Consider the following 113,660-nt stretch of genomic DNA (forward strand, 5'->3'; position numbering starts at 1 on the left):
CAGGCCTGTTTCCCCCGCTCAGCTTTCTGGATACCACCTTTCCTTTCCCCGAGTTATTCCTCACTGGCATCATGAACACACACCATGGCAAGCAGCCCGATTCTCTCTCTGCCAGCCAGCTGGCTTATCCAGTTCCCACTGTCCTTCAAGAGCACCAGTATGTTTTTTCAAAATATTCCTTTTTGACTTAAGGATTATTTTGAATTAGGACAACTGAGAACCAACAGATGAAGGAAAAGCTCTTTATCTCCCCCAAACTGCCTAAAAACAAAGTATTTAATTTTTGTTTTCTGAAAAGCAAATGTACATTTTTAAAGGAAATTTCCATTTGTAAAGATCTCTCCCTTCCAAGAATAAAGCTACTCTGGGGAGATAAGTCTTATCACTGGATGGACTCTGATCTGGATGATGTAACAGTCCTTATTTACCACACACTTCCTCCCCAGATGGGTGATAACTTGCCTCCCCTGCTCTAAAGCCCAGCCCTTTCCCCCTTGTGGAGCCTTGAGTCTTCCTACAAGCGTCAATCATAGGGCCATCTCCTTGAGGTATTTCTTGGTGAACTCTCATGTACATGTATGTAATTAAAACTGTTTTTTTCTCCCATTAATCTCTTTTTTTTTTGAGACAGAGTCTCACTCTGTCACCCTCAATAGAGTGCCATAGCTCACAGCAACCTCAAACTCTTGGGCTGGAGAGATCCTATTGCCTCAGCCTCCCGAGTAGTTGGGACTACAGGCTCCCACCACAATGCCCAGCTATTTTTAGAGATGGAGTCTCGCTCTTGCTCAGGCTGGTCTCAAATTCCTCAGCTCAGGCAATCCACACACCTCAGCCTCCCAGAGTGCAGGGATTACAGGTGTTAGCCACCATGCCCAGCCCTTATTAATCTGTTTTCTATCAGGTTAATCCCTGGGTCCTAGATATTGAACCCAGGAAGGTGGAGGGAAAAGATGTTTTCTCCTACATCCTCAAAATCTAATTATCTCCTGTCCTTGCAAAGCGTTAAAGATGACTGGCATTAGAAAAGCTCTAATGGTGATGAGGAGGACCACACTGTGACTACCTGCTTTATCAGAGAGGGTCCAGGTTGGAAAACAGGGCTTATCTCAGATAATTCAGTGGAGAGAATGTAATGTGGGGGACTAAATACAAATGTGTAGAGAGAGTTGAAAAGTCAAAGGACGGGGGTGAGCCAGGTATTATCAATAGCAGAAAGCTGCTGTGCCTTGCAGGACTTGAGAGAGCAAGCGAGAAGGTGGCCTTAGGAGTCCGGGGCCTGTGTGAGGGGCTGAGACTGCAGAGGGCCCGTCTCACAGAAGCTGGATCCTTGGAGGAGCAGCAGCCAGAGAAGCTGCCCTGTCTCCAGTGGGCACCTCCCATCGGCCTGCCGAGGAGGAAGAACTTTTTCTTCATCCTCTTAGGTTCAGTAGCTCACATCCTCTTAGGTTCAGTAGCTCAGGGCCTGTGCGTTGAACTGACAAAAGACAGCTTAACGAGAAAAAGCAGAGTTTGTTTGTGTGTACAATGTGCAAACAGTACTAGCAAGAGGCTCAATGATAAATAACCACACGTGATGTAGTGGGTAAATCTGGAGCTGATACAGCAAAATGTGTAGGATAAAGGGAAGGAGGAGAAAAGGTTCCTAATGGAAGAGCAAACATGTTTCTTTAGGAGAGACAGATAGGTTTTTAGGGGGAAAAAACCTAAGAGATAAAGTTTACCATAATGTTTGTCCATGCAGGTCTGAGTCATCTTTCTGTCTTCTTCTTGGGGAGAAAACTCAGGAGACTGGAGATTTCCTCTTGGCTTCACACCTGGGAGTAGACCTGCCCCCAGGCTGACTTTATGGCAGCCTTATTGAGAAGTTCCTGCATTTTGTCAGATGAGGGGAGCTCCCAGAAGGCTTCTTTTAGTAACTATTGAATCTCAAGCGTCTTGAGCTTAAAATAATGTTTATGTTGTCAACTTAAATAACAGACGGAGAGAGGCTCTCTAACGGAGTTTGTTTGGATATAAGGCATTGCAGTGGAATTCTCACAGCCATGGTAATCTACACTCGAGGAGGCAAAGGAAGGCAAATGCTTGTAAAGAATGGGGAGTAGGAGGGGCGGCGCCTGTGGCTCAAGGAGTAGGGCGCCGGTCCCATATGCCGGAGGTGGCAGGTTCAAACCCAGCCCCGGCCAAAAATCACAAAAAAAAAAAAAAAAAAAAATAAAGAATGGGGAGTAGGAATACATCATCATTTTCAAATATTTATAATTATCCTTGGCTACAAAGATCAATAACAAGGGTGAGGCTAGTGTGAGGTGGACAGGCAATTGCTGGGCAGAAGTATTTTTTTGTGCACGAGTGTGATGGCCCTGGTGCAGCCCTTGTGCAGTGCTGTGATTTCTGTAGTCTTTTCGGTTACCAAGCATACGAGCATGAGAACCTTCTCTTCCTGGCCTTCCCCAAGCTCACGTGTCTGAGTTTTCTTAACATTGCTAACTCCACTGTGATTCTGACAATTTTCCCAGCACAAGCTCTGGTATTCAAAGTGGGTCCCTGTGGGCTAAAGTGAACTGAGCACCAGGTGGACAAGGTAGACAGCAAATGGAAGTGTCCAGACTCCAGCCCCTGCAGTTCAGAAAAGAAAGGAGCAGGACATGGTTCAGACACACAACCAGCCCATTTCTTTTTCTGTGCTCACTGGTGATACAGCATGTGGCCCTTATGGAGAACTCTGTGATCTGAGAGACCAAAACTGTTGCCCCCTTTATCAGTTACAGTTAAGACAGGCTGTATAGTTAAGGAAACAAAAATTACCTACGGGTCAAGGGTTCTGGACTTGGCATGGAAAATTTCTAAATTTTTGTGGGTACAAGAAAAACATACTCTTGCTAAACTCCTTATCAGGCAAATTATCCTAACTCTGATTAGGATAACAACACAGACCACTACAACTCTGATTGGACATTGGACTGGCTTTACAAACATTCTTTTCTGAGAAGCAACTGAAGACTTTAACCCAGTTATAGCCAGTGTAACTGGCTCTATAAATGAATTTCAATGACCCCTATATATTTTTTAATAGTCTTTTCCCTTCACAAACTACTCGATCTTTTAAGTTCGAGTTCCAGAAATGGTGGATTTTCTGCAAGAAAAAGGAGTTGGGATTCTGAAGGCCCAACATTTGTCCTCCCCTACAACCTGCCCCCAGTGGCTGTAGCCCCTTGTTAGTTTCACCACAACTGCCCCAAGGCATGTGGCCCCTCCTTTAAAAGCCCAGGATCTCAGTTAGTTGGAGAGACAGACTTCAGTTGGCTTCTCCCAAAAAGGTGTCTGTTGTATTAAAAATTCCTTACTTCCATGGGAACCCTCATCTCAATAATTGTATCTTTGTGCGCAGAGCAGCTGAAGGTAGATGGAAGCCCCCTTGCTATTTAGACAGCACCAGCTTAGAGAGGCTGTGCACTATCTTTGTGCCTATCAATTCACATTTTGATGCAAAGAGCCAAATTGGAATGCTGAAATCCTGCCCAGCAGTGAACATGTGATGCATGTTACATGTGTTCACCCGCTGTTCATGCACGCAGTTCCACTCGTAAATGCGTACAGCTTTTCCCCAAGCCTGTTGAGTAACAGGGATTCTGCAAGGCATAAAAACTCAAACTGGCTCTCCCCTCCTTGAAGAAAGAGCATCTTTGGTCCACAGGGAGACTATCTCTTCCCAGTTTGCAAATCAATACCACTAATACATCTTTCCTTTCTACTGTCACCATCCTGGTGGTCTTTCTGGGTGAAATTTCCATCGTGAAAGAAGGAAACAATGCCCACCGTGGGGTACCAAGCCCCACAGTCCACTTCTGAGTCTACTTCAACCACTGCCTTGATGGTGTTGCCTACCGAGCAGGGAGTTGTTTCTGAGAGACCTCCACCACCTCCAATAATCACACACATGAAACTTCTAACAGGGTGGTTTGTAAGTCACACCAAACTGAGGCGCTCAAATAAAATCACCCTGAAGCTTCTTAATTTATAATACAAATGGGGCAAGTGTTCCCAGAGATATGGAGAAGAGATCATTTAAAGCCACCTGAATTGCCTGTGCAGCGATTTCCCTACAATTCTAGCAGACGTCAGCCAGGGCATCTGTTACCAAGGGTGGAATCAAAACTTCTCATTCAACAGAGATCGCTGACGTTCACTAAAGAAAGCAGAAATCTGGAATGTGTTTCTCTGGTCTTAGCCCACTTAGTGGCCTCTCTCTGACATAGGAACCCAATCAACCATTATTTATGAATGAAATCATAGCCATTACGAATCAGTAACATGCCAATTATGCAATTTGGAATAAATAATGGGAAAGATTCTTTCTCATCGCTGAATTGACAAGAAAGAAGTTTTGACAGCAACTGCTCATTTTGAGACAACAAATTAGGACACGTAGCAAGCTTGTAGGGAAGGGGCGTCCACCTGAAGTAAGCATGGCCCACAGTGAGGGGCAGACACAGCCACTGCCAGGCTGCTTCTACCTGCAATTCTATTTAATGAGTAGCAGGTCATTCGTACTTTTTTCCATATGTGAACTCACATCTTTCTTTTGTGCTTCTCTCAAGGACTTTCAGTGTCTTCTGAAAAAGCATGTGTTCCTCCAGCCCAACATCTTGGCAAAGGTGAGACTTTTTGGCAGCAGGGTCATTAATGATAGTAGGTGCTGGAATGAATGTAGGCAGCCAGGACTGAGGGGAAGGCAGTGACCCAAGTACTGACAGCTGTTAGAGCCTTGTTTCTGTGCATTTTAGTGTCCCCAACAGAGTGGCACTGACACCATCATTAACAGTTAATTTTGATTTGGTATGTCTGCCCAGGCTGGGGCAACTGAAGTGCAGCCTGCCCGCTGCCCATAAAAGCTCAGCCCCCTAGAGGCCAGTCTGAACTGCACCTGCTCAGGCCCAAGCCATGGGTGGAGGAAGCTTTTCAAGGTCATTCTGGTTTCTAAAGTCTTCAGCCTGGTGCAGGAGTTTTGGAAGATGAATTTAAGAGCTACACTAAGAGCTAAATAACTTATGCAAAATTGTCTTCCTCCTTTCTTGTGATCCTATCAAGAAAAAAACCCAAGAACCAAAATCAAATCAAAGACTAAGACCCAAACAACCAAACAGCAAACTCAGAAGGTGTCTTTTTAAAGTGAGCTGAGTGGAGCCTTTTGAACAAATACAGAGGGTGCCCCAAAATGTATACACATTTTAATAAAGGAAAAAACTATTAAAATTGTAATACTCAATATTTACCAATAACGTTTGTTATCTTGTATATTGTACCTTGTATCTCTTATAATCGCAAAAGTCAAAAGTGACTTGAGTATTACAATTTTAATATAGTTTTTTCCTTTCTTAAAATGCTTATACTTTTTTTTGGCAACTTTTGTATAGAAAGGTTAGAGACTCTCTTCCTGATTGAACTTTAGAAAGGCTCCTCTGACCCTCTTTCTGACAAAGCCTTAAATGACTTCATCCATTCTACCCACCCTGCTACTAAAAGCCTTAAACAAACACTAAGGTGGCTTCTTTTCTTCTTCTTCTTCTTATTTTTATTTCCCTTCTTCTGCCAATCCTCCTCATCCTTCCTCCCCCCCCATCCAAGGTAGTTTCTAACAGCTCAAGGCTACATTCTAAGATGACCCCAGTTCCCCTTAAAGTGTCCACCTGAGAATGCTGAAGGCTGCTGGGAGAATTGCTGCTGTTTATTCCAGCCAGAACCTGGTAATAGACAGACAGCCCCTGAACGGCCCCACCCCCACCTTAGAGCACTTCCTGTACAAAGCAGGTGGTTGTAGATGCTTCCTCTCCTAGGTGTTGTTGGTCTTCTGACACCTAGACTGTCTTCTCAAGGACTGCAGCTGTCTCTTTGGAATGCAAATATTCAGGGGAACAGCTCTGCTCCCCCTCCCGGCCTTCCAGGAGGGGAGCTCCTTGCTGGATTTTGGATTTGCCCCACTAAGTCCTGTCATAGAGATAGAGGAGAAGTCTGCTTTCCTCCAAACAAGCACCAATTCACAAACCCAGTCTCTGCCCCGGCCCCCTCTAGTGCCCCTGCCCACTCCCTCATTCTCCCTTTCAAACACCCAGTCACCTCTGCATAAATCCAAGCTGAGCTCAGTTCACCCCCACCTCTGCCCATTGCAGTGGTTACCATGGAATAGTCTACCCACTAGCACTTCAACTGGTGTCTGGCTTTGTCTTTGACAAAGGTCAGATGCATTTTCTCTCTGTCACAGGGAGCAGGGGTTAATATATACAGACAGATCACAGAGCTAACAAGGCCAAGGTTACGAACTTGATCTCCAGATGGCTCTGCCCTATGGCGCTCCCCCCCCCCGCATTCCCCACCCCGTGCACACCTCTGTCAGGCACCTCGCACATGCCTTTCCTTGGTCACAGGGGAGCCCAGATGAGAAAGCAGCGATGGCTCAGCACAGGTCGTGCGCTGCTGCTCTTTCTTTCTCAGGCCTGCTGTAAGCGCTCAGACACAGATGATGAGGCCCTACCTCTTCCTTACACCCGGGCAGGGACAGCACCTGTGCCCCCAGGTGCCCTTCTCTCTTCACTCTGGCATCCCCATTTCTCCCGTCCTTTCAGTGTCTAGCTCATGTCCCCCGTCCACAGTTCTTCGACTCTGCCTCCCATGTTGTTCACTCTTGCGCCTTGAGCATTGTCTTTCATACTCTGTGTCTCATTTTGTCACCATCAGCTGCTCACGGTTTGTGCGTTTGTGCTTTGCTACTCCTAAAAGAACCAAGGACCAAATATAACCCGCCCCTTGTTCTTCACCAGTGTCTGGCATCAGGCTGAGCATACCGAAACCACTCAGTAAAATGCATTTAAATTTTTCATTGAGCTTTCAATCGGCTTTGACAAATTTCAGCCAAATAATGCCGAATTTCCTCATGGTTTCTAGGATGGACAATAGAGTTTCATTATAACTCTTCAAAGTGCTTAAAAATGTTTGCAGAATCAAAGTAATATATTCTATTGCCTGTGGATTTCCCCCCAATTTTATGTGTGATCATACAGTAACATTACATTTACCATAAAGTAAAATCATTTAGCACATAGCATTATTAGTGTAATGGCTAGTTATTTACACTTAGTTAGCCTACATTATCATAACTATGCATATCTCTTTATTATAATATACTTTTGCCCATTATAAACAGAGAAAGAATGCTTTGGCTTATAAACTCAAACAATAGGTTTGGCTCCCATAGCACAGTGGTTATGGTGCCAGCCACATACACCAAGGTTGGCAGGTCTGAACCCGGCCCCGGCCAGCTAGACAACAATGACAATTGCAACAAAAAAATAGCTGGGTGTTGTGATGGGCGCCTGTAGTCCCAGCTACTTGGGAGGCTGAGGCAAGAGAGTAACTTAAGCCCAAGAGTTTGAGGTTGCTGTGAGCTGTGACACCATGGCACTCTACCAAGGGTGACATAGTGAGACTCTGTCTCAACAACAAAAACAACAAAAAACAAACTAAAAACTCAAAAAATAAAAAAAATTAAAGAAAATTAAAACTTAACATTTCAAACTTTGAATTCTCTGTGGATTGGATCTCTGCTCTTCCCATCCCCCACACTCCCTTCCTTCCCTCTTTCTGCTCTTCCCTTCTCCCTATAGTTTGCTTTCTTTTTTTTTTTCTCTAGGTTTATCTGGAGTGTTATGATTTTTTTTTTTACAGTGTGTCTAGGTATTGGTCAGGACTTGGTGAGCCCTTTCAATGTGTTTTTCGTCAGCTCCAGAGAAGTTTTATCTCGTTTTCATTTGTTTTATCCCAGTTGGACTCAGTTCTCTTCTTCTGATAATGCTTACTAAGGATACATTCAAATGTCTGAATCTCTCCTCTGTGCCTTTTATTGTTTTTCTTTCATCATTAGCAATTTTTTTGTTCTTGGGAGATGCAGCTCAGAAGGATTCTTTAGCTCAAACTTGGAAATCACTAATCAGCTCTCCAGCTCTGACAACTCATGCCATTGGACCCATTTATTGAATTTTCTGTTTTGATCAAAACATTAACTTGTTATGTTAATTTGATTACTTATATCTTCTATCAAGTGTCCACTTTAAAATGTGAATGGTGTTTCTAAAACCTTGATCCATTGCTCTAGTACTTGTTTCCTTGGACATGAATTCTTCTGTTCATTGAATTGTTCTCTTTTTATCCTGTTGACTTTATTCATAAATCTTTGGTATTCGTGCTTGTCTGTGCAACTTAGTGCCAGGGAATCCTGTTCTCTGCATTTTTTGTCATCAGATTTTGGTTAACATGGTGAGGGCTGTGCCAATCGCTTTTCTCATAGGTATGGAGAGGTTATCTTGTTCCTTTTGTTCCTTTCTGGACCCAGCAAGATGACTCCCACGACTCCCACGACTCCCCAGGGACACTGTTTTGGCCTTTGCAGGAAATGCTACTTGCGTGTTGTTCTGCATCAGGGGGGGAGTGAACACAGCCTACTGGTCTAGGATGCCCCACCTGGCTCTGCAGTCATCATAACCTTGTGTGTTAGTGCCAGTCCTCCTGGTTTTCTGTATTATTATATATCTATTATATATGGGGCTTTAGGCAGGAGGAAAGGCTCCGCCTGCCCTCTTAATCCACTCCTTTCCAAACACACGCAGGATAGCTGCAAATGAACACAACCGAGAGCAGAATTATCAGTGTGATCAAGTGTGCATCCAGGCTCTGTCACTTGGTAAAAGATGATCCTGGACAAACCACACTGTCTGCCTTTGAAGTGTGGGGTAAAGAGTAACATAGCAGATGGCTATAAGGAGACAGAAAATGCATGCAGTGTTTAGCACACTGCTGGCTCAAGCCCTCAATAATAGTAACTTATTATCATCCTTATTATTTATCATTGAGAATAATAAAAGAAATATACACCTGTCAGTATGATTACAAATTACTGGATTGTAATTTGTAATTATAATTACAAAAAAATTAACAAATTGTAATTTGTAATTACAATTACAAAAAAATTAACAAATTACAAATTGTTAAAGAAAACCAAGCATAAGAATGGATATGTATTTTTGATGTTACTTCTTGTCATAATGGCATAGGAATTCAAAAGCTGCAGTGGCTGGGTGTGGTGGCCTGTTTCTGTAGTTCCAGCTACTCAGGAGGCTGAGGCAGGAGGATCCCTTGAGTCTAGAAGTTGGAGGCTATAGTAAGCTGGGATCACACCATCCAGCCTAGGTGACAGAGTGAGACTCAGTCACTAAAAAAAAAAATGTAAAAGCTGCAGTAATGTTTGTGTGGAAAGGCCCAACAGGTAGAACCATAAAGCATAAAGGAGGGTCTTACACTAGTCTTAACAGTTCCTGAAAATATACCAGTGTGGAGATTTGTTGAAAGGGTAAGTAGGTTTGAAAAGGCTTAGGTGTATTTCAAAAGAAAAGTCTTCTTGGGGGCACAGGTGGCTGTTAGCTTGTAGTCTAAAGTAAAGGAAGCTTGGAATTAGAAAGATCTTGATAAAGTTAAGCATCCTAGAAATGGGCAAGCTGGCTCATAGCTTGAAATGAATAAACAAAAAAAAGGAAGAAAGAAAGAAAATGTGAAACCCACATCAGAACTGTTGACATTTTAGTGTTTTTGGTTTTTTTTTTGAGACAGTCTCACTTTGTGTCCATGGTAGAGAGTACCATGGCTTCACAGCTCATAGCAACCTCACTCTTGGACTTAAGCAATTCTTTTGCCTCAGCTTCCCAAGTAGCTGGGATATAGGAGCCCTTCACAACATCTGGCTATTTTTTAGAGATAGGGGTCTCGCTCTGGCTCAGGCTGGTTTCAAACTCGTGAGCTCAGGCAATCCACCCTCCTCAGCCTCCCAGAGTGCTGGGATTCCAGGTGTGAGCCACGGCGCCCAACCGCATTTTAGTGTTCTGAAACCTGATTTAAAGCAACTGCAAGTATATTCTTCGAAGCTTCAGCACAATCAGAGAATACCTTAAAAAATTTCACATTTAAAGCTAGGTGCAGTGGCTCACATCTGGAATCCCAGCACTCTAGGAGGCCGGTGGATCAGCTGAGCTTAGGAGTTTGAGACCAGCCTGAGCAAAGCAGAGCAAAGCAGTCTCTACAAAATAGAAAAATAGCCGGGCGTTGTGGCAGGCACCTGTAGTCCCAGCTACTTGGGAGGCTGAGACAGGAGGATTGCTTTCGCCTAGGAGTTTGAGGTTGCTGTGAGCTATGATGCTACGGCACTCTACCTAGGGTGACAGAGTGAGACTCCTTCTCAAAAAAAAAAAAAAAAAAGAAAAATTTACATTCAAATCTTTAGTTTACCTAACATTTAATTTGTTTTAAGGAGACAGGTTTCTCCATGGTGAGACAGTCATTCGTTCCACCCCATTCACTCAGTGGCCCTCTTTCCCACTAGCCATGGTTTTCTCTGCCTACCATGCCATCTGTCTTCTAAAAAAGTGTAATGCTGGACTCTGGCCACAGGGGTGGGGAATGGACTTAAGCTGGACTAATTGGATATTTCTCAAGGATTTTTCTAACTGGAGTTGGTAGCAATTATGAGAGAGAGGTATATTCAAACATTATCCACAGTTCTTAATGTATAATTAAAATATATATTTTTCAATTTATAAAGTATAAGGAATCTTGAATAAGACATATGTGCAATAAATAATTCATATTTGAAAATGCTCATCAGATAGCTTCATGCCTTTTCAACGGGAGAAGCCACAGCACCAGGAAGGTCGGAGGGCAATTTCAATAACTCTTCGACTTCTTCCTGCAAAGCCTCTGCTTTTTCATGCAACAGCATCTACAATAAAATGTCGAGACATAAGGACAAAATACGCATTGCTAGAGAATCGCCAGTTTTACTACTACCTATTGGACACCTGAAACCTTATACATCAGTAATCTGTACATTAATAACGAGATTGAAAAATGGCCACTTAAGAACAAGTGATTACAGTAAATGGCGCTGAAGCATTTAGTTAAAACCATTTTAGCTGATCACTGCATTAGTATACCAAAAATAAAAGGAGCTTTAATAGTCTCAAAGATTTGTTTTATTGAAGACTCAGCCACTTAAAAATTAACTTTTAATCTATAAAATCTAGACAATTTTGCAAAAATTTAATTAGCTCTTGAAAATGTTCTTTATATGTATGCCTTTTATTATTCCTCAAAATTTAGTATGCTTTAAAAAACCCACCCGTATTTCAAGGAAAAGTTTTATTCAAGCTTCTAAAGTTAAAATGGTTAATTTCAAAAGCAACATGAGCAAAAATAGTATTTGTAAACTTGGTATGTAGAAGATGTCAATGAGTGTTTGCTGAGTAATGATTTTTTCCTCTTTCTTCTAAAAATCAGAAAAAAAATATTGGCAATTGTTGAATCTGGGTTTTTTATATGTAGAGGTGAAGTATTTGCACTATACTTTTGTTTTAGAATATTTATAATAAAACATTTAGCGAAATCAGAAAGGGGAAACAACCTTGAAACTGACTAAAAGTAAAAAAAAAAACACTCTTTACCAATTTGATAAAGCATAGCATTACAGAGTATTATATAAAAATGATTAAATTGTATTTAGGTAGGCTTAATGGGTAGAGTGCCCTGGCGTCACAGCTCACAGCAACCTCAAACTCGGGCTCAAGCGATTCTCTTGCCTCAGCCTCCTAAGTAGCTGGGACTACAGGTGTCTGCCACAATGCCCAGCTATTTTTAGAGACGGTTTCGCTCTAGCTCAGGCTGGTCTCAAATCCGTGAGCTCAAGCAATCCACCTGCCTTGGCCTCCCAAAATGCTAGGATTACAGGTGTGAGCTACTGTGCCAGGCCTGAAAGCTATTTTCAAATATCTGAGAATCTACCATATAAACTAAAGAATAGACTAGTTCCAGAGATGGTACTCTAATTGCAATGGTAGAAATTTTAAGAAGGCAAAATTTAGCTTCAGCACATTGGGATGATTTTTGTAACACTAAGAGCATCTGAGAATAGAACAACTTAATTTCTGATGTTGCAAGCTCCTTTTCAGATGGTGCTCAAAGGTGAGCAGACCAGATGTTGAGGATACTGAGGAAAGAATTTCTGTGAAGGACGTGTGAGGAGGCAGAGCTTGATGACTTCCATGGTTTCCTGTATTTCAAAGAACACTTAAAGTTGTTTTTGATTTTTAGGAGGTCCTTCTCTTTTAAACAAGATTTGTGTCATATGTCATAATTGATGCGTTATTTTACTCACAGATTGTGAAGACATACTTTTTTGTCCATAGAAATAAACTATTATGCAATGCTGTATGTGTTTGTTCTTATGTCTAAAGTATAAGGAGATGACACTACAAAATACCATAAAGGTTAAATAGTGGTTTTCTTACCTTTGCTGACGAAATAATTTGCTTGGCCTGGCGCCTTGATAAGTGATCAACTGTCCTTATCAGCACTTCAGGATCTGCATTAGCTAAGTGCGTTAGGCTTTTGTAACCTGCATTGTATAACTGCTTTGCTCGACCCTGAAAAGTGAAAAACAAGTAAGATCAGGGTTTGGGATTAAGAAAAAATGAAGCATCTTATTGAAGGGAAAAATCTTACATTAAAAGATAGGGATACACTAAGATAATAAAATAAATATGAAGAGATAACACATCAGAATCTTGAAGAATTTCTAAAGACACACTTGGGTGGCTCCAAGCCTACTGCAAGCTGCTTTCTATGGAACTTCAGCCAATTAATGGGCACTGTGATCAGGAATGAGGAGTCCATCAAGGCACTTGGGTTGGTGGCAGTATTTCAGGTCTTTAGGCAAAATGTTCTAGTCCAATATCCTTAAAATTATTTTCACCTTCTGCTCACTGGGCCTTTAGTGTGTGCATATGTTCTCTAAGTAAAACTCTTCAGATTCAGGAACTGAATAATAAGGAATAAACTGAAGCCAAGGGTTGAGTTGAAAGTAGGAAAAGATGAGGGTGGCGCCTGTGGCTCAAGGAGTAGGGTGGCGGCCCCATATACTGGGGGTGGCAGGTTCAAGCTCGGCCCCGGCCAAAAATGAAAAAAAAAAGAAAATAGGAAAAGTTAAAAAACCAGTTGAGGACACATTTGAGAATGACCCTTGATTCCACTGAATCACACTGCCTTACACAAGCACTGTGTCTGAACTGACAGAAGGCCATTCTTCACTGGTGTGGAGACAGAAAGAGAAGTTAAGGACAGGTGGGAGCAACACAGACTTGGGGAGAATCGCCCCTATACTCCTGTTATTTCTTTTCACAACTGAGATTTCTCATCAGTTCTGCTTTCCAATTAATAGTGGTCTTCTTGGAGGCCATGGCAGCAATTTATTTTAAATAAAAGACTCCCATGACAAATGAGTAACAAGGCTCTTGTCATTACTTACCCTGTAGTAAGACTTCACACTATAGTAGAAACCTGATTTTGTGTAATTGAAATAACCTGTGCAAACTGGGAAGCTACTGACCTCTAAAACTCCAGTCACTTCCATAAGAGGGATTAGTTCTGCCTTTACACAGTAAGTTAGCTTCTTGGTAAGTTCTACCAACAGGGCTCTATAAACCCAAAACTCCTCAAGTTCCTGCAGAACACAAAGACATAGGCGCAATTTAAATTTTGTTAAGTTATTTTGAAGTTTAGTTCATGTGGTAGGGGACTCAGGATGTTCCCTTATGTCAGTTCTGTAACTCAAGCCAGAGACCAAAATTATTATGAGAAAACATGGTGGAGACCCAGAGGAATTTGATGAATTGGTTTTAGGATGAAGAAAAACATTGAAAATTGAAAAATAAATCAATAAGAAAAGTTTCATTCATTTTTAATAATAACACCAGGAAGTGAATGCATAGTTTTTCTTTCCCAAGTGACTAAAAACAATTTCAACCTCTGGGAGTTTATCTTGAAGACAAAATACTAAATATGTAAAGATTCAAATGTAAGATGATACTCAATGCAGCATGAAAACAATAAAAATACTGGAAGCCATTGGTCAATTAAAGCTGGGTAGGCAAATGGGAATTCAATGTTATTCTGTCTTCCTTTATATGTGTTTACATTTTTCATTATAACAGCTTCTTTTATTTTAAAGGTCCCTTCCTAGCCTTTGGGTATCACTTGAGAGTTCACACTACACGAGACAGCATTAGCTAGCCATCCTGGGGCCTCACAGGAAGTAGCCAGTGCAGTAAAGACGGCAGTAAAAAGAAGAAAAGAAAACCTGTAACAGAACTACTGAACTAATCAACCCTGGAGCTGCCTTAGCTCTGGTGTGCTTGTTATATAAGATAATCTTTTTCTTACTGTTTAAAGTTTTATGAGTTTTTTGCTACTTGTTAAAAGTATCTTAATATGGGCGGCGCCTGTGGCTCAAAGGAGTAGGGCACGGGCCCCATACACTGGAGGTGGTGGGTTCAAATCCGGCCCTGGCCAAAAAAAACCCCCACACAAACAAACAAACAAACAAACAAAAACTTAATATGATTGGTGTACTATTTTGTACTACTTATATAATTTTGTAAAAGAAAAAATACTTAGAAATATTAAAAGTATATTTGTTAGAGAGCTTAAGTTGTCAGCTAGATTTTTCTTAGGTTCAGTCATCAAATTATAGTTGTTTTTCAAGTTCTACATATAGATTCTTTTACTCGAACAATTCTATAAGGCTTCAAATCCTCATAATCCTAAATAAAACAAAGGAAAGGAGTATTATGGAAAGCATGACAAACACAGAAAAGATAGGAAAAGGTATTTTAAAGGCTAGCTTTTCCTTATCACTCATTTTTGTCTACTGTTTAACTAGCACAAACTCAGGGAATGTGAGCTAACATTTAGAAATCAGCGTAAACAAAAGATACTTATAAGGTAATTTGCTAAAATAATTGATTTAATCCAGTGCCAAAGATATTTGTATCATTTATTCCCTCTATCAGCACATATAATATAATTAATTTCCATATACATACACAAAATATGAAGGTTTAGGAACAAATGAATCAAAGCTTAAATTTAGAAAACAGAATTTATGGGAACAAGTTTTTAAAAAATTGAGTTGAAAACAATATGAAAAGGATTACTATGCCACTCAATAAGAAGACATTTAAATGCAGCAAAAATGACTTACATTATACATTCATAAAACATTATCTGGATAGAAAAGTCTGCTAAGCTTTCCTGTATTATTCAAGGAAATTCTGAAAGTTTCTTTTAGTAAAGCCTTAAACAAATCTATCTCACATGCACATACATGAAATACAGTTTTCTTTTTAAACCTTAAAATAAAATTTGATATAAAAACCTAGAGTAGCTGCCTGACACTGGCAGCAAACTTGTAAGCTTCAGTGGCAATCAAGAGAATATGGTATTAAGTAATCATGTGGTAGCTTTTGGAAATTGGTAACTTATTAATCAAACACTTGACACTTTTATCACTCATAAGAAAGACAGTCACACACACAAAATCTACACAAATGAAGAAAGATTAAGAATTTAATTCCAAATACCTGGAAGTATTAATGATGGTTCTAAGAGTTGGGTTAACTTGGTACTTTTTATTGATATTTATTCATTATGTCTTTTAGTTGATTAATTTTTGTATCTTTACTATGAGTATATATTTAGCACTTTTATAAGCAGATGAAAACAAAGATCTATTTTAAATAAATTTTGAATGGTTTGTAATAATAGAGTAAGTCGACAATGAAAAAACAGTGATATCCTAACTGGTTTATGAGTTTAGTAACAATTAAAACACATAAAGTCCATATCATGTATTTAATGAAATTACCTCGCAGAAATGTAACACACAAGATGAGAATGAGGCAGCTCCAGTGAGAAGATTTTGTATATATCCTCGGGGCATATTAAATTTTTCAGACACAGTCCAAATGTTGGTCTCTTTAAGCAAGGTATAAAGAACAAAAGACAGGTAAAGTCTGTTGACAATGTCCTTGTCCACCTTCTAGAAAGACAATCAAATAAATTTATGTAATGGACCTGCTTAAAAGTATATGTTATATTAAATTTAGACAAGCGGTACACTAAATAAAGTTGTGCTGTAGGATAGCAAGGACAGAATAATTCCATAGAAACAAAACTAATTTCTAACATAGATACTTTTGGTTAAGTCAAATTGATTTGCATTTTTCCAAAACAGAACACGTCAAATTGTTTCCAGTTTAAATTAAACTTCATTCTATATGGAGTGTAATGGGTTGAACTGGGTCCCCTGCCCTCCCCAAAGAAATAAATGCTAATCTCCAGTACCTGTGAATGTGATCTTATTTGGAAATAGGAGATTTGCAGATGTAACTATTAATTGTTAAATATCTGTAGGTGAGACTATCCTGGATTTACAGCTATTTTACAGATGTCTAAATTCAGTGATGAGAACCTTACAAGAAGTGATGAGGATACAGAGACACGCAGAGAAGGAGGCAAAGTAGGATGGAGGCTGAGATTGGAAGGATTTGTGTAGAAGCCAATGAACGCCAAGGATCGCTGGCAACCACAAGAAGCTAGGAGCGAGGCACAGGATGGTTTTTCTCAGAGCCTCTGGGAGGAACCCTCAAAGCCAACACCTTATTTTGCACTTCTGGCCTTTTGAACTCTGGGAGACACTGTCTGTTGTTCTAAGTGACCCAACTTGTGGTAATCTGGTGCAGCAGCCACAGGAAATGAATAGAGGAAGAGAGCGTTGGGAAGATGTTTATATCATTTACTGTGACATTTGTAAATTGTACCTGTCTGTGATTGCTCTTATAAATTAGACTAATGCATTTTAGATAAATATTAAGAAGCCTGTCTATGTTGTAAACTAAGAGTAATTATCAAATTCTATGATTTCCACATGATCATGATAAATGATTGTTTCCAAAGTTAAAATACTGAGAGTTGTCAGTTTCTGTCCTGTGCACCTGCTTTTGCCCCTGGTGCCTAAAGACTATATTTTTGCATAAAGTATTTCATAGTTAGTATCAAGCTAACTTAGAAAGTAACTGATGCTTAAAATCAAACTGAAAAAAGGATGAACTTGAGAGACAAAAAAGGAGGTAGAAACTAGTACAAAATTATATCCTCTACGACAGGAAAAGAATGAGGTGAGACTTCGGGTGAGACTTTGGATGACATATTGAAGGATGTATGAGCTGCAGATTCTTCATCTTGATACTAGGACACTCTTTTTAAAAGCATTGAGCTGAAAAAGCATGATAGTTGAATAGTGAGGAGAAGGTGGCTATTTAATTTCCCAATTTTAGTGGTCCTTCATTATTAACTATAAATTGGGTTAACATTGGATTTTGCTTATAATATAAGATAATGCTTTATGTCAATTTCAAAATCTTTTGAAAGTTGGAGGTCACAGCAACCTCCAACTCTTGGGTTCAAGGGATCCTCTTGCTAAGAAAAGGGGGGAAGGCTTTTTTTCAACGTGAAACAATTAATTAGATTTTAACTAAACATCATGTTCTCTAGAGTTGCAAAAAAGGATACCTACAAAACATTAAAGTAGTGACTAATCCATCTGTAATTAAGATAAACTCATATCCATACTATTTAAATACTTGATTGTCAATTTAACAAATATTTATTGACAATATCACATAAAATGTAACAAAAAATTTGGAATTTAACTTAAAAAGATACATTATTCTAATAAAATTTTGCATGTTTTTTATTTAATAAAGAGTTCCAAATTAATTTTGTCTTTATTTCACATTTCAGAGTTTGATATAAAGGTTTTAAGAAATATTTCTATTTAACATTTTACCCTAATCTAAAAAGTGTGATTAATGTGAAAGCATGGATACTATATAAATATTTTTATTTTTAATTTTTTTTTAGAGACACTAAAAACACTATGTTTCTCAGGCTGGTTGGCCTTGGACTCTTAGCCTCAGGTCCTCCTGCCTCAGCCTCCTAAGTAGCTGGGACTACAGGTGCACGCCACTGTGAAGATTCTTAGATATTTTAAATTTTATGAATGGTGCATGAGACAGCTACACCATTCAACGTAAGTGTAAGTAAACACCATTTTACATTAAAAAAAAATGAAATCAGTATTGTCTACATAAATTTAAAAGATATGGGGCTTAATGGTAGGTGAGATAATTAGGTTTTAATGTACATTGGACTATTAAAGAAAAGTAAAAATGAAAAAAAAGTGTATATAAGGAGAAAAAAGACATTAACTTAAGGAATTTGAAGGCTTGGTTAACAAAGGATTATTTCCACTTCTCTCTCTCTGATTTGATATTTGCTTCTTGCCTGTTGACTGAATACCAAAACATAAGACATCACACAAAAGTCTATTAGCTTATTAACTTTAACATTGTAAACTGTTTTATGCCTCCTACTACTGCACTTGAGTAATCTTTAAAAAAAGAAAAAGAGAACAAATAAAATGCATTATGTACTGCAAGTACTAGACTGGGAATTCTTTGAGGATAACAAAAAACCTAGATAGATGGTTTAGATGGGTTCTATCTTAGAACTCCTGATTTCGAGTAGAAAGCCAAATATAGTTTCTGCAAAATATATTTCCTATCTTGAACTGAACTTATTTCAGGATTACATAATATCATGAAAAGATTTTATAAATATTTTATAATTTTTATAATATAAGCTATAAGTAGCTTAAGAAAAATAGAATAGTAAGATTTACTTTTTTTTTTTGAGACAGAGTCACACTATGTTGCCCTGGGTAGAGTGCTATGGCATCATAGTTCAGCAAACCTCAAACTCTTGGGCTTGAGCGATTCTCTTGCCTCAGCCTCCCAAGTAGCTGGGACTACAGGTGCCCGCCACAATGCTCGGCTATTTTTTTGTTGCAGTTGTCATTGTTTTTTAGCAGGCACAGTCTGGGTTCGAATCTGCAAGCCTCAGTGTATGTGGCTGGTGCCCTAACCACTAAGCAACGGGCGCCGCCCAAGGTTTACTTTTCTTATGATAAAAGCTTCACATGCTCATGATAGTACCTTTCTTTCTTTCTCTCTCTCTCTCTCTCTCCCCCTTCCTCCCTCCCTCCTCCCTTCCTTTCTTCCTTTCTTTTTTTTTTTCTTGAGTCAGAGTCTCACTATGTCGCCCTTGGTAGCGTGCTATGGCTTACATCAACCTCAAACTCTTCGGCTTAAGCGATTAACTTACCTCAGCCTCCCAAGTAGCTGGGACTATAGGTGCCTGTCACAACACCTGGCTATTTTTTGTTGCAGTTGTCATTTTTGTTTAGTAGGCTGAGGCTGGGTTCAACCCCCCCAGCTCCAATGTATGTTTGTGGCCGGCACCCTAACCACTGAGCTATGGTGCCGAGCTATGATGACAGTACATTTCATTTGTTTGTTTGTTTGTTTTGTTTTGAGACAGAGTCTCAAGTTGTTGCCCTGGGTAGAGTGCCATGGCATCACCATAGCTCACAGCAACCTCCAACTCTTGGGTTCAAGGGATCCTCTTGCCTCAGTTTTTGTATTTTTAGTAGAAACAGGATCTCGCTCTTGCTCAGGCTGGTCTGGAACTCCTAAACTCAAGCAATCCACCCACCTTAGCCTCCCAGAATGCTGGGATTATAGGCGTGAGCTACCATGCCTGGCCTCATGACAGTACATTTCAGAGATACAACACTGCCAAAAAAGGCCATCACACCACACAGAAAAGAATGTTGTTTCAAATTGTATATAAAAGGAGCACATTGTACCCCATGATTGCATTGATGTACACAGCTATGATTTAATAATAAAAAAAAAACAGAACTCATACATTTCTGGTGTTCAGGTATGTTTTAAATAGCAGAATGAGAATTATATTAATTTAAATATAAAATGTGAAACCAAAAGATCAATAAAGGAGATGGTACAATGATATTAATTTTGTTGAGCAAATTTAGTTCATAGTTTAGGAAGAAAAAAAGATATGGTACCTTCCTGATGGCTTGACCTGATGCTTTCTTCCCAATAAAGCTTTCAGAGACTCCAAGAAGAGCAGCTACATTTTGTTCTGCTGGACTGAGTTGGCTAAACTACACAGAAAAAGAGTAAATACATGGAAAAATCAAATTTCTAAAAATTTGTCATTTGAACCAAATCTATTATTTTTTGACATCACATTTTCATAATTTTAAAGGATATGAAACAACAAACAAATTTATTTCAAATATTGCACATTCAAAAAATACATTATTAGAATATAACATGCTGTAATAAAATTACTTCAAGGCATGGGCACACGTACTGGTCTCCATGGACTGTGTGGTTACGTTTAACACTGGAGATGGCTGAGGGGAGGGTGAAGAAGGGAAGGTTTTGACCGTAACTTCATTAACTTAAAACACCTTAGAGTAATGGTTTAAAAACATAACATTAAAAGGAAGTAAATCTCCTGTGATTGAAAGCTATGAATTGTTTCTACCTAATATGTTTCCATGTAGTTAGCCTGTTCACAGTAAAATCATAATAGACAAGCAGGGCTATTTCCACTTAGCTAATGGTTATAAAATAAATAATTCCTTTTCAAGTATTAACATTACTGGGTTTAGTGTATTATTATGCTTGACTCTTAATAGAGCTTTCACAGAATTAAACTCTTGATTATGAGCAGCAGACTTGACTGTCTCCTTTACATTCTAGGCTTTACAAAATGCAAGGATCAAATCCTAACAGTAACTGTCTTTGGTGGAATGGGATCAGGAATAATATTTTTTTCTTTTTGGTACCTTTCCTTATTTATTTATTTATTTTTTATGGTGAAAAGTTACATATTTAGAACTAGCCAGCTGGACTTGGTTTAGATGATCCCAGTTTTGTTGGCAACATCCAAAGCATTGTAATCGGGAGCCAAACACATGCCTTCTTCTCTCTGTGGGGCTTGATGGGGGTTGACCTTGGCCACATCAATGTCAGAAAGCTTCTTCATAGCCTGTTTCATCTAGTGCTTGTTGGCTTTGACATCCACAACAAACATGAGTGTGTGGTTGTCTTCTGTCTTCTTCATGGCAGACTCAGTGGTCAGGGAGAACTTGATGGCACCGTGGTCTTGCTTGTTTCTCCTGGGAGCTCATCCGAGGATATGTGGGCTGCTGCTGGGGCTGCAGTGTCTTCGCCAACGAAAGGTGCTGATGTATGGATCTTCTGTTATGTATGGATCCTCTGTTTTCGTGGCTGTGGATGCCTCTTGGCACTGCCTTCCTGGCCTTCAAAGCCTTTGCTTTGGCTTTGGCTTTGGCTTTGGGAGGGGCAGGAGCTTCCTTCTTCGCCTTCCACACCATCTTGTGAAAAGTCCTTATTTTTTGATAATGAATTTATTTATATTTAACAGAGAGTACTTAAGCAATGCTGTTGCTCTATTAATATTGCTAAAAAGTGAAAGATTAAAGACTCAGTTCAAAACGTATTTTAATACAGGAAAAATGTGAATAATCACTTGACAAAAATCATATCATCTTTAATAAATTAGGTAGCCTAAATTGAAAAATCTTCTATTCTCACCTGCCTGAAGTAGATCATCCAATTAGGTTCACACTGAGCAACCAGATCATAGGGGGTTGTCAGGTAGATTAGATGAAGTAGGCTTTCAAGCACAAGTCCTTCGAGACCCTTCTTTAAGTCTCTATAGAGAATGTTACAATAAGCTAAATCTATAGATCCTAAAAGAAAGACATAAATATTTCAACTTTCAAAATTACCAGAAAGGGAAAGAGGTGACTTTAAGTAATTTTATTAATAAATTATCTAAATACAGCAAAAAGTCTTCAAAAGTCTCTTTTATGTAACTCTTTGAAGGTTATTTTGATAGTATTCATCAATATTTAGTAAGTACATATTTTCAGACCCAATTGTTCTATTTTGGGGAATCTAGCTCAGGGAAATATTTCCGTATGTATCCCAAAAGTAGAGATGTTCACAAGGTCTTGTTTGTAATCGAGAAAAATAAAAAAACAAGGTAAATGTCCATCCATGAGGTAATGGTTAAATAAATTATGGTAGAACCATACAAAGAATGACTACAGCATTAAAAGAAAAATGAGATAGATTTAAAGGGACTGATTAGTTAAGATGTTCATGATATTTTATAAATGAGAAAAGCAAATTGCAAAGCAACATTTATACCAGGATTTCATAAAAAAAAAAAATGTGGATATGCATATATATGTATATATACACTTATAGGAAGGCTGTCTGGAAAGTATCCAGCCACATAATATGAAAAATATTATTAACCATGGCTGAGTACTTTCCAGACAGCCCTCATGCACAAATACAGATTTGGAAGAATACATGTCAAATTGTTATCAGCAGTAGCCCTCAATAGAGTAGAAATGGAATAGGAATATAAGACTTTCCTTAACATAATTATAAGTGCTCAGGTTTTTCTGAATAGATATGTATTAATTTTCACTAAGTAAGTGATGACATTGCCATTAAGAAAGAAAACTATTCACTGTCATGGAACGATCTCTAAGATATAATATTAAGAAAAAAAGCTAGTTCAAGAATAATATACATCATTATTTGTTTAAAAACAAAAACTTAAAACTATATATGTTCATGTATTATGCACTGAAATGAAATGTAGAGAAAAGATCTGGATAGATTATATACCAAAGTGTTATTCTTGGTAGGACGTTAAGATTTGCATGGTCGCTGCAGGAGAGCTGTGAAGGGGTGATGTCTGTCTTTTTCTCTATACACTTCTGCAGTATTTTAATTACTTAACATTCAGAACATTTTTCAACTTTCAAAAGTTGAAGTAGTTTATCAGCTCATAAGAGAACATTAATGTTATTAACATAAAATTACAAATCCAACTTAAAGAAAGAATGATTTAACTTCTGTTTTTTCAGTGTATTTCCTCAGATTAGTAATGAGATTTAGGGAAACTCTTACCCTTAAAAGAAGCTCGTCCCAACTTTGTAATATGAAAATTACATTGGGCCTCTTCTTCAGATTTACAAATTGTGTCTTTTTGTAGGAGCCCTTTTTCTGTCAGGTAGCTCAGTGATTCAACTGTTATTTCCCAGAGACTTTTTTCTTTCAATAAAGTCTTTTGCTGAACACCAAAAAATGTACCATTCATAAACTTATAGATGTGACCAAGATTTGTTGCAATCTGAAACAATTCAGAACACTATTAGAGCATATTCCTTAATTCAAGGCATCATTCTGAATGCACATTGATCAAGATGATGACTCATTTTCTTTCTTTCTTTTTTTTTTTTGAGACAGAGCCTCAAGCTTTTGCCCTGGGTAGAGTGCTGTGACATCACAGCTCACAGCAACCTCCAACTCTTAGGCTCAAGCAATTCTCCTGCCTCCGCCTCCCAAGTAGCTGGGACTACAGGCGCCGGCCACAACGCCCGGCTATTTTTTGGTGGCAGCCGACATTGTTGTTTGGTAGGCCCGGGGCGGATTCGAACCTGCCAGCTCAAGCGTATGTGGCTGGTGACTTAGCCACTTAAGCCACAGGCGCAGAGCTAATGACTCATTTTCATACTTCAAAGCTATTTAAATAAAAGATTAATATAAAATTTACACAGTTGCGTACATTTTATAATGACAATTTAAAATTAACAAGAAGACATTTAAAGGAGAAGACCGTTATTAATTATATTCATGCTTTTTATGAAAATGTGCATATTTTTCATTCAAAAAGTCCTTTGAATAGGTCTTTGGCTAATTTCTCACAATATCTCCCAAGCTGTGCTCTGCTTATTCCACAACCAATTTTCACTAACTTCCACTCAGCCACATTCATAGATCTTCCCTTCACTCTTTTTCATGCACCTGTGAAAGCATCCTTTCACTCTAAAAATAGCATCGAAAGAAAAAAGAAAACAGAAAACAGAAGGACAGACTCCACTAAAACAGAACCAGGCAATGGCTTGCTTGAAATGTTACCTAAAGATAAAAATAAACAGTCTATTTCTGCCTGTTTTTGTCTCTTTTTCATCCCATCTGTTTCCTGTTCTTTCACAGCCTTTTTCTCTCCCCCTATTCACTATTTACAAGTTACAACAGCAGTCTTGAATAATACTTACCCCTTGCTTGGTATTCAGATGTAGAGTTGACTCTGAATTAGAATAATCTCTTATTAGCCAATTTCAATGAAATCAGCAGATTAGACTAAAATACAGATAATCAATAAGTACATTTCTCTCTCTTACAATTCTGATGCTATTTCAACTGGAAATTTTAAGTACTTAATTCATAAAACCAATATAAGGGCTAACAAAAATATATGGGGCACAGACATTTTCTATTGCTTCTGCTTCCTTTTGGTAAAAAGCATTCTAAATATAGTATTCAATTAAGCTAAGATTACACTTTTCAGTTTTGAGAACTGATGCTCAGTTTGTGTATTATCAGTGTATTTCATTTTTGTATTTTTTTCCTGCCTGAGTACAGCTAACACTGGGGCACATGTGGGTGGCGGACCCTTCACCTGATCCCCGTACCTACCATCAGGTTATCATCTACCCTTTCCTAAAGAACTTTCTGATGTAGTAATTTAAACCCGCCAGGCCAACCTCTGTCTTTGGCCTTTCTGTTTAATGAGACTTGTTTTATGACCTAGAGTACTGTCTATCACGGTGTTATGTTTCATGTGAACTTGTTGAGTGTCCCACGTACACAATGGCACACTGGAAAAAGTATAGGCTGCCTCGTTGGAAGGCTGAGTTATAGTCCCATCATAGCCTTAATTCACTGAATGACCTTGGATCACCATTTCTCTAGATTTGCCATCTTATCTGATGTACAAATGGATTAAGACTTGGCCATCTTTGTGATCTCCCTACATTCTTTATTAATCCCTTGGCTTGCCCTACTCGAGGTCTTTATCACATTATACGTGGATCACTACCAATGTGTCCAGACTAGTCCTGCAATACTGCGTACTATTACTACCCCCGTTTTATAGATAAGGAGACTATCAAGTTTAGTAACCTGCCCAGGGTAGTAAGAGATAGATCAGAACAAGGACTCAGGTATGTGTGATATCAGAGCCCTTGATCTATATAACCACAGAACTAACTCTCCCCTAATGAGTGACCACATCACAGCAATTTAGACTGGTCTTTCAGCATGCTCGCATATCTTCCCCAAGCTATAACACATGCTCTGGCCCCAACTTTTTCCACCAAACTTCTATTCTTCAACATCCTCAGCCCTCCTCTCTAGAGCTACAGAGTTAGTTCATTTTTACCTCATATCATCTTAAGCTTTCTTATCTTTCACTCTGTTTTAAGTACCTGAAATGATTTGCCCCTTCCCTCTCCTTATTTATAACCTGTATTTCGTTCAAAATGCAGAACTAATTCCTTTTCTTCTTCTAGCCTTTCACTCTTCTAAGTAGTGAGGGAGTATTATGAGTATACCATTTACCTGCAAGATAATCAAAGCTAATCTTGTGCTATCTTTTCTATTTACTGGTCACCTTTTGTGCTTTTACTCAAACTGTTCATATAAATGAAGCCAGACTATGTGATGAATTAAGAACTGGGGTTTGTAGCTAGACAAAGTTCAATCAAACCCTGGCTTTAACACTTTGTGACTGAGTGACCTTGGGCACAAAGTTATAATGTAATTAACCCAAGGATAACCCTGAGGGAGAGATTTACCTGATGAGTACTCCTGGAAAAGAAAGCTAACATAATTTTCTATGTATAACGTACACTTTTTAGCCCAAAATTTTGAGGGAAAAATAAGAATGTGCATTATATGTTGGTAGTACGGCTAGGGAGAGGGGGAACTCTGCTCCTCTGGGGTCACCAGGCCCTCCCACCTGGGCCCACCAGGTACATAGCGCTCTAGTCTGGAGGATCTGGGATCCAGTGGGAGTAGGCCAGAGTGGCCTCTGCCAAGAGCTGCAATAAGGGCAGAGGGCAGTGGTGGGGCTGGTGATGTGAGCCATGGCTGTGTGGAGGGGACTGGGAGAGTTGCCACAGGTCCCAGGGTCCCACCTGGCTGCTCATGGCCCAGCAGCTTCAGAAGCTTGCGCTCTGCTGGCCACATAGGGGGCAGAGAGGGAAGGGTTCCTGGGAGAGAGGGAAGGGGAGCCTTCATGGAGGAGGTGGCTGTGGAGGGTGGTGTGATCTCCATGTTTACCAGAGAGCATTAGGGCTCCCCAGATGTGTCTCTCCTGGCTGAGGGCCAGCCACTTTCTTAAAGGGGCAAAAATGTGGGTGCACATTATACATGATAGTGCATTTTACACGGCAAACACGGTTAATTTAGAGTATTAGGAAAGAGAATATTTCCCTATTGTACCTCATTTCCCCCTACCTGATAAGGGCAATACTGATCTCCCAAATGTTGATAAGATCTTAGAATGGTCACGGAATTACAGGTGTACCTCACTACTACTAAGAGGAGAGCTGCTGGATTTTCCACATCAGGACCCATAGCTTTATAATTTCTTGTATCTTCCATAACAGCCACTAAAGTCTTTTAATTGTGATAGATCCCAATTATAATTTGATTTCTCACATTTCCTGTAACTCAAAGGATTAAAAATATACATATAAATCCAGAACAAGATTTATCATACATCAGATTAGAAGTTACCTTTTTTTAAACGCTTTATAGTTTGAATAACTTTTTTTTTTTTTTGTAGAGACAGAGTCTCACTGTACCGCCCTCGGGTAGAGTGTCGTGGCGTCACACGGCTCACAGCAACCTCTAACTCTTGGGCTTATGCGATTCTCCTGCCTCAGCCTCCCAAGCAGCTGGGACCACAGGTGCCCACCACAATGCCTGGCTATTTTTTTTTTTGTTGTTGCAGTTTGGCCGGGGCTGGGTTTGAACCCGCCACCCTCGCATATGGGGCTGGCGCCCTACTCACTGAGCCACAGGCGCCGCCCCTAGTTTGAATAACTTTTTAACCTCTATTACCTCAGGTGACAGTAATAAGATTCAAAAATAATAAAAATACCTTCAAGCCAACCAAAGAGAGAAACAAAGTTTGAATTCCCTTGGTGAATTCCTGAACAAGATGGCTGTAACAGTTTTCCAAAGGTCCAGTTATTAACTCCAATACCTATGAAAGGTAAAGCAATGCTTTGTGTTATTAAAAGTAAATGATGTTCCATATAAATATTTTACATTTTATGTAAATCTTATGGAGCTAGGAGGAGGCAAAAAATATAAAGGCAAAAAATAAGAATTTAAAATTTGTCCTCACAAAAATGGGAGAAAGATAAATGAGGAAAATACTTTTTTACTATCTAAAATATAAAAATTTTCAAACTACTCTTTCTAATTATTTTTTTTACTCTTTCTAATTCTTAATCATATAGGAAAGGAAGCATCATTTAAAGGGAAATTAATAAATAACTTTAGAAAGATCATCTCATAAAAGGGCTAATGACCAAGAAAAAGAAGAGAAAACCAGCCAACTAGATTAAGTATTACCTGTTGTTTGTCTTTCTCTTGCAAAATAAGGATACTTTCCCCAATAGTATCTATGCCAGCACGACCAGCTCTGCCAATCATCTGTTTATATCGATTCCTCTTTAAAAATTCCTTAGCAACATAGGGAGCTCTTAAAATAACTCTGTGGAATTGATAAAATTAATTAAAAGACACATCATCTATTGCAAGCAGATAGCACCTTTTAAAAAATTTATTTATTTATTTATTTATTGTTGGGGATTCATTGAGGGTACACAGAACCAGGTTACACAGTGATCGCCTTTGTTAGATAAAGACCCTCTTATAATTATGTCCTGACCCCCAAAGGTGTAACACACCCCTTATACCACCCCCAAGCCCCTTCCGTTTCTCAGCTCTCCCCATTTTTTGTTTATTTTTTGAGACAGATCCTTGCTCTATCTGCCTGGCTAGAGTGCAGTTGGCATCATACTAGCTCATTGCAACCTCAAACTGAGGCTAAGGTGGGAAGTTTAAGCGATCCTCCTGCCTCAGACTCTTGAGTAGCTGGGACTATAGGCACATACCACCAGGCTTGGCTAATTTTTCTTTTTTTTGTGGAGATGGGGGTTTGCTGTTGCTCAGGATGGTCTTGAACTCCTGAGCTCAAGTGATCCTCCTGCCTTGGCCTCCCATAGTACTAGGATTACAGGTGTTAGCCACTGTGACTGGCCTGTTTTCAAAACTCTTAATTTCATTTAGTCATATTAAATTTAATGACATAGTAACTAAAAATAAAAGGTAACTATTATTTACCAAGAATATATGATGTTCTTTACATATATCATCTGTAATTCGTATAAAACTCTTAGTAATAATATTCTATTTTATTTTTTTGAAACAGATTCTTATACTCTTGCCGTGGGTAGAGTGCTGTGGCATCATAGCTCACAACAACCTCAAAGGCTTAGGCTCAAGCACTCTTCCTGCCTCAGCCTCCCAAGTAGCTGTGACTATAGGTGCCTGATGCAATGCCTGGCTCTTTTTTCTATTTTTAGTACAGATGGGGTCTCACTCATGCTCAGGCTGGTCTGGAATTCTTGAGTTCTACCTGCCTCGGCCTCCTACAGTGCTAGGATTACAGGCATGAGCCACCATGCCTGGCTATACTTTTCAAAATTTTATTTAATTTTATATTTTTTACAAAGGCGTTAACTAAAGCTCTGTTAAGTGGCTTGCCCTAAACTACCAAATCAATAATTATGGGAATAGTCATTTGAACTCAAGTCTGCTATCTACAAGACCTATGATCAATCTATAGCAGTATTTGCCAAAGTTTTTTGATTTTACACTTCATAAATAAAAAATTTGACCATACGCCACTAGTACAGAATTTATGCATAGAATTATTTTGAGGTATGTTAAATTTAGATTTCAACTGTTGTTGACCCACAATGATGGCGATTTAAGTTGTGCTCGTGTATACAGATGTCTGTAGTCGGCTTGTCTGTCCCAAAGGGAGAGGAAATCTATGTCACTTATCTATACAAATCAACCTACTCTTTTATTTATAATTATCAATAGGCAGCCAAGATTATCAAACACTTGAAGAAAATTAACAACACAAAAGAAAAACAAGAATATATAGAATAAATGACTTTTTTAAAATAAAAGACAGATAAAACAGGGTACAGAACAGAACTTAAAAAAATACTGATTAGTACCCACAGAAAAATTCCACAGAATAGTATTGTCACAATTTGAAAGCAGACTATTATAAAGAAAGAATAGCAGAAGAGAGTTCTTGGGAATTAAAAAATCAAAAATTCATCAAAAAAATTCAATTGACATCTGGGTGCTGTGGCTTATGCCTGTAATCCTAACACTGTGGGAGGCCAGGGCGGGTGGATTGCCTGAGCTCAGGGTTTCAAGACCAGCCTGAAAAAGAGTGAGGCCCTATCTCTAAAAATAACCAAGCATTGTGGCAGGCACCTGTCGTCCCAGCTATTTGGGAGGCTGAGGCAAGAGGATCACTGGAGCTCAAGAGTTTGAGGTTGTTGTGAGCTATGACACCATAGCACTCTACCCAGGGTGACAAAGTAAGACTCTGTCTCAAAAAAAAAAAAAATTCAATGGAGGAATTGAATGATAAATGGAAATAGTTAATGGATATAGTTAAAAACTGATTTTTTATGTGGAAAGTAAAGTTGAAGAAATCACATAGCTCAAATGGATTGAAAAATGTATAAGAAAGAGACACGCAAGCTCAATCTAAGAGGACTCAACCCTGTCTAACTGAAGTTACAAAGCTGAGAACAGAGATAATGAGAAGAAATAACAGAAAAAAATTACTTAAAAAAGAATAAAGCTCACAGTAAGAGCATCTATTCAAGTGCTGGGCCCTATGAGTGAAAAGTGGGTATGTCAGGATGGCAGAATCAGACTTCCTGGGTTCAAACATTGGCTTTACAACTCATTAATTACGTAAGTTATTAAACTGTTCAGTGCCTCAGTTTTCCCTCGCATATGATGTGGACAATAAAATATAACTTCTCACAGAATTGTGAGGTCTAGTAAGTCAATGTATGTAAAGCTATTATTACGTGAAGGGGGAATGCAATAACTACATTTATGATTATACACCATGATGAAAATTTAAGATTAAAAGAAAAGCCTAAAAGCTATTGGAGAGGAAAAAAACCAGAAAATCCATGCAAAAACAAAAATAAGCAACACTGGTCTCTAGAAGACATGGATTAATATTTACAATATTTCCCTAGAGGAAAAACATTTAAGACTAGAATTCCTTTCCTAGCAAAGTGTCAAAAGTGTGAAGGAAAAAAAAAAAAAAAGACATGTTCAGCTGTGCAAAGATGCAAATTTTTTTTTTTTTTTTTTTTTTCTGATACAACTTCTCACTGTTGGGCCAGAGTGCAGTATCATAGCTCACTGCAACCTCAAACTCCTCAGCTCAGGTGATCCTCCTGCCTCATGCAGAGTTTGGTTTGTGTGATTACCTTTAAAATTTTGTTTTAGAGCAATTTTTGGGAAACTATGGATAAGTCAAAAATTCGTATCATTTTCAAATCTGAGTTCCATTGTGGAACCAGTGCAGTGCAGACAGCTCAAAATGTCAACAAAGTGTTTGAGAAGGATGTGAACACACATGAACACTGATGGTTTGAGAAGTTCCCTTCTGGTGATTTTAATCTTAAAAATGAGTGGGTGACCTGAGACCAATGTGGATAACGATGAGCTGAAAGCTGTAGTGGAAGTGAATCCATCTCAAACTATGTATGAATTAGTCAGGTTTGACATTACTATTTCAACAGTATTGGACCCCTTGAAACAAATCAGTAAGGTAAAGCAACTGGATAGATGGGTTCTGCATCAATTAAATGAACATCAGAAGAGAAATCAGCTCAAAGCTTGCCTTTCATTGCTGTCACAACATAAAGGCAAACCGTTTCTACACCTTATGGTTACCTTGGCAATCACAAGCATTCAGCACAAAGGATAAATACGAAGTGCCGAAACACAGCCAAACCCAAGTATTCATCACAGAAAACTAATGGTGCCTGTTTGGTGGTCCATTGCTGGTATTATCCACTTAGAGCTTCATGAAACCTGGTCAATCACTTACAGCAGATGTCTACTGCAAACAACTGGATGAAATGATGAAGTTGCTTGTGATTAAGTAGCTGGGATTGGATAATAGAAACAGGCTAATCCTTTTGCAAGATAACACTTGACCCCACGTTGCACACACTATGTTGCTCAAAGTACCAGAGGCTGGAGTTGGAAGCAATCTGTCATTCACTGTCTTGCATGAATGTCTTGCACAGACCTTGCATGAACTAACTACCACTTCTCCCAGGATTTGCACCACTCCTTGCAAGGAAAAATACTTAATTGTCAACAAGCTGTGGAAAACACCTTTCATGATTTCATAGACACTTGCTCTCTAGGCTTCTTCACTGCTGGCATAAACAAGCACCATTAAGATAGCAAAACTGTGAATAGTTTATTGCATATTTTGATTATTTGTACTGCCTCCTGTTTGACATATAATAAACTAAACTCTTGATTTGAAATCAGACATTTATATCTAGTTATCCGATATATTGATACAAGGTATAACTCAGTAACAAGATATTTGAAGTAAACCTTTGTATACATAGTTTTGAAATATAAAAAGCAAAAATTTCTAGAAATTTGACAACTACATAAATGACAACTACATAATTAAAGTGGGAGACTATGACAGTTCTCTGAAACTGACAGATCAAAGAACCAAAAATAGTAAGAAAATAGAGGAGCTGACTACACAATTAACAACCTGAACTCCAAGAGATGTGTAAGTCTGCATATGCAACAGAAAATACATGTATCTTTTAATCCTCGTGGAAAATTTATAAAAATTGATCACTTACTAGAAAAATACCCCATTGTTACAAGTGATAAAGACCAGAGATCAATTATATAGTCCCATTGCTTTGGACCTGCTCTAAAAATGATAGATACAAGACTCAAATGTCTTTATGGATCAATTCTCCAGGGTTTCAAGGAGATCCCTATGTTAAACTCTTTCAGACTGAGGGAGGCAGACTACTGCGAGGTGGCACCTAGTGGGACCCTCTTCGCAGCACTGGGGTTTGAATCAGTAAGGGGAGGACCACATCTTCTGGGCCCTGCCAGGCCCCAGAAGAAAAAAAACCCCATACAGAGCTTTCCCGCCTTAACTGGATAAACCCCGCCCCAAAGAACATTCTTGCCTTATTAATGTTATTTTTCATTTCAGAAGATATTTATTTAATATTCATTAAAATATCAAAGGAAGTAAACCAAACAATTAATTCAGCAAATACTGAAAAACATTTGATAAATTCTTAGCCACAACTAGGAGTGAACAGCAAAACTCCTTGCAAGCTGGGAATGGAAAATAGTTCCAAGCCTGGTCTGTACCAGGCCAGCAGTTAGTTTACCCCTCACCTTCGAGCTGGCAGGTTGACGCCTGCCGCGAGGGTGGAAGTGCAGGTAAAAAGGCAGAGAACCCCCGTGGAGTACGCCTCCTCCAAGAGCTTCCTTTCATCACTTGTTAAACCACTATGATGATAAGCCACTCCAAAGGGGATGGTGTGTTTTAGAACAGGACACAAATTGCCACTGCTCATATTCTTCAGGTTCTTAATCACCTCATTTTTCTCTTTCTCCCTGTGTTTCAGATAGGCCCTAGGAGAAAGATCTGTTAGAATATGAACCCTTGATCTCATAGTGACAAAATGCCTATGACTTTCATTCTAGTAGATGTCACATAAACATTTTTAAAAAATGTACTACTTTTATGGATGTAAGTATACAAAACATTCTTAGAATTTTGATTCTGACTTCATTAACTATTAGGCAGCCTCCTAGTCTACTTGTAGGTCACAGAACCCTGTTGAGAATCTGATTAAAGCTAAGGAAAAATACAACTATTCACACAAACACAATATTTTACATAGAATTTTAGAGGGTTCAGAGATTTCCTGAAGTTAATTTCTGTACTTCCAAGAATCCATGGACGCTAGGTTTAGACCCTTGCTCTAGATGTTATAATGATTTTTTTCCTGTACAACATACATCATTATTAAAGGTGGTTAATTTTATTTTAAGGTATACATTTTTATCTCTCAAGATGGAAAATTTATATTATTAAATCATAGTATATAGTGAATACTGTCTACACCCCCAGCACTTTAGAAACCTCAAATAATATCTCACAAAAAAAGGGCCGAAAAGAAATCTGAAAAGGTGATAAAACTAGACATGGGACAAATAGGGGCAGGAAAACTGAACTATATATTATTTAAAGTCACATCACACTTTTATCTATGGGTATGACAAAGCTGACATCAAAATATCATAAAACTATAAACCAGTACATTTTTTACTTAGGAAACTAAATTCAAATGTCCACATGACTTAAGTGTGAAGTTTACTAAGAAAACAGAAGTACCAGTATTTGATTAAAGTGATGCTTAAGCTGAAGATAGGCTCTGTCCCAACAGTGATTAGTCTTAGCCTTTTGACTACCTAAGCCAGTGGTTCTTAACCTTGGCTGATGTTGGACTTGCCTGGGGAGCTTTACAAAATGATGCGTGGGTGCTACTCCCACAGAGTCTAATTTTAACATGTAGCCTGAACAATGAGATTTTTAAAAGGCTCAAGGATCATTCACAGTGCAAAGTATTAAATCACTGATCTAAGCCATTATGTTGGGTATGACAAAGCTTTGTCATACCCAATATAATCTCATACCCAATATAAGGATTAAATATAACCTTAGAATTTTTCTTTGGCTACTTACGTAAATTTCACAGTTAAGTTTTCTTTCTTCAAAGTTAAGGCCTTGAGAATGTAGTGTAACAATTTAATATAATGTTCTGCAGGAAGTAGTATTAGCTCAATAAATGTAATATACAACCTGGAATTCATAATAAAAATAAAACAATGTTTTTCAAAGATTAACCTACTTGCTTAAAAATTTGCATATCATTTCTGCTATGTTTTCACAGTTCTTCTTAGTGGGACAAAAAACCAAACAGGAATAATTGGGAATAACTTCTGTCACCAATGCGACTAAGTGATCAGGATCCATCTTTTTCAGGGTATCAGAATACTGCAAAACCATAAGATGTAGAGACAAAGGAGTCAGTAACCATGAAACAGTATCAATATTTCACTAGTGTGACTTGAAAGGTGTGACTTAAAATAAACATAATTTTGAACTTCTCATTTATTTATCTATTTTTATTTGTTTTATTTTTTTTGAGAGACCGAGTGTCACTATGTCACCCTCAGTAGAGTGCTGTGCTGTCATAGCTCACAGCAACCTCCAACTCTTGGGCTTAAGCGATTCTCTTGCCTCAGCCTCTCAACTATCTGGGACTATAGGCACCCGCCACAATGTCCAGCTATTTTTTTGTTACAGTTGTCACTGTTGTTTAGCTGGCCCAGTCCGGCCAGCCTCGGTGCATGTGGCCAGTGCTGTAACCACTGTGTTACGGTGCTGAGCCTGAACTTCTCATTTAATAAAAGAAAGATAAAATCTGTATTAAATATCAAATTGTTAAATTCTACATTTTTCTTAGGTTATTTGGGTTTTATTAGGTATGCTTAGTCTGAAAAACTGGAATTAAGCTAAAGAAAATTAAAGGAGTGAAAATAGCTAATGTTACTAATAACCCCACTACATACCCATTTCACCAAAGCAGAACAAAAAATTCCACAGAAAGACAGACAGAACCTAATAATTGTCAAAGGACTGCATAAATAAGATATACCTTTTACTGAATTCTGGCAATTTTTGCAATACTAAGCAGGCACAAAAAACTCAAAGAACACAGAGAAAACATCTGAAGTTATTTAAAAATCTCAGTTCCTTCAAATTTAGTGAAAACTAATTAAAATATAGATTTAGAATAATATACCTTCATGGAATTCTAAAACTGCTGTAAAAATCTTTCTTTCCTTTTAAATATCCTTCATATGGCTTGGCACCCATAGCTTAGTGGTTATGGCCCAGTCATATACACCAGAGCTGGCAGGTTCTAGCCCGGCCTGGCCTGCTAAAGAACAATGACAACTGCAAGAAAAAAACAGCCGGGTGTTGTGGCGGGCGCCTGTAGTCCCAGCTACTTGGGAGGTTGAGGCAAGAGAATTGCTTAAGCCCAAGAGTTTGAGGTTGCTGTGAGCTGTGACTCCATAGCACTCTACTGAGGGTGACATAGTGAGACTCTGTCTCAAAAAAAAAAAGCCATTCATATGGTCATAACACATTAATATTAATATAGTAGACATTACATTATTATATACCAATATCTGAACTACCTGATCCTTAAACTATTCTTTTATTGTTGTTACTGAGTGAATGAACACTTACAAAAGAGATTTCCAAATTTTCTTGGTCACAGGGCCTCAATGCCAAAAGAACAACTTAACAGTTTTTGTTAGTTAATTAGTTAGGTCCAAACAAGTTAAGATTGGACTTCTGATAATCCAGACTGACTTCACATGGTATTTGCTTACAGCAACTACAAAAACCCCAACTTCACAAAGATATGATGTCTGAGAAAGGAATATAATTTATCTATTGCTGAAATCAGAAACTAGCTTTTTTCAACCAGTAGTTTGGTGTCCAACAGATGTCAAGCATCAGTTATTTCTCTCAAAAATTTAAATTATCTCATAGTACCCACTGGAAACTTCTGTGGTGCTCCAGACATCTGGGCACAAAGTCTGGGTGCCTGGGACTTAAGGGTTATTAGCCTTACCGTATAATCAAGGAGGCGTGAAAAAGTCATGCCATTCTCAGCTTTGCTGTCAACTTCATATATTGTATCATTTATTTTCAGATATTCTTTTAATTCAACCTTTAATTAAAAGGACATTTGCAATTAATACCACATATGAATTCCTCTTTCCAGAGCTTTACATCTTGTAAAGTATGTCGTAAAGAAAAAAAGCAGAGCTATACAAAGATTTTAGCTTTTCTAAGATATGTGAAGCATGCTTCAACTTAGAAGCTTTTGCTTTGCCATTTCTCTTTTTTTGGCCTCTTTTTCTCTTTATATAAAAATAGGAAAAAAATGATAAAAAAATAGGGATTAATATTCTCAGAAGAAATACTTTTAAACTGAGTAGTCATATATCCAAAAGAAAACCAGACACTTTTATTTGTCACAAAAATTATGAGTAATACTTTTTTTGGCGAAAGTGTTGTCTTCTCGGCCAGGCAAGGTGGCTCACGCCTGTAATCCCAGCACTCTGGGAGGCCGAGACAGGCGGATCCCCAGACCTTAGGAGTCCAAGACCAGCCTGAACAAGAGGGAGATTCCCATCTCTAAATATAGCCAGACATTGTGACAGGCGCCTGCAGTTCCAGTTACTGGGGAGGCTGAGGCAAGTGGATCACTTCAGCCCAAGAGTTGGAGGTTGCTGTGAGCTATGATGCCACAGCTCTATACTTAGGGTGACAAAGTGAGACTCTGTCTCAAAAAAAAAAAAAAAAAAAGTATTGTCCTTTCAAGAATCTAAAATGTCTTAGCAGAGTGGGCACATGGCTCAAGCCTGTAATCCTAGCACTCTGGAGGCCGAGGCAAGTGGATTGCCTGAGCTCAGGTTCAACACCAGCCCCTGCCAGAGGGAGATCCCATCTTTAAAAATAGCCGGGCATTGTGGTGGGTGCCAGAGATACTTGGGAGGCTGAGGGAAGAGAATCTCTTGAGCCCAAGAGTCTGAGGTTGCTGTGGGCTATGATGCCATAGCACTCTACCAAGGGCAACAAAGTGAGACACTGTCTCAAAAAAAAAAAAATCTTATTAGTCATAAGTTTTTTTTTTGGTTTTTGGCCGGGGCTGGGTTTGAACCCGCCATCTCTGGCATATGGGACCGGTGCCCTACTCCTTGAGTCACAGGCGCCGCCCAGTCATAAGTTTTAATTCTGATACTACCATGTCATTTTTAATTTAAGTATTTGTAGACAAAAATAGTTTATAAACATAGCTTACTGAGTTTTTAAGAGAACAGTATGTAATGTCACAAGTCAGAAAATATCTCTTGAAAATTTTCATTTTAAGTGCAAATGTAAAAATATCAAATTTCAGATTAAGATTTGGAGATTTTCAAAAATTATTTCCTGAAAACCTGTTCAGACACAGAACATGCATACTGGTACTGCAGAGAGATAGTATATTACAAGCTACTTCCAAATAACTACAAATTAAGTTTGTTTACTTTCGTCAAGCTGTTGCAGAGAAGTTTAAATCCATGTGAATCTTAACTTATGAAAAAAGTACTATAACTTCCAAAGCAGAGGTATTTGAATGCTTTTTAACTTCAAATTTTTAATATGGCAATAACTCAAAACATGTCCCACTAAATTTTGGCAAATGAAAAAATTTACTTTAGAGAATTAGAAGTGAAAAAACAGAATGGCTCTAGAAAACTTCAGCCAATAAATGTTCACTGAGGGCCCATGGGCAGGTACTGCTCCTGCTGCTACAGATGCACTACTGACCCAAGCCAAGATCTCTGACCTGTGCACAAACACTCAGCACGTTGCCACGGTGAGTAAAATTATGCCCCTTCACTACTCCATAGAATTTTTTATATGTTTAGTACTTTTATTTCTAGGTAAGATGAATATAAAGCAAATCAATACAGTGCAAACCTGAGGTACATACTGGTCTGAATTGACTGGTGTAATATTCTGCATGAAGGAAATCCTGTAGATCTTCAACATTGTTTAATGTTGCACTCATACCAATGACCTGAGTTGTTGCTAAGGAGAGAAAAAACCCCAAAGTATTAAGAAAAATGTGTTATTTAGTATATCATAAGTAATTCGTCATGTGTCAAGTATTAGTATATCATGAATAATTTTGGCAAGCTCTGAATTCTTCCTGAGTGATTTGGGAAAGGAAAGAGGAGGTAAGGAAGAGAAGTAAGAAAAATACCAGAGTAGGTCGGGTAAGGTGGCTCATGCTTATAATCCTAGCACTCTGGGAGGCTGAGGCAGGTGGATTGTCTGAGCTCACAGGTTCAAGACTAGCCTGATTAAGAGTGAGACTTAGTCTCTAAAAACAAACAAGCAAAAATAAATAAATAAATAAAAAGTAGCTGGGCATTGTGGTGGGTGCCTGTAGTTCCAGCTACTTGGGAGGCTGAGGCAAGAGAATCGCTTAAGCCCAAGAGTTTGAGGCTGCTGTGAGCTGTGACGCACAGCATTGTACCCAGGGTGACAAAATGAGACTGTCTCAAAAAAAAAAAAAAAAAAAAAGAAAAGAAAAAGAAAAATACTAGAATATAAATCTGGCAATCAAAGAATGAAATGTTTCTGGTATCTTGAAAATTACTACTTAGAAGTTTATACATGGAAGTCTATTAAATTTCAAACAAATTTTCAAGTTTATAAAATTGGCAAAGGTAGGATATTTATTAAAACTTTTAAACAAAAATAAGGAGCGTAAGTATGCTTATGGCTGTCTGTCTCGATCATCTTTATGCTGGGTTGTGGATACGTTCCACAATGAGTCCCAAACTCTTGCCCCATGAAAAATCCTTTAAGTCCTTTAAGGGATCTTGCTGTCAGGCTAGTCCACCCCCTTTTAAAGAAAAGTGAACTGAAGCTCAGGAAGCCACATGAATCCCTGAGCATTTAGTTCAGTATCTCATCCTAAAAGTTTTTAAATGACAGACTTAGTTATCAAATCAAAACCAAAAAGGACTTCGTAGGATATGTTTCTTCACGGCTGCTATCTTATGTCCTGCAATGTTCAAAACATCACCTAAAAGAGGAATAAGTGCTGGCCCCTCCCAGTCCCCCAAGGGTAGACCAGGAAGCTGAAGAGGTAGACGGGGAGAGAAATCAAGAAAGGCTGTGCTAAGAACTTTGGATTTGTACAGAAAGCAAAGTGGAGCTATTAAAGACAGGTGAATGGGAAAGTAAAGTAACTGCATTTCCACCTGGGAAAGATCATTCTACCTGCAGTAGAGAAGACGGATTTAGTTGACAAAGGGCAGTGGTGGGGACCAAAGTAAGATGGAAGAGCTTGGTGATGTCTGCGGCAATCCACGTAAAGAAAGGATGAGATACTAAACTAAAGATTCAGTAGTAAACAGGGACAGGAGGGAAATAATTATATTAATAATTATCTTTATGAGGTAAACCAGATAGGAATTGGTTGTTGATAGAAAGCTTAAGAGTAAAGAGTTAAAGATTCTGGCTTGGCTGGCTGGCTGGTGATTGGTGGCTAGGAATTCAGACTGAAGGAGATAAATTAGGCTCAGATGAAGCCTCGGGTAGGTTTAGCTGTCCTAGAATATTCAAGCAGTGCTGTTTGGCTGGAAGATGGCATTACTCAGCAGAGAGGTATGAGTGGGAGCCATCAGCGTACAGCAAGTACATCAGGTCATGAGGACGGATGAGAATAAGCAGAAATAAGATGAATCTTGTTCAGTGTCCACATGAATAAGCTTGGGAAGAGGTGTCACAGAAGAAAAATAAGAAAAAACTAAAGGCATGCATTTTATTCAAATACCTATTAAGTGTAAGGCACTGGTGATAGAGACATTAACTACAGACCAGCAGTAAACATATGTCCATTATGTGGAAGGTGCGATGCCAGATGTTTCACAAAGATTCATGCCATCTTTGCAGCAATTCAGTGAGGAAAGTTCTGTTACTATCACCTGTATTGACACCTAAGCAAACAGGGGCACAGTTAATGCAGTTTGCCCAAGGTTGCATATCTATAAAAGAGAGCCAAGGTCAGACTCTAGTTCCAGAGTCTGTTCTCAGGCATTATGTATGCTGTCTCAAGGCTAAGACATGATTCCTCTACAGAGAATGATGCTCCCTCGCACAAAGGAGAAAAGCACAATCAGCAGTCAAATGTTGAAGGAAAATAAAGACAAGGATAGTCAGTATACACTGGATTTGACAAGTAGGTGATTCTTCTTCTCTCTTGCTTTAAGTTCATAGAAGTTGTCACCATTTGACACATTATTGTTTTCTTGTTTATTTGCTTACCACTTATTCACTTTCACTAAAATATATACTTGATGAAGGCAGGAACTTTGTTTCATGCACTGATGTATCCCTTCACTCAGCATTGTGGCTGGCACACACAATAGATGCTCAATAAGTACTTTTGTTTAAACGAATGATAATACAGTGCTACAACTTGCCTAAATACCATTGCTACTGAAATTTTAAAAAATATTTTTAGTAAGATTTGACCTTAATAATGAATAATTTTTCCACATATAATGTATTATAATACCATATCAACAAATAGTAAAGACAACATTTAGAATAAATATTTCGTGTACACTTAAAGTCTGATATTGCAAAACAGCACCTTAAAGTGACTACTTAACTATATGGCTTTATTGGCGTGATAATGACGACAGGGGCAGCGAGCCCTCTACTGAGTGCTGTGTGCCATCACTGCTGACCGCTTCACAACCCTTCAGGTCAGCATTTTCATTTTTTTTTTTTTTTCCTATTGAGACAGAATCTCACTTTGTCACCCTTGGTAGAGTGCTGTGGCATCATAGCTCACAATAACCTTTAACTCCTGGGCTCGTTGTTTAGCTGGCCCCAGCCGGGTTCAAACCTGCCACCCTCGGTTTATGTGGCTGGCGCCATAACCACTGTGCTACAGGCATCGAGCCATCAGCACCTTCATTATCCTGAGTAAAGAAATAGAGGCTTAGTGATGGGCCTAAGGACACACAGCTAGTATGTAGGGGATAATGATAGAAGACTTCCTCAAATACTAATCTTCATTTACCTTTATAATCCTACTCATTAGGGATTTTAAAACAAAGGTAAAAAGCTTAACTATTTTGCTCTATGTTACACAATATAGCTAATGATAAAGTCTTCTACAAGTCTCTTGATTATAAATCAATTAGTGACCCCATTAAACAAAATACTTACTGCTAGTGTAGAGGATTTTTGCTAGCGTCATTTCCAGTATCGCTCCACGGCTTCCTTCACCAATCATATGCAACTTGGAGATTAAAAAAAAAGAGAAGCAAATCTTCATGTAATGCCCATGCAAAACATGCATATATTTGTATGAAACCGATGTGTCCCTGGCATCATAGCTCACGACAACCTCAAACTCTTGGGCTCAAGAGATCCTCTTGCCTCAGCTTCCCAAGTAGCTGGGACTATAGACACCCACCGCTATGCCTGGCTAGTTTTTGTATTTTTAGTGGAGATGGATCTCAATCTTGCTCAGACTGGTCTTGAACTCCTGAGCTCAAGTGATCCACTTGCCTCAGCCTCTCAGAGTGCTAGGATTATAGGTGTGAGCCACCATGCTCAACCTTTGCCTTCTACTTCTTAAATGTTTTATATATAATAACGTTAGTACATATACATTATTTATCTGGTGTTTTAAGTTTGAGCTTTCAGGCAATACCCTGATAAATCTAAGATTCATAAATATTACCACATACATTGTAAAATTATATACCACACACACACATATTTACACTTCAAGAAATACTTGATACCAAACCAAATTTAAGATTACCAACCATCAAATGTCTTACATGTACTGACTTTAATATAAAGTACTTACAGAGGTACCAAGCAGATCCAACTAGTAAGCAGAATAAATAAGTTAATATAATAAAAATATTAATAAATTACAACAGTAGTAACCTACCTCATCTACAACAACCAGACCCAGACTGCTGATCCTGTCAGTTTCAATCAAGGAGTTCACCAAGCTATGTCCTTTTTCAATAGTGGCAATATATAGTGATTTCTTTTCCCTTCTTTTAGTTGGAGGAAATCTTCCTTTGCTTCCAGCATATTCTTCAACAAAGAAACCAAGTTCTATACCAAAACTTGATAAACCTGAAATCTAGATTAGTTAAAATAAATATAAACACAAAAAAAGATAAATAAAAATTCTAATTATTAAGTGCTTACAGGGATTAAAAAAAAACCAAAAAACGCCTAAAAGCAGCATTGGATACCAATCAATGGGAAAATAGGAACTAGGTTATACATAAGTCACACTAATCTAAGAAATGCCATAATGTGTTAATCTTTGTAAAATAAATACAACCTTTAAAATATATGATATGAAAGTAAATTTCAATTATTTTCTTTGGTATCAAAAAGTATTCAGAACTCACTTATTTTTATAAAATAATTGGTTAGTTTCTGTTTGAAAAAGCAGGCTAAATATTAATAGAATACACACTAAGATGGAATTTAATCCACCAGTTTAGAAAAATAATAAAACTTTCTACAACAGATAATTAGCATCTGAAGAGATTTTAGATAAGTACTCTATACTACTTTTACACAGCCTAAAAATATTAATTCTTTATCATTAAGAGGCACTTCTTCTCGGTCAATAAAATGTTATAGTCAGTCTAGCTTGTCATTTTATCTCAGTCAATAAAATGTTTGTATGCTAGTATTTTATTTATTTATTTTTTTTGTAGAGACAGAGTTTCACTTTATTGCCTTGGGTAGAGTGCCGTGGCGTCACACAGCTCACAGCAACCTCCAGCTCTTGGGCTTAGGTGATTCTCCTGCCTCAGCCTCCCGAGTAGCTGGGACTACAGGCGCCCGCCGCAACGCCTGGCTATTTTTTTTTTTTTGTTGTTGTTGCAGTTTGGCCGGGGCTGGGTTTGAACCCGCCACCCTCGGTATATGGGGCTGGCGCCCTGCTCACTGAGCCACAGGCAACGCCCAGTATGCTAGTATTTTAATCTTAAGGTCAAAATACTATTTGTTTAAAGAAACTCATATCTTGCAATCATTGTAACCTAATTCTTTGTACCCTCAATGAATCCCAAACAATAAAAAACAAGACAAAACAAAACAAAAAAAACTTGTACCTTTTCTTGGACAATTGCCACATATGGAAGGATCATTAAAACATCTTTCCGCCGGCAGAGCAGCTCTTGCAGCATTAAAATCTCAGCCACAAGGGTTTTTCCACCACTTGTTGGCAAAGAATATATTAAATTTTTTCTTTCTTGCACAGAATTCAACGTTAAACAAGTATGCTGCCATTCTGTGGAATTAAAACAATAGGTATTATTTTTCCCTTCTGTACTTTAAACCTTAAAAAAGTTGTTTTTTTTTTTTTGAGACAGAGTCTTACTCTGTAGCCCAGGCTAAAATGCTATGGTGTCAGTCTAGCTCACAGCAACCTCAAATTCCTGGGCTAAAGTGATCCTCCTGCCTCAGCCTCCCCAGTAGTTAGGACTACTGATGCCTGCCACAATGCAAGGCTTTTTCTAGTTTTAATAGAAATTAATTCTATTAATTTCTGGCTCTTGCTGGGGTTGGTCTCCAACTCCTGAACTCAAGTGATCCTCCTCTTGTCTTCCCAGAGTGCTAGGATTACAGGTGCGAACCACTTTGCCCAAAATCTCAAAAAAGTTTTCTGAGAAAAAAATCACATCCATCCCTGTGTGGCAATCGTCTCATAACAGTCAATGTAATTATAATCAATGTTAAACGCCAAAAAATCCCAAATATGCGTGAACATAGCCAGTAAGAGTCCATTTCGAGCTTAGTGAGGTAGGCAATTGCCTATCTATTCACCAGCTGCAGACTTGGGCCTAAGTCCCCACCAGGGCAGGCAGCAGCCTGGTCAACAAGGAGTATCACTTGAGACATAGGAGGAGCAAAAGGACAGTACAAGGACTTGTGTTAATTCTAAAGTCTTCCTCCTGTGTTTTGCAAAATTATGTAAATTTCCCTCTCTTATTCACCCAAAAGCCTTCTTAGAGAGAATTAGGGAAAGGAGAGAAAAAAAATCTATGAGGTTTTTATATAAACCAATAAAAACTTCAACTAGCTCTCATGGGGGTCTGAACTTTGAATGAATTGAAAACCATTTTAATCTGATAAGACTGTTTGTAGGATACTTTCACAATGTGGATAATCAAGTCTTAAAAACGTGAGTGCATCAGTGTTTTAGGGTAAAATATAAGACATTTCTGAGCAGGAAGAAATGCAGATAGCCAATAAATACTTGAAAAGATGCTCAACTGTTCTCTACTGGGTTAGTAAAATAAATAAAATAAAAAGCAAATAACTACCAAAAAATAAGCCCCACACACATAAAATCCAGAGCTGATGAGATGGGAACAGCCATTCTTATGGATGGTTTTTAAGAACATAAATTGTTACAATCCTTTTGGAAAGTAATCTAGTAGTATAAAAAATAAAACTGCACATTGTCTTTCATATGGCATTATAACTTCTAGGACTTTACATTTACAGAAATAAAAGCTAGCCAGGTGGCTCAGCACTTGTAGCTCAATGGTTAGGGCACCGGCCACATACACGGGGCTTATTAAACAATGACAACTACAACCAAAAAATAGCTGGATGTTGTGGTGGGCACCTGTTGTCCCAGCTACTTGGGAGGTTGAGGCAAGAGAATTGCTTAAACCCGAGTTGGAGGTTGCGGTGAGCTGTGATGCCACAGCACTCTACCGAGGGCGACATAATGAGACTCTGTCTCAAAGAAAACAAAACAAAAAAAAAGCTAGCCAGGTGCTGGTGGCTTGCACTTGTAATCCCAGCACTTCGGGACACCGAGGTGGGAGGATTACTTGAGGCCAGGAGTTGGAAATGAGCTTGGGGAACATGGTCAGACCCCTTTCCTTACAAAAAAAATTTTTTTTAAATTAGCTGGCTGTGGTGGTGAGCAAACAGCTACTTGGGAGACTAAGGCAGGAGGATCACTTGAGCCTGGTATTTTGAGGTTGCAGTGAGCTATGATCACACCACTGTACTTCAGCCTGACAGAGTGAGACCCTGTTACAGAAAAAAAATAAACAAAAGAAGTATCAGCCAAAGCACATGCATATAGAGCTTATATGCAGGAATGTTCACTGTTTGCAGATAAGAAAATGCCATGAGGGGGAGTAAAAGTTGAATGAATTATTATAAAATCATATGATGCAATTCTTCACAGATTAAAATGTCTGGGTAGATGGATTTATATGTGTTTATAGTTAAATAATAAAGCAGATAAAAAATGTTTGTTGGATAGCATATACCTAATTTGTACAAATATTAGAAAGACTACACATGGATGCCCAGAAGAGTTAAGCTTGAATATGTTTAAAACTTTGTTAAATGACTAAGAAGATATGTTAAAAAGGCACTAAAAATAGTGATGTCTGCATGAGTTACTAATAACTTTAATTTTTATTCTACTTTTCTGGTACTTCCCAGATACATATTTTTCTTTAAAAATATTTCAAAACTACTTAAAATTAATATTTAATACTTAAATTAGTAACACTTTAGTTATGAAATTGTAGATGTTTATGCCAAAATACAACTTAACCATATCCATGATTTATTCAATCCAGATGTTTTCAAGTATAAAAATATACATATATACTTAAGTATAAAATGATCAAAATAACTTATAGGAATATCATTTATCTTCACTCATTAAAAAATAAAAATTAAGCATATAAAACACATAAAGCATGCAATTCTACAATGAAAAGATAAAGATAACAGTATAAGGTTGAGCTTCTTTAGCTAAGTGATTCACAAACTTTTGGGGACATCAGAATCCTCTGTAGCCTTGTTAAAACAGATTGCCTGGTCTCACCCTAAGAGGTTCTGATGCAGTAGGCTTGGTACTGGACCTGACTACATGCATTTCTACAAATTTCCAGCTGATGTCAGTGCAGTCCAGGAACTATATTTTGAGAACCACTGCTTTAGCTTAATAAAAATGGGCATATAGGGCTGGGGGACGGATCAGGCCTGTCTATTATCCTAGTACCTGGGAGGCTGAGGTGAGAGGACTGCTTGAGCTCAGGAGTTCGAGACTAGCCTGAGCAAGAGAGACCCCATTTCTACTAGAAATAATAAAATTATCCATGTGTGGTGGGCACCTGTGGTCCCAGCCACTTGGGAGAATGAGACAGGAGGATCACTTGAGCCCAGTTTCAAAAGTAAAAAGAGGGAAAGTTATTTACTGAAATTCTTACGTAGAAGCTAGCAATGTAATTGACAATCATCACCCACATCTAATTTGGCATGTCTTTGATACAGAATCTAACTTGCAAAAAAATTATTTCAGATAAGGAACTAAGGTTCAAAGTGCTAAAGCTGTCTTTCAGTGACAGGCCCAGAATTTATAAAGCTAATAACCCCCAGCAGTTGAGAACCTACTGCAGTGTACTAGCCACAGTGCTAGTTATGTAATGAAATGCTGAGTTAGAGCCCTGTTCTCAGGGTATTTGTTCTGGCAGGAGATAAAGAACAAGGTGGAAGGAGAAAAGCAGAAGGAAGTCACCATCTACTTCAAGGGTAATACACACTGTAAGTTCTTAAACCATGAACTTCACAAGTTAGAAGTGAACTCTTGTAGTCTTGTATTAGACTTTGATTGTTACCTGTAATTCTACTTCTCCGGCTTGATTGTCTTCTCCCTAAGAACTCATGCTTTCATACTGTTCATAAAATTCTAACAGAAGTTCCAGAAATACTTATGAAATGATAGGTTTACGGGCTGATCATATAGTGTGACAACTGTTGAGTGTATAAATGACACATATTTGAAATACCAACAAGGATAGGATTTTTAAAAAAACATTATAAATTACATTATTATTACTATTTCTTTGCATGTAAATCTTAACTGCAGATATCTTTATTTAGTCTTAACCTGTGGTTTTACTAACATTGACTTCTTTCACTCAAGACATTGTAGCATTGAAAAGAATTTCAATAACTTAAGTTTTGGCAGAGAAGACAGAACCAGCCAAGGAAACATCAGCTAAGAAAACTGAGGAATAGCGGCTAGTCAATCAGCATAAAAACCAGGGGAGTGTGTCAACAGGTCCTGAAACAGGAGTTTTAAGAAGGGTGTGGTCAATGGCCTCAAGTTAGTAACTGAGAAGTCATGTAAGCATTAAAAATTCCACAGATTTAGCCTCCCTAGACATCACATGCTAAGCAAAAGCATAGAACCCAGAATTACAGTGGGCAGAGGAATTTTTTGAGGCGAGGAAAGAGAAAGGATAACTGGTTTGATAAGTGTAACTGGGAAGGGAAGGGAAGAAGTTCAGTTGTAGCAGGATAGGCCAGAAGAATGAGAGACAACTAATATACTGATTTATTTTCAAGAGACATGTGACCACAGAAGCATATGCTTCTATTGATTTGCACTAATATTAATGACAGAAAATTTTTTTTTATTCCAGCAAAAAAGTATTACCATATAATTTTTCAATTCCTTTGAGTTGAATATAAAGGTCTCTCACTTTGCTAGGTAATGAATAAAATGGACCAAGGTCATTTGATGATGACTCAATTGTTTTCTTAGCAACATTAATTTCTTCGGATAGGAGAGACTCTTTGAGCTGCTTACTCCTAGAAAATATTGGTGTTTGGGCTGTGGCATTTCCAGTCATGGCACTTTTTAGATGATCTTTAATGCTGCTTCTTCTATTTATATCTGAACTAGTTCTGACTTTAGTTGATGAATCATCATTTTGCTGGGGTTGCTCTACGAGATTACGGGGCAATTCCTCATTCACAGTCTTGTGAGAGGATGAATTCCAATTTCTCTCTTTAGTAGAGTGATCGCCCAAATCATTTGAAGAGTTCTGCAAATTTTCCCAGTATAAAATTTGTGAAGAAGGCACATCATATAAAAGATCAGCTTCAGGTTCAGTAGTGATATCTTCATGCCCACTCTGGTTATCTGTGTGGTTATCAGTTTTTAGTTCTGTAAAGGGTCCTACAGGAGCAATGCTGAGTTTGTTTGTGATGTTTTCTGAACAAAGATCTTCAGTAGCAAATTTTGTAGCATGTTCCCTATGTTCAGGAAGTTGCATATATTTTTGTTCCAGATCATCAACTTGCGCTAAAAAGGAGTTTTCAGTAAAGCTATCATAGTCACCAAACATGTCCTCTTCACTGTCATTATGCTGGAAAGAAAACAAAAATATTTATGGAAATTCTAGTTTCTTTGAGAACAAAAGCTCCAGCCTAGGGCTATATCGAGCATACAATTATATGGTCACATGTGGATCATACACCTATATGTGTAAATGAAACAGATTATTATTGTTACCAATTTACAGATGAAGAAATGGAGGCCGAGAAAGTTTAAGTGACTTGCCTAAAGAGCATTGGGTGGAGTATTGTAGTAATACCGGGATTCTTATTCATAACTCTGTGCTAAATGCTGAAAATGGTAGTAAGACCAACAGACATCTATTGAGATGACAGCTCACAAGATTGTGTTAACGGCAGTGCTCCCCACCCAGACTCCAATCTAGAAACCGGCCTGTAACAAAATCGTGGTTGTACCGCACTCTAAGCAATTCCTAGGAATTTGGAATTGAGACTGAGAATCTGCACACTGACCTTGGGTGGTCTAGTACACAGAATAGGAGTCAATACAGTGAAGTGATTAAGAAAACAGAAATTGGAGTCAGAATTGTAGTATCTCAGCTTCTCAGGGCCCGATTACTGTTCTAAAATTCTAGATCATTAATAGTTTAACGAAGTACCCAGCACATGTGGGTCTTCAATACATATCAGTGTTTCTACACTACCTGCAGCAGTAATTTTGAAATCTATATTTGCATTTCGATCATGCCCCTACGTTTATTTGCTGCGTTTACTACCTTTTACATCTCAGGGTCTATATTTCATAATACAGGGTGGCCATTTGCACACGAACTTTATGGCCACCCTGTATATAGAAATGGGGATAACAAGCGCCGATTAACAGTGGTAACAAAGAGGAGAGAAGCAAATGAAGGCTACCATACAACTGATCATTTGTTTACCCCTGGAAGGAAACTGACAAAAAAGCTTGCAGTTTCAAGTTCTAAGCCCCAAAAGCCAGGTCTCGCGACATCTCTTTAGGGTGCGCGTGGGAGGCAAGGGAGGTCTGGGACTGCGGGGGGCGTGGGGGGCGTGGGAGGCAAGGGAGGTCTGGGACTGCGGGGGGCGTGGGGGGCGTGGGAGGCAAGGGAGGTCTGGGACTGTGTCACCGCCTCCAAGGTGGGTTAGTGGGACGAGACGCTCGGGGCTGTACCTCGACCTGCAGCTCGCCCACGGTTTTCCGCCGCCGGCTCTCAGCAACCATTTCCTCCTCATCTCTCTCCTCCTCTCCGGCCTGGGGCTCGGCCTCGGCCCCGGTGGGGGTGATAAAGACGCACCCTAGGCTTGAACGGTTCCTTTTGCGGACAGACACCCGCCGGCGGATGCGGGAACCTCCTTCATCCATGGCAGGGGCTGTGCCAGCCCCGAAGTCGTCCGTAGTGACGAGCCGCTAAACTGAAGTGGAGAGGACAGCGGGAGCCAGCGCGGAGGTAGCAATGAGGGAGTGCGGGAAAAGTCCCCACATTAATTCCCAGAGCGCGGGGACAGTCAGCAGACGCACGTGCGTAGTCGCCCCTTTCCCCTTCGCCAACGCGAAGCTGTGCGAGCGCGAACGGAAAGGTATTGCGCAGGCGCGGAAAAGCCCGCTTGCTGTTTAGCTCGTCTGGCGCGTTCGTCGGCGGAACCTTTGAACGTAGTGCTGGCTTTGACAGGGGACGAGCGCCGGAAGGGACGTGTCGGAGCAATTTGGAACGAACGGAAGAGGAGGAAAGGGGACTCATGGCAGCTATGGTTTGCAGTGTTCTAGGGAGGAAAAAGTTGACAAGCTTGGTAGCGGCTTCTGTCTGTTTCACGCATCCTGGCACTCACTCAGGTAAAGTTTCCGTGTCCTACGCTCCTCTGTACCAGTGCAGCTATTGCCTTAGTTCTAGTGGTCGGTCGAGTGATCCCTGTTAGCAAAACATTCCCATTCTTCAAGATGGGTGGGATGTCTAGGTACCTCATCAGAGCGAACTTGTGACACAGGCCCTCAGATCCCTGATTTCTGCAATTTTATGTTCTCTGTGCGTCTGTTTCAATAACAACTCTCTGGAGAGGGTTTGTTACTCATTTTCTTTTTGGTATGATAGTGCCATTCTATTGCTTCTCTTGTAAGTACTTGCATTAAAATCTTTTAACCATATAGTGAAGGGAAAATTAATGTCAGGAAGAGAGCAGGTGAGAGGTTATAGAGCGGGAAAATGCTTTCCAGAGCCCTAGAAAGCATACCCATTTTAAGTATTATTCTGTAGAAAAACTAGCTGGGCGTGGTGGCTCATGCCTTTATTCCCAGCTACTTGGAAGGCTGGGGCAAGAGGATCGCTTGAGCTCAAGAGTTTGTAGTTGCTGTGAACTAAGATGACGCCACGCACTCTACCCAGGTAACAGAGTGAGACTCTGTCTCAAAAAAAAAAAAGAAAAAAGTATTACTGTGCCCTAAATCTAAATGAAAGATTTTTAAGTTATTGTGAGCATAGTAAATATAAAATTTCTATTTTATATTGTGAAATTTGATACATCTTGCCTCCATGAAAACAAAGCTTTTGTTTACTCAGCTAATAAAAGTGATTTATTGCTGTTTCTGTTTAATTGTAGTGCCGTGGAGCAGAGGTTGTTCACAGTATAAACAGGTAACCAGCAATGAGGACATGGTAAGAATTTTTTTTCTATTAGTAAGTCATTTCCTAATATGACCAAATACAGAAATGTCAAAACAATTAAGATAATCATTACTGTATGAGTTTGGAAATTATAACTCATTATAGTTCCCTAAGTGAGTTTTGGAGTAAGAGAATTCAATTTCTTGATTACTAACAAGAAGCATGGCTTCTGTAATAGCATTTTTTCTTCCTTGATCTTAAAGATACGCGATTTGAGAATTTTAAAAGGCAGTTTTAGGGGGTAGAATAATTGTAGGTAATCGAAGGGATTGTACAAAGCTTAGCTATAGGTTGGCTCTCTTGTCCATTTTGTGTTCACATTTTTCATAACCTTTGTCTTGTCACTTTGGTATGGTGTTGGTATGGGTTTAAAGTACTAGCATGGACCGACTTGGGTAGCACAGATTTTCTTATTACATGCAAAGATAATTTGTTTGACACTATAATGAAATAATACAAAGAGCACTCAGCCCAGTGTCAAGAAGGAATGCAGGGGTGTCCAACCCATGGCCCTCAGGTGGCCTAGGATGGCCATGAATGTGGCCCAACACAAAATTGTAAACTTAATACATTATGAGATTTTTGTGTGTGATTTTTTATTTTGTGAAACTATTGTGCACTTCTTGAACCTGATGTTATGTTGCAGTGTCATGTGAAATAAACATATGCAGTGTCATGTAAACATACATAGGCTGTTGCTATTTATATGCATGCACCTTCTAGTGTGTTATCTTCCAAGTGCAGACAATCGAACTGACACTATCAAATGGTACATGTGCACTTGGTGAGACAGCAGTTATCAATAACCTACCATTGCATTAGGTGTTTAATGTTACTTATAAGTTAGGTAAGCATTCTTCCATTATTAAGGGTACTTCCACACCTTTGTGGCACCTCACACGTGGCCTGCCTTGCTTTACCATCAGCCTGCCTCTTCACCCTGCATTGCATCAGCAGCCAAGATGTGAAAGGGCCCAAATCTTGCTTTCTAGTTTCCTGTCCATTAATTTCCATACTAAAAGTAAATATAGTCCCTTACCTATTATTATTTTTTAATCCCAGCGTGGCTTCTACAACATCTCAAAAGAACACAGAACTCAAGAAAAACTATGAAGGAAGATTGTTCAGTGAAAAGTGGGCAAGCTTGGTGTCTGTAGCTCAGTGGCTAGGGTGCCAGCCACATATACCGGAGTTTGGGGGTTCGAACCTGACCTGGGCCTGCCAAACAACAGTGACAGCTACAACAACAACAAAAATAGCCCGGTGTTGTGGCAGGCACCTGTAGTCCTAGCTACTTGGGGGGAGGCTGAGGCAAGAGAATTGCTTGAGCCCAAGAGTTGGAGGTTGCTGTGAGCTGTGATGCCAGAGCACTCCACTGAAGGCAACAAAATAAGACTCAGTTTCAAAAAAAAAAAAAAGAGAAGGCAGATGACTACTTTTTTGTTCAGGCAAATAGTAAGACACTGCTTAATTTGTAGGGAATTTGTGCAAGTTTTCAAGGACTATAATTTGAAAAGACATTATATGTAAAAACATGCTGCCAAATTTGATGTGTGTGAAGGATTGTGTCGTAAGGACAAAATAGTGGAACTAAAAAAAGTCTGAACAAAAATTATTTTTAAAGATCATAATTCAGTTATGTGGTAGCACATTTAATAGCAAAAAATCAAAAGCACATACCAAGGGTGAGTTTATTAAGTAATGTACAGAAAGCATGGCAGATATAATTTGCCCTGGAAAAAAATACAGATATTTCTAAAATCAGTTTGTCTCACCAGACTATAGCTAGGTAAAATGGGAAAATCTACTGAAAGAAGTTTGGATAGTACAGTTGTTAATTTTAAATTTTATGCTTTGGTGATGGATGACAGCATTGGTACTATAAATCCTGCTCCACTTACCATTTTTGCTAGAGAAATTGATGACAAATACAACGTCACTGAAGAAATAGCTTCTTTAGTGCCATTAAAAGACACAATTAAATCAAGCGATTTATATGAAACAGTAGAAATACCTATGTTAAAAGTGATTTTCTTTGTCCATGTCAACATATCTGGTACAGTTACTGATGGTTCTCTAGTGATGGTAGGCAAAAGAGAGGGACTTGTAAAATTAATAGAAGACAAAGCAATTGTCACCCAAAACTCATGTTTGATGAAGTATGATTGCATAGTACTTCAAAAAAAATGTATGTGCAAAAACTTTAAAAATGGATAACATCATGCAAATTGTCGTGGATAACATCTTTAAAAATGGATGACATCATGCAAAATGTCACTGTTTGAAATTCATCAAGACTGTTTGAAATTCATCAAGACTGTTTGAAATTCATCAAGACTGAATTTCAAAAGAGCCAAGGGATTGCATCATCACCAATTCCAGGAAATTGTTAAAAGTATTGATGCTGACTCAAGTGACATCATTTACCTTTCAAAAGTAAGATGGCCAAGTGGAGGCCAGATGTTGAAGAGATTTTATAATTTGCGACATTATAATTTGCAAACAACAAGTTGTTTATGGTATCAAAAACCAAATTTGTGCCAGAACTTTAAATGAGTTAAACATAGGGTGGTACCTGTGGCTCAGTGAGCAGGGCGCCGGCCCCATAGGCCGAGGGTGGCGGGTTCAAACCTGGCCTCTGCCAAACTGCAACAACAACAACAAAAAAAATAGCCGGGCGTTGTGGCGGGCGCCTGTAGTCCCAGTTACTCAGGAGGCTGAGGCAGGAGAATCGCCTAGGCCCAGGAGTTGGAGGTTGCTGTGAGCTGTGTGACGCCACGGCACTCTACCAAGGGTGATAAAGTGAAACTCTGTCTAAATAAATAAATAAATAAAGTTACAAAGCTCTAAATGAGTTAAACATGCATCTTCAAGGTGAAAACCAACTTATTGGCACCGCGTGTCAGATCTGGAAGCTAGCGGCCCTAGCTTCTCCCCCACCCCCCCAAGGCTGCGGGAGCTAGTGAATTGGAAGAGCCTCGGCCTGGGCCTTGTGTCCCCTCCGACCCCTTTCCAGGATCTGCTGAATGTGAGTTCCCAGTTCCAAAGGGCTCCAGAAGGTGTCAACTGCTCTCACCTCATGAGCTGCCTGAAGTCTGCGGTGCAGGTGGGCAGAGCTGAGCCTGCAGGAGGCAATTCAGGATGATGACTTTGAAATTGAGTGCCCTCTGGGCAAGGGGAAATTTGGAAATGTGTACCTGGCTCGGCTCAAGGAAAGCCATTTTAGTGTGGCCCTGAATGTTCTTTTCAAGTCACAGAGAAAGAAGGACTGGAGCACCAGCTGCACAGGGAAATTGAAATCCAGGTGCATCTGTAACACCCCAATATCCTAAGGCTGTACAATTACTTCCATGTTGTTCCGGTGTGTATCTGATTTTGGAATGTGCTCCAACGGGTGAGCTGTAGAAGGACCTACAGAAAAACCACACACTTGGTGAGCAGCAAACAGCCATGGGCAATTGGGCAGGTTTTACTTTCAGATTGCCTTTTCTTTGCTCATTCAGATAATGGAGGAGTTGGCAGATGCCCTGATAAGAAAGTGATTCACAAGGATATTAAGCCAGAAAACCTGCTTCTGGGTTTCAGGGGTGAGTTGAAGATTGCAGATTTTGGCTGGTCTGTGTACACCCCCTCTCTGAGGAGAAAGACAATGTGTGGAACACTTGACTACTTGCCCCCAGAAATGCTTGAGGGGAGGACATATGACGAAGAGGTGGATCTGTGGTGCATTGGGGTGCAGTGAGCTCCAGTGGTTCTGGGAAGATAAGAGCCTGGATGCAGGCTCTCTTCTTGTCTTATAAGGAGCATCCAGTGTGCAAAGAGCCATCATAACATGATGGAAGATCCAAGAAGATTCACCCACTTGGCCTGTCGTGGGTATGCCCTGCTTCTCCACTGGCTGACATTACTGGGAGGTGGAAGTGGGAGAGATGAAGGAGTGGTCTCCGGGTGTCTGTAAGGAGTCGGTTGACAGAAAGCAGAGGGATTTATCCTCTGAGCATGGCTTCTGTATCATTAGCATGAAGGGAGGAGCAATCTGTGCCAACATCATCCCAGAAGGTAGAATTCCTTCAATCCCTGGACTTCAGCATGTGGGAATTTTCCTGGATGTTCAGATGGAAGAAGTCAGGTTTTTCAATGTTGGAAATGATGCCCTCATTTATATATATAGTCCCCTCTCTTTGGAGCCTTTTTGTCCATTTTTCCTTCTTGAGCTGCCAGGAGGTGATGGTGGTGTGTGCCTGTGAGATAATCATCTGCCTGTGGGAAATTGAGCTCTTCCCAGAAGCTTTTTAAAGAAGTCAAAAAGATCTTTGGCCTGAAAAAGGTCAGAATGATCAAGGACGAGACAGATGCTGTAGTGCAAAGATTTGTTAAATATTGAGTGCATTTTGTAGACTCGGCAGCAACAATTTTATAGATATGTTTGGGGCAAATTTTTTAGGTTTATAGCTAAATATGAGGTATTTGGGAATGTCATTAAGCACTTTAAGCCTCAGTTTTCTAGTGGCTAAACCGGGATGAGTGTCTCAGCCAAATAGCTGTGGTGATGAGAGACAATACTGTATTAACATTTGTAGTAAATAATGAATGGAGGTTTTAAGTTAACTGGATACTAGATTTTGTGTATAGAAACTCTTTGATTTCATGGCTTTTTTGGTACAATTTCTGATGAGAATCCTGTGTGGACAATGAATCAAATAGAACCAATGTGAAATGCTTTGATAAGGCATAAAATTTCAGAGAGCTAAATAGATAGGTTCTGGGGAAAACTAAGTTTCTCATTTTTATTTTCTTTGAAACACAGTTTCTTGAGAGATAAAGAAGTTTGAATAAGATGTATTGATAGTGGTGTTTCATATTCTAATGGGAATTATCCTTTGCCCATTTCAGTAATTGACCTGTTGTGTAGTTGTCAGACTAGTAGTGCATACATGATAGGCATAAAGATGTCAATAGGTTTGATAATGTCAAAAAAAATTAGATAATGTCAAGTTTATAAAATAGCAAAAGATTCAGAAACTTCTGGAATCAATTATATAAAGGAGGAAATGACTATTCTGAAGACTGGATCTCTGAACTTCTGTCCAGCACTGTAAAACTCCCTGGGTTTTCTGAGATGAAAGGACATGTCCCGGCAAGCCCAAACTTCAGACCACTGTTCCTAACTTTTTTGATTTGTAAGAATTATCAACCATCTTAACTCATTAATGTGTATTCATCATAAATTTGTTTTTTAAGTTATTTTTGGATTTATTATTTGTAGAATGTACGTTTTCTTGAAATTAAATGTATAAAATGTCTAAAAAAAATCTAATCTAGGCAACCCATTTGGGCAATTTTCTTATTAGACTTGAATTTTTTTCTTCCATAAACCTTTTTGTTCTACAAAGATTGTACCTTATTCCAGAATCCTCGAGTTCCCCATAGCCAAAGTGAAACAAAATAAAGGGCTTACACAAAATATGAACCCAGTAAGAAAGGTATAACTAATCCTTTGGATAGATTTAAATGTAGTATAGTAACTTTAAGATTTAATTATTTTAAAATTAACATACCAGATTTTTTTTCCTTTATCTTAGCCTGTTGCGATGGAAAATCCTTATAAGGAGCCTCTTAAGAAATGTATCTTGTGTGGAAAACGTGTAGATTATAAGAATGTACAGGTGAGATGTGGTTTTATTTCCCTGATTTTAGGATTTTGTTCTTGCTAGTCTTGCTTAAAAGAGAATGAAATCCATTTTATAGGTTTTTGTAGGCAACTGTTATAAACTTCCTAGTTTCAAATCTGGTTATAATTCTGTGTATAAGGTTGTATCTGTACTTTATGCAAATAAGACCCCCAGTGGCTCTCCCTTATTTACTATTATTTCCACTTAGTGTTTCTTTTTTCTCTGTCCCAAATGTCCTAATAGTAAGTCACTATGGTGGTGATTTTCAGTTGGTGAGGATGAGTACTTTGGACAAAGCTCCTCCCATATCACTGTTTCACATATAATCTAACTGTCAGCATATTAGAAGTGGCGAAATTGGGGGAGTGAATGGTGCTGGAGTTACATATACAGACAATAATATAAAGTGACAATTGCTTTTGAGGGAGAAAAACTAAGAAATTATAAAAACACAAATAGTAGGAAGATTATGTAAAAGGCCTACAACAGTGCCTTTCTGCCTTGAAAGCCCTAATGAAGTAAAGTCATAAAGCATAAATTATAGCAAATGGCTCGATGCCCCCATACCTCTTGCAGACCTCAGTGTACTCTGATAATTTATCTTCATGATTATGTGATAGCCTGTCAGGATAGATGGGATGTTTTAATACCTTGTTTTAAGCAGCAGTATTTTAGAAAAATGTCTGTGAAAGTCAAGAAAACAGATTTAGTACTGAGAGAATATGGTAATTACTGTTATTTAGCTGTATGTAGATTTTTGACATACTAGATGATATTAACTTTGTTATTACTTTAATAAGGCTGGGAGTGGTGGCTCACAACTGTAATCCTAGCACTCTGGGAAGCTGGGGTGGGTGGTTTGCCTGAGCTCAAAAATTTAAGACCAGCCTGAGCCAGAGTGGGACCTCATCTCTAAAAATAGGTGGGTGTTGTGGTGGGCGCCTGTAGTCCCAGCTACTTCGGAAGCTCAGGCAAGAGAATTGCTTAAGCCCAAGAATTTGAGGTTGCTGTGACCTGTGACGCCATGGCATTCTACTGAGGCAGACAAAATGACACTCTGTCTCAAAAAAAAAAAAAACAAAAATGAAAAAAGACTTAATAGGCTCAAAAAAAAAAAAAATGACTTAATAGGATAAACTAGTTAATTTTCTCATCTTATAAAATGTCAGAAATTTAGTGAATTTTTATATTACAAAGGTGGTTTGTTTTTTTTTTTTTGAAATTTATACTTTCAGGGGTTGAATAACAAATATATTAATTTATTTTCCTCCCCAAAAGCTTTTGTCCCAGTTTATTTCTCCATTTACTGGATGCATTTATGGAAGGCACATAACAGGTATTTTGTTTTTTATTCCAGCAATTTATATGTAATAAGAATTGTGTGAATTGACTCTGTCATTGAAGAAAACTGGCAAATTGTCAGATTGTGCCATAAATCATTATTAATCCAGATAATACAAGGATTAGATTTAAGTTTGAGAAAACCTCTTCTTAGGCCAGAAGGATTATAATTTCGCACATCTTCTAACGTTCAATGTTAACTATATGCTGACAACATATAAAAAACTTAAGGCTTAAAAAAATTGTGTTCTGGTGGCACCTGTGGCTCAAAGGGGTAGAGCGCCAGCCCCATATGCCAGAGGTGGTGGGTTCAAACCCAGCCCTAGCCAAAAATTGCAAAAAAAAAAACCAAAAACAATTGTGTTCTTGGGCGGTGCTTGTGGCTCAGTGAGGGCGCTGGCCCCATATACTGAGGTGTGGCTGGTTCAAACCCAGCCCCATACGAACTGCAACAAAAAAATCGCCAGGCATTGGTGATGGGTGCCTGTAGTCCCAGCTACGTGGGAGGCTGAGGCAAGAGAATCGCCTAAGCCCAGGAGTTGGAGGTTGCTATGAGACGTGTGACCCCAGGGCACTCTACCGAGGGCGATAAAGTGAGACTCTGTCTCTCTAAAAAAAAAAATTGTGTTCTTAATCTGAAATTAAAAAAAATTATGTTCTTGATGTTTTGGAGCATACTATAATCATTCCTAGACTGATACTTAAAAGCTTGATGTCTGCACACTATGGCTAATATACCAAATTTGACCGGCCACGGTTTTGTTTTAGTTTTGTTTACATAGTACCATTGCTTTTGAATTGCAGCAGAGTAGTTTTGATGGACACTATGTGGTCCACAAAGCCTAAAATATTTACTATTCTGCCCCTTGACAAAAATATTTACCAACCTTTGACTTATAAAATTGTTACAAATGGAATATTGGCATTTTTTGTGAAGAAATTTCTTTTATAGGTCTTTGTGGGAAGAAACAGAAAGAAATCACAAAAGCGATTAAAAGAGCTCAAATAATGGGTAAGAGAACCTAGCAACTGAATTGAGCTAGTGACAATTTTGCTCATCTTTTGTTAAGAACTTTAATTATCTCTTTACAGGGTTTATGCCAGTTACATATAAGGATCCTGCATATCTCAAAGACCCTAAAGTTTGCAACATCAAGTATCGGGAATAAGTGATACGTTACTACCAATAAACTTATTTTACAGTAAGTGGTTGTATGTTGCCAATATTGACTCAAACAAACCTTTGGGTAGAAAAGTGATTCAGGAGTGAAGCTTCACCTCCATACCAATGAATATCCATTAAACAGATTACTTATTTAAAATGGTAGTATGCATGACATTTTAGATTCTTTGAATAAAAGTGGTACTATGTGATTACCACTTAAATGTGGTCCCCAAATAGTTCATACAATGTATCTTCTGACATTGGCATAGTAAATCGTGAGGGTTAGCTTGTATTAGAATTCTAATTTAGGTCCAGATTCTGTCTTACAGATGGGATTTCGAGGAAATGGATCCACCAAAGTAGAATGCTTATATAATGTTCAGATCTTATGTGACTGTGGAGTTCAAGTTTCTCAGAATGATTTTCTGACTACCAAAAATAAGTGTGCCTGGTTGAGAGTGAGTCTTCCCTTTGTAGAGGTGATAAATTGGGATGGATAGCAGTTTTGTTACAAGAGGATCAAATATATATTCCTGTATGAGTCTAAAACCAGTAGGTGTCCTTTACATAAAGGGATGACAATTTATACATTATCTGTTATCAGTCATCTTTTCGCCCTGAAGTGATAACAAGTAAGGGTTCAGACTGACAACTCTATAGTTTTCCTCCTCCTGTCACATATACTACCATCAAGCACAACCCCAGTAAGTATAAACTTATAATTTGTACCAGTTTCAGGTCTTATGTGGCTTCATAAACACCCTATAGTAATTAATGCATGTAAACAGAAGAGATTTTGTTACCTAGCTATGATTTTCTATATCAAGTAATTTCAGGAAGAGATGGAAAATCAGAGGTCAAAGTATGCACTGAGAATTTCATCCAGTGAGTAAAAAACATACTGAAGGCTTCATGAGATGTATATAGTTTGTAGAAAGTGTGTGAAAAAGACCTAAATATGTCTGCACATACCACAGAAGCTCTCTTATGCAACCTCCACTTAAACTCACTGGATTAAACTGGGGCTTTATGCCCTCCCTAAAAACATGGGCCATGACTCTCCTGTTGAATTTTGCACTGCCAAGTTTCCAGACCTGTGGCAGATTGTTATTGTACTGATGAAGTAGAAGGTGAGAAGAAAGTTAATGTTGCTATGAAAACTAAGTAAATGCTTTGGACCTGCTATGAAAACTAAGTTAAATGTTTTTGAAGGACCTGGTAAAGTTAAGATTTTTAAAATGTTGTCAAGAAGCTGGGTGTGATGGCTCATGCCCATAACCCTAGCACTCTGGGGGGCTGAAGTGGAAGGATCATTTGGGCTCAGGAATTTGAGACACACCTGAGCAAGAGTGATACCTTGTCTCCACTAAAAATTGAAAAATTAGCCAGGCATTGTGGTCTTATCTGTAGGCAGAGGCAGGAGGATTGTGTGAGCCTAGGAATTTGAGGTTGCTGTAATTTGAGGTTGCTGTGAGTTAGGCTACACCAAGGCACTCTATCCTGGGCAACAGAGAGAGAGAGAGAGAGACTCTTCTCTTAAAAAAAAAAAAAAAAAAAAAGTCAAGTTAGGTGTGGTTAGGAGAACTGAAGAAGGGGTAGGTGGGAGGATGCTAGGAAATGGAAAAACCTAGTAGCATTTTGTACTTTCTTTGTTGCTTTTAAGTTTCTATAAATTCTTCACTTTAAAGAAACCAAAACTGGGACTTTAATTAATAGTGATTTATGTAGATGCTCCAATCACTGGACTCAAGACACAGAAAAGTTCCTGGCCCTATGCCAAATGGTTGACAAATGAACACTTCTGCTTTATGTTAAAATGAAAGTTTTGTGATAGACATTCCAATGTATGTAGCATTTCTGAGTCCTACTTTAACTGGCCTTTTTAGTTGCTTGACTCAAAAGTTAACCTCAAAATGCACTGGATTAACAGACTTGCACTGTACTCAAAGTTTTAGATTTGCTCAATTTTGTGCAGAGCACTGCAGACTAAGGGAAAGATTACTGTTTGTGTTGCATTATAGTGTGTCACAGTTAGGGCTGCCAGACTTGGCAAAGGAAAATTACAAGACACCCAGCTAAATTTAAACTTAAGACAAATAATTGTAATATAAATATATCCCAAGTTTTATCTGGCAATCCTAACCATAATGTACTTTTTATTATTACTTAATGAATGAGAATTTTAATGACTTTAGATAAGAATAAATTTTCATATAAACTTTATAGATTTCACATTGAGAAAATAAGTTAGTCTGTCCTTTCCAATTCTAAAGAATGCTGTACAAGTTTAAAAGAATGTATCCATTTTAAGCTTTCCCCTCAACAATTTAGTAAGAAGTGAAAAAAAAGGTTTCAATAAAAACATCTCATTGTTTTTAAAAGTACTTTACAAATGCATTAGAACTTAGGTTTTATTGCAAATATGTGAATGTAGTTAAAACAAATTACCTTATCTATGTATTACTAAGAATAGCTGACTATAGTAAAAACAAAGGAATATATCTGAATGTATTTATGTATTACTGCAAGTAGCTGAACATAGCGACCATAATTTTTTGGGTTAAAAGGATCAAAATGTAGGAGACTGTGGATATTCTTCTGAATCCTTCATTTTCTCAATCTCTTCATCTGTTTCTGAGCTACTTATTGTGGTTGCTTTTTCTTGGTTACTACTATCAGTATCTGTTTTAGATGGGTTTTCTATCTCTAAGAGCCGTGATTTCTTGAATTGACATCCATCATCTGTGTCTAAACATTTACGCTTAACTATTTGTGGTGTACTAGGTGGACTATCTTCAGGAATGTCAGTGTATTCTACCATTAAGGTCAGGTTGTCTACCACATTAAGGTGGTGGTTGGTGTTACAGCTACTTTTAGAAATATGCCTACTTTTCAAAGAGATAACACATGAATGAAGAAGTTCACAATCCGGAAAAAAGGTACGCAAAGCTTGACAAAGAAAAATGTTCTCCTGAGGGTCTTTTTGGACATTCTTCTCTCCTAAACAAAACAAAACAACACTTCAACATGTAGCTATTGTTTTACAGAGCTTTTTATAATTAGCTATTTGTTACTAATATTAAGTCAAAAAGATTTTAACAATTACATCAAATTATCTAGTGAGAACAGTGACATGTATAACTCCAAATTCTAAATTGTATGCCACAATATTCTAAGAGAAAATTAAAGTTATATTCCTTAATATCCACAATACAGTATGTGAAGAGCTACTATAGTACCATGCTGTTTGGTGGGATTTAGGAGTATTAATAAATCTCAAGGTAGATAAGTTTATCATAAGGCAGTTGGCTCATCCATAATTCAAATTAGTGAGAATTTTTTTAAAAGCACATAAAGAAGTGACACGTTAGGTACTTTACTTACGTATTGCTTGAGCCTGTTCTCGTTTTCTTTTTTTAATTTCTTGTTTTAATCTGTTTATATCATTTAGTAGTTTCTCTACTGCTTGCTCACTGTGTTCCACTTTTTTACATACACTCTGCAAAATAATTTAAGGGCATATACAACATTTCAAGTTCTATATTAACAGTCTTATAAAATCCTCAGTGACACAGAATCAAGTACTATTTGTCTTTTACATAAATTTAATTTTGCAAGTCTTAGAGGACCTCAGAAACAAGCACTTGTATGCTTCTTCATAAGTTATAAAATGCTTTTTAGATACATATCTTCTTAACACACAGTTGTGTTATATCAGTTATTTTGTTAATAGTAACTGATACTAACTCACAGAAACAAACTGAAATTTAATTCACTTTGAAACAAATACTGAAAGATGCAGTTATTGCACAAATTTAATATTAAGCAACTGACAGTACATGAAAACAAAGTGACTATACAGTGTGTCTATAAAGTTCACGTGCAATTTAAAATAGTTTTAAATTTTAAATTGAACTTTATGGACACGCTGTATTTTACTGTTTTGAAAAGCCACTGTTCAGGAGCATACCACACCTGTGTGTCAACAGTTTCAAAAGTATGAATACCAATTAACTTTGACCTAGTAATTCCATTTTAGGAATGTATCTTAACTAAATAAAAAATTTTAAGAGATTATGTTCCTTAGGATAGTATCAAATAATTGTTAACTAATTTTGAATAACAGAGTAAATAGTTATTATAGCCAGTTTTGGTGGATACTCTAACTTTTTTGCCCAGACACAGAGTTTTGCCAGTAACTCCTACAGCTACTTTCACTCTAGCTGACCCATGTTCTCCCCTGGGAATCTGGAGACATCACATAGCCAATGGGCAAATCCTAATCTCTTGAATAGTTAGCCATTCTCTGCTCTGCCAGTAGATAAGGAAACAGCAAGATCTATAAATATGAAGAAGGAAAGCAATGTGCAGATACAGACGGAGAGAAAGTTCTGATGACATTCCAGCTTCTGGTTCAAATCCTTCCTAAAGTTCAGCTGCTTTTTGCTAACAGTTCCTGTGTTGTACTTCTACATTCCCCATTTTAGCCTAAGTTGGTATCATTTAACTTCAGAATTCTAATATACTGCTTTGTGAAATATACTGCCATTAAAGTAACTAAAGAATATGTAGCAATATGAAAAATGTTTAATAATATTATCAAAGGAAAAAAACTCAGGAGTGGGGTATGCCTGTAGTCTTAGTCACTTGAGAAGCTGATGCAGGAAGTTTTGAGTCCTGGAGTTGAAGGCCAGTGCCAGGGCAACATCGTGAAACTTGCCTCTTAAACAAACAAAAAAAAATTATGACACAAATTTATATGTTGCCTTAACTGTCAATTATGTCAAAGTATAAATATATATACATTAGGGAAAAAAGAACATGACAGAGTGGAAATAGTTTTATTAAAATGGTGAAACTTTGGATGTTTCTATTTTCTATAATTCCTATTATTCATATTTAAAAGTAGTGTAATATTAGTAATGTAAAAAGGTACTGACCACTTTTCCCTTTAATGTGGTCTATTAATGAGCATGGGAGCCATATCATATACTCCTCATATCTCCCAAGGGGGGAGCATAGCTGACAGCTCTAGCTCTGGATCTACCACTGTTTGCTCCTAAGCCATGCTTCCCCGGGGCTGTTCCTAGCCAATGACTGAGCACCCTGTGGGTATCAGGCCTATGGAACTATTTTGGGGCAACTTTGTTCAAGGACTCCCCATTAGCATAGCTGAACTTTCTTAGAAGGGCACTGCATTCTGGAGCTCTTTGAAACCAATCATCGTCTTACTCCCCTCTCCTTTATCAGGGGTCAAACTTACATTGCAGTCTGAAGGATCTTCTTACATATTCTTGATCCCTTGTCTTTTTTAAATCTTTCTCAGGACTACCCATGTGATGTGCTCTGGCCCATTAAATGTGAGTAGAAGTGACATGGCACTTCTCAGCAAAGTTTAAAGAGCTACTATGAATTTCCACTAGCTTTTTTTACTCTTTGCCTTATACCATGAGAACAAATAAAGGCGGCTCCATTAGCCTAGATCCTGGAATGAAGGTGACTTTGGAACAAGAGTAGAGCTGTAGCCAAGATATAATGTGTGCAAAACTAAACCTTTATTTTTGTAAGCCACTGAGACTGGGAATAGTCATATGCTGCATAATGATGTCTCAACAAAGGACAGCATATACGACAGTGGTCACATTAAAATTATAATGGAGTACATTGTAGGAAAAGCTGATTTTTGATACTTGATACTGGTATTGCAGATCTAGTAGGGCAGATCACTGACAGTAATTATATAAGGACATTTGGATACACACACACATATATACATATACACAATAAAAATACAGGTTGGGCATGGTGGCTCATACCTGTAATCTCAAAACTCTGAGAGGCCCAAGCAGGAGAACTGCTTGGGGTCAGGAATTTGAGACCGGCGTGAACAAAAGTAAGACCCCATCTCTCCCCAAAATAGAAAAAATTAGCCAGGCTTTGTGGTGGGTTCCCAAAGTCCCAGTTACTCACTACTCATGAGGCTGAGACAAGGGTATCACTTAAGCCCAGGAGTTTGAGGTTGCAGTGAGCTATGACGTCATAGCTCCCAGCAACCTCACACTCTTGGGCTTAAGCGATTCTCTTGCCTCAGCCTCCCGAGTAGCTGGAACTACAGGCATCTGCAACAACACCCAGCTATTTTTAGAGACAGGGTCTCACTCTTGCTCAGGCTGGTCTCAAACTCCTTAGCTCAGGCAATCTACCTATCTCTGACTCCTAGCGTGCAGGGATTACAGACTTAAGTCACTGTGCCCGGCCCCAAAGTCTTTTAAGCACTTCCAAATAGTAAACTTGTTTGTTCAGTTAATACAATTTTGTATGAACAAGACTTCTGATATCAAAAAAAGTTAAGTGACATTGATTTGGACTGATGGAACTCTGGAGAATTGACTAGCTTCCATCATGCACTATGATTCATTGTTTGAGAGTTGCATTTAGTACACCCATGTGTCATCACAAGTCATAAAATTGTCCCAAACATTGTCTTGCTTCTCCAAAAGGTCTTGGCAATCTTCAACTCTCCTTTGCTATTGTTCATCCGTGAGCTCCTTCAAGACTGTTTTTGCACACACCTTTCTCATGCCAAGATTTTCAATTAAGATTTTCTTGTTTCTCTATCTATGTTAACTTGGTTTGCTATGCTTCTCACAGCTGACAATTCTGACATAGAGTTCGATGAATATTTGCAATGTTTTCCTCAATTCTGCTGTTTACTGGCTGCCCTCACTTCTCTTCATCAATGCTTTTTCTCCCCCAGAAAAACATTTAATCCATTTGTACACCACTGTTTCCTTTATGGTGTTACCCTTATAAACTTTGACTAACATATCCCTGATTTCACTTCTACTCTTCCAAGTTTAATAAAGAAATTTAGCTGGGTGTAGTAGCTCACACCTGTAATCCCAGCACTCTGGTAGGCCAAGGTGAGTGTACTGCCTGAGATCAGGAGTTCGAGACCAATGGGAGTAAAAATAGCCAGGCATTGTGACAGTGGCTTGTAGTCCCAGCTACCTACTTGAGAGGCTGAGGCAAGAGAAGTACCTGAGCCCAAGAGTTTGAGGTTGCTGTGAGCTAAGATGCAACTCCATGCCATTCTACTGAGGGCAACAAAAATGAGACTGTCTCCAAAAAAAAAAGAAATTTAATGTTTGTTCATTGCTCTAATTCAAACTCTGACATTCTTGTGACAGCACACAAAAACATGGAACAATAATGAATGCCACTCAGCAGAACACCATTACATGTCACAACTGTGAGACACTGGTAGACCATGGTTATGTAACTTTACTGAGTTGTCTGTATAGTATTAACATAACTGTACAGTGGCAAGTTCACAAACTTGTCAGAACTTCATGTGTATATATATCCACACACACACAATTATGCAGGTTTGTGCATATATACTACATGTTCACAAAAAATTGCCTAATGACATTACATGACTATAAATCTAATCAAAATGTTTTCCCTAAAAAATTACTGAGATCAATTTGATAGGCACTCTAGAAATAATCTTTAAGGGCTAGGTATATTAACTTACCTTTAATTCCTCTTGTAATGAAGCATACATTTTGTTTATCTTGTGTACCTCCTTTAAAGATCCATCATCTTCAAAAAATTCAGAGCTGTAAAAAATTACCATTTCATCAGGGAAACATACAGAACTAACTTTGATGATGTGGTGAAAAACTTATTTGTTGTCAAGGAACAATGGAAAATGCTTTTTACTGGCTTTTAGGGACCATAATTTTGTCAACCTACATGTATACACCAAAACTAACCAGAAAGCCTACCTCATCTATCTTCACATTAGCCAACTTTTTAGCTTCATAAGTGCCATTGCCAGGTTGCCAATTAAAAAAAAAAAAAAAAAGGTTTAGTAAAAATAGATGACAACTGCAAGAGGCAGGGGAAAAAGTCTCTTTTTTTAACCATGGGGACAGGAATCAGTTTCTAAAATTATTTTTTTTGTTGTTGTTACAGTTCTTGGCTGGGGCCGGGTTTGAACACGCCACCTCCCGTATATGGGGCCGGTGCCCTACTCCTTGAGCCACAGGTGCTGCCCAATTTCTAAAATTTTTAACTAAATTTAAGTCACCATTAATTGAAAGAGGCACCATTATTTTATGATACACGAAAGAAAAAATATTAAGGTGGCATGATTTGTAAACACAATTCAGAGATAAATGTGCAAAATGTCTCAAAATTAATGAAATATGGTATTTAGTTCTTACATTGCTAAGTACTGTGGGTACACAAAAATAAACCTCAACCCCTTATGCTCATAAGTCATACCAATGTTGCTTGCTATTTGTAACTTTATTCTCTTACTTAATGATGACAAAAAAATTATGCCTAAGGTATTAGTAAGTATTGGGTAAAACCTGGTTTATTTTTCCCTTTAATATCCATTCTAATTTCATGCCTGTAATCTGAACTACTGCTTTAAAAAAATTGTAACTTTAAGGCTAGCTACTTATTCTAATCTAGAATAAATATGCTCAAATTTGCAGGACATACAACAACTTCCCCCTACCACCATTTTGTTATCTTGTAAGCAGAAAAGTGCTATCAGGAAGAATAGACAAAGTAAAAACAATCTAGTTTACTTGTAAGGTGTTCATTATTCAGTTTTCCTTTCATTTTTATTCTGCTGCTGTTTATATAATCAGAAAATTAAAACACATTGACACTACACTAGAAAAAGAAATTTTTTTTCCTTAGAGCCCTGGTGTTTCATTAGGTCAAGACAGGTCAAGAGACGTGTGAATTATATGTGGTTCAAGAGACTCCAAACTAGTGTACATTAAATATAACCTAGATGGTAGTTAATATGTTAATTAAAAAAAAAGGAATAGGAGTAAATTGAGGGGAAAGCAGTTGAAGAATCCTACCTGTGTCTTTTTACTGCTCGGCTAAAACCAGAGGACATACAGGAAGCTGATACTGTTTTATAACCCAGTTGTTCAGACATGCCCAGATTGGTAACCACTAATGGTACCCTATGAAAAAGTCTGTCAAAATTAAAATACAAATTTAGAATGAAGAGATGGATTAGCATCTATTAGAATAGACTACTTTCCCCCTATAAGATTACTTAACCTGAGATAGAATTTACTGACTTAAGACAATTGGCTTTTAAAAGTAAAATGTGCCTAGTATCACTGTATGAAAAAATATTGTAATGGCTACTTTAACTGATTAGTACATGAAAAGAAGACAGTATTAATGTTGAGATTTATCTTTTCATGAATGATAAAACTGATCTTACTTGGTCCCCTTATAACTTAATTGAGACCGAGTCTCCCTCTGTTGCCTAGAGTGCCATAGAGTCAGCCTACCTCACAGCAAGCTCAAACTCCTGGTTTCAAGTGATCCTCCTGCTTCAGCCTCCCTAGTAGCTGGGACTATAGGGGCCTCCACAACACCTGGCTAATTTTTTCTAGTTTTAGTAGATATTCTCAGGATGGTCTTGAACTCCTGAACTGAAGTGATCATTCCCACCTTGGTCTCCCAGAGTACTAAGATTATAGGTGCGAGCCACCTCACCCAGCCTTAATTCTTATATTCCAAGAAAATGTAGTTTTTATACAACCTATGGGAGTCTCTGTTAGACTCATTTGGGTGGACTATTTTGCTTCTTTGCAGTGGTTATAGAAAAGCTGCATAAGTGGGTAGGCTTAACCAATTTCTAAAATATTTTTCCACCTTAACTAGTAAATAGCAAAATCTTCAATGCTAGAGAAGTCATCATTCCACCCTGGGTTTCCAATTTCTTTATCTGACTTAATTGCTATGATACTTAAAATTGACAGGTGATAAGGCCTACTTCAGAGGGTTATTGTGACAATTTAATCCTACAATATACAAAAACACTTGGTAAGCTACAATAAGTACTAAGTATTAGTACTTTTTTTCTTAGTTTAAGAAAGCCAGTGACTGGCCAACATTTACCCTTTTTGAGGTTTATATAAGGCATGTTCCAGCCGATGAGTAGAGCAGCTTTCTGTTATTATACTTGGTGTTAATAGCAGAAAAACAAGATCTTGGCTTGAAAAGTGCTTCTGTAAGTTTTTGTGAAGGAGCCTCTCTCTAAATGTCACAATCTGATCTGAATGACGACGGAATTTGTACCAACCTACCACAGTCTGAAATACAGAAAAAAAATATGTATCTTAATAGTTACAATTATGTATATATTACAGTTAAGCAATAGAATTGACAACCTTAAAATTGGCTTTCTTAATATTTAGATATCTGGGTAGATAGTAAATAATGCATTTAGTCATACACTTTACTTTTCTAAAGTATGCAAATAGACTTATAGTTAAATTACTTTCCGTTCATTTAAATTTTGATCAATATGGCTGGGTGCCCATAGCTCAAGTGGTTAGGGCACCAGCCACATGCTCCAGGGCTAGTGGGTTCAAACCCAGCCCAGGCCTGCTAAACAACAATAACAACAAAATAGCTGGGTGTTGTGGCAGGCACCTGTAGTCTCAGGTACTTGGGAGGCTGAGGCTAGAGGATCACCAGAGCCCAAGAGTTTGAGGTTGTTATGAGCTATGATATCACAGCATTCTACTGAGGGTGACAAAGTGAGATTCTATCTTGATAAAAAATAAATAAATAAATTTTGATCAATACAGTTTAAGGAGAAAAAAATTCTTAACTTCCTCTAGTTTCTTTTATGGCATTTGCTATTTTGCAGTCTTAATCCTTAATCCCTTTGTTAAAATTGAAATTAAAAAAAAAAATTGATTAACTCACTAAGCAATCACTCCCTCAAAACAAGTTAAATTCCTATGGGGATATTTAGTTAAATAAGTGAACCCTATAGCTTTAACGTAAAATGGGAATGACATCACCTACCCCACAAAGCTGCTTTCAAGATTAAGTATGATCATGTATAAGGGTTTTGTAAACTGTAATATGCTCCACAAATGTCATGTTAGTATTACTAAACCTTTTTTTGAAACAGAAAAAATAAAACCTTTTTTGAAAACTCAGGAATTGAAATAGAGGGAAAAAAGCACTTTAAGATCTGTGAGGTTTAGCAAATCTTAAATGTTTAATTTATACATTTTAATTGAGGAAATTAAAATTATAACTATCTTTCTAAAAATAATTTTTTTTTTCTTTTTTTTGGAGACAGGGTTTTGTTCTGTCACTCAGGCTGGAGTGCAGTGGCATTATTATAGCTCATTGTAACCTCATATTCCTAGGCTCAAATGATCATCCTGCCTCAGTCTTCCTGAGTAGTTGGGAATACAGAGGCATGCCCCCAAGCCCAGCTAATTTTTCTGTGTTTTAAATAGAGATAGAGTCTCACTCTTACCCAGGATGGTTTTTAACTCTTGAACTTAAGCAATTCTCCTGCTTCAGCCTTCCAAAGTGCTAGGATTATAGGTGTGACACCCCCCCCCAAATAAACATATTTATAGGTACATTTTAAAATACCTAAATATAACTGGAGAAAATAAACCAAGCATTTTCAACTAAGAATGTTTTTTGAACAAATCTTTTTTACTGAATCTACTTTTATTCTCAAATCAGCAAAAAGCAAAAAAAAAGCAAAAAATTTTGTCTGGGAGAAAAACCAATTTTGATCATTAAGCAACTTTTAACTAAACACCAAGTATGGTATGGAGGATTCAAATTAACTGCTGTATAGAAAATCATCCCTACAGTATGAAAAATATTTTACTGCTGCTAAGTAAAATAATAATAATGGATTAAATCCTACAATAAATGGTATTGGGAAGTGGTGTGGTGGAAACACAGGAGAAAAAGAGATCAATGTTAATTATAGTCAAGGGAATGATGAGAATGCTCTTAGTTACTAGTTGTGTTTTCACAGCAACCCTTTTGAATTTCTGGGAAGAACAAGCCTTTTATACTTGTTTTATAGGATATCAGGTAGACAAACACTACTTAAAAATTCTCTCAAAGTTATACCTGTTTCTAGGAATTGAAAATAATGCATATTAAATACCAAAAAAAAAAAAAGTAAATCAGTACCTTTTTGACACTTGATAATATTTTCATTAGAGCTTCCTTATTTACGTCACCCGAAGAATTATAAAAGCTGTAAAAGTCAAAATTAAAGAAATTTCAATTAAGCTAAAAATATTAATTTTATTAGTATTTTTAACTTTAGTTACTTCTAACCCAAACTACTTAACCAAAATCCATATACCTACTGGCCTGTCATATGAAGCTCTAAAATGAGTGGTGCAGAAAAGTTCTCAAATTAACACTTAGAGTAGTAGAAACATAAGGTCCATAACCAATAGAAAGGAAAAGGATAGAAGCACCAAGAGGTAAACTTTTTTTTAACCAATACAATAAATTATCCATTAAATAGGTATTAGAAAGCAAATTCACAATTCAATTTACTTATTATCAATTTTTATAATATTGATGCATAATGTTTAACATGAGAAATGAAGCACAATAACAAAAGGACAATTCTCTGCTAATTCCAAAATCTATGCATTTTAGGAGGAGGTTGGGGTTTTGTTTGGGGGGGATGTTGGAACAGCTTTGGTTTAGTTTAGTTCTGCAATTGGAATGTCCAAGACAGAAAAAGAATCAGAAGATAATTCTAAAAGATTCTGAAGTGTTTACTTCTGGCTTTTTCTTCCAATAAGAGACTGCAAATAGGAGGTAAGTATGGTGGATCCCAACATTTTGGGAGGCTGAGGCGGGAGAATGATGAGGCCAGAAGTTCAAGACCAGTCTGGGCAACACAGCCAGACCCCCATTTCTATTAAAAAAAAAAAAAAAAAATTAGCTGGGCATGGTTGTGTATACCTATAGGCCTAGCTACTTGGAGTGCTGAGATGGGAAGATCCCGAGACCAGGAGTTCAAGGTTGCAGTGAATTATAATTGCACCACTGTACTCCAGCCCCAACAACACAGTAAGACCCTGTCTCAAAAAAAAAAAAAAAAAAAAATAAATAAATAATTACCAATATTTTCCTTTTAGCATTAATTAAGATGACAGTATTCTGTGATGGGGAAATATACAAAATCCTTTATAATTTTCACTGTCATAAGATTTTACTGGTAATTCTAAACTATACGTTGAAAAAATTTAGTCACACAAAACTAAAAAAATACAACCTAATAAGCAGATTTTTTTTTTCTTTGAGACAGAGTCTCACTTTGTCACCCTTGGTAGAGTGCCATGGTGTTGTAGTTCACAACCTCAGACTCTTGGGCTCAAGTGATTCTCTTGCCTCAGCCTCCTGAGTAGCTGGGACTACAGGCTCCGGCCACAATACCTGGCTATTAGAGACAGGGCCTAGCTCTTACTCAGGCTGGTCTCCAACCTGTCAGCTCAGGCCATCCACCTGCCTCGGCCTCCCAGAGCCTTGGCGCCCAGCCTAATAGGCAGATTTTAATGGAAAAACAAACAAAAGTGTTCCGTTGACCAAAGGAGGATGTTAAACTGATCAAACAGATAAAGCCATTTTCCTATTTATAACTCCAACATGAAAACTCTAAAAAGAATTTATTCCTGTATTTCTCCAGCACAGCCCATTTCTAAGCTTCTCAAACTAAGGCAAGAAAAAAGGTGTATAAACCACAGAACTGACAATTTAGGTTGGATGATTAAAAAAAATAAGAAAATTAGGTTGGATGATTAAAATAAATAAGAAAAAAAATAAGTAAATAAGTAAGAAGAAATCACCAGAGGGTAACAGTTACATCTTCTGTGAAAGCACTGATTTTATGTGAAGTTTCTGGAGGATGGGTGGTAGCAGTTTTTTTTTTTTGTTTTTTTTTTTGAATTGTTGGAGATTCATTGAGGGTACAGAGAACCAGGTTACACTGATTATACTTTACAGGTAAAGTCCCTCTTATAACTATGTCCCACCTCCAAGAGATGTGACACACACCATGACCCTCCATCCTCTCCCTCCTTCCTTCTCTCTGCCCACGCATCTCCCCTCCCCTCACTGCATACTAGGTCATCACTTGTCCTCATATCAGAATTGAGTACATGGGATTCTTGCGATGCTTTACTAAGAAGAATGTGTTTCAACTCAATCCAGGTTAATACAAAAGATGTAAAGTCTCCATCTTTTTTAGTGGCTGAATAGTATTACCTGGTATACATATATCACAGTTTGTTAAATCCATTTCTGGGTTGGGCATTCAAGCTGTTTCCACATTTTGGCGATTGTAAACTGAACTGCAATAAACAGTCTAGTGCAAATATCCTTCTGATAAAATAAATTTTTTTTTTTTTTCTGGGTAGATGCCCAGTAACGGGATTGCAGGATCAAATGGGATGTCTAGTTTGAGTTCTTTGAGGATTCTCCATACTTCCTTCCAAAAAGGTTGTATTAGTTTGTTGTATTACACTAGCATCTGCAGCTTTGAGATTTTGTGATGTGGGCCATTCTCACTGGGGTTAGGTGATACCATTAGGGTGGTTTTGATTTGCATTGCTCTCATAATTAGGGATGATGAGCATTTTTACCTATGTTAGTCATTCGTCTATCTTCTTTACAGAAGGACAGAAGGTTCTATTCATCTCTTTTGACATATCATTGATATAAGGGATTATTTATTGGCTTTTTTTGCATTAATTTCTCTGTAGATAGTAGTTATCAAGCTTTTGTCCAATTCATAGTATGCAAATATCTTTTCCCATTCTGATGGTTGTCTATTTGCTTTGGTTGTTGTCTCCTTAGCTGTACAGAAGCTATTCAATTTAATTAAGTCCCATTTGTTTATTTTTGTTGTTGTTGCAATTGCCAACTAAGTTTTCTTCATAAAGTCTTTCCCCAGTCTGGTAACTTCAAGTGTTTTCCCCACAGTTTCTTTGAGGATTTTTATTGTTTCATGCCTTAGAGTTAGATCTTTTATCCATCTTGGATCAATTTGAGTAGAGAAAGATGCATATCCAGTTTTAATCTTTTACATGTGGTATGCAGTTCTCCCAGGACCATTTATTGACTAGGGATTCTTTTCCCCAGTGTATGTTCTTGTTTGGTTTTATGAAAGATTTGGTGGCTGTACAACGTTCATTTCATTTCTTTTGTTTCGTTCATTTTATGAATGATTTTTTTGTTTTCAATTTCATTAATCTCTGTTTTAATTTTGGCTATTTCTCTGCTTCTGCTGGGTTTAGCGTTAGAATGTTTTTCTTTTTCCAATTCTATAAGATGATTTGTGTGTGTGCTGATGTGCTCACTTTCTGTTTTTTGAAGGCAGGCATCTAGCACAATAAATTTTCCTCTTAGGACTGCTTATGTTTGAGGATATTAACAAATTCCTCTTTTATCTCTTCCTGAACTCAACTATCATTCAGCATGAGGTTGTTTAAGTTTCTAAGACTTTGTGTGGGGATGAACTTGGTTGGAGTTGAGCTTCACCTTTATAGTCTTGTGATTTGAGAAGAGACATGGTGTAATCGCTATTCTTTTAATTTTGCTGAGGTTTGATTTGTATCCTAGGATGTGATCTATTTTGGAGTATGTGCCATGAGCTTATGAGAAAAAAGTATATTCTTTTGCTTTGGGATGTTGTGTTCTGTATGTCTATAAATCCCATTTGTTCTAGGGTCACATTAAAATCCTTTGTACCCTTGTTTAGTTTAGAGGATCTGTTCAGTTCTTGTCAGAGGGGTATTGAAGTCCTCAGTTATTAAGGTGTTACAGGATATCATATTGCTCAGACTCCTCAAGGTCTATTTCATAAATCTGGAAGCATTTAAGTTAGGTGCATAAATGTTTAAAATTGAGATGTCCTCTTGTTGTATTATTCCTTTGACCAGTATGAAGTGTGCATCTTTGTCTTTCCTAACTGAAGTTGCTTTGAATCCACCTGTATCTGAGAATAAGATAAAGTAAGCCCTCCTTTCTTCTGACTTCCATTTGCTTGAAACACTGTTTTCCATCGCTTGACCCTGAGTCTTGATTTGTCCTTCAGGGCTAGGTGTGTCTCCTGGAGACAGCATATGGATGGCTTATTTTTTTATCCAATCAGCCAGCCTGTGTGACTTCAGTGGGAAAGTCAACCCATTGACATTTATTTAGAGTATTGACAAGGGTGGTGGAATTCTAACATTATGAGATAGTTTATTGTGTAGTTTTATCCTTTGTGTCACTGTAGAAGCTAAGCTGTGGCCTTTGGCTTCTTGGTGTTTATTTTGGTGGTGGTCCTCTGTGGTGTTCAGTATTAACAGTAGGTCTAAGTATTTTCTGTAGAGTTGGTCTTGTGACAAATTTCCTTAGTGCTTGTACACCTGTAAAAGATCTGATTTTTCCATCAATTCTAAAGCTAAGTTTAGCAAGATACAGGATTCTGGGTTGAAAATTATTTTAAGAGTGTTGAAAGTGGATGACCATGCTCTTCTGGCTTGGAAGGTTTTAGTTGAAAAGTCTGCTGTCATCCTAATGGCTCTGCCTGTAGGTCAGTTGGTGCTTATCCTGGATGCTTGTTGAATTTTTTCTTTCATCTTGACTTTGGATAGGTTCGTTATGTGTCTTGGAGAGACTCTGTTTGAGTTGAGATGACCTGGGGTTCAATATCCATCTAAAAGGAGGGTGTTGGGGTCTTTAGTAAAACTTGTGAAGTTTTCATTTATGATGGTCTCCAGTAGGGCTTCCATTCCTCTGGGACAATCTTCTTCCCCTTCAAGAATCCCTATTATTCGTATATTTGAATGCTTCATGGAGTCTCATACTTCTCTAAGGGCATGTTCTGCTTTCTCTCTCTCCTTTTCTGCCTCTTTAACTACCTGGGTTAATGCAAAAACTTAATCCTCTAGCTCTGGCTCTTTCTTCTCCGTGGTCTAACCTATGGTTGATATTTTCTATTACATCTTTACATTCCCTGATTCTCTTCTTCATTTCCTTAAGCTCTTCCATATCCTTTCTACATTCTACATATCTCTTGTCTGACTTTTGGTTCTATCTTCCCATTTTCTCATCCATTCCTTTTATTGTCTTTATCATCCATATTTTAAATTCCCTGTCAAGTCCATTAATTTTTTTTTTTATTTTTAATTTCAGCTTGCTTGTTCATTTTTCATTTGAAGTACTTTTTTTTTTCTTCATTTTCTTTCTTCTTTTTTTTTAGATGTTCTTTCTCTAGCGATGCTCTGTCCTCTTGACTCCCCAGTAGGGGGGATTACAGACGCCCACCACAACGTCTGGCTAGTTTTGATGTTAGTAGAGACGGGGTCTTACTCTGGCTCACATGCTGTTACATAGAGGTCGCGAACCTCTGAGCTCAGGCAATCCACCCGCCTCGGCCTCCCACAGCGCTGGGACTACAGGCGTGAGCCACCACGCCCGGCCAAGTCCATTAATTCTTTATAGGTAAAGTCTTCCGCAGTATCTGCGTCATGGTCCCTTGGGGGAGTTCCTCTGTTCTTTCACTTTGCCTGAATTTTTCTGTTGGTTCCACTTCTTGTTCACCTCCTTTTCACTGCCTTCTTTGTTTTAAACAAAAGTCCTTGCTGTTTATGACATGTGTTGCCAGGTCACTAGGTGGCTCTGTGTTTTAGGAGACAGAGAGCATAGTCAGCAACCTTTGTGGTCCTACTTCCAAAATTAGTTGCCATTGTTGATCACCTCATTGTTTCCTCAGCATTCAGACCCTGCTGGGTTGGGATCTTAAAGATCAGAAGAATCCTTAAGGGGCAGGTTTCACAAGTGCCTCCTGACTCCAGTTACCGTGAGGTATAGGAGCACCTCGCCCTGTTTCAGAAGTGGAGTTCTGATGTCCTTTAGGAGCCTTCCCAAAATGGCACCCACCCCCACTACCCCCCAACCCCTGGCCACTGAGACCTCAGTATGGCTACTAGTCACCAAACCTATGGAAAGTCCACTCCAACCAGCATTCAAATCTGGTTGCTGTATACTGTTTGAGTCTGCCCACTCTTCCAAGCTTACCATTCAACACACAGCTTCCCCAACAACTGAACACTCCGGAAAAGCTTCCTCCCATCCAATGCCTCTGTGGGCAGCCAGCTGATCCCAGCCAGTTGCAATCACTTGCCTAATTCATCAGATTTCCACCCCTCTGGACCATATGCTGTGTTCAGTTCACCACCTCCTTGCTGTGCTCCCTCTCTGGGTAAGACCCCATGCCAGGTTTGGCTGGGTTCTCTATTTTTCCCCAGTCATTTAGGGGAGCTCAGCTGAACGATCCCTCTGATCTGATACCTTTCTCCTCCGTCTGGTGGTTAGCATTTTAATATAATAATAGATACACTTCATGTTAAATAGGGAAATTTTTTTTTTAAGTGACTTTTGAGTTTTAGGTTTCCTGGATGCTTCCCCTAGAATCCTGAGGTAAGCAAATCAGTGTTTTTCAGTAGAACAGTCTGAGAAGGAATATATTTAGTGCAGAATTGGCAAACTTTTTCTATCAAGAAACAGATAATAAATATTTTAAGCTTTGCCAGCCACATTCACCTTCTGTTGTATAGTGTTCTTCTTTTTTTTTTTAAACTACATTGGGTGGCGCCTGTGGCTCAAGGAGTAGGGCGCCGGTCCCATATGCTGGAGGTGGTGGGTTCAAATCTAGCCCTGGCCAAAAACCACAAAAAAAAAAAAAAAAAGTAAACATTCTTACTTAGGCCCACACATGGTTTTGCCATACCATTAACTAGTTCTGTGCCCTTGGTCAATCATGAACTTTTCAGGCCTATTTTGTTGTTAAATAAAAATAAAGTAACCTTTTCATTGAGAGGCATTTCATATGACTCTCCCCGATGGGTGTACAACGGGCCACAAGTGGGTTATGTAAGGACTTTTTTGCTTACCTATGATGGTGAATAGTCAGGAAAATTAAGCATTGGACTTTTTTTTCTTTGGCTCATTAGCTTTCATTAGTTTGTATATTTAATGTGTGGCCCAAGGGAACTCTTCTTATTCCAATGTGGTACAAAGAATCCAAAAGGTTGGAAAGTCCTATTATTTTCCACTCTCTCCTCTCTTACTCTAACAACTAAGATTCAAGCACAGGTTTCTCATCACTAGAGTAGATGGTTGCTTCAGCTCTATGCCGCTTCAGGCTCTGCCAGACCAGCTAATTTTTAAAATTTTTTATAGCGATGGGGTCTTGCCATGTTGCCCAAGCCAGTCTCGAACTTCTGACCTCCAATAATCCTTCCATTTTAGCTTTCCAAAGTGAAGAGTTTAGGAAGTTGAGTTTATAATATACAATGAAGTGACTGGATGTGAAAATGTAAAGTGATTCTCAAAGTAATCTGGTACCTGGCAGTGGCAGTGAAGACCAGCTAAAATAAGTAATATAGAGAAAGAATTATTAGGGCTGACAAAGCACACATGACTTTTCAGGTACTTAAAAAAAAATCTGTTCCATTTTCATTGGTACCACCATATGTAAGTGGTAACTAAGATACTTTTAGTATAACTTCAATCATTTCACTTGAAAAGAATAGTTTTCACAATGGATCATTTACTTACTAATGTTATTACTCACCTAAAAAGCCGATAGCATGGAATAGATTTCTGAATCTCTGTGAAAAAAAGGATTTTTATTACATTAATTAATAATAATTTGAATAATATATACTAAGCATTTACCTCATTCTAGGAAGTACTTTACTATTGACCATCTCATTTAATCCTTTAACTTTTATTATTGAATCCTTCAACAAACCTATGAAACAGATGCTATCATTCTTCCCTTTTCAAAGATGGTATTAATAGACAATGTAAGATTAAGTGGCTTGCCCAAGCCAATGGTATAGCTAAAATTCAAACATAGAGCCTCGCTTGGAGCTAAAATGCTACATTCTCTTTACAAATGGTTCAAATATAGGGCAGTGCCTGTGGCTCAGTGGGTAGGGCGCAGGCCCCATATACCAAGGGTGGCGGGTTTGAACCCAACCCCAGCCAAACTACAACAAAAAAAAATTGCCGGACATTGTGGCAGGTAGTCCCAGCTACTCAGGAGGCAGGTAGGCAAGAGGATAGCCTAAGCCCTAGAGTTGGAGGTTGCTGTGAGCTGTGACACCATGGCACTCTACAGAGGGCAACAAAGAGAGACTCTGTCTCAAAAAAAAAGAAGAAAGGTTCACATACTACAACAAAAAATAAATTCAAAGTTGCCATATTCTCACTGGCTTCTAAAAAGGTTACGCTCTATACATTTACTTAATTGATGAAAACAGCTGTTAAAGGGATTTTATTTTTCCAGTATAGTATAACCGTTTTTGGTCAATGACAGACCAAATATAAGACAGGGATTCCACAAGATTATGATGGAGCTGGCCAAATGTACCATTTTTTTGTCTTTTATGCCATTATTTCTACTGTACCTTTTCTATGTTTAGATATGTTTACATATACAGATACCATTGTGTTACAAATGGCTATAGTATTCAATTTAGTAATAACACTATATAGATTTGTAGCCTAGGAAAAAAAGCCTACCATATACCCTAGGTGTGCAACAGATAGCATCTAGATTGGTGTAAGTACACTGAGATGTTTGCACAAAGATAAAATTGCCTAACCTCATATTACAAATACCTGCTGTTTCATAAAGGTTTCAAAAATAGCTGTTTCATAAAGGTTTTGTTGGTGTTAACTATTTAAAAAAAATGCCAGCATCTTTAAAGAGGTGAATTTTATTCTTCTATGAATAGTAATATCCTAGTTAAACAGGAAAAGTGGTTATTCTCTTTAGATATTTTCTTTTCCTAGCAAATGTATTTTACCCTCTTTAGATTAATCCCAGTCTGAAACTAACACTAAACAGAAATTGTATACAACTAATAATCAGTAAAATGTACTCTGGTGTGCAGACAAGAGGAAGCCTTAAAATGATGAAAATCTCATTAACCAAAGTAATGTTTTTTGTCAGTCTTGGATCTTACCTGTTAATTACCTGTGTTAAAGTAAGGACACATTTTAAAATAATTTGGGCAAATATTTTAAGGCTTAGCACCTTGCCTAGCATAATGTAGTTGCTCAATAAACGTTTGCTTAATTAAATCAAACTTTCAAAATATTTTAGATGGGGGAGAGGGAAGGGATGGGTAAATTCATACCTATTGGTTACAATACACAATATCTGGGTGAAGGGCACACTTACATGTATAACTTTGACTTAATCTGTACAAAAATAAAATATGTAAACAAAACATGTGTACCTCCTAATATTCTGAAATTAAAAAAAAAAGTAGATGTTATGCATGACTTGCTGATTTTGATCAGGGAAAAAAATGCTCTAAAAGTTTGCTTTTAAAGCCCAAGTGTATGAACAGAAAAAAAATATTAAAAAGTAAAATTATAAGCTATATAAAAACACGTATGACATAGGACAAAATGCCAATTTCCTTATATTATTACAAATCAACAAAGGAAAAACAATTTAGTAAAAATTCAGTTAAAGAATGGAACAGTTCTATCCTTTTTCAAAGAAAGAAGCCAAGAAAAAAGTAAAAATCATGAAAAAATACTTAACCTCTTGTGTACATGAGCAATGCAAATGAGAATGCTATCTTCTGTCTTACCAAATTGGCAAAGATTAAAAGATTTGGTAATACATAGTGTTGGCAACATGTGGGGAATCAGGCACTTTTATATACTGTGGAACAGCATAAAATAGCATAACTTTTCCAAAAGGTGGTAGTCTACCTCTGGGATTTGACTTTCATATATATATACTCAGACAAAGGCACAAAGATATAGGTGTAATACCAAATAAGATGTTCACTGTAATACTGTTTATGCTAACAAACTGAAAGTCAATCTTAGCAAGTTAAGTATGGTACGTTCATACAATGGGCTACATATAGCCATTTGAAAAGAATGACCCAACAATACATGCTGATACTATTCCACACTACTGATAACTTGGGAAATAATTATGGATTAATAGTATGATCCCACTTGTTCATATTTTAAAAAAACTTATATTTGTATCTTATGAATACCGTAAATGAATTAAAAAAAAACCATGAAACTAAGAGTAGTTGCTACTGAGAAGACTAAGGAGAATTTAAGTTTTTATTTCTTACCTTAGATAATTCTATTTTTAACCTTTTAAAGTGGCAAACAAAAATGTCATACAATATGAGTATAAACTGATAAAATCTTTGTGGAAAGCAATTTGCTAATGCAGATCAAAAACTTAAAAATGTTCATACCCTGTGACATAACAATACCATGTCTAGGGCAGCACCTGTGGCTCAAGGAGTAGGGCTCTGGCCCCATATACCAGAGGTGGTGGGTTCAAACCTGGCCCCGGCCAAAAACTGCAAGAAAAAAAAACAAAAAACAATACCATGTCTAGTAATCTATAATAGATAAAGCTAAATACTAACATAGAAGAATGTTTACTGGAGTATAATTTATGATAATGAAAACTAGAACAGCTGATTATAATTTATTTAAAGGCCTGCTTAAAGCAGAGTAAGGCCATAAAGTAGAATACAATGCAATTATGAAAAAAGATATTATTACTTAAAATTGAAAAATCATCATGATACATCATGATGCTATACTTTTAATAAAGTATACCAACAATTTTGTTTAAAAAAATGCTTAGAAAAACTATCCATGTGTGTATAATTACAATCAGAAAACTCCCTATACATTTTAAAGCCCCGCCTCATGCCCTCCACCCCAACAAGACAGAACAGCTGCTATCAACTATAAATGCTTCTCCACTCCTCAAATCCTTTGCAGACTGTTCTCTTCCCTATTATACTACAGAAACCATGGAAGCTGTTCAGTACTCTAATTATCAAATTATTGAGTTTTGTCAATTCTCATCTTCCATCTATTCTGCAGCATGTAACATTTTATCTTTCCCTTTGTTCTCCTATTACTGGGCATCTTCCTGTCACCTAAATAGAAGATGTTTGTTGTTTCATCCTTGTCTCTCTGTAGTAATCTTCTCTGCTTCCCATGTCTTACACTGCTTATTTTAGACCAGTTGATGGCTGTAATTTTAATTAAGAAATGAGTGCAATATATTCTTTTAAATTCTGCTTTTAGAATCAGTATATACTTTTTTTTAACAATTTAAAACCAGTAATTTATGTTGATCTCTTTCAGCATAAACTATATATATAGGAGACATAGAAATAAGTGACTCACCAATTGTATAAACAACTTCAACGTCGTCCATTTGGGAATCTGTAATGCTATTCTTGGCTTCACCTTTCACTTCTCCAAGAAGAAAACCTTCCTATAAGGATAAAAATAAGAGGCACTATATGGAATACACTGTTAGAATTACTGTTCACTTAACTAACCAATATTTTCTGAGTATTTTACAATGTATGCAAATGTATGCTATCAATTGGGGGGCACTCAAAAGACCTGGGGTGCTTCCAGTTTACTTGGGAAACATGACAAAAATGAGAATAGAGGCTTGGCGCCCATAGCTCAGTGTTAGGGCACCAGCCACATGCACAGGGGCTGGTGGGTTTGAACCCAGCCAGGGCCTGCTAAACAATAATGATAACAACAACAACAACAACAATAACAAAAACAGCCGGGCATTGTGGAGTGCGCCTGTAGTCTCAGCTACTGGGAGGCTGAGGCAAGAGAATCACTTAAGCCCAAGAGTTTGAAGTTGCTGTGAGCTGTGATGCCATAGCAAGCCCAAGAGTTTGAAGTTGCTGTGAGCTGTGATGCCATAGCACTCTACCAAGGGTGACATAGTAAGACTCTGTCTCAAAAAAAAAAAAAAAGAAAAAATGAGAATAGAAAGTAAACTGTTATTTTAGGAAAGAGAAAGAAATTAACATGGCCTGAAGTAATTGTAGAAGGTAAGAATACAGTTGACTTTAAAAGGCTAGGCAGTGTTTGTGTAGGCAGAACGTTTAACACTTAGAGCAGTTGAGAGCATAAAAGGCTAAAAGCCAGAAATGACCATAGAATGTTTGAGGAACAGTAGAGCAGTTTGCCTTGAAGCAAACTTTTTGTAAGAAATCAAAGATCCTTGATGGGGCCAACAATGGAGCAGCATCCCAAAGACTAGCCAAGGAGTCTGTATATAACCCCACATGCTTCTGAGAATTAGTGGAGGCTTCCAAGTTGTGCATAACACAGTCACTGGTGTTTTCTGATTAAAACTTGTGCAAAATTTAAAAAAATCAAAGATTTGAAATTCAATTTCAGAGTGTGCTTTCTAAAAGGAATGCTGCAAGTCAGTTTCTTTTTCTGCCCAGGGGTGATTTCTTTGAATTTTGGAGAATTCAATTATATCTCTAGGCACATTTAAAGACCCAAGTGCTCAACAATTAAGATTTTATATATTTTTATAATTAATAATGCTTGTTTCTTTTTATTTCGTTAAAGGAAAAAGCACAAATGGAAAATGTTTCCACAAGATGAGTCTTTACTGGAATCAAAGGGAAAAAGAAATCCAGAACTGCACATTCTAGTGTTTGTGATTTTGATACTCCCAAGGACAAACCCAAGGAAAGAAAGCACGGGCAGTGCAATCACAACCACCCAGAAACTATCCTTTAAAGACTTTAAGAAAAGGATGTGACACTAACACAGGTCTAATAGACAATACTTGAGGCCAGTGTGGTGGTTCACACCTATAATCCTAGCACTCTGGGAGACCCTGGCTGGAGGACTGCTTGAGCCCAGGAGTTCAGGAGCTCAGGAGACCAGCCAGAGCAGGAGCAAGACCCCATCTATATTAGCAAGGAGTTGTGGGTGCCTGTAGTCCCGGCTACTCTGGAGGCCTAGGCAAGACTGCAGCAAGCTATGACACCATGAGACTGTCTCAAAAAAAAAAAAGATAATCCTTTGGACCACATACGATTTAAGGACCCACTCTGTTTATATCTGCAGTAAAGACATTCAAAAATAATTTCCACAGCCACACATTTTACACTGTCATATATCTATCTGCTCTTTTCCAGGTAAGGTTATTTTAAATATACATATACATATATATACACACACACACATAAAATATACTCTTCCCAACCTTTATTGTGCTTGTGCTAAAAGACAATTTTAAATGAGACTTTATATTTTAAAATGAAGAGCACACAATTCAGCAGAAGTTACCACAATGTTCAGCATGGCATCTCCCAACTGTAGTAGGGCAGCAGTAAGGTGTGTTTTAGACGATTTCTCTCAGCAAGTTACTGAGCCCAAGGACACTACTTCCAGACCTCAAGGTTTTACAGTACTTTTTTTTTTTTAATTTCATGAAAATACAACTTTTAGAAAATAGGCACTGTAGCTTAAAAAATTACTTCTTAGCTTCACCCAAAGGCTTTTTTTGTTTTTGGAGACAAAGTGAGACTTTGTCGCCCTGGGTACAGGGCCCTGGCCTCCTCCTAGCTCACAAGCTCAGCCTCTTGGGCTCCAGTGATCCTCTCGCCTCAGCCTCCGCAGTCACGGGGACTACAGGCGCCCGCTGCCGCGCCCGTTTGTTTTGGAGATGAGGTCTGGCTCTGGCTCAGAGCTGATCTTGACTTCGTGAGCTCAGGTGACGCACCTGCTCGGGCCGCCCAGAGCGCTGGGGCTACAGGCTCGAGCCACCGCGCCCGGCCCAGGCCCATCAGGTGAAAATATAGAATAAGCATGTTAATACCGAACGTTTGGGGGTAACTGTAATGTTTATAAATTATCACTTATCAGTAAAGTAACTAGCTGAAGCCTTACAACTTTAACCAATCTAACAGCAATGCCACCAAAAGTCAGATACTTGAAATACCAAATTAAGATTTGACAAAAAATACTCAGTGGGTGCGACATCCGTTCTCATTTCCTTACCATCCTACATTATGGCCCTCGGTAGAGTGCCTGGCGTCACACAGCTCACAGCAACCTCCAGCTCCTGGGCTTAAGCGATTCTCTTGCCTCAGCCTCCCGAGTAGCTGGGACTACAGGCGCCCGCCACAACGCCCGGCTATTTTTTGGCTGAAGTTTTGGCCGGGGCCGGGTTTGAACCCGCCACCCTCGGTATATGGGGCCGGCGTCTTACCGACTGAGCCACAGGCGCCGCCCACCATCCTACATTTCAACGAACACAGTTGTCTCTGCAAAAAACTGCCCAGACTGAGGAGAAACCGAAAGTTAACCGGGACCCGCGGCCGCAGCCAACTTTCCCTCACGCCCGAGTCTGACCAGAAACGGCCGCGCCGAGGAAAAGGACGGCGCGCGAGGGCCGGGGCGGGAAGCGGGCCGGGGAGAAGGGGGCTGGCTGAGAAGAGAAGGCAGAGCCGCGCCGGCGGGAGGTCGCGGACCGGGACTCACGGCCTGGGCCCAAGCCGGGCCCGCCCCTGGGCTCACCGTGTCCGAGTCCGTGTTGAGGTGCTGGAAGCTGAGCGCGCCAAGCACAAAGCCCGAAAGCACCGCCGACGTACTCTCGCCCTCCATGCCGCCAACCCAGCTGGGCGAAGGAGAGAATGGGGGCGGGACGCGTCGGGCCGGGCGCCTGACTACGAGGCTGAGAGGCGACGTCGAGCGAAGGAGCGGGGCTTGCGCAGGCGCACGGACGCCGCGGAGCCTCAGAGGGGCGCGGGGCGGGGCCGAACAAAGGTGGGGCGATTGAGGGGCGGGGCGAACGAAGGGCGGGGCCTGCAGAGAACCCGCCGGTGCGGAGGGAGCAGGACTCCGGGAAGTTTCCGTAAATCCGCTGTGGGGGAGCGTGGCGGCTCGCCTGTGTGTCCTCTGGGGCGCGCCCTGAGTCCGTCTCTGCTTTCTGCTGACCGTTCGGTGTAGGCCCCGCTGCAGAGGTCCTCGGACCCAGTTTTGGTGGTCTCTTGCTGCTGAGCGACCTGTGGCATTTATGCAAAATTATCAAAATAAACACTGTTGACCTGGTCTGTTTTTTTTCCGACAGAGTTCTGCTTGGTCACCCTTGGTAGAGTACCATGGCGTCATAGCTCACAGCAACCTCAAACTCCTGGGCTTAAACGATTCTATTGGCTCAGCCTCCCAAGTAGTTGGGACCACAGGCGCCCGCCAGGCCTGGCTATTTTAAGAGATGGGGTCTTGCTCTGGCTTGGGCTGGTCTGGAATCTGAGAGCTCAGGCGATCCACCCGCCTGGGCCTCCCAAGTGCTGGGATTTACAGGCGTGAGCCACGCTCCCAGCCTGACCTGATCCTTTTAAGGCAAGCAAATGGTTATCAGAATAGAATAATTGCTTAGCAACCCAATGCCACAATGGATATGCCACGTTTGTGGGTTTAAACTCCATTTTAGTGGCTGGGCACGATGGCTCACTCCTGTAATCCTAACACTCTGGGAGAGCCAGCGTGGCGGATGGCTTGAGCTCAGGAGTTGGACCCTAGCCTCAGCAAGAGACCCCCTCTCTACTAAAAATGAAAAACTTAAGCCCAAGAGTTTGAGGTTGCTGTGAGCTACGATGCCATAGCACTCTACTGAGAGCCAAAAAATGAGATTCTAACTAAAAAACAAAACAAAAATGTTAGTGCCCTTCACCCATAGGAACTTCTAGAATATTAATCATCACATCTAAGATTATTTCTTCTAGAACTCCGCAGCCATGTGTTGTGTTTGTGTTTGGTATGTTTCTTTTGTGGGTTTTTGCTTGTTTGCTGTTAGGGCACAAGGACTCAGTCTAAACAATACATAGATTTTTAACATTCTTACAGTTTAAGGATAGGCATAATCATACTGTGCTGTGTCATTTTGATACTGGAATTTTATCTTCAGTAGGTTCTTGGTCTCTGTGATTCAAAGAATGAATTCGGGGACCACAGATCAGTGATAAGGCAGGATTTATTTACAGAAAAGAATACAAAAACATCAAAGCTCCCAGCAGGGAGAGAAAGCTCCACTTGGGAGAGAAAAGCTCTCTCCCTCCATCTCTGTCTGTCTCCAGGCTCTTTGTTCAGAGGTATATATAGTCGCATGGGGCCCTCTGTCATTAAGTTTAGCGTTTCTGAGTTGCAAATAAATGGCTACAATCCCTTTCATTCCCAGGCCTAGGAAACTTAATGAAATTGAGCAGGCCTAGGAAATGGGGGTGGGGTGGGGGAGTCCCCTCTTAAGCAGCAAGTGCAAGGTAAGGGAAACCTAAGGTGCTAGTGTCTCCCCAGTTGTCTGGCCCCTCTGGTTATTGGAGCCTGGGGGTGGGGCGAGGGGCCTGCCTACCCTCCAGCCCGCTGGTTCCTCTGCTGCTGCTACCTCACCGACACCACCAAGGAGGAAGCAGATGGTCCCCCACCCCACCCCCAGCTCCCTCCACCCAGCTGTCTGGGAGGCCACTTGTCCTGTATCAATTTTTTTTTTTTTTACCAGTTGAACTTTTATTTCAAGTATTTTATTTTTTTGTTTCTGTAAATATTATTTGATTATTTTATGTATCTTCTATTTCTCTTAGCATTTCGTTCATATTTTGCTTTCTATCCTTGAGCACATTTGTAACGGGTGTTGATAGGTTCTGTGTCCTATTTCCATCATCTCTATCATTTTATCTTGTATCAATTTGATATTAATGGTAAGGTGGATAGACCAGGGGTTAACAAATATATTGTATACACACATGCAGGCACACATGTAAGGCTGTGGTTTTTAACTGACTGAAAACCAAATATCAAACTACTGAATAGAATTTGTGTTGTACATTTTGAAGTTTTGAGCAGCTGAATAATACATTGAAGACATTTAAATAATTAACAATTACATATTTTTTCCCTAAAATTAAGGTTTTTCCCTTCATTTTGTAGGGGTGACCCACCCTCTTGAATTTCACTCAAACTAGCAAAAGATGAACAGGAGAAAAAGGTATACAGATTAATTGACAGGCATGGGGGAAAATCACAGGCAGGTGATCATGCAGTAACCCAAGGAGGTTCAGATGCTTATACATACCTCTTCATAGGGATGTAAATGAAAATAAAAATCTCAGAACATGGCCCTTCACCGCCAACTCCTTATGCAAAAGGCAAGGCCAAGCCTGGAGGCTGAGTCATGCAACACCCTCTCCAAATGAATAGCTGTTACTAACATTATGCATTAGCCAGATCCCATTAATGCATAATATGAAGAAATAAAAGGCCTCAGGTATCTACATGGATGACCCCAACAAATTGTGCATAAGGAAATTCCTTGTGGGCCTCCTGTAAACAGGGACAGCAAATTGTAACTTTAGATCTGCAGGGTAAGTCTAGCTCCTAAAACTAAAGCATGTCTGATTCCACACCAGTAATGTTGGTTACAAGCTTATCTTCCCAGTTGCAAAACAGAGGACATTAATCATTCTACCTACCCAGGAACATTACATAACTGATGGCTTTCTTTACTTCTCTTTTCTTCATACATTCACCTTGTCTTATGTAAAATGTAGATTTCCTGGACATTACCTAAAGTCTCACAAGAATGCAAGCATTTGCCTCACTGCTCACCTTTCTCCTCCTCCCTCCTGGATGCTTTCTCTCCTTAAATACAAGTTTCCAAATCTCTCTTTGGAGAGCACAGGCCACATATATTTCTGTGGCTTATGCTTTTCTTGGGTGCATCCTCAAACTTTGGCTTAATAAACTTCCATTGATTGAGATCGTTGCTTCAGTCATGTATATTGAGTTTTGGGGAAAGACTCAAAGAGCAAGGAATGTAGGTAATCTAATTTTGAGGGGGTAACAAGTGGCTCTTTGGATGATCCTGAGAGATTTACAATGGCTTGTAAACAATTCTTTGGAAGCTGGAAGAGTCTGAGAAAGAAAACAGCTAGTGAATGATTCTCTTTGGAAGTTGGGTGAGCCCATGAGGAAGTCAACAGTGTGGGACAAAGTTCTTTTGGGATCTAGAGGTGATGTTTGACTTTCCTTATTCCTCCTGCAATAGATAATGAAATTTTAGGGAGAGAATGGAAGGCAATTATGCTCCCTTTGGCAGATTTGGTTTTAAGGCAGATAAGGGAATTTCAAAGAAAAATTTCACCCTGAATTAGATGGGCATGGTGGCACATGACTGTAGTCCCAGCTATTTAGGAGGTTAAAGCAGGAGGATTCCTTGAGCCTAGGAGTTTGAGGTTTCAGTGAGCTGTGGTTATGACATTGCATTCTAGCCTGGGCAACAGTGAGAGATCCTGTTTCAAAAGTACATTTTTAAAAATTCACCCTGCACTGGAAGTAGGGGTGTAGAGACAGGAGAGATCAGAAAGTCCTTGATTCTGAGGCAGCTTCTAAGGATTTCACGTTTTAATTCAAAAGTGCTCAGCATGCCAAGGTGCCATACTTTTGGGTTATTATTTTCTGAGTACCAGCAGTTTTAGCAAAATCAGCAAAGATATAAAAAAGCTTTATGTAATTTGCATTTTATGGGTACTAATGATCTAAAATATTAAGAAATAAAATGTAATTCTCATCCAATGGGATAAGATAAACCCTGGCATACATGGTCAAATAATTTCCAACAAGAGTACCAAGATCATTCAGTGGAGAAAGGATAATCTTTTCAACAAATGCAGAAGAATGCAGTTGGACCCTTACCTTATACGGTATACAATTAGCTCAAAATAGATCAAATACCTGAATGTAAGAGCTAAAACTATAAATCTCTTAAAAGAAAACATAGGGGAGAATTTTCAACTCATTGGATTTGCTGATGACTTCTTGGATATGATACCAAAGACACACACACACAAAAGAAAATATAGACAAATTGCACTTCACCAAAATTTAAAACATTTGTACATCAAAGTTAGTTGTTAAGAGAGCAAAAAAGCCCACAGAATGAGAGTAAATATTTGCAAGTCCTATATTTGATAAAGGATTAATATCTAGAATATACATACAGGGGGTTCTACAACTAAGCAACAAAATATAAACAACCCAATTAAAAAATGGACAAAGAGGGCCAGGTACAGTGGCTCATACCTGTAATCCTAGTGCTTTGGGAGGCAGATGCTGGTGGATTGCTTGAACTCAGGAGTCTGAGACCAGCCTGAGCAAGAGTGAAACCCCATCTCTTCTAAAAACAGAAAAACTACCTGGGCCCAGTGGTACATGCCTGCTACTCAGGAGGCTGAGGCAAGAGGATTGCTCATGCCCAAGAGTTTGAGGTTGCTGTGAGCTATGATGACACCAGGGCATTCTACCCAGGGCCACAGAGTAAGACTCTGTCTTTAAATAAATAAATAAACATACAAATAAATAAAAATTGGATAAGTACTAGAAAAGGCATTTCTCCAAAGAAGATACATGGATGGTCCTTAAACACATGAACACATCACTCATCATTAGGGAAATGTGAAGAAAAACCACAATGATACTACTTCATATGCTGTGGTATAATACAGAACCACAAACAAAAGCAACCACAACAAAAACAAAGAAGGAATTTGGTCCTTATCTCAGTTCATGGCATGGAGCTCCTAAAACCCTAGAAATACCCTAAGTCAGTGGTTCTCAACCTTCCTAATGCCGCGGCCCTTTAATACAATTCCTGTGGGTCGTGACCCACAGGTTGAGAACCACTGTCCTAAGTGAAGAAAGTATCTTTTGTATGCTAGTGGATGATTTTTGGAATGGAGTGAGGGGAATAGAAAGCCTTGGGATAGGGTCTAGCCTCTCAAAAGACCAGGCCTTGATTAGAGAATTAGAACTTTCACCCCCTATTCCTTTCCCCTGGGGAGGAGGGAGAGGCTGAAGATTGAGTTCCATCACCAAATGGCCTATGATTTAACCATTCATGCCTATCTGATATAACATTAAAACTCCTAAGCAAAATCAACCAGTTAGCAAAATTGAAAAATAGTCTGAGACACCTTATCAAATTTCTGTCTCAGCTTCTCCTTGTATGTCTTATACAGGCTAGGAGAACATTTAACTAACAAGAGAATGGGAGGGAAAAAACCCAGATAATAGAGAAGGGCAGAGAGGAGAATCAAAAGGTTCATCCTAGCAGGATGGACATCTTTAGATGGTTATTATGAAATGCGGAATAGAAAACAGACATTGATGAGGTTGAAACAAAGGTCTTAATACAGCACTATCAAAACTTAGGTGGGCCAAAGAGGCCCTCTGTTGTTCCCCCAACACACAAGCAAATCTACTCTATTAATTGCAGTCTGGAGGAATTTAAAAGGCCAGAAGCCAAGATTACAGTGAGATACCTGACCTGGAATCACCTGGGGCAATACACAGATTAATCAAGAAAAAGACTGGCACAAGGGCCAGGGTGCTTGGCTCATTTTTCTTGCTGAAGACCCAAGGAATGGTCGAATGCAGAGGAGGCTAAAAGGATCAGGGGGTGAATTTGTTTCTGGGACTCTGAGACACAGAGCCTCATACACTGTAGTACCTAAATCCATTGGTGAAGCCCAAATGTGGGTTACAATTAAATTGAGAACATTGAAATGTAAGGACTGATAGAATAAACATTTGATAGGTAAAACTGATAGGTAAAATGTTTGATAAAAATTGTAATGTTTGCACAGACTTTTTGTGGAGAGATTATGTCTCCTTTACTTGAATGTTTTACAGAAGTGGATGTTATGTCTGCTTGGGTAACACTTAACCCTTCTGTTAAATAAAATTCATGGAGGCTATTGTTTTGGATTGAGTTCCTGGACTAGGCTCCAACAAACCAGACCAAATCAGAATGGAGTCATTCATGTGAGATGCCATGTCATCAAACTGAACTTAAAAACAGGACAGTTAAAAAAAAAAAAATCAGGAGATTCACAGCAAACAATCATAGGAGGCCCAAGCAACCCTAGGTGGCGTGACAAGGAAGTCCCTCTGCTTTAACCCTAAAAGCAAAGTAACTTTAAAATGATCAAATGACTTTGGGACCCTTGTTTCTACTTTCGCCTGCCTTTTCTGCCCATAAAACCTACCTCTGCTCAGCTCATGGGAGTGCCTTTCTACTTTGTAGTTGGGATGCTGCCTGATTCATGAATAACAATAAAAGCCAACTAAAAGTAAAATCCAAAGCACCTGCTCCCACCACTGAACAGACCCTGTCTCAGCCAAGGGGACTCCAGAAAAAACTTAAAACTGAGTTCCCACCAGCTATAACAGGATGGAAGGTAAAAAGCACAACTTCACATGCAAATGTTTTCATAAATATTCATGACTCCCTCTATAGCTGGTTAAATATATCTTGCCACCCACTCAGTATAAAATCCTATTTCTTTTATCATTCTCTTGAAATGTGTTTCTGGCCACAAGCAACATGCCTCCAGCCATGTTTTCCCAGCCTGTCAGAATGGCCACTGCAGGTTGAAAAGCCTTCATGAGAAATAAAGCTTTCCCTTTTCCAATGTATAACCTTGATTTTTTTGTTATGGTTGTTGTCATTTGTTAATAAATTCAATTTGTTGAAATCTTGTTCTTTGATATCTCATTAACCTGTCTTTTGTTACAGGGGTCCATCCTAACTGAGAACTTGTGAGGGCTGAGGGAAAATTATATTTCTTCCCCAACACTCTGTAGACTAGCCCTGTGTGGACCCTGGACCGAAGCTTGTGACAACAGCCTGTGAGTACCGGGCAGCAATGACTACTCGGATTTTGGACTAGACGGTTTCATTTGAAGACCAGTCAATTAGCTTGCTATTGGACATTCATTAAAATTACCCTATGACCGGGCGGCGCCTGTGGCTCAGTGAGTAGGGTGCCGGCCCCATATGCCGAGGGTGGCGGGTTCAAACCCAGCCCCGGCCAAACTGCAACAACCAAAAAAATAGCCGGGCATTGTGGCAGGCGCCTGTAGTGCCAGCTGCTCGGGAGGCTGAGGCAAGAGAATCGCGTAAGCCCAAGAGTTAGAGGTTGCTGTGAGCCGTGTGACGCCACGGCACTCTACCCGAGGACGGTACAGTGAGACTCTGTCTCTACAAAAAAAAAAAAAAAAATTACCCTATGACCAAAGGACACAAAATGATCCTGAGACCTGTGACACCCATGATATCTTGGGTGATGTAAGCGAACCGCTCTAATGAAGAGGGTGGTACCCCATAAGAGTTCCATAGCAAAATAGAAATGGCTTATTAGAATCATGCTGCTGGAGCAATGCTCGTGAACAGGGAGCCTCTTCCCTAAAGCTGACTCTGGGACTATGTGAGGAGCTGCGGAGTCTATAGTCATTTGGACAGAGCCCCACAAACAGCTCTTCATTTGCCAGCAAAGAGCTGCCTGGTTTATGGGTAGCAGCTCCAAGGTGAACAGATAACGTTCTGTTTGAAGGATCCCCACTTTGATGGAAAGAGATAAAAATAAAACAATTTGATGGGCTGAATTATATGCTGTTTTTTTTTCTGGAGGTACTGGAAAAACTGAACAGTAATGAAAGCCCCTATATTTGAGTTTTTACTGACTTGCAGCTGGTGGTCAATAGCCTGGCCAGATAGTCAGGGAGAAAGGACAATAGAGAACTGCCCGACATAATACCCGTGGGCAGATCACGATGGGAATTTGGGGGCACATTAAAGCAGGACATATGTGTGCCTGTCAGAAGAGCCCCCGGTCATCAGGGGTGATTGGAACGCACGAGTGACTCCCTAGTGTGCTTGCTGGAGGAGCCCATCTGGGTCCATGAAATGAGTGGCTGTGGGGCACTGCAGCAGTGCAGAAATGTGCAGAGTGCAGACATGTTTTCCTAGCATTTTGAAACACTGTGGGGAAGGACTCCTTGTGACCTTGATGAGAGTACAGCCATTTGGGGGACAGTTTGTGAGAGAAAGCAGGCCAGAAACCAAACGGCACCATCACAGCAAATCTCCTCCCCACATAGCTGGGATCTTCAAGACCAGTGTGTCTTGGAAACAGCAGAACAGACCATTTCCTACCCTCATCCTGGCTGACACTAGAGATAAAGCCCTGGTGAGAAGATTAACACTTCTGCAGAAGGGGTAAATTCTAAGATTGGTCCCTGACACAGCATCATTCACTCTGCAGAAAAAAGATGACTTCCCTCACCTCTCACAACCCCCTCCAGCATTTCAACTATGCTAATAAAAGCCTCTCAAAACTGTGAGAGTAGGCTGACTCCTGATCAGACTCCACTCTGCTCTTTTCTAATAAAGCCTTTCCCTAATTCTTATAAACCTCACCCTAAGTCTATCCCTAAACCTTTTAGGCATGAAATGCCAATAAGAACTGTTCTGTTTGCTGAAAAAAAAATAGAGACCACAGATGGCTATGAGGCAGATTCCTAGGTGAAAGGCCCTGAACGTAGCAGGCAAGTGAGATTGATGCTTCTGGCCTCAGTGTGCTACCAATAGGTCTGGGCAGGAATAGACACTGTATTTGGACTAGGCTTTGCTTACCCTGGAGTGGAGGCTCAGAGTGCTATTAAAAAAAATAAAGCAGGATAGAAGATATTGCACCAATATGGACTGTAGAGTCATATTTCTTCAAGCCAAAGAATACCCTCCAGAGCCATAATGTCCGACAATGGGCAAAGAGATATGTTCTCTTTGATAGATAGCATAATTCTTTGATAGAGAATTGGAATAGGCAATGAAAATATTGGAGATATGACTCTTCTATCAGTGAGGTTTTCAATGGCACAAGCTGCCAACAGAAACCTCTCCTAGGTGATCTTAAGATTTATGACATAGATGCTATCATGGTTCCATCTGGAAGTTAAGGTTGGTGCCACCTAAGTGGGGTCCTGCTGCAAGGAATTTGAGATGTCCTCTGTTTTCATTTGCAGAATGTCAAGGGACATAAGTTGCGATGGGAATCTAGAATAACACCACATGAACCCCTCTCTGGGTAGTGCAGAATCAGGTTTTTTTTTTTTAATTTTTTTATTAAACTGGTATAATGTGGTTTACTTTCCAACTTGGTTCTAGCAGACCCCTTATCTTAACAGAAGCATTTCTTTGTACTGACTCCAGGTCTTTAGACAAAGCTTCACTCTTTCAACCAATTGCCAACTGAACAATCCCTCCACCTATGACTTGTAAGTCCCCACTTTGATACGTCCCACCTTAATGTATGCTTTCCATGTATTGATTTATGACTTTATCTGTATTTCCTATGTCCATGAATGTACGAAGCCAAACTGTCACCTGGTAACCTCAGGTGCATTTTCTCAGAAGCTCCTAGGACTGTGTTCTCTAGGCCATGGTAGTACATACCTGGCTCATAACATTTTAAAATTATTTTACAGAGTTTTACTTTTTTCCATCAAAATATGAATGAGAGTGGACTCAAGGGGAAGTAGTTGCTAGAGTAGGAAAAAAATTTCTTTCCTTATGCATTGCTAGGTTCATGACTGAGGCACCATATTAAAAAACAGATTAACAAGATAAAAGCATATAAATTTATTTAATCTAAGTTTTACATGATGTTATCACTCAAGACGGTCGCTTGCCTGCTGCCCAGGAGGAGGCCTGAGACATCAGGCATCGCAGCAGAGAAGGGATTTAATACCACAAGGCAACGAGTGAGAGATGAGAGAAATTTCTCAAATCCATCTCTCTAAGAACTTTGGGGCTAAGGTTTTTCAAGGTAGTTTAGAAAGTAAATGAAGGTAATTGGATATGCTGATTGGCTGGGGATGAATTCTCAGAGTTGGGAAGTAGAAATTGTCTTCTTGGCTGAGACAGTTACTTGGTAGAAGGTCATAGGACCTGTTGGGTCACTTCCTATGCATGGCCACTGGTCCAGTTCATGTCAGTTGGTTCCCTCAAATGCAGAATCTGGAAGATGTCTCAAAGACTAGTCCTTGATTTTACAATAGCAATGTTACCTACAGAAGCCACTGGGGAAGTCGCAAATCTTGCACTTGTTGAGGGTACGTGACACTTAAGCAGTAAGACGTTACAGTTAATGGCTGGTTAGCTTTTAGTTATATCTATACTTCTGCAGAAGTCAGAATTTTTACCATAGTTCTTGTCTTATGGCCTTACATTATTTTAATATAGATGGTTTTAGTGATGTGGGAGCCTTCAGAAATGAACACCCAAAGAAACAGGGAAACCTGTGTGTTTTTATGGTTAGGGTTGATCAAGGGTAAGTTATCATGCAGAAGTATGATTGGACAATAGGAATATGATCTGATTAACATACTGGGGGAACTCAGCAAGGCCTATTTGTTTAGAATCTTCTTTGTGTTCCTGTATCTTTAGTGAGTGATAAGGATGTTCCTGGGTGCAGTGGCTCACGCCTATAATCCCAGCACTTGGGAGGCCGAGGTGTTGTGGTGGGTGCTTGTAGTCCCGGCTACTTGAGAGGCCGAGGCAAGAGGATCACTTGAACTGAACAGTTTGAGGTTGCTTAAAAAAAGAAAAAAGCCATGAAGACTATGTTAACCAGTTTGATGAAAATATTTCAAATTGTGTATAAAACCAGCACATTGTACCCCATGACTGCATAAATGTACACAGCTATGATTTAATAAAAAAAAAAAAGAAAAAAGTTCCTTCTAAATGTGAAATAAATGGAGAGAAGGAGAAAAAGTAGCTGAAAGTAATTGAATGAATAAATAGGTCATATAATTAGGGGAATCCAATATTGTATTAACACTTCCAAAAAACTCAGAGCAGGAGATGATATTATCTCTTAGCTCAGTTATACCAGATACCTGAAAGAGTGAAGCCATGTATTGCTAAGACCTCTTCTGCTTTTGGAGCCTGACAAGATCAAAAAGAATTGTAAGCGGTCAAATCTTGGGAGACATTTTCATATGATAGGATAATGGACTGGACTGATTATTAATGAGTAAGTGGGATTTTTAGTGCCACCATCCTTTTTTTGAGACAGAATCTCACTTTGTCATCCTTGGTAGAGTGCCACGGCTCACAGCAACCTCAAATTCCTGGGCTCAAGCCATCCTCTTGCCTCAGCCTCCCAAGTAGCTGGGACTATGGATGCCGGCCACAATACCTGACTATTTTTGGAGATGGGAGTCTCACTTTTGCTCAGGCTGGTCTTGAACTCCTGAGCTCAGGCAATCGACCCTCCTTGGCCTCCCAGAGTGCTATGATTACAGGCGTGAGCCACTACGCCAGCCTAGTGCCACCATCTTTTAACTTTCGTGATCTTTTTACTTTAGGGATCAGTAGTCAAAGATTGGGGCTTTGCCCGTGGTATAATAAAAAAAATAAATATTTTGACTTTGTCTTGAGTTTTTGGTACAGTGCTCCTAAAAGCCTGAGAATTTATTGGTCTTTGGGAGCTAAAGAATGACTTAGGGGAGGAGAAATGTCCCTAAATAGCTTTAGAGTTGAGGAACCCACTATGTGATTTGAGGGTTACAACTTTTACTCACTCTCTTACCCAACTATGGTGTGGGTAGAGGGGCTAGAGATTGTGTTCAATCACCATAAGAGCCAATGATTTAATTACTCTTGTCTATGTAAGGAAACAGACAGGTTTAGAAAAGCTCAGTTGGTTCCATGAAGGGCTGGATGAGAAAACAGTTTCTCTAGGCCAAGATTAGGATAGGAAGAAGTTTATCTGCTTTTTCTAGACTTAAAGGGCCAACACAACAGATGAAGGGAAGGGTGTGTTGGCCTAGAAGGCTAGTTATTCAGATTTTGTATTTGGTAAATGGAAAAAAGGGAATGAAAGATGATTGAAGGCCCATTATTATGAGATGGGATTCCTTTAATTGGGGACTTTGGTTCAAGGATCCCCACCAGCCTGGCTAAGCTGCTCTCAGCTTGCAGTGCGGTCTGAGACTCCATCTACTTAATTCTCCTCCTTTCCCCTTCTCTTTTCCAGCATGGCATCAAACCAATACCATCAAACCAATGGCTTTCTGAACCCTCTCTCTACTTAAATCCTGCTCTCTTCCCTTTATCCTTCACAGGCATTTCCCTAGTCGGCCTCTTGCACAGGGAGAGAAATGTGCTTTGGGTGTGCTTCTCAGGGGATCCAAACTGACACAGAGTGCTTGATTTTTCTATCACCTATGACAGACTTTCAGAGCTGTGAAGATTGCACTCTCAAATTTTAAAAAATCTCTAAAATACAAACCTATTCAATATACAATGTCATGAATTTTATCTTTTTTAATAGAAAGTATTTCTACTGGTGTACAATTATTTTTAAGGCCATGTTATCTGGGAAGTACTATTATCAGCAACTTAGTTTTCTTTGTTTTATTTTTCTATATTAAAAAAGAATAGTCATAAAGTTATAAAAATCTCTGACATAACTTGCTGTAGTTATTTCTAAGATTATAGACACAGAGACAAATTTATCTGGGAAATTTTAAAATGTTATCAATGTGATGACATTTCATTTTGCTATTATTTCATTCCATCTGTTAAACAGATATAAGGAAAATTACCCATTGCCCTATAAATAAGAGAGATCTGCTGAAGATGCACCTCTGTTTGGTGACCTGCAGAGGGCACTGTGATAGTAGCTGTGAAAGAAAAGGTCATGATGGAGACTGCCGTGAATATTTACATATAAAAAGTTAAGGCCTAATTTATTAAATGGATTAAAAATAGCCTGTTTTGAAAAATCCATTCTGATCGAATAGAAATGACTATAAATAATGCCATCTCGAATAGAAAGCCGGGAAATGAAACTAACATCTTACAGCCACCTAATCTTTGATGCTAATCTTTGATAAACCAAACAAGAACATACATAGGGGTAAAGAATCCCTATCCAATAAATGGTGCTGGAAGAACTGGATATCCACATGTAAAAGACCGAAACTAGACCCACACCTTTCTCCATTCACAAAAATTGATTCGAGATGGATAAAAACCCTAAATTTAAGGCACAAAATGATAGAAATCCTCAAAGAAAGCATAGAAAAAACACTGGAAGATATCAGTGTGGGGAAAGACTTCATGAAGAGGACTTCTGTGGCAATTGCAACAACAACAAAAATAAACAAATGGGACTTAATGAAACTGAAAAGCTTCTGTACAGCTAAGGAGACAATAACCAAAGCAAATAAATAAGACACACAATGGGAAAGGATATTTGCATATTTTCAATCAGACAAAAGCTTGATAACTAGGATCTATAGAGAACTCAAATTAATGCACATGAAAAAAGCCAACAATCCCATATATTAATGGGCAAGAGACATGAATAGAACCTTCTCTAAAGAAGACAGACAAATGGCTAGCAAACATGAAAAAAATGCTCATCGTCCCTAATTATGAGAGAAATGCAGATCAAAACCACCCTGAGATATCATCTAACCCCAGCGAGAATGGCCCACATCATAAAATCTCAAAACTGCAGATGCTGGCGTGGATGTGGAGAGAAGGGAACACTTTTACACTGCTGGTGGGACTGCAAACTAGTACAACCTTTCTGGAAGGAAGTATGGAGAAATCTCAAAGCACTCAAGCTAGACCTCCCATTTGATCCTGCAATCCCATTACTGGGCATCTACCCAGAAGGAAAAAATCCTTTTATCATAAGGGCACTTGCACTAGACTGTTTATTGCAGCTCAATTTACAATCGCCAAAATGTGGAAACAGCCTAAATGCCCACCAACCCAGGAATGGATTAACAAGCTGTGGTATATGTATACCAAGGAATACTATTCAGATATTAAAAAAATGGAGACTTTACATCCTTTGTATTAACCTGGATGGAAGTTAATATTATTTGAACTTTATTCTTAGTAAAGCATTACAAGAATGGAGAAGCATGAACCCTATGTACTCAATTCTCATATGAGGACAATTTATGACCTAGTACAAGGTGGGGAGTGGGGGAAGGGGAGAGCAGAGAGAGAGAGGGAAAGAGGGAGAGGGGTGGGGGTCTCAGTGTGTGACACACCTTTTGGGGGCAAGACACAATTATAAGAGGGACTTTACCTAACAAATGCAAATGCAATCAGTATAACCTGGTTTCCTGTACCCTCAATGAAGCCCCAACAACAACAACAAAAGAATCTTTGGTTTTTAAAAAATAGCACTGTACATCCACAAATTTAAAAAGATTTCTGGCAAAGGAGATTAAATAACTATAGAAACAGTGGTGCTCACTAGTGCTTTAAGAATCACTGAAAACCGGGTTAATAAAATAATTTGAATTCCAACAGAGTTCTCTAGAAAAAATTCCTAGAGAAAAGGAAGTTTCAGTGGTGTTAGTTCAGCTAACCCCAAGGAGGCATTCTAACTGAGAACTTCAAGAGGCATCAGTTTGATCTGAGCTTCTGTGAACAACTTTAAATGTAACATTTCTGGTAGAAAATTAATTTCTGTGGCTTCAGTAAATAAGATATGTTAAAAAGCGAAAAAGTACTTGGCCTAGGTTACACAAAAAAGCACCTAACTATTCCAATCTGATCTATTAAATAACATTGGACAATTCATTTATTCTCTTTTCGGGGCCATTAACCTGCAATTATATAATATCATGCACTCAGAAGGGCCCCAAGCTTTAATGCTCTGCTGTCATCATCTTGAAATTCTTAATCATTTCGAACAGGGGTTCTGTATTTTCAATTTGCCCCAGGGGCTGCAAGTTATATAGCTGGTACTACCTCTTCAAGTGTGTTTTCTTATCTGATACAAATTGACAAGATTAGGAAGTGCCAGAAAGATTTTGCTGCCACAACAATCTCAATCTTATTTAGAGCTGCCTGGTACACTGTTAGGAAAGATTCTGAGATGATGACTGGGGCTTATTGAGACGGCGTCTTAACTAATTAGCTTGTTAGCTGTGGAGTGGGAAGGGGATGCTGATAGGGCTTATGTGTCATCTCTGGACCACAGCATCTCTAAAGCCCTTTCTGGTCTGAAATTCCAAGTTGTTGGTTGTCAAAGAATATGAGAATTTTGAAAGCATGGGAATTTTTTATCCCAATTCCTTGAAGAAGTGATGTAGAGAATTTCTAACTGCATATTTGTGGTGGGTGTTATACAGGTTATAACAAAGTCGTTCTTTTTTTTTTTTTTCTTTTTGACAAAGGATCTCACTCTATTTCTTAGGCTGGAGTGCAGTGGCCCAGTCCCACCTCAGTGCAACCTTCCAACTCTCGGGCTTAAGCAATCCTCCTGGTTCAGCCTTCTAAGTAATTAAGACTACAGGCACAAGCCACCATGTCTGGCTAATTTTTTATTTTTATTTTTTTGGTAGAAATGGGGTCTTGCTATGTTGCCCAGCCTGTTCTCAAACTCCTAGGCTCACATGATCCTCCCACCTCAGGCTCCCACAGTGTTGGGGTTACATACACGAGCCTCCTGCACCTGGCCCAAAGTCATTCTTAAAACAATTACAAGGAATATAGAGATAGAATTATGACATATCTAAAAGATAACATCAAAAAAATTATTTCATTTATAACTATGTAGTGTTATTAGCTGTAATACATTTAGTTTTATTCATAGACTCAAAGAATTCTGCTATAATTTATGCTATTTTGTATGTTCATTGAATTTTCAAAATGGTCAGTGCTTACTAGGGCTACCATAACAAAGGATGGCAGAATAGGTGGCTTAAACAGCAGAAATTTAGTTTCTCACAATTCTGGACACTAGAAGTCCAAGACCAAGATGTTGGCACAGTTTTTTGTTTTTTTTTTGAGGCTTTGCTACTGGGCTTGTAGACAGACATCTTTTTCCTGTAACTTCACGTGGTCCTTCCTCTGTGTGTTATGTCCTAATTTTCTCTTCTTACAAAGCATGACAATAAATAATTCAAAATCTAAGCTATTGGAACTCTAAATTATTTTGAGCCTTAAAGGAATGTGATTATGGGGCCTGAATCATGTGACAGGCAACTGTAACAGTAACCTTTGTTTCTTGGATTATATAACGGCCTTCTTCCTTACCTGCATTGTTTTGGAAAATGTTGTAAATAACTGATGGATCTCAGAGAAGCCCTCTTCCCTCTTCACCGTTATATATATAAATGTATATATATTTTTTCTTTTCTTTTTTTTTTATTGTTGGGGATTCATTGAGGGTACAATAAGCCAGGTTACACTGATTGCATTTGTTAGGTAAAATCCATATATATATATATATTTTTTTTTTTTTTTTGACAGAGTCCAGCTAGAGTGCAGTGGTATCATAGCTCACCGCAACTTCAAACTCCAGGGCTCAAGGGATTCTCCTGCCTCAGCCTTCCAAGTGGCTGGAACTATAGGATCCCACCACCACATGTGACTAATTTTTCTATTTTGAGTAGAGATGGGGTCTCACTCGTGTTCAGGCTGGTCGCCAACTTCTGACCTTAGACAATCTGTCTGCCTTGTCCTCCTAGAGTGCTATGATTACAGGTGTGAGCCACCACACCCATCCATAGTTTGATTCTTAATTATTGATTGCTGGACATAGCTAGGTGTTTCCTGGAATTTTTTTTTCCTTTCCTTAGGAAAAGTACAAGTTCTTGAAGGATAAGAACCCCACTTTATATTTGCCTTGGGTTTATGAATTCACAGCTTTTGACTATCTGCTTTAAGTCAGGCACAGTGCTAACCTCTGGAGGATGACTGAATAAAAGATAGTGTCTGCCCTGATAGAATGTATAAGCTAGTAGGAGAAAGGAACATTAAAAGACATTATCTGTCACATGATGACATATCTACAAATTTAAGAAATACTTTATAGGAAAAACATAGAAAGCCAGGAACAAAGGTAATGAAGGACCTCCCCCCGCCCCCCCGCCATCCTTACCCCTGTGCTGGAACAGGGTATCTCTTCTGTAGGACCTGAATACTTGGGAAAAGGAAAAGAGGAAGGGAAACAGGAGAGTGTCCCTAGTTAAAGCAACACCACGTGTGAATGCCCTAAGGCCATTAGAAGGTCTGCAAAACTAGGGTGTGTGAGGGAATGAGGCTAGTTTTTTCCATTTTTATAGAGATGAGGGGGAGGGGGGTTCTTTCTCTTGTTTAGGTTGGTCTCTAACTTCTGAGCTTAAGCAGTTCTCCTGCCTCAGCCTCCCACAGTGCTGCGATTATGGGTGTGAGCCACTGCTCCTGGCTGTAAATGTATTTTTAAAAAAACCCTTTGGGGCTGGTGTGTTTGAACCTGGCCCAAGTCTGTTAAACAAACAAACAAACAAACAAAAATAGCCGGGCCTTATGGTTGGCGCCAGTAGTCCCAGCTACTAGGGAGGCTGAGACAAGAGAATCACTTGAGCCTAAGAGTTGGAGGTTGCTATGAGCTCTGACTCCACAGCACTCTACCAAGGGTGACAAAGTGAGACTCTGTCTCAATTAAAAAAAAAATAATAATAAATAAATAAAATAATAAATAAACAAAATAAATAAATAAATAAATAAAATAAGTACAAATAAATAAATAAATAAAAGAAATAAACAGCATGGTGGGTCACATCTATAATCCTTGCACTCTGGGAGGTGGAGGCAGGAAGATTGCTGGAGATCGGGAGTTCAAAGACAGTCTGAGCAAAGCATGACTCCCATCTCTACTAAAAATAGAAAAATTAGCTGGGCATGGTGATGGGCACTTATAGTCCCATCTACTCAAGAGGCTGAGGTAGGAGGATCACTTGAACCCAAGAGTTTGAGGTTGCTGTGAGCTAGGCTGACACCGCAGCATTCTACACTGGGCAATACAGTAAGACTTTGTCTCAAACAACAACAACAGCAAAAGAAACAAGCAAACAAAAAACTTCAAAAGCAAAAATCTTCGAACTATACCATGAAACTTAATTGTATCACAATATGTGGCTTTTGTTCTGCTACTATATAAAAGAAAAATGGACAAAAAATAGACTTTGTGATTTTTTTTAAAACCTGAACTTCATATTTTTATGAAGACTTTACACCTTTATGTAAATATGACAATGCTGAACTAAAATGATGGATTTTTCTTTAGATCTCAAAACTATTTATTTTTTGATTCTTTCCTTTTGTTTGGTAATTTTCCGAATTATGAATTGATACTCTACCAATCTTCATAGAGCTATTTAAACAGATAGGGAGGGCTCTAGAGAACATGAATGTTTACATGGCTAAAACTGGAGGACCCTAAGTTAAGTGACTTGCCCATTTAGTGGCAGTGACACAAGTAGCACACTGGTATCTTTATTCTCAATCCAAGTGCCCTTTCCGTAGTATTGCACCTTCTCCTACAACAGTAGAAAATGCAATTAAAGAATGGTTACTTATGTGTTTGAGCTTATTTATGCATAGTCATCCTAAGAAAGCTTTCAGAGGACAGGGATTTTTATATATCTCTAGACTCCTTGGTTACATATAGAACAAAGAAAGCAGACTTGAAGATGATTAATGATTACACAAATACCTTAAGACAGTAGTTAAAAAATATATCGTATGCCACACCTGTTCTTAGTCCCCGGGACTGTGTTGATATTTGGGGTCATACGGTCTCCAAAGGGAGAAAGAGACAGGGTGGAGAGTGGCTCGTGGCCTGACCACTGATACAGCTTTACTGAGGGTTTACAGATGTGGAAAGCAAAGAGTAATAGGAAATTGCAAGGGCCAGGCCCTTACCGGGGTCTCTGACTAGCCCCAAACCAATACAATTATAGCCCAAGTCCTAGCCCCACTACTACTCTGCCTACTTCAACATTCTCTACCTTCAGCATCTAAGCCTAATGGCTGAAGATAAGACAGAGGAAAGTTTTCCTTTTTTCTTCTAATGAAAAGCGCACTTACTTGCTTCTTGTCTTAGAACCCACCTCCTCTCTGCGTGATTGGCAGTGGGAATACACACACCTCTAAGGGGACGTCGGCACCGTCACCCAGCAGGGGTGGGTGGTCTTCCCCTCCACAGCTCCCTGAGATCAAACACATGAGAACTCACTGAACGCTTTTCTTCAATCTTTGACATCCTTGAACAAGGTAACGGCATTTAACATCATTTTAACTAAATGAATTATTAACACTTTTATACCTCAACTAAAAAATATGTACTAAGATGCATGAATGATTGTTTTGTACAAGAAGCTGAATAATGAAACTGGGAAGTAGTGTAAATAGCAGACACTGGAAAATTAGATTTTAGGGGACCAGTAATTCATCTGCCAATAGAACCATATTGTAAGACTTTGTTTAAGTCTTAGTCATTAGAGTCTGCCCTAGTGGGGACTGCACCTGTAGGGCAGACCTGAGACTACGATTTTAAACAAGATTTAATACAAAAGATAATTTGTCTTTTCTTATGAAGTATAAACTATGGTTCAAGTGGTTTGATTTCCAAAAGTCTGATCCTTTCCCCAAACTTAGCGATTGTCTTTATTCATGAGAGAACGAGATCAGTGACATACTTCTGGGCGTATTTGAGGACGGGACATATGATGTCACTCGGTTGGACTTTTTAGGTTCTTTTCTCAAGAAGGCACATTTTTTTCTCATCTCATATATTTATGTTCTTCCTATTTTCACATTATTTATTAATGCTTTAAATTAGTCTTTGTTCATTGTCTTTATTGTGAGTTACTCTTCAGAGAAATGTGTCAGGACACTGAAATTAAGTTTTTATAATGTCAAAGTTGTACTTGGGGACCAGCAAGTGGGGAAGTGCTGGGTGTCTGTTGTATTTGTACACTATTTCATTTCAAAACAAATGAAATATTCACTATTCTAGTTTATCGCAGTCATAGAGAAAAACATTGAGACGTATGGAAGTTAAGGAACTTGCCTTACTCTGGACCAGGTAGCGTTTGTTCACTGTATTACCCAATTTAATCTCACTAAAATCCTACAAGGCACTGTACTCACTCTACCTGGAAGGAAACTGAGGCTTAATGCTTTCTCGTAATTCAAGCTCACTGTTATCTGACTCCGAGTTCCATACCTTCACCTTAGCTCACAGCAAGTGAGCTTCTGGCCTTAGAACAAAGATTCTTAAACACATTCTCTGGTGGCAATTTAGGGCAGCTCTATTTGAAGCTCTCCACCTTATGATCTCTTACTGCAAATAAAATTTCTTTAGTGATGACCAAAACTTGAGGGAAGGGTTACCTAAGCTGAGTGAGAAAACTAAAATACATTTTGGAATCTCAATTTGAGTGAACTGCAAACTATTTCTTTGTCCTGGAAAACCTTAACTGCACAAATGTAAAGCAAGCAATTTCCCATTGTTTTTAGAAGAAAACTGAAAGAAAAAGAATGTAGATGCTTTAGACATGTGCCTTGATTGGTTCTATGTTTGCACTTTAAGTAGTTAGGTATAAACCATTACTATACACCAAGACTCATTTACTTCTGTGGTAAAAAATGTTCTTGATTTTATTTATACCCAGAGAGTGTGATACAGCAAAGGAGACTTAGTCTTGGAATGGTGGGTGTGGGTTTACTTGAGAATTGCTTTCCAGCAGATGAGAGGATTTTTTTCTAGAATCTTTACCCTGGACTAAGAGAGGAGTAAGGAGGAAGAGAACCGGGTTTGGCACAACCCAGCCTTTGCTGGACTGTTGATATCACACACATGACTCTGAGACTGAATAAGCCACAGTACATTGATATTTGCTCTTGCAATGACTGTTCTAATGGCAAAGTGGAAAATAGATTGGGAGGAGCAAAAGTGGATTCATTCTAGGTTACTCTGTATTTACCGGCCTAAGTAAATTTCTTCACCATGCACTGCACTACTTTATTCTTTCTTTTTTCTTTTTTTTTTTTGAGACAAAGTCTTACTTTGTTGCCTCAGTAGAGTGCTGTGGCATCATAGCTCACAGCAACCTCAAACTCTTGGGCTCAAGAGATCCTCCTGCCTCAGCCTCCCAATTAGCTGGAACTATAGGCACCTGCCACAATGCCTGGCTATTTTTTGAAATGGGATCTCATTCTTACTCAGGCTGGTCTAGAACTCCTGAACTCAAGGGTCTGCTCACCTCAGTCTCCCAGAGTGCTAGGATTACAGGTGTGAGGCACCACGTCTGGCCTAGGACTACTTTATTCCTGATTAACCCCCAAGATTTATCATAATATTTAGCATATACATAGTATGCCTTTCACGTTTGCTTATTGAATAAAGGGACTTTTTCACTAGGAGATTACTAGTAAAGTCATGATGTAGAGTACGAAGTAAAACATTCTCAGATCACCCAAGTTTAGAAACAAGAACATGCGTTGGGAATGAAAATAATGTATCTATTTATTTTCTTGCTCATCATTTTCTCCTCAATTACTTATTCTGATTTAAGGGGATAAATGGAACTATGCATAATGAGTTATTTATAATGATAAACTTCATCGGAAAAAAACTGGTAAATGTCCTGAATAGATGCCAGGAACACTGAATAAGGTGACTCGAGTAGATTTCTAAGAGGAATGACTCAAATATGACTAACACAAAAGGAATTTCTTTCTCACTGATTATCATAGGCTGTTTAAAGAAGAAAGGCAGAGAGTCCTTTTTCAGGAAAAAAGGGAGAAGTCAGAGAGGCCGACTTGGGTCTTATGCATGTGGCTTGGCCAGCAAAGGCACACGACAGTGGTCACTCACCACATGGCAGCAGTCCTCTTTCAGGATTTTCCTGGCCTGGACAAAAGAGCCCTTGACAGAACACAGCTGTCTGGCTGTCATTTCTTCTGATGGTGAGTTTGGCCTTCCATCCCTTTCACACAGTGAGAGACAAGGCATTGTATTTCAAAGATGTTCTAGTTACTAGGAAAAAAAAACACATACAGCACGGTACATTCTGTTTCACAACTCAGTCTTCTGTGAATTTGATTATTGTGAACTTGCCACAAGAGCTTGGCCAAATCATGTTTTGATCTTAAAACTAAGGGCCATTTCACTATCTCAAAGGGAATTTATCACACTAAAGTATTGTCAGACTTCTATTTTTGATAATTTGTTTCATCTTCTCCAATTGCATAGGAAGCAGGTTGCTCAGGGTAGGTCATTCCTAGATAGATTTTTTTTAAGACAGAGTTTCAAGCTGTCACCCTGGGTAGAGTGCCGGGGCATCATAACTCATAGCAACCTCCAATTCTTGGGCTCAAGCAATACTCTTGCCTCAGTTTTTCCATTTTTTAGTAGAGACGGCATCTCGATTTTGCTCAGGCTGGTCTCGAACTCAAGCAATCCACCTGCCGTGGCCTCCCAGAGTGCTAGGATTACAGGTATGAACCACCCTGCCTGGTCCCTAGGTAGTCTTGCAGTAGAAGATAGAAGAGAGGAGCTTTATGAGGGGAATGGCCCACAGGATTGTTATGGAGGCTCAGAATCAGGCTATCTGCAAGCTGGAGGCATTGGGTTACTGGTAACAAGGCTTAGTCCAATTCTCAGTCTCAGACCAAGGGAAGCTGATGCTGTAATTCTCAGTTTGAGGCCAAAGGCCTGAGCACCCTGGGGGCTGCCGGTATAAGTCTTATAGCTCCAGGGCCAGAAGGAGCTCTGATGTTGAAGGGCAGGAGGAGGAAAGTGCCCCGGCTCCAGGAGAGAGAGAGGAAATGCTTTTTCTCCCCCTTTTTGTTCTGTCCAGGCCTCCAGCCTAGTTGATGTGTGCCCATACTGAAGATGGATCTTCTCCACTCAGTCCATGAACTCACACGTCAGTCTCTTCTGGAAACAGCCTCCCAGAAACATCTAGAAGTAATGCTTTACCAGTTCTCGGGGTGTTCCTTAATTCAGCCAAGTTGACACCTAAAATTAACCATCACAATTTCACATTTGTCAATTTGGCACCTATATGAATCTCCTTAAACTATACTTAATCTGCCAGAAAAGGCAATAGAAAGGTAATAATTCCACCTAACATGAGACACTGATCCTACATACAACCGAATATGCACTGATCCCTTTCCCAGAAAAGAAAATAAAGACATTGGGTGATGTTTACTTTTTCCCTGACATTCATAACTTAAATGCTATGATGTAAAATTAAAAATACTTAATACTGATAAAAAGTCAATATATCTTACGTTATAAAGAAATAAGAAAAAAAAACAAAGTTGTTTTCTTAATACATGTAAATACATGCACAAATGTATTCTTCATAAAACAGGGAGGTAATAATACTCATGACAGTTGCAGTCCTCATTTCTCTAACTGTCCATGTGGTCATAACTGAAGTTTATAACCACTATTCTCATGGCCAGGCACTGTGGCTCATGCCTGTAATCCTAGCCCTCTGGGAGGCCAAGGTGGGTAGATTGACTGAGCTTAGGAGTTTGAGACCAGCCTGAGCAAGAGCAAGACACTGTCTCTACTAAAATTAGCTAACCAGGCATGGTGGCATGTGCCTGAAGTCCCAGCCAGCTACTTGGGAGGCTGAAGCAAGAGGATTGTATGAACCCAGGTGTTCGAGGCTGCTGTGAGCTACAATAACACCATAGCATGCTACCCATGGCTACAGAGTGAGACTGTCTCTATTCCCTTTGCCTTCAGCAAACACACTATCTAGTCAAGGCTGTTTGACTGGTGGTGTGACCAACACCTACATTCCTGAAGGTACTGGGTCATTCGTAGTCCTGCCTGGAATGGGTTGTTGTAATTTCCCATTGAGCTTAATCATGGGGCATGGTAGTACTAACAGATGCCTTGAGGGATCTCCTACATCCCTAACATACTTTCCCTCACCTCCATTGTGGATTACTAGTCCAAATTCCCCTCTAGATCAATCATCCCAGGCAACACTGTTGTAGCCACTTCAGGTTCCTTGTGCCTCTGGGGAGCATGAGGAGCCTGAAGTGGCCAGGAGGCTGTGTTAACCTCTGGTTAAATTGGATCATTGTTGTGTCTCCTGATAGCAACTTTCCTTTCTCTGGAGCTAAGACTTCTAGACCAGCAGATCATAAGTTGTGAAAATAGGAAACAAACATTTGCTAGTGAGTCCCTAGGGCTAATAATAAGTGGTACCACTCCCATTTCCACCTTTTGATCCCTGGATCCATGAATCTTGGATTTGGGAGAAATGCTACTGTATATTAAATTTTGATTTTGAGTACATTACAGTCTTCTGGAGAACCTTGGTTCAGACTTGCAAACTATTGTCACCTAGGGGGCGCTGTAACTGCAACATTAAAAGGCTGTTCCACCCTTCTATCAAGCCAGCTGCTTCATAGAGCATAGTAAGGTCATTGAATTCCATGAGCACAAGCTCTCTACTGCCCTTTTCTGTCTGTGAAGTGAGTTTCTTCGTTAGAAGCAATGCTGTATAGAACGTTACGGTTATGAATAAGGCATTGAGTTAGTGTGTGGAAGGCAATTTGGCAGAAACATTGTGTGCAAGAAAGGCAAATCCATATCCAAAGTAACTATCTATTCCAATAAGTGCAAAACATTGCCCCTTCCATGATGGATGTGGTCCATTGAGATCAACCTGTCAATAGGCAGCTGGTTGATCACCCTGGGGAATGAAGTCATATTGGGGGCTCAGCGTTGGTCCCTAACGATGGCAGGTTGAGAACTCAGCAGCGGCCATAACTAGGTCTACCTTGGTGAGTCCATGGCATTGAGCCCTTGCTTAACCTCCATCCCTACCATCATGGCCACTATGTAAATGAGCTCACTGAGTGATGAAAGTGGTGACTAGGCAAAGAGGTTCACTGGTGCAGAGAACATGTCATCCCATCCACTTTACTTTTAAGTCCTTCTCTGTGGAGGCTATCCTTTGGGGAACACTCATATAGGACACAACAAATAACTTCACATCTTTGCCCACGCAGAGAGTCTATTCAAAGGCCTAGTCCCCAAATTTCTTTGTCATGAGTTTTCCAACTATGTTCATTCCAAGTTCCATCCAGACAAATCATTTGCTATGGCCCATGAATCTGTATAACATCGCACATCTGAAAACACCTGCTCAGATACATCCAGAAGTCATGCTTTATCAGTTCTCTAGGTATTCCTCTTAGTCAAGTTCACATCTAAAATTAAATACCACATAAAGGCAGGTCAACAGGAGAATCGAAAAGGCCGAGCCTTCAGCCAGCAGTAAGCAAAACTATTGTTCTCTTTCGGTCATTTGACATAGATGTGTAAGTGAATCACTTGCTTTTTAAGGTCTTTTATGACAGTCACATAGGCTGGGCTTTTCCTGGTTTCAAATGACACTTCTATAGCTTCAGTTCATCAGATTCAGAACCGTATCCACCGTTCTCCTGGAATGCTCAAACCAGGGAACTCTCAGATTTCTGAGAAGAGGTTTATATACTCTAATTTAAGAAATACCAGATTTAAAGAGTGAGAGAACGCTGCTTTCTTTCAGCCAAATTTTAAGTGCAAATGTGGTAATACACAACTCTAAGTGATTATCGACAGGGCATGTACTAACTGTAGGTCACTTCTATTCATGAAAACCAAAACCACAATTTCCCTTAGGGGGATTATGGACTTTTGAGAGTATGTCTATATCTGCCATGGGTTCTAGGGATTTGACTTTGATAACCACTGGGGAGATGATTATTTTAAATGATTGTATACTCGTGGCCATACACCTGCCCAAAATATTAGTGTGAGAACAATGTCTGATGAATTTAAATGTAAGTAAAAACAAAAAACATTTTTGTTAAAATGACGAGAATAGTGGAATAAGTGAAGCCTAGGAATTGTGGTAGAGAATTAGAGTCCTCAACACTACTACCTGTTTACAAGCTTTGCCCAGCTAAACTCTGGTTCATTGAGGAGAGTGTTTTTGTTTCAGGACTCCAGGAGAAAGATATCAGGAGGGGACAATAAAGAGTAATGGTTGAAATATTATAAATAATAGGAATGTGTTACAAGTTGAAAATATTTTATTTTTAACAGAGGCCAGAGTACATTGAAGCTACTAATTAGTCAGCAAGTTGTTTTCTTTTTAATTATTGCTGTCAGCTACTTGCTCCCTGCTCAAAGTGCACCAATGAACTTTAGCACAATATATTACAAGGTGACAGCAATCCATTAATTAAAGATAACTCTCATGATTTTTTTTTCTTTTTTTTGAGACAGAGTCTTTCTCTGTCTCTCTGAGTACAGTGCCATGGTGTCATAGCTCATAGCAATCTCAAACTGTTGGGCTCAAGCCATCCTCTTGCTTCAGCCAAGTTGGCACCTCCCGAGTAGCTGGGACTACAGGCACCCATCAAGTGCCCATCTAGTTTTTCTATTTTTAGTAGAGATGGGGTCTTGCTGTTGCTCAGGCTGGTTCTCAACTCCTGCGCGCAAGTGATTCTCCCTTCTTGGCCTCCTAGTGTGCTAAGATTATAGGCTTGAGCCACCATGTCCTGCTATGATTTTTTTTTTCTTTTTGAGAAAGAGTCTCGCTTTGTCACTGAGGCTAGAGTGCAAAGCTCACGGCAGCCTCGAACTTGGGCTTAAGTGATCCTCCCGCCTCAGTCTTCCAAGTAGCTGGAACTACAGGCGTGCACTACTACACCTAGCTAATTTTTCTTACTTTTTGTAAAGATAGAGATTCATTATGTTGCCCGGGCTGGTCTTGAACTCCTGACCTCAAACAATCTTCCCACCTCAGCCTTCCAAAGTGCTGGGATTACAGCCACCACACTCAGCCAACTCTTGATTTGAACAGATTTTTAACTTATGAAATTGTAGAATAAAAGAGTTCAAGACTCATTCTGGAATAAATTTGACTGTTCTCTTTTACTATCAATGTACTTATTTTTATTCTGCTTTAGTGAAGGGAGGGTATTCTTCTAAATAACATTTAAGGTACCAATTTCCAGGTACTACTACCTATCTAAATATTTAACAGAGTTGTGTTTGGTGTTTTAAAAATTTTATTCAAAAGCTTTTACTTCCCCTGTTAATATTTTAAAAACAGAAGACAGAAAATCAATTTCTATGACAACTTTTCTAGTCATGAATGTATCTTAGTGTGTGATTATATCATTAGAGATTCATAAATCATGCCTGCGATCACCAAATCATCACGCGACATTATGTACGCATGTATGCACGTGTGTGTGTGTGTGTGTGTGTGTGTGTATGTGTGTAGATGTGATTATAACCTTGACTACAGAGGGGAGGGAGAACCTCACCCATTCAGGAGAGGTCAAAAAGTTAGATTATTTTACTAGTATCTAAAGGAAATGTTGCTATCATTCAAAAAATTCTAATATACAGTCAATGAAAAAATTGGTTAAAGGTTTTAATGGCTATTATAATAATGGAGAAATTGGAGAAATATTTCGGGAAGATGGGAAGGTTATCTAAGTGTGGGTATTGGTGGGGATAATGTAACTCAAACTTTCTGAGGAAGAAGATGCTCCCTGAAGAAGTTCCTCCACGGAAACCTTTACCAACGTTTATATCATCATTCTGTTTTACCCTCTTTTGTCCTGATGGCTTTTTTCTTCCCAGGGATGTCAAAATCTATGGTAGGTTTTTGGTTTTAGTATTGTCCTGGTGACTGACACAGGCTACTTGGCTATTAAATTCATTCTCTAATCTTTCCTTAAAAAAGGAAGAAGGAAAGAGAAAAAAAGGAGGAAATAAAGAAAAAAAGACAAAAACATAATTTTTCATGGGGTTCAGCTGTTGGGACTCAGAACATGATACCTCAAAGAACGGCTCTTTGGCAGGCTAAGCACTTGGGAGGAAAGGAGAAGGGAGGTCTCTCTGACCTTCTCCCAATCCGCTGTCATCTTCCTGCCTTCTTCCTCTGGAGCGGTTCATAGAAATCAGAATTCCTCTTTGCACAGGTGGATCGTAGAAATTAGATCCCCCAAACAAGCCATAAAACCTAGAAAAGTCGCGCGCTCTCTGCCTGGGTCCTGAGCACCCTCATTCCAGAGGGGTCTTGTTCCATACCCGGGAGGAAGGAACGCCGCATGGAGGCCAAGAATCTGCGCAGACAGGGCTTGCTGGCTTCCTCCTCACTCCGTTACCATCAGGTTAAGGTAGCACCCTTTTGTCCAGTCATATTTCTACATTCTTCGATGAACCCAAACATAAAAACACAACGTTTCAGCCAGACATGGTGGCGCATGCCTGTAATCCCAGCTACACAGGAGGCAGAGGCAGGAGGATTGCGTGAGCCCAGGAGTTTGAAAACAGCCTGCGCAAAATAGCAAGACTGGTTAAAAAAAAAGTCTAGTTAATGTGGAAACCCCGGACAGCCTGATTTTCTTATCTACTAGGGTTCTCAACAACCCCTCTCATGCTCATTGTCAAGAACAGTTCTAGGAAACAAGAACTGCAACCGAGTAAACACGAACAAAGATAGAGCGCGGGTTATACAGATAGAGCACCGGGCACACAGATAGAGCACCCG

At 39.0% G+C, this 113,660-nt stretch overlaps 3 protein-coding genes across 7 annotated transcripts; 1 reads left to right on the plus strand and 2 right to left on the minus strand.

Moving 5' to 3' along the window:
* Positions 1 to 10,602: 10,602 nt before the first annotated feature.
* Positions 10,603 to 49,199, minus strand: HELQ (helicase, POLQ like). Of its 3 annotated transcripts, XM_053597692.1 has the most exons (18): positions 48,992 to 49,199; positions 47,156 to 47,870; positions 42,786 to 42,964; positions 41,594 to 41,794; positions 40,855 to 40,927; positions 37,592 to 37,689; positions 35,681 to 35,779; positions 33,881 to 34,026; positions 32,358 to 32,597; positions 27,408 to 27,549; positions 26,929 to 27,033; positions 22,884 to 23,106; positions 21,486 to 21,643; positions 19,922 to 20,020; positions 15,797 to 15,970; positions 13,481 to 13,594; positions 12,384 to 12,518; positions 10,603 to 10,819 (listed from the first exon to the last, which is right to left on the minus strand). In XM_053597692.1, exons 1-18 carry the CDS (start codon positions 49,181 to 49,183, stop codon positions 10,712 to 10,714), a joined length of 3,201 nt encoding a protein of 1,066 aa, XP_053453667.1. In that variant the 5' UTR covers positions 49,184 to 49,199; the 3' UTR covers positions 10,603 to 10,711. The 3 variants fall into 3 exon arrangements, 2 of the variants coding, with proteins under 2 accessions (XP_053453667.1, XP_053453735.1); XR_008381273.1 differs by lacking the exon at positions 10,603 to 10,819 and having other exon boundaries at positions 12,388 to 12,518; positions 15,797 to 15,906; XM_053597760.1 differs by lacking the exons at positions 41,594 to 41,794; positions 42,786 to 42,964; positions 47,156 to 47,870; positions 48,992 to 49,199 and having other exon boundaries at positions 37,579 to 37,689; positions 40,855 to 40,929.
* A 330-nt stretch (positions 49,200 to 49,529) lies between these two features.
* MRPS18C (mitochondrial ribosomal protein S18C) lies at positions 49,530 to 60,710 on the plus strand. Of its 2 annotated transcripts, XM_053598412.1 has the most exons (6): positions 49,530 to 49,651; positions 50,413 to 50,468; positions 56,060 to 56,143; positions 57,428 to 57,485; positions 58,443 to 58,502; positions 58,583 to 60,710. In XM_053598412.1, the coding sequence occupies exons 1-6, from the start codon at positions 49,558 to 49,560 to the stop codon at positions 58,657 to 58,659; spliced, it is 429 nt and encodes a 142-aa protein (XP_053454387.1). In that variant the 5' UTR covers positions 49,530 to 49,557; the 3' UTR covers positions 58,660 to 60,710. The 2 variants fall into 2 exon arrangements, with proteins under 2 accessions (XP_053454387.1, XP_053454389.1); XM_053598414.1 differs by lacking the exon at positions 56,060 to 56,143.
* A 185-nt stretch (positions 60,711 to 60,895) lies between these two features.
* On the minus strand, positions 60,896 to 85,145 carry ABRAXAS1 (abraxas 1, BRCA1 A complex subunit). 2 transcript variants are annotated; one of them, XM_053598142.1, is made up of 9 exons: positions 84,936 to 85,145; positions 81,765 to 81,855; positions 78,133 to 78,169; positions 70,677 to 70,743; positions 68,610 to 68,803; positions 67,550 to 67,669; positions 66,196 to 66,280; positions 62,040 to 62,154; positions 60,896 to 61,655 (listed from the first exon to the last, which is right to left on the minus strand). In XM_053598142.1, the coding sequence occupies exons 1-9, from the start codon at positions 85,020 to 85,022 to the stop codon at positions 61,225 to 61,227; spliced, it is 1,227 nt and encodes a 408-aa protein (XP_053454117.1). In that variant the 5' UTR covers positions 85,023 to 85,145; the 3' UTR covers positions 60,896 to 61,224. The 2 variants fall into 2 exon arrangements, with proteins under 2 accessions (XP_053454117.1, XP_053454064.1); XM_053598089.1 differs by lacking the exon at positions 84,936 to 85,145 and adding an exon at positions 80,810 to 80,917 and having other exon boundaries at positions 60,897 to 61,655.
* Between the last annotated feature and the right edge of the window lie 28,515 nt (positions 85,146 to 113,660).

The sequence above is a fragment of the Nycticebus coucang genome, chromosome 1 (genome assembly GCF_027406575.1).
Source record: "Nycticebus coucang isolate mNycCou1 chromosome 1, mNycCou1.pri, whole genome shotgun sequence".
Lineage (NCBI taxonomy): Eukaryota > Metazoa > Chordata > Mammalia > Primates > Lorisidae > Nycticebus > Nycticebus coucang.

What these genes read in the sequence shown, in the direction of transcription:
- HELQ (XM_053597692.1), bottom strand. Translation starts at nt 49,183, where the DNA reads ATGGATGAAGGAGGTTCCCGCATCCGCCGGCGGGTGTCTGTCCGCAAA. An exon ending in GTCTGGTTGTTGTAGATGAG is followed by an intron (nt 40,928 to 41,593) that starts GTAGGTTACTAC and finishes TTAATCTCCAAG; the next exon opens with TTGCATATGATTGGTGAAGG. An exon ending in AAGTGACTGGAGTTTTAGAG is followed by an intron (nt 12,519 to 13,480) that starts GTCAGTAGCTTC and finishes TTCACTTTTCAG; the next exon opens with GGTCGAGCAAAGCAGTTATA.
- MRPS18C (XM_053598412.1), top strand. Translation starts at nt 49,558, where the DNA reads ATGGCAGCTATGGTTTGCAGTGTTCTAGGGAGGAAAAAGTTGACAAGC. An exon ending in GCATCCTGGCACTCACTCAG is followed by an intron (nt 49,652 to 50,412) that starts GTAAAGTTTCCG and finishes GTTTAATTGTAG; the next exon opens with TGCCGTGGAGCAGAGGTTGT. An exon ending in TAAAAGAGCTCAAATAATGG is followed by an intron (nt 58,503 to 58,582) that starts GTAAGAGAACCT and finishes ATCTCTTTACAG; the next exon opens with GGTTTATGCCAGTTACATAT.
- ABRAXAS1 (XM_053598142.1), bottom strand. Translation starts at nt 85,022, where the DNA reads ATGGAGGGCGAGAGTACGTCGGCGGTGCTTTCGGGCTTTGTGCTTGGC. An exon ending in TCAACACGGACTCGGACACG is followed by an intron (nt 81,856 to 84,935) that starts GTGAGCCCAGGG and finishes TTATCCTTATAG; the next exon opens with GAAGGTTTTCTTCTTGGAGA. An exon ending in CGAGCAGTAAAAAGACACAG is followed by an intron (nt 66,281 to 67,549) that starts GTAGGATTCTTC and finishes AATTTTTTACAG; the next exon opens with CTCTGAATTTTTTGAAGATG.